The following is a 144,179-nucleotide window of genomic DNA, read 5'->3' as shown; positions in this document are numbered from 1 at the left end:
TTAATTCTCAGGGCAGAAACACTAGCTTATTAGTTTGATATTTACTCACATCATAATTTAACAAATCGATACAAAAAAAACCCCAGTTCAAATCAATTGGATAAATCTCTGTGTCATGCTGATGAATTCACTATTCACTGTCATTGAAGCATTTCTATCAGCTCATGAGAGAAATATCTTAGCAGCTGAATGGTTTACCAGCAGCTTGCAAAGTTTGTCTTTATGCAGTGTTCTGCAAGACACTTTAGTGTAGAGCTTCTATCTGATTTTGGCGAGAATGTAACTGATGAGTGATGGATGTAAAACCAAAACAGTGAGTCGAAAGACACTAAAATGTCTCATTGAGTCGGTAAGGATAATAATTTGCCTGCAAGCAAACTCTTTTCACCCATCAGTTTACATCATTATAATTTTTTTTATACATTTTTACCCTCGAACTGTACTACAAACCAATCCTCCCGATGGTGTCAAACTGTTGAACTGATGAACAGATGGTGAAAACACAACATGAAATGGGGTGTTGTGTCTGGAAAATCATGATTAATAAGATGTGCATGTAAGCACGCTTGTAAACAATGAAAACTGAAATTGGCTTTGCAAATTTGCAGATACAGCTTTCCAACAGTGCACATTTTAGTGCCATGATTATTTATTCTAGCAGCAGCATTAAAGAGAGAGAACAGATACTCAGTTATCCATTGACTTCATTGATTATGGCCTGAAATGAAAACTAAGTAAGATTCTTTCCTGCTCCTTTTTTTTTCTCTTTTTCTTGCACCCAGATGCACTGAATTTTTTGTACAAAAACCACACCCTAGAACAGTAAAAGCACATATATGATAACTGTGCAATGAGCTTGTTTACTTAAGTGTGAAACATAAAATACCGTAGGTAGATCAAACGGTACCAATTTGATATTAAAAACTGTAAGCAACCTGTTTACATTTACAATAAATAGTGGCAGCACAATACTCACAAAGAAGACCAACCTATTCTGACCAGAATCAATGACAGGAACTATACTTAGCACTTAGTGAACTGTTTATTCCTCCTACAACTGTAACTAATGTGACCCAGAATCCATTTTTAAGACGCGCATTCTAATCTAATTAGTAACTCGTTCATTGTGTTTCCATCCTGGCAGAGGAAGAAGCAGGTCACCAGCCGCTGAACAGCCCAAACAAACACACACCGGTAAAAGAAAAGAGACTCATGCTGGTCTTGGATGCAAACCGTGTATCCAGAACAAAAGCCTTAATTCCTGATTGACAAGCGTGCATGTTTTTAAATGTTGTTTGGAGGAGCATTCAGGATCCTCGTGGGTTTATCAGAGTCTTTGTAGCTGTAAAAAAAAACATGTAAACCTTCAGTCCGTGTGAAATCACAACGCGGAGGATGATAATTATGTTTTAGGTGGGAAACAGATGCCTTCACAGATGATCATTTATCCCTTTTTGCTGTTATTTTTTTTAAACAGTTGCAGCATTTCTGGCTTTAATCTTCACTCGAGCTCACTTGAATTTTATTGTCTTACTGTGTTTTTCTGTGCATGTATGTTTAATAATTTCACAAATGAGCAATGCACCGAACTGTTCAGTCATATGCCAGATTATGCATGTTGTTTTAAAACAAATTCAGCATAGATACACACTGTATTTTGCAAGGTTATTTGAATTTAATGCTATGATTTTAACAGTTAAACAGTGTTCACATGTCTAATGTTACATTTAGTTATGCAATATTTGTTAATGTTGTGATTGAAAAACAGAATATCATAAATTTTGTGTTTTTCCTTCTTCTTTTTTTAACTGTTGCAACATTTCTGCTTTTAGTCTTCACTTGAATTCATTCAAATTTTCCATTTTGAACTGCTTTAATGGCATGTATATCAGCACTTTTAATTGTCTTATTGTGCTTTTATATGCATGTATGTTTAATAATTTTTACAAATGAGCAATGCACTGAACTGTGCAGTCATATGTTGGATTATGCATGTTGTTTTATTGCACATTCCGCATAGTTAGACACTGTATTTAGCATGGTTATCTGATTTTTGAATCTAGGATTTTAGCAATTAATCAATATAAATTTAGTGTTGCAATATTTGTTAATGTTGTGATTGGAAAAAGAATATTATAAATTTTGCGGATTTTCTAAATGTAGTCAGAGATCAGACAGAGGTGAGAGGCAGGACTTCTTGGGGTTTTTTTGCATAGCTTTTAGTGGAATCTATAACAATGCAATAAGCTGTTTTTTCCCATTTGAAGCAGGTGAACTGTCTGTACAGGAGCTTCTCAATAACCTGCACCACATTTATTAAAACAATCTGCTCCCTTATTATTCATATCCTGAGTCGGCTCATTTGAAATACAAATTCATAGCAAGTGAATCACACAGAGCCTTTAGGTTGGAGACTGGTTGTGAGTTGAAAGAGGTCAAAGAGAGAATTGCAAATGGCCATCCATTATTCATGTGTTCTGAGACCTGGTTGTGCTCCTCAGCTTTTAAGGTCAAGACATTTGCATGAATATGGGACCTACAGGCGACTAAATGCATTAACATGTGTGTTTATTTAGCATTTAGCAGGTTTACACTCAGCTAACACACTGACCCAGAACTTAAAGCAGCGGCTCCTCTCAAACTTTCCTCCACTTTCTGTTTCTGCTTTAATTATTTCTATCACATATGAAAACCGTGGCTGCCGGAGCTCACAAAGGAACTAAAACACAGAGCAGGAAACAGCTGGCGCCCTCCGATGGTTCAGTGGCTGCGTAAAAACAAAGCCAAGACCTCGTCAACAGATATGGGGAAGATTTAAGATGCTTGGAAAAGCAAACATAGTTGTTCGACTGCCGGATTCATTATTATCCACATTAAATGACATTATTTCCCCGAGTTGAGACAAAAGAACGCTGTCAAACATCATTTGTGTGATGATTTAGTAACCCAGAAATACAGTGTGTTACCAGCAGCTGTGGGATGCGTTAGTTTTGTGTTTGATGCAGTCCAGCGCCCACACAACAGCAACAACAAAATGCATCTGCAGAAAAAGGCAGATCTGTATTTAAATAGAAGCAGCAGCAACACAAAGCCCGGCTGTAACCCTGCTAACCGCTATGTACAGAACCATATCCATATAAAGGTGAAATTACTTCAGTGATTTACAGTTTTCTCTCCCAGTATTGAGCGGTGAGTCATAATGATTCACAGGAGCCGCTGTGAGTCCTCTGTGTGAGTTTCTTCTTCTAGCTTTCAGATGTTTTGAAGATGATATGAGTCAGACTTCAGGTTTAGGGTGAAATTTAGAGCTTGAACTGAGCTGGAAGAGACAATATCACTGATAACATGTTTTTAGCAAATTTAAGGACCTTGGATGAAAAAGTATTTGTTCATTCATGTGTCTGGAAACCAACCCATGCTCATGCCTACATGTCTGCGTGGGTTATTGTGTGCTGGTTTTTGATAAGAAGAGAAGCAATGGGAAATGAAACAATGGCTGTTTATGTTTTCGATTCACGAAATCCGAATGTTCTGAAGTCTGACTCACGTCTGGTATTGAACCTCAGTCATCAACTCGTCTAACGCCTCACTGCCATTTCAACAACAAACTTGAGAAAAGAAACAGGGATGTGAACAGTCTTACCCAGAAATAGAAAAGTATAAATCGGTTATTTTTATTCTAAATAAGAAAGATATATTGTTCTCATTCTAGTCTGTCACTTTTAATGAAACCAAACTGAGAGATTTGAAAAAGAAGAACAAACTTGATTTGGAGGTTTTTTTTTTTTTTTTTTTAGAATTTATTAATTTGCAGTTTAATGAAGCTACTCTTGACAGTTATTGATCCCAGTCAATCTTTTTTTTGTATTTTAAATGACCAACATGACACTGTTAAATGATCATCTATACTGGTTTATCTTGTCCAAGTATGTTATATATTGTTTTTCAGCATCAAAATGTATGTTTTAAACCTCGATTGTACCTTTTAACATTTTATTAAATGCTAAGTGTCATGGTCCCACTCCTGCTCCTGTCTTTTTTCCTCCTCTGCCCCTCTCTCTCCCGGTCACTCGCCCCTGGCACTGCTAGCTGATTATGGCATGACCTTCAGCTGCTGTTAATCAGTCAATTCCACTCACCTGCTCCCCTCCTCAACTATATAAGCCCTCTGCTTCCCTCAGTCAGTGCTAGAACATTGTTTGATAAACCTTTCTGGACTGCGTCACCTCTGGACTTTTCTGCTCCCCCCTTTTGTGGATTTCTCCCTCTTTGGACTCTTCAGCTTCCCTCCTTTGTGGATTTCCCCCCTCCTGGACTCTATTGTGCTTCCGTCAGCTTTGGACTCTTCCCAGCCTGTCTGCCCTCTTGGGAGACAATCCCTCTCTTAGTGTGAGTTCTCAGTTGTTCTGTAGCATCTAGTGGTTTTGATTTCAGAGCGTTGTTTTGTTTGGCCTTGCTCCTAATCCTGTTCTGAGTTATCTTGTAAATTTGATTTTGGTTGAATAAATCTCTTATCTACGTGTTTGCCAGTTTTGTTGGTCTGCGCTTGGGTTCTCCAGCCCCACTATCGTAACACTAAGTTTACCAAAGAGTAACGAGGTAAGTATTTTTGCTGTGGTTAGCTGCTGTTTATTGGAGATTTTTGTGTTCTTTCTGCATATAATTCACGGATTTTGTGCACATCCTCAAAAAGATAACTATCTTTTTAAGTTTCTGCAATGAACACTTTCTTGTTCTTTTTTACCTTTGTACTTGGTTCATACTAGAGTCCCTATATTACCAGAGTAGCGACATGACGGGTCCAAAAAATTTTGGTCACGTGATCTTTGGGCGCCATTTTGTTTCCAATTCATGAACGCCGGGTTTTCCTGTTAACGTTGTTTACACCGCAGAGAGTAATTCTAGGTCTTTTTCACTTCCTAAATACCTGAAAAATGACAGGCTGTTGTGCCTTTGGATGCATAAATTGATCAGAGAAGGGATTCCACATGTTTAGATTTCCCAGTAATCGTGAAAGAAGGAAACTGTGGGAAAATAAAGTCCGGAGAGTGGGATGGAAACCGACTCCATCGTTTTTGTGCCAGGTTAGTCCCATGTATGTACTTTCATGTTATGATGTATGGGTGAATGACAAATAGGAAAAATTTGATGTGATTATAGGCACTTGCGGTTATTTTGACTTTGACCATTTTCATGCATGGAGATGTGTTACTGGTGACTGTTGGGTACCGTAGCGGCCCGTATTCGGGCCGTCTTCAGATGTGCAAACATATTTTGCTAAATTGACCGAAGCTGGAAACTCGATGATAGAAGCATTATACACCCATGGAAAGCTTAGATTTTTTTATGAATCTGCTGGTATAAACCACTTTCAGATGTGAGTACCACAGTGGGTATAAACGCATTTGTACAACAAATAACGTAAACAGCACAACTCACCTTTGAAGTCTCATAACTAGTCACAGATGAAAATATTTCACAAAAAATGGCCATAATCCAACCATGGACATCTAGACAAAACAAGCCAGTAAAATATTTTGTCCAAAATATATCTTGAAATCGGTAAACGATCCACAAATGGCTAGTTTTCGTGAATGTGCACCTCACGCTGCGCGTCCCATATTTGGGATGGGCTCCAGTAGAGTTCCTGTGTCCTCTAAATTGTAAAAAATCATTATTATTGATAAGCGATCATCCCTTTTTACTTTTGAACAATGACTAGAAAGCTTAGAATGTAAAAATCCAAATAAACCACATGGAGCGCACTAAGCGAGTGTACACAGTCACAAGTACACTAGTGCGTGGCACAGTGAATGGAAACAAAATGGCGTCAAATCCCCAGTTGTCACTACTCTGGTAATATAGGGACTCTAGTTTATACTATATCACTCTTTCCACTGAAAGATAATCTATCGTGGGATTTCCTACAGACATTGCAGCCAGTCTGAATTTTTCTGTCTGTTTTGAGATTATCGTTGTAGCTCTGTAACTCAAAAAAAGCCCAAATATCTTGGACATGCTGTAAAACTATTGGTGAAATCGCCCTTAAAAATTTCAGTTTCAGAGTAATTTTTGTTATTGTTAGCTTCCATAAGAGTAATGAGACACTGCAACCCTTTAAATAGTGTTTAATAGTGTTTTCATCAAGTTTGAAAGACTTTAACAAAACCTTTCTCTGCAAATGCTTCACATTTCTGGTGAAACCGAAGAGGCGTAAAATCATCTCTGCTGTATATAAGTGAGAATGAATTCATTGCCTCTTATTGTTTGTGCTTCTCGTGACACTACTGTGTTATCTCATGGCCCTGTGACCTAAAACGTATTTAAAGATCACATGATTCTCCAAGATACCAACACTGTTTCTCTGTTCAGTGTGAGAATGAGAGTAAGTAACTCATAAAGAAGGTGTTTGTTGAGAATCTGATCTTGTTACTGTGTTAAAGCTGGCCTTTTAATACAGATATAGTATTTGAACTATTAATCCCACAGCATTACAGCAGCAAAGAGTTTATTGCAAACAAATAAGAACATAGGAACAAGAAAAAAACTATGCAGGAATATCAGCATAACAAAAAAATTATTAAAATAAAACAAAGAATACACTTTAAGAAATACTCCTAAACACTGTTTATAATCAAATATTGCACAGATTCCTTTGAATATGTAAAATTACCATTAATGTAGAAGATTATTTATGTACAATACTTCTGATACTACAGAGTCTTCAAGAGGAGAAAATACAACATGATGCATTTTCAGAGAATAGGTTGTTTATGTTGTTTGTTTTTTTATAATGATTAGATTTTCCAACTGATTGAAAACACTTTTTTTTAAAAAATTATTTTAGAAAATTCATGGAAAGGTTACACATAACTTACTGTTTGTTTTTAAATTTAATCCATCCATGGTAGGAATTTAGAAAATGCATAACTTTAATTAATGACACATTTAAGCCCCGCCCACTTCTCCATATCAGCGTAGGTGTTATCAAAGCCCAGATCTCGCGTGATCTCGCATGTTTATATGGCAGGTAGCGTCCTTCAGCCTTCCACAGGCCCCAAAACATCTTCATTTCCAGCCACGTCTTCCTCTAAACTCCCAGCAGATCTTCATTCAGCGTTTTAGCAAGGTAACACTCAATCAAAGCTGCTTTATTAATGAGAACAGTCTCACTCTGCTTATTATCTAGGTGCTGCACTGAACCGGATAGTTTGTTTTTGTACTGATTGAGCAGGAGAGTCATTATTTAGGAAGATTTCCAGTTGGTCTATGTAGATTTTCAGTCATTCAGGAGCTTCAGTAGGAAACAACTGGACTCTTTTTAAGTTCTTGAAGAGGTTTCACCTCCATCCAAGAGGTTTCTTCACTTCTGACTGACTGATGGGAATGTTAGATGGTGATACTTTTTTTCTTTCCACCTGAGATGAGTAGCATGTTTAGTAAACTTTGCAATATTTATTTTTGGGTTAGACCTTCTGTGTTATGGATTTGAAAAATAATTTATGTATACAGTGTGTTTCTAAAACAAGGTTTAAAGGTGCAGATATGTAAATACGGGAGACATAATTGCTAAATATGTTGTATAATAATAATAAAAAAAAAAAAGAGATGCCACAATGCAAAGAGTAAAATCTAAGGCAGGACAGCATAGTAAATGTATAAAGAACAAAGTAAAACATAAAATAACTGAACAATTAAGAGAAGAATGTGTGATGAACGTTTTCAGTTATGTTTTAGAAGAAGCCAATCTGAGATCCCAACCATCGTATCTTAACAGTCAAAAAGTTCCTGCCAGAGGATCTCAAACTGCATTCTGGCTTATAATTGGTTAAAAGCTCACAAATGTATTTTTATTAGCTGGTCCTATAAAGCTTCAAAAAACAAAGCTAATAAATAACAGAATAAAATCTTAAAAATAAACTCTAACTGCCTGATTACCACTAAGGACCAGCAGGAATGGGGGTACCGTGGTCACTTCTACTAGAATTGAAGGTTGGCCATCCTCTTTTACTCTTTATTCATTTACTTTTTTCTTCTATTTTATTTATTTAATGTTATTTGTTCATTTTATTCTCAATAACCCTTTTGTTTATATATTTATTTACTTGTTTCTTAGATTTTTTATGGTTTGTTTTGTGCTTACACTTTATGTTCTTCTGTTTTATTTATTTACTTTGATCATTTTATTCCATTTGCCCTTTATTTGTTTATTTGCTTGTTTCTTCTATTTTATTTGTTTGTTTTATTCTCTTTTGCCCTTTGTTTACCTATTTCTGTATTTGTTTTATTTATTTACTATTATTATTATTATTAATACCACTTTTAGCCTTATGGTTTTACTCTATTTCCTTTCATTCCTTCTGTTCTTTTCTTTAATTCTGTACACCATTTTTCTGGTGCTATTATTATTTTTTTGTCTAGTGTTGTAATTATTTTGAAAATCTTTTGCCGTGTTTAACTCTATTTCTCCACTTTTGAATTTTTGACCTTTGGACTAGCAACAGAAATTCAGATGAAAACTGGGTGTAGTTTGGATCCAGTTAAAAATTTGATATTTTAGATGAGTAGTGGGTGGACAAGAATGACCTAATGCATAAATTCAAAAGATAATGCGTAAATGAGCATGACCTCACTACACGGCAAGGTAGGGACGTGCCACTTTTTAGAGGTAGTTCATGTAATAACACGTAAAATAATTTGAAAATTGAGCGATTTATTGTGGAATATCACATTTTTATGGTCATTAATTTGAAGGATCACATCTTGTGTGAGATTACAGACAGGTCCTCCTATAGAATGTGGATGAAGCTAAGCCTGAAGATTTAGACATGTCAGAAGTGATATTTGAACTTTAGCAGACTGAACTGCTTGGTGACTAGTTCAGTCGTGGCAGCCACTTATCAAAGTCTTGCTGCTCAGCTTTCCTGTTTAGAATGCTGCTGTTTATCTTCCCTTAATGATGCAGTTAAGTAAGAATCAGTCCTGGTAAATGTGCAGTTTTCACACTGTCAGGGTTTAGCTTCCCTCAGAAAGCGTCTGAACAACGTTGACAACTTCCCAAAAGCTGTTCTGGAAGTATCTAGTACTATGGGTTTTACCTCCACTATGCTGTGATTTAAAAAAAAAAAAATTTTTTAAGTGAAAATACAATTCTCTTGTATCCAAAACATGGAGTTTTCTGTGTTCGATATTAGGATTTGACTTACATTTTGAATTAATTACATGTCTATTATCAGCAGTGGCAGATGGAATCAGATTACAGGATATACTTTTTTCTTTCAGTGTGATATGAGAAAAGAATTGCTATAAATCCCACGTAGTCACATTAATTAAGGAGCTGGACTCAGGATGTGATTCACCCAGCTGAAAACAGAAGACTAGGAGGGAAGGGAAATTTATATCCAGGTTTTGTCCAGGTCTCAGTATTATATTTAGAGCAAATCCTGTCTGAGTAATGTCTATTTTATAGTGATTCATTTATACTCGTAAACATAAGTTTCAGTAGGTTTTACAAGGATTTGTTTCAGTTCCAATTTGAAATTTGAGACTTCTGAAGACCTCTGGCATTGGAATTCAAGTAATTCAGATATTTTCTTGACGATATAGAATGAAATAAAAACTCAGATATTGGACACGTAAAGAAGAAAATATGTAGAAATATAGGTGTGATGAGTAAAGTTAAGCATTTTTTAAATTATAATGCATTGAGAATATTATACTGTTCTTTAATTTTACTGTATTTGGTATACTGTATGGGGTAATTCATATCCTACTCATCTATTACCCTTAGTTATTTTACAAAAGAGGGCTCTTAGAATAATTAATAAAGCCGCTTCAAAAGAGCATACAATAAAACTGTTTCTGATGTCAGGACTATTAAAATTGAAGGATTTAATTGTTTTACAAACATTAATAGTCATGCATAAAGCAAAAAGAGGCTTGCTACCTTGTGGTTTGCAAACACTTTTTACTCTGAATAGTGAAACAAGTAGAAGAAATCTTGACTTTAAATATAGTTCTGCAAGAACGACTCTTAAAGGAATGTGTGTATCTGTCGCGGGTGTGGAAAAATGGAATTCTTTGGAAAAAGATGTGAAACAATGTTCAAACATTTTGCAGTTTAAATGTAAGTTTAAAGAAAAAATATTTAACATTTATGCAAAGGAGCAATAACAATGATGTGATTGATCTGTAGATTGATTGTGGCCATCTGATGTTTTTTGTTGTGGTTGTTTTTCTGTTTGAGTTGGGAAAAAAGACTGGGGTAGGAGTTAAAGACTTATTCTTCATCCTACTCCTGTTCTTGTACATGGGATGTGCATATTCTGTGCTTTATAAATTGTATCCATTTGTTGATTTTTTTATTTTTTTTTAACGCATTGCCATGGAAAAGAATAAATGAAATGAGAACATGAAAATGCATGCAGTGCTTATCACATTACTTTTAATTAAACACTGCTTAAATTTTCGTAATTTTTTTCTAAGTAATACCTATTTCCAACGTCCTTCTAGTTTAATAAAGTCTTAAATAGCTCAATGGTTTTTAGGTTTTTTGCTTCTTTTTGTTTACATGAGTGAGACAAGAAAATTTGTATCAAATATATAATGCACAGAAAATGTCTTCTTATTCTGCCAAGGAACGGTGGAGTTATGTCATGATTGGTGTACGTTTGTCTGTCTGTCTGTCTGTCTGTTAGCAACATTACTCTAAAACTGACAAACGGATTTGCATGAAATTTTCAGGGAAGATCAGAAATGATACATGGACCAACTGATTAGATTTTAGTAGTGATGTGGCTTATAGTCTGGATCCATGGATTTGTTATAGATTACTGTATCATTGTGAGTTGGCGGCCTGGTGTCACTGTAACCATGACAACAAGTGAACGTGGCGTGAGCTTTCTGCTGACGATCATATGACTGTGATCCTACTACAAATCCACTGCTGAGAACTTATCAGTACTTATCCATTGGAAATGATACAAGGAACAATTGATTACATTGTGGGGGTGTTTGAGTCCCATCAATTCCCGCTGCCCGCTACATATTTAGGTCACATGATTCAGTATCTGTACATAACGTACATATGCATAACGCACACCTGTGCTCAGCGCAAGGTCATTTTGTTTGTGGGTACATCTATATTAAATGGTCACATTCTATAGTGCCGTGATTTCTGTCACAAATTTTTTGAGTATTTTAGCCGTTGGAAATGGCACGACTGAGCAGCCTTATGGCAGAGTAGTCCGCTCTCTGATTGCTTTTCTTGTTTGTTTAAGCTGACACTTCTAAACTTCGCATTCAGTGTTTTTGCTGAGAAACAAAAACCTGGCGAAAACCTATAGTGATCAGATCTGGTTTGATTAAACCTATGATTTGAATCTCAGGTACCTTTGAGCAGCACTTTCTCTTTTCAGGATTTGAACTTTTGATATTTCCACAAGGCAGAGATTCTCCCATGTTTCACCTCCTGCAGCACTGTAGTCTTTGTTTAGGAGCTGCAGAATCACAGTGGAGAAGTTCAAACCAGTAGGCACAGTGGAAAACATCCACATAAACAGCATCGGCCTGGGAAAACAAACAACCTCCATCATGTGTAAGTGAGAAAGACAGAAACTTCATCCAACTGGCTGTTTACTAACAGAAATATTCTGCTTTCTGTGGTTATTTCTGTTCAGACGGGGCTCTGGCTATTTACTGACCGCTGGTTTATTTTCAATTCAAAATGATCTAATCACTAAACCAATAACAAAGAATATTTTCAGCAGATGATATAATCGTATTGTTTGTCCAGTGGTGCTGTACAGTCTCATGGGATGTGATAGCAGTGGATTATTGGAATATTGGGAACAACACATTTCTCCTACTCTTATTCTGAGAAGTTCATTTATACACTTCCTGTCAGTATTCTTGGTTTAATTCTCATAGTTCAGGCTGAAGTGATTCTTTAAATATTATTAAGTTACTGTAATTTGTGAGGCAAAAATAGTGACGCATGATCTTGCAGGCTGGGGAAAAAAAACAACAAAATGCTGATTAAATATATAGAAAACAGGCATTTTTGCAAAATCCCAAAATGCCCTTTCTTTCTTATTGTTATTGTTCTTGCTAATAATGAAAACAAAATGAGGAGAAAAAAGAGATATAGTCTGATAAATAATGCAAACAAGCATGGTGAAAGCAATAGACCATCTTGCTTTTGTCAACTAATGTACCTTAATTACAGAATACTTTTAATTATTTGAATGTGGAGCTTCACTTTTGACTTTGGCTGATATTGTAAATGTAATTTACTTGATATTGTTAGAAATACATATTAGAATGCAACGTATTCATGAAATCATCATCAGATCTTTATCGCACTGTGGCCTGTGAGCAGGCAGGAGGTTTTCAGCTCCATATAGAACAAATATGAGTTTAGTGTTTGTTTCAGTACTCGAATAATAAGAAGGAACTTTCTCACGGTACCCAGAGTGGACAGATGCTGAACAAACAAACTGGTGCAGTAAAAGAATATCATCTACGAGACTGTCGTGTTTACCTTCCCTCCCAAGATGGCCGACGAGCTTTATCATCACACTGCACAGAAACGTTATATAAGAGCGTCACAGGGGTAAGATTTCAACAGACTGAGGATTATAGTTTCATTTCTGACAGATTACACATTTAATTGAACAAAATCTCCCTCTGATTTACAAATATATAGTGAAAAAGAAGTGAAATTATCTGATTATATATCAAAAAGCAATGTGATCACCTCAAATAGATGATTAATCAGGCTGTAAAAGTTGATGCTAAAAGTTCAATTATAGTTGCAAGACACTTGGGTTAATGGAATTGTTGTTCAAAGTTAAATTGAAAAAAGACTAACCTCTTAAATAATGCAAATTTGACATTTGTGAAAGTGTTTTCCCAAATAAAATGTTGCCAAATATGATTAAATAGTGAATGAATTACAAATGCAGAAAGTCGCTGTTTGGCTGTAAAGCAGTGAATTTTACAGCTGTAGCATTATTAGGTCAACAAAAATGAGGCTGTGAATTTGTGTGTACTTATACAGTGTAATTAATTTTACACCATCAGACATGTATAACCAATCAGGACATGACAATTGATTTCTTTTATGACAGATAAAGATATATGGTCTGTTGAAAATCAATACCAAAAGTTTAATGGAAACTTGAAGTGCTTCTAATTCTCATAAATCAACAAGAACTTTCATTTAAACTTCACTAATTGAAGGAAATTGTGCACTGAAACTTGGACAACAGCACCACCCAGTGTAAGCCGAGCACAATGACCTCAGAAAATTAACACTGAATGCTGTTTTTACGTTTGCTTGTATTCACATCTATTTGAAATGTCAACATTCAAAGAGGATAAGCAGTTAAATCAGTAGCAGAAGTACTTGAGGAAGCAGCTGTTTTGCAGTGATACTAGTGTCAATAGTAAACGGTAACAATAATACATGTATCTGTTCATGTTTGTAGCAGCTTGCATAGCAAAAACAGTAATTCAAATGAAATATTTTTTTGTTTTGCAGTCTTCATAAAGGTTTTCTCCTGCTTCCAAATGCTCCAATTCCACCAGGTGGAGACAAACTAAATACAAACCAGGTCAAATATTGCTCTAACATAGGAAGACATACAGATATAATTCTGTATGTGTAAAGGAGAAAAAACTAAATGAGCAAAGCTAATGCAGTTTGCACATAAGATCCAGTCACAGTAGTCTGAGCAGGCCCAGTTTATTTTAAATTTTGTATCAAGATGGAAACTAAATCGTGACTTTTACTTAATTGCTGGGGAACGGATGGCAGGAGCTTCAGTCATAAAAACTGCTCAGCTGCTTTCAACAGGACCCTAATAGCATATGCAGTCAGATCTACTGTAAAGAGGTTGTTATTAAGGCATAGATGTAACTTGTATGATATGTAGGAGAAACAGAAGAGCAACTGTTTGAGAAAATGAAGGACATCGTCAGACTGTCAGCAAGGACAGTCTGTCTGTGGTTACATAAAAAAGTGACTTTAAAATAGGTCTGCAGTGCATAAAATACTCAGTACTGTGATGAATGTGAGGGTTGAGTGGTGCAGAAACCTTTGACACAGGTCTGTAGAGATGTGGGGGGAGGGACATGGTTAGATGAGTCCTCCTTCATCCTTCATGCTTTGGGGGCATTTTATTGGCAGGGTTTGGTTCCATTGTCTCCTCAGAGGGGCAGGTCACTGAAAACCAATGCAGGGTTGTTCTGAGTGATCAGCTTTGTGCTATGATGAACTGTTTCCATCCTGATTAGAGCGGTCTCTTCCAGGATGACGGGTCTTCCATCCACAGGGCACCAGGGGTAACTGGAGGGTTTGATGAAAAGGATGTGACTCAGATAATGTAGCCTTCAGATCTTAAATTAGCTGAGATTTTACACAGGCCACCACCACCAATCACCATTTGATGGGAAATCTTTTGAAAGAATGATGTTTCATCCCTGTTATAGAGTTCCACAGACTTGATGTTGTAATGCCAGGTTTTTCCTTTAATTTGTCACCAGTGTGTGTGTTTACATATAAATTTATCCATGTAACTACTTAAGGATCAGAAAAATATCACTAATTGACTTCTGATTTATTTTGTTCTAAATGTGAGCTTAAAGATGGGACTTTTTGTGGCGGCTTCAGTTTTTTTGCACATTTCTTATTCACCCACAATCAGAAACTATTTGAGCTACTTGTTCAATATTGCATCAGTGGTTTTATGGGAAATCTCAGGCTTTTATCTTTAATAGTTCTTGAGGTATTGCTGTTCAAACAGCCTCAAGTTAAAAAAAATAGGAAAAAAATGTGCTGAATGTGGGTCGACGGGCAGAAAGTATGTGATATATCACTCTAAAATCTCACAGATGCCATTTTAAATATCCACAGTGAAATGGAGTAACCCAAGCATACCATGTTTTCAACGGCCACTAACTTATTTCAATAACTCTGGCTTTAAAGCTGCTTATGTAAATCAGATTTGTTAATAATATCTATTAGGATCTAAAGAAAAAATAGTGACTTAAACAATACTGCAGCTAATAAACAGGACTATTTCACAAGACATTTAAATAAAATTCAAAGTTCTGCAACTACAGACTGCAACAGTCCTGAACACTTACAAAACATGGGCTTTCCATTCACAGTCTTCCATTCAAAATCTGCTCAGAACTGACAGGTAGTTTGTGAATATTATTAACATTAGCAGTAGAAAGCACATGCAGAAGAAGTTGCTGTATTAAATTAGTGTGTAAATTGATACTATACCTTCATGTTAAGCGCCTGTTTTCATCTGCATGCTGGTAATTGCTTGCTATATGAAGGCATTTCTGTTTTTGCCTGATGCTGCACAGCTGTAACTGTGAAGCTTCTATCTAAATGAGATCATGAGAGCGGCTCTGATATCAGCAGCTAATAGAACAGTCCTCATTTCAGCTCCTCTGAACAAAGGGAATAATATCAGAGGCACTCTTGACCAGATGTGTCGGCCCATGTGCTCATCAGTCCGCTGCAGCAGAACAATGGCTGAGGTGGCAGCTGGCCAGACGCACCAGTTTCCCCTCCCTTTTTATTTCTTCCATCGACTGCGCTCAGGAGGAGATGTGGAAAAGTCATTTTTAAGATGGAAATGTGTCCGATTCTTTCCAGTCTTGCAGTGAAATAATGTCTGTTGTACCTGCATCTTGGCCTCCTGACATAATTAGTCAAGAGAAACGACCTGAATCCTTTCCTACCACAGTTCACTGCCTCGTGAATGTTTATTCACATCGGTGGTGACAAGGAGAAAGAACTTAATATTTTGGGAGTTGAGAGCTCAAATGACTTAGACGCAGGGCTTCATTTATTTATTCCTGCTTCCATCAACTCTCTCTCTAGTTTCCACTTTCACATAAAGTTAAACACTACAATTAGGATTTAGACAACAAGCTTGGCCGGTTTCCAAAGTGGATAAAAATGAGAGCAGTAGCAGCAAGAAGCTTCAATTAACTGATGATGAAAACACAATTTAAACAGCTCAAGAGGTCAAAGATCAGCATGCAGATCTGTTGGAATCTCGACTACGATCACGTATGGTCACATAAAAATGGAAAAATCCACTTTCAGATATGTGAATGTGCAAACTGGCAGCGGCGTTTAAGACTCAGTGTGCTCAGAACAGCGCAGATTTATGTGAAAGCTCATAAACCTCCTCCAGACGTGGTGGAATGATGGGTGTTCACCCAGCCGACCCCCCACCATCTGTCCAAAATTGCCATAATGCACGCACCTCCAAATGTCGTCCTTCCAGTGTTCGGAGTCTTGGGCGTTATCCAGAGTTATGGAGACACTGTTTGGGGAAAGAGTTGAATGATTAAAATGTCGATTTTTTTTTTTTTTTTTGAGTGAATTTCATGACAAAAATCTTAAGGAAGAAGCTCTATAATCCTGAACACAGAAAACCGACTTTATTTGTAAAGCTGTATACTTGCAAGATTTTTGTAATTATTTGACCTTTTAATTAACTCATTACATTTTATTAGAATATGAGTGAACTCTGCCTTAAAAGTATAGGGTGCAATGTCTGTCAACACTGAATAATTTCTGCTTTTGATGCACTAAATGATGAGAAATATAATCTAGTCATCAACCGATACCGGTTATCCGAGATGTTGGTTATTGGTGATCAAGAAAGGCTGATAATTAGTAATGTTCTAACACCCTGTGAAAGCAGTAATAGGGCAGCTGTAAGTGCATGTGTAAAATAGAAATAGTGGAGATTAAATTATCTCCTCTGTTAATCTAGCTGAGATCGATCAGTTTGTCACCTGCAGCTGTTTTCTTAGTATTTCATAGTTTTTTCTTATTTTTATTTCCCACTAAAGTCCAGATCTTAAAGCTTTATTAGTTATTGTTTGCCAGACTGTATTTCAGGTTAATCTGTGGCTGCCTTCTAACGTAGCCACTAGCCATTAGCTTCTGTGAGAGAAGCTAATTTCCTGGTTTGTGTTTCTTCTTCAGTTTTTGCTGCTTGAAAGTCATTTCTGAGACCACAGAGTGACGACAGACAGAGACAGGAGGCTGCATCAGACGTGAAGTAGTGCATTTAATTTATCAGTAATCGGTCAATAGAAATACCAATATCGATAATCGTAAAAATGCCAAATATCGGCCACGATAATCAGTCTTTCCCTAATATAATCGTAACTACTCCTTGGGCAGTTTCTAGAGTAAAAAACAAAGTTTTCTCCTACAGATAGCTGGCACGCTGCTCTGCTACAGCAGTTTCTAAAAATACATTTGTGCTGATTCAGAATAGTAATTAAGACTTTATAAATAACATTGGCCTGTAATCCAGTTTTCTCTGCAGCAGTCAGGTTGTTGGTTTGGGTCATAAATCCTCGGTATGAGGTCAGCAACCAGAAAAATAAAGAGGAACACATCACATCTGTCTCCTTTCAATCTCACTGAGTGGTTCGGCCTCCTGCGCTGGCATCGACTCCGCTATTGATTTTTGCAGTAAAATTGAATGAGCCGCGGGTGGCGGGGGGCAATTATGCAAAAGTGGAAGTGGGAGAGGGCCGACTGGGCTTTATGGAGAAGACATTCACTTACACTGTTAGTTTGCAAAACACTGAAAACAAACTCTTCATTGAGAAGTTTCTTTTTAGAGACAGACAACATTTTAGAAGTGAATGGAACCAATAGGTTGATGGCTATATTGTGGGCTGGTGCCAGATCATGATGTTTTACAGTAAAGAACTCATATTATGATGTTTATTATGAACAAATTAAGTAGAAAAATTTGGGGGTTGCTGGGCATTTTTTATGATTCCAAGCATTGTGAACCTAAACTCCAAAAAGCATGAAGAATACATATGAATATAGTTAACAAGAAGTAAACACAGATACATTAAAATGCATTTAAAGTATGGTAAATTTTTAATGCATTAAAATCTTAAGCTCCATCTTACAAGACATTGTTGTACAATTATCTGTGGACATTTGCAATAACTGTGTGCTAAAGCGAACCAATCATGAGGAAATTCCGAAGAAGTCGTTCAGATACACTGTTAGTTAGAAAACACTGGATGAGGACAAACTGTAATTCACTGACAGGCATCTTTTTACAGATACCATTTCAGAAGCGAATGGAACCAATTAGATGATGGTTATATTGTGTTCTGTTGCTGAATCATGATGCTTTACAGTAAATCATGTAGAAAAGCTCTTTTTTTTTTTTTTTTTACATTTATTAGAATATATTTGTTGTTGATGGAAACAGTAAATGCAGGAAAACATATCAAGATAGTGGTCCTGCAGTGATTTCTTTTTGATGATTCCGAGCAATTTTTTTCTTTTTGAAGAAGCAGAATGCATATAAATATACTGAACAAGAAGTAAACACAGATACAGTAAAATGTTTTTACGAAACGCAATACGGCAAGTTCTTAATGTCTTAAAAGTTTAAAATCCGTCTTACAGGACATTATTGCAGAATTATTTGTGGACATTTGCTAAAACTGTGTGCTAAAGTGAACCAATAATGAGAAAATTATGAAGAAGTCATTCACTTACACTGTTTGTTGCAAGATCTTCACTGAGAAGTGACGAATAACATTTTAGAAATGAATGCAACCAATTAGATGATGCTTATATTGTGTGCTGATGATGGTGTTTAACAGTAAAGAAAAAAAGATCAGATTTTGACATTTATTCTTACAAATCATGTAGCAAAGCTAGCTTTTTTCAATATTTATTAGAGGATATTTGTTGTTTATGGTAGTCCTGCAGTGTGAACCTAAACCCCCAAAAATTTGATTTGAAGAATTCATGCAAACATATAATGGATTTGGAATCACTGACACTATGAGAAATAACAGTGAGTATTTGAAGCTTTCATCGTTAATAGTTCCTCAGATATTGTCTTCATGCAAATGAATTTAACAAAAATTCAGTAGAAGATGTATTTTAAAAGACAAAATATGGCACATTTTTAATATATGAAAAAACAAAACAGAAAATCCACCTTGCAAGACATTATTGTGCAGCAATAATTTATGGGCATTTGCAAAAACTTTGTGCTAAAACAAGCAAATAATAAGGAAATTATCTCTTTAATAGACATTTATGAATGACAAGGACCAAATAATACATAGACTGCCCAGCTAAAAAAAAGTCACACTCTAATATTTTGTTGGACTGCTCTTAGCTTTATTTACGACTCGCATTATGACATCGTTTGGATAAGCTTCTGCAATGTCACAGCATTTATTTCTGTCCAGAGTTGCATTAATTTTTCACCAAGAATTTATATTAATGATGGGAGAGTCGGACCGCTGTGCAAAGTCTTCTGCAGAACATTCCAAAGATTCTCAGTGGGGCTGAGGTCTGGTCTCTGTGGAGGACAATCCATCTCATGCTCCCTGATCCACTCATTCTTAGTGTGAGCCCCATGAATCCTGGCATTGTAATCTCAGAACATCTCCATGCCATCAGGGAAGAAAAACTCTACTGATGTAAAGACCTGCTCATTCAGTATATTCAGGTATCAGCTGACCTCATTCTTTGGGAACATAATGTTGGTGAACCTGACCAACCCCAGATCATAACCCTAACCCCCACAGGCTGGTAGGAACTAGCCATGATGAGTTAATCTGCCTCTCTTCTTACCCTGATGCCCCCATCACTTTGGAACAGGGTAAATCTGGACTCATCAGACCACATGACCTTCTTGCATTGTACCAGAGTCCAATCTTTATGCTTCCCAGTAAGCTGAAGCTTTTGTTCTGATTAGCCTCACTCATCAGTGGTTTTCTTGGAGCTACAGCAGTTTGGTTCCAATCCTTTGAGCTGTGCATGTGGAAAATGCTCTTACTTTTACTATTGAACATTGTTCTGAGTTGTACTGTTGCTGTTTTTTTTTTTTTACGATTTGATTTCACCAAACGTTCATCATTCATGATTTCTTCCGACCACATTTCTTACCTTCAGGTTTTAATCATGCATTGGATGGTTCTAAACCCAATTTTAGTAGTCTCAGAAATCTCCTTAGATGTTTTGTTTACTTGATGCAAGGCAATAATTTGACCCTTCAGAAACTGATAAACATCCTTTCCACGACCACAGGATATGTCTTCCATCATGGTTGTTTAAGAAATGAGAAGCTCCTCACTGCATCAGCTAGAGTTAAATAAGTTGTTGCAGTTGAAACATATTCATCACTGCAGGAATTATCCAATGGAAGGCTCTTACCGATTTGCTTAGTTAAATCTAAGTGGTGACTTTATTTTGTGGTGAGGCAGTGTTTTTTAGTAAAAATAAATCGGGTGAAATCTATTCTGGGACTTAATCTGAGTGCTGCTCTTCCTCCTGTCTACCAGCAGGTGGCACCAACTGTCTGCAGTCTTTGAGCATGGCAGCTGATTTTCCATCCTGAATATCCATTTAGCTGCAGTCAGCCTTGACCCAGAGTTACAGCAACAGCCAGAACGCTGTCTGTGCATCAGCAAACTGTGCAGAGAAAACAGGTGTTAGCAGGTCACACCTGCTCAGAATGATTTGTTTGGGGAGAAAAATTTAATAAAAAATGTGCAATCTTTATAGTTGAAATGTCAATTAATGCCACAAGAAGCTTTTTTTTTCTAATTACAAGATTGATTCTGGCTCTATGGAACAAAAATATTCAAGTTAAGCCAAGCAGAACTTTATTGGTCCCCTGTGTGCAGTTGGTCATGTCTAAATGTTTTATCAGTGCTCGTGTTGTACTGCGGGTCACATCTTGGAGGTTTCTCTTTTACTATCTCAGGGGTTTGGAGATTTGACACTCCAGCTGGCGCATGTCTCGGCTTTTCTTCCCTTTTTGCTTTTGAGTCACCACCAAACATTTTAGATGTAGAATTCCAGCGTTCGCTTCCAAAACGAAGAATCCATCACTGGAAAATTTTCTGTTTCCATGCGAAGAAAATTAAGGTGGAACTCTGAGTAACATTTGCTGTTAGCTGAACCGGAGCTCTCAGATTATGACACAGTGGGAAAAACTGACTTATTACAGTAATCGTGCTTCCTCCAGATTTGCATGAGGTGTTTGTGGCGACTCGGTGAGCTGCTTTTTCGAGGGGTCAGCGTCCCGAGTCGAACAGGCGTGTATGCCGAAGCAGTCCTCTGAAAAACCATCTCGCTAACATCTGCTCATAGCCTCAACCTAATAAAAACTCAAGAATGCTGCTAGTCTGTGTGCTTTACAGCTTATGGGGTTACTTCACTTTTTCCATACGCTGCAGCAGCGGCAACGGGCAATCCGGCCGTGTGGGACGCGTCCAACAGATTCTGTCTCCGCTCCAAATTGTATAAATGCATGTGTCCAGCTGAAAGTGTGCTACACTCGCAAGACTGTACAGAGCAGATTGCACAATTAGATGCCGGCATCCAGGGCCTCTCTGTACCTCTGAGCAGCGCCGGCTATTTGTGGTGCAGAATCTGTTTCAGACTGCAGCTTGGGATCCATCTGCCTTGGATTTGCCACGTATTTCCAGAGCAGGAGACTGGCTCACCGGTGTGTTTCTCATGACGATGTGAAATAGTGTGAGATAGCTGCTCTCTCTGTGACTGTAAGTGTGTATGTGTGTGTGTGCACAGACAGGACAATGTCACCTTGACTACAATCTACAGAAGGCATTGAGGGCGTACGGCATCTGTACAGCACTGGACAGAGAAGCAGAGAGGGAGTAAGAAGGTATTTTTGCGTGTGTTTCCTGGGTGTGTGCATGCCAAATGTGTGAGTGAGTGTGTGTGTGTGTGTGTGTGAGTGTGTGTGTGTGTGCGCGTGAGGGAGAGAGAGAGCGAAATACTGAGGCGGGTATAGCTCTCTCAGACAGCTCACAGTGCTGGAGGATCCCTCTTCAGACCCAGGCAGAGCGACGCAGAGATGTCAGGCGCAGCACACACAGGTGGGTCATACAGCAGCTGAGGTGACAGGTGAGGCAGGACATTCCTATGTTGCAGGGCTTTTTCTTTTTTTCTTCAAAAAAAAAGAAAAAAATCATTGTCACTGCGTTACTGTCGTGCAATGCTGCCAAACATGTTTTTTTTTTTTTGGTGCAAATGGATGCTGTGCAGGCCTGCGGTCTGGCCTGAGGGTCAGCAGGGCTGCTCAGGTGCTTCGGGCACAAAAAAAATCTGTCAAATCTTGACATTTTGAGACAAACAATCACAAATATTAACAAAAATAGATTTAAAAAATAACATCCTCCTGGTTCATGTCTTGTGTAAAGAAAAAAAAACATCCTCCAAACTCTCACCAGTTTAATTCCACTTGCTGGTTTTCTGATATTTAAATTTCATCCATGCAGCTGTGGGTGCACATTTCCACGTGTGTGTGTGTGTGAGTGTGTGTGCTGCCTTGGCCTTCTGACAGGTGAAGCTACAGACCTTCAAACAGCCGCAGCGGGACCTTCAGGCTCCCTCACAGACTAATTGCATTTGCCGCTGTTCTAACGGAGTAAAGAACCCGCCGCCGCATCCTTTCCTCTGCGTCATGTGACTCCGCCGGGCGAATATATCTGTGTCCTTTTCGTTTTTGCTGGAGAAATGAAGCCTCGGCCAATCGCGTCTCGGTGGAGGCGTCTCTCTCTCCCTCTCAGCTTTTCGCTTTCTGCCGTGGTGCGTTCATGTGTCATCGGAAATATGACTTCTGAGAGCTGGGGCGCACGTGGGCTCATGGTTTAGTTTGACTTTACGCACCAGTTACTCACCATTTATCAGGTGTTTGGTGCCTTTTACGCCTTTAACTCATGGCATGTGCTTCTGCAACAAAACCTGCAGTCTCTTATGCCATGTATAGTGTAGTTAATCTCATGTATTAATGCGCTTTTTGCAGCAGCCTTCACTAGGAAAAATCGGCTAAACATGACAAACGCATCTCTAAGGTTCACAATTTCTGCTTTATTTATAACCAACAAAATAACCGGTAAAAACACGTGAAAAATCGTGTGTTTTTTTACATTCAATGTTGGGAAATCCGAGTGTCAGAGGAACCGTAAAGGCACCACGGGGCCCTGTGACGTCGGCCGCTCCCCTGCGCTTCCTCCAGCAGCCAGTCAGAGAAGGGATGCTCTGAACGCAAGACTGCAGCATCTTCACCGAGAACGAGCAGGACAAAACGTCTCTTTCTCCGAGTCTTCCTCCAGCTCCGCGTCTCCGGACCCTCCTCACCCACGCGTCACCCCTGGGTGTCTTCACGACTGGAGCCAGGACAGGATAAAGAAGAAAGAAATTTGTAATAGCCAGACCAATAACGCATCGGATTTTTTTGTATTATTATTCCTATTATTATTCTAATTATTGCTTCAGCGACATTTCCCTTCTTTTTCTGTTTTCCTCTGCTGACTTCGCCTCTTTGTCTTTCGGTGCTGTTTTGGTTTTTGTTTTATTTATTGTTCCGTTCCGCTGTGTTCGCAGAGGAGCGCCACCATCCTGTGCTGCCTGACATGGTTGCAGCGGAATGATACACATATCCTAGCATGCATATCTGAAGGTTGATGGAAGCTTGACGATCCGTTTGTACGTTTTTTTAGTTGCCTAGAAGACGCTCCATCTGCAGAGGTTTCGGATTTTCTCCCTCTTCTGAGCCGCTCCAGCGTTTCTTTCTTTCTTTCTGTCCCCCTGCGCAGCATCTCTCTGTACGCACGGCGCACCACGGAGAAAACGCGCAGCCTAACCTACTCCGTCCGTAAGAAACAGGCGTATTTTCCGATTCCTAACGCTTTCGCCTTCTCCGAGGACTCATCTGCTACGGCTACGCTGCGTAAAAATACACGGAAAAGGGGGATTTAAACGCAAACGCAGCCCAAGCATCCAAGAGCAAGCTCGAAAATGATGGCCGGCGGAGCAGTACAGCAAAACGGCATTTTCTCAAATCCTCACCATCACAATCAACAACCACACATGGAGTCCGATCCTCCGGACTCGCGTAAAAGACCCCTGGAGACCCCGACGGAGGCCAGCAGCACCAAACGCACAAACACGGGAGGTAAGCGAAGCGATGGGGATGCGGGAAGCTGTGCGGGGTTTCGGGTGAACGCTGCTTCGTCCTGAAGGCAGGCAGAGAGAAACGAGAGCAGGTTGATTCTTGATGCACAGAGTGGCTCGGCAGCTCCGGCCACGAAATATTCAGTTTTGAATAATGATTAAAATTTTTAGAGAGAGCGGATTTTTGTAACCGCTTCGTCATGAGTCGTTTTCCATCAGCATTAAAATAATCACGGGTCGCCGCTTTTGATGGAAAGGAAACAATGAGGGGGACTGAGGTGGGATTTGGAGGGAAGCCGCCGGTTTCCCCTCATGCATATCCTGAATGATTTTGCCTCTTTAGATCAGCCGAATTGGGTGTATTTTTTTTTCTTTTTTATTGCGCGCTCAGATTTACGCGCAGCCACAGCGGCCATGCTGGAGCCAAAATAAGGATGTAAACAAGTGAAAGCCAGATCAGGCTGGTGCGTGATCGCGAGGGGGTCTCATCCCGTCGACGGATGACCTTGTGATAATCTCACACATCAGCCACCATCGCCGCTTTGTGTACAATTACACAAGCGGATAAACAAGCGGACTCGTATTAACAGCAGGCCTGTGGCGAGCCGTAGAGAACAAGGGGGGGAATCCAGAGCAGTTCAGAATGCGACAGTGTCTCTGTGTTATTGCAGCATGTCACTGCCAGTATATTTTTATCGGTGCATTTACTGTCCTGATTTTAATATCCTGCAGCTAAGAGGGAGAGGGATTTTTTCTTTTTCTTCTTGTTCTTCATTATTCTCTGGTTGGATGAAATATGGATATGTCACCATGGTAATCACCATATTTGGTTTTTGTTTACATGCTGTCATGCGCCAAGCATTCCCATCACCCGGCATTACAACCATCAGTAGCCTATCCTGGCCATGCACCCCCATCATGGACATTTGGACATACAATACACCTTTAAATGTGCTATTTCAAACAACTCAGCAAGGAGATGCTGAAGATTTAGGAGATATTTGAATGTGCTGTGTAGCCCACAACATGCCCTCGTTATTATAGGGGACCCAAACTGTTAAATCTGACTGTCAATGCAATTTTCATGCAAAAATGAGTAATATTCTAAGAGTGAGCTAGCATGTAGCTGTTGTTAATGTTTAATTTGAATGAAATATTCTACATTTTGTGCCAAATATTAGTCCCACCAGAGCCAAGAAGACTTTAAAATGGTGTTTAATGTTACATCTAAACTCTAAAATGTGTTTTCTGTTAGTATATCTTTAAAGTAAAAATAACATGTCTAAATTGTTATGATTCGTTAGGATGAAGCTATTGATAGCTTAAAAAATGAAGAGGAAATCTCATTTCACTGTAGGTTTAATAAGAAATGAACCCGGATCACATTAGAGGTGCTCAGTATGACTGATGTGTCACTATTTATGAGCTCCACCTCACAAAATGTATTTAATGCAAATATGATGGCTTTGTATTGAGATATGAATATAAAACATGACACATTTTTAAAACTGATGCCTTTTAGAGCTGAATGACAGGAGGCGCAGCATGAAAACTGTCTTTAGTATCCTTGGAGTCGGTGTCTTTTCGTAGAGTTTTGAATGACCTGCTCTGCCAAGGACAGTACAGCAGTGGACAGTCATTTTTAACGGTTCCTTCAGGTCCCGGCAGGAACCTCAGTGTTCTTCCTCAGGAGTAATAATTAGACGGAGTGTCCGGCTGAGAAGGGGTGAGCCACAGGTTAGCCAGCAGTGTTTAACTGCGGATCGATGCAGCACTCTGAGCACTAAAGGCTCCTCCTCGCTGTATGTAAAGAAAAAAAAAAAAAAAAACGAGGCTGCCTCTCGGGACCTTCCTCTTGCCTGCGTAACCGTCAGGCTGCTCGTCCATTTAGACAAATGAAAAGGTTGGAATGATGATGATGATGATGATGAACACAGCCGACCAGACTTTTACTCAGGCGGAGAGGGCCACCGCTCTGCTGCCAGGTCAACACTCCCTCAGCCGGCAGCATCAGGATGATGAAACCAGCAACATTTGGTTGAAAATGAACCAGTCGCTCCCACACTATCTCACACACTCACACACACACACACACACACACACACACACACACACATATATTTACATATATTTACTACACAACTGCCCCCTAAGATAAGAATCAGAGTTTGGTTCCGGGTCTTTTGTGAAAATTTTTTGCACTGACAGTTAATTCTATTCTGTTTTTTAAAAAATGTATTTTTGTTCCAACTATATGATCTGAGAATTTGGTCTTGATGATCTCTTCTATGACTTGAGTTATTTGGATAACAATGTTGCCTAAATAGATCCTTTATTTTACAGCTAATAAGATACAGGAAGTGTTTATAATTCTGGCCCTTGACGGAGAAGAAAACTTTCATCACGTAGAAGCTGATATTTACCCACACAGAGATTATGTTTTTGTATTTCTCTATATTTATTTAGCTGCCCTCGGGCTGCAGTTTTGAAAGTTAGAAGTCAAAGTGCTGCTAAGAGATCATAACATTTGGTTGTTTCTCTTAATGATTAGTTTACGCCACACACTCCCCACCCCTGTGCTTCCTCTCTCTGTAGTGGCCTTCCTGCAGCCCCTATTTGAAACTGAAGGCATTGTATTCCCTCACCAAGAAACTGAGACTCATGGTAAGACAGACTTTGATTTTGATCTTCTACCTGTTTTATAATCTTTACTGTAACATTCTTCAATGCAGGACCGACTCAGCAGTGACAACACGTACTTGTTGTGTTCTTGCAGGCCAAAAATTCTGCACAAATCCAAATTTTAGGGGCATTTTTCCAAAAAAAAAAGAGGTGGTCTGACTGCTGCAGGGCCTGACATTTAAATAGGATTTAACATTTAACACCACTCATATTCTACTCATGATTCCGGATAATGCATGCTGATATTGTTTATATTGTATGTTATCAGTCCCATAAACATCCATTGTCATGCTTTTTATACAAATTTCAGTGTTTCTTTTGTCATGATACCCAACATTACTGCACACAGGATGACCTTTGACCTCATACTAGCCATACCATCAAAGCATTTGGGTTTATGACTGCTGATGTATTGTTGAAATGTGCATTGACTGTTTATGAAATGTGATATATGTGACGGCTACGGTATGCATCATGCAGCGGCTGTTGAGTGAACGACTGAACAGGTAGATGAGCAGAGCTGGAAAAAAGAGAAATAAATTGGAGCTATTTGTCTTTATAAGGTAGCAAAAAAAATCTGTCATTTTTTACCCAACAGCTGCAGCAGAGAAACACATCCAGATGTAAGCTTTAATGCCCAGGCTAAGTGTTTTCCATTCGTGTCAATCAACCCTGAATGAGAAGCGAGGCTAGGCATTTAATTCAGAGATGACAAGAGGAGATGGGATTTTTTCCGCCGGGTTTCCAGATGGTTCGGGTCCGTCCGAATGTGTGCAGAAAACGTGGAGAAAATGGCAAAAGGCGTGAGACGGAAGGAGCCGGTCAGCTGTCAGACGGTAGATACGGGACGACATGGGACCGCTGCGGCTTCCAGAGGTCATAAATCACAGCTATGGCCCATAAAAAGCTGAAGGTCTTAAAGACGGAAAGATCAATGAGTAGCTGCAGTGGCTGCTGTTTGCGGGGCCCAACCCCCACCGGCCGTCTAATCCACCACCACCACAAACCCATTCTTATCTCTGCGCCTCCCCCCCCCCCCCCCCCCCCCCAATCACCCGACCCAGCGGGGGTCCCCCCCCAGCATTAAAGGAATCCATGTTTCCTTTCTCATATATGATCAGAGACGTGTGTTAATATTTGATTCGGTTTCAGATGTTTAAACTTAGATTATTTACAAAGCCGACTGTGCTCACGATGGACGGGATGAGGGAAAAATCCATCCAGTAATTTCATAATTTATGCATCTGTAGCCACTCAGGGTTCAACTGAAAATGTGTTTATTTGTGAAAAATACTAAATAATCAAATCTGAATCTCATTGAACTCATAGCGAGTTTGGCCAGAAAGCTTCAGAACATTAGAATATATAAATGAGACATTAAATCACCGTAAACATCTCAATAAATTACTTGATTTGCCAAGAACAAGAGCTGAGTTGCAGTGTTTAGTATAAACACGGGTTATAAGGTTAATGCATATATTTACATTTCATTTTTAGCTATCGGTGTTTTAAAAATATGCACATATGAGTGGAAAAAGTGTACATCACGACTTCAAATCTGATCCATAAGGCATGAAAAAGACCCACACAAGTCACTATTTATCATACATTTTCATAATTCTTTAGTTCCTATTGCAGTGCATGTTGCAGATGCATTTCTGTTATAAAAGTGAATCGTCTCGAGGTGAAAAAGCAGCATCCAGACAGGTACCGTATACATACCCAGTACACCTGAAGCAGCCTTTCAGCCTAATAGAAATGACTCCGATTCAGTCCACACAAAACAAATGCAGCTTTCAGGGGAAAAAAATTGCTTGTATAAGCCATTAAGAAGTCTTATGTAAGCACAAACAAAATAAATTAGATCTTTCTTTTTTCGATTTTCATGTAGGTGGTCAGGAAACGAACATGTGAGTCGGGCGCCTACAGGTTTAAGAGTCTTTGCTGACCTGAGACATTTTTCAGTCCTTTCATCATTTTATATTCTAGTTTCTTTTCCTCTCTTCTCCTGCTGCCTGAAAGATATAATGCATTCATTTAGTAAATGGATGGATTGGCAAGCCGGTGTTGGGGAGGAGGGGGGCCTTGAAATGCCCTTGCCAAGTGACATTAGGGGACTAGACTAACAGTGCACTGGAAGATTTCTCCCTGAGTGTGTGTTGCGTGGCTGTCTTTGTGTTTTATGTCCGACTTGGGCTGCACAAAAAGCTGAGATGAAGTTTAATGAGGGAGCCGAAGAGGTGTGCTGCACTGCAAATGCATGCACGCGCTTTACATAAAGGCTCACACGCTGAGACGAGGCCTTTGATGATATCGATCGGAGTGTTTTCTGTTGCTCCCAGAGCTGAGCGGTGCAGCTTTTTTTGGGCCGTCCATACAAAAGGAGGGCAGCCTTGCTTCGCATTGATCGGCTGTCCGGCTGAGGAGGAAGCAGCCCCACGTTTGGCTTTGAAACAATCAAAGACAGACTCCAGCCGCAGGAGGCTCAGCGGCAAATACTGCGCCAGTGTGAGCAGATTGCACGAGAAATACGCTCAAATGATCAGCTATCAGAACGGTTGGGATATTTTCTCGCTAAATGCACAGTGAGAGTTAGACACAAGGAGGTTATTTAGGCTTTGGTGTGTTCCCAAACACGGCGTTCTCCTCTGCGACACGCCTGTTTTGTTCACTTGCGAGTCCTCTCTCCGCGTTTCATTCTCTCCATCCTCCTCTCCTCCTCGTCCATACTAATCATGCTCTACTTCAGACCATCACGACTGCGCCCTCCTCCCCGTCCTCCTTCACCCTCGTCCTCCCATCATCTCCACCCTCCCTTTCATCAATCGCGGGCTGCCATTGACGACGCGCACTCGGCAACTATTTCCGAGGCTGTCAATCGATTCGCGATCCGCCATCGGCAGGAATCTGCCACCAGTAGCTGCGTCTCTCCTCCTTCTCCTCCTCCTCCACTCGCTCCTCTTCTTCTTCTTTTTTTTAAGCCACTGCGTCAAACTAAAAAAAAAAAAGAAGCCATTGTACAGGGTGGGGTGAAGAGCGCTGAGAGGTGGTAATATTCCCACAAAGGGAGGCGTGTGATTGGAGGAGCGAGACTTCGGTCACAGCTAGCCGGTCGCTGATAGGTGAGTGGAGCAGGGCGGCGATAAATATGGATGAGGAGGCGATGAAAGGGCCGATGCAGGGAGGAAGACTGGAAGGGCCCCCTCCTCTGAAACAGCCCCGAACAATACGCACCAGTCTTCACACACAGGAGGCAGAGAAAAGGAGGCGGCCGCTTCGGTTATCTTTGTTAGCCGCCGTGTCTGCTTCGATTTCTACGCAGACGCGCTGACGACGACGCAGCGTCTCAGTACGGAGGCATCTGATTGGTTCGCCTTCAGACCTCTGTTGAAACCGAATTTCTGCAGCAGGATGTTGTTCCTCCGACAGATTACGCTGTTGGGTTTGTGATAAACTGGTGAAGGAATTCAACCGTTTTTCGTCCTGTAAGCTTTATTTTGCGAGCTGGTATGTTTTAGAATTCCACATTTCAGAGTTGGGCATCATAAAAACAAATCAGTGTTGGTATACTGCTGGTGTTTGAGTCCCCTCGATATCTTTAAGGATGCCTTTTGGTGGTACTGACATCAAAATTTAAATGAAAAGACCATTTTTGGAGCAATTCTGAGTCACTTTGATGAGGTTATTGGGCTGCATCCGTATCGTCTTCAAATGTTTGATTATTCAGAGAGTCATGTATATTCTAAATTCTAAATTACTGGAAGACAGGAGGAAAAATGAACGATTCAGACGCCGGAGAGGCCGAGAAAACGATAAAGATAGAGAGATTTCCTCTGCTCCCCTTCCTCTGCGGGTCCCTGGTGTTTATGAGTGACGATGGCCATCTTTCAGAATCAAGACAGCTGGTCAGAGCCTCGCTGCTGGAGAGCTTTACGTGTGTGTGTGTGTGTGTGTGTGTGTGTGTGTGTGTGTCTGTGTGAATGCTACCTTCCAACAAAAGACAAAGACAAAGCCTGCCCCCCTCCTTTAACTCTCCCTGCTTAGGGGAGATGAATATTTTCCAAGTCCCCAGAGCTCAGATTCCCCCTTTTCACCCGCCGAGGCTGCGATCACACTGCTGCACTTTCAACTTCTCCCCCCCTTGTGTCATGTTTACAACTGACCCATATTAGTTTTTTTAAAAAAAGGCAGATTGTGATATTTGCTGCCAGTTTCCGACATCTGTCATTTTTTTCCTTGAGTTTTTTAGAAATTCCCCCTAAATATTTAATCATGTCAGAGCTGAAAAATATCCGAAACGGCTTTAAATCAAGTTTAATCCTTATTTTAATGACTGTGTTAGTTCTGTTTTCTATTAATGTGCAGATGTGTTAAAAAGTTGTGGGTGCTAAGTTATAAATTAGATTTAAAGAATTGTACTGACACAGTTTATCAAAGATTTAAGTCAAGATCCTAGATGATTAAAACAAACTGGTTAAAATAAGCTTTTTGGAAATTGGCCTCTTCGCTTGTTTTAATTCCGTTTTCCCCCCCCCTTTGTCTTTGTTTTTTCCTGTTAGCTGGTAAGTCGACACTTCATCCACAGCTTTTATTTTGAAAATCATTGTTTGAATAAATTACTGTAATTGAATTACAGCAAAGCAACAAAACATAAGTAAACACTGTGATGAGTATTTTACACTTTAAAGAGACAAGTTACATTAAATCCTGCAATTTATTCGCATGATGTGTTGATACACATCAGAGAAATTTAGTTTGATGACACAAGTGCAAATTTCTACCTACAAGCAAAGTACAATATTAGCTTCAGTTTGCATTTCACTGTGGTGTAAGTTCAAAATAAGAGTCCATACAAGTCACTTATGCCACTACAGTTCTATACATTCTGTTGGACTTGTTTAATACCTAGATTTCCACCGTTTGTAAGCATTTAGAATCGCGTTCTAGAGGACAAAATTGCTCATTTTTGTCAACAAAGACAACTGCCAGCTGCTGTTCTCTAAAACTAGAACCCATTAATAGAAAAAATGCAGCAAACTTCAACTGACAACTGACTTCAGATTCGTGTGTGAGGAAACAAGAAAGGATTTGCGATCCTCAACCTTCCCTCTCCGCCTCGGCAGGCCCGTGGACACCAGATCCGGGGATTTGAGCCCCCTCAATCCCCCCTCAGCGTGGGGAGCCTATTCTGGGCCTGGCGGGTCTGCAGGGGCCTTAGCAACAGATTGGACTGTTTACCCGGCCAGTTCTGTTGTGGTGCAGCGGGATTAATTATTTATTTTAAACAACCGCTGCGTCTCCAGATCCCCCCTTTCTTGACCCCACGGAGGCTTAGAGACGAACACGCAGCTCTTGCCGGTGTTTCCTTTTGTGTCTGAACATAAACATACTCACATATTGGTATCGCGCAACAGGGCGGGGGACTGTGTAACATTACATCGGTGGTGCAGGTTCCAGTTGTTTCTCGGACTTCTGCGTTGACCACATTTTCACTGCATCACGCAGAAAAAGATGCACGATTTTTTCAGTCGAATCCTTCTGACATGCAAAAGGAAACGTGCGCTTCCTGTGTTGTAGCTGCAGGGATTTGCCTGCATGTGCATCGCTTAGAGGAGTGGAAACAAAGACCCTCATCACAGCGACCAGTAGGGAACCCTGTAGTTACTCAGCTGCAGACACACTGTATCTACACAAACAAATGCGTACGCACCGTCGCCTGCAGTAATCAGTGGTTTGAAGTTGTAATTTCTAGATTTTTCAGTTTAATCTCTTACTTTTTTAACTCTGCGGCTCAGTTTTTGTGTGTTTGTGGGATTGTTGCGGTTTGATGTGAGCGCTGGAGCTTTGCCAGACAGTGAAACTATGCAATATTTGTGCACAAGTACATGAAAAATACATGAGAACACAGTCAATTTAAGTGAAGTTATTTTATATATCCAAACAGTTGAGCAGAATATACAGAGACTTTAGAGTGAATCAGTGTAGAGGTGAGGCAGTGGACATGAAGGCCGACATGTTCTTATAAATTAGGTTAAGGTCTTCTGAGGCGAAAGCAGCCTTGAGCGGCTTGTTGTGGTTGTGAAAGTTGAACATTTTCTCTCTTGTTGGTCTAACTTTTTGTATTTTTCACCATAAAAACCATCAACTGAGCCAATATTATTGATATTTTCTCACCATACACATAATGTATCAGGTTAAAGGGGTTTATAAGGAGGCAGACTGACTGTAAATAAGACTGTAGCTGCTTATCTGCTGCAAGTTAATGGGTCAGGAAGATTTTTCTGTTTAATTTGTTTTACAATATCACCTATTGTACCATGAATGAAGATACGGCAATGCAACTATTCACTGAAACCATCCCTCATTCTGAAAATAGACAGAAAAGTTGTGTTTAGATCAGACTTAGCAGCCTTAGGGAACACCCACCACATGGGAAAAGAATCTTTTGTGCTTTTTTTAATTGTATTTGCTTTAAGTCCATTGAGCGATATGTGTTAAAAAAATAGCTGTAATGTATTATGTTTCATTCATTGCAGTTTTATGGTAAGAAGAGAAACCTACCGAGAGAATGCAACAAGCAAATTAGCTTCCAATATAACTGACATAGCAAGTAATTTATGCTGTAATAATGATGCCCATCCACTGTTTTTGTGTCTTTGTAGTTCTGACAGATTCTGACCTTATTTTGAAATTAGTTTTGATATTAGAAAACCTCAAAATAACTTAGTTTGATGCCACTAACACATGGATCTGCCAACAAACAATGCACAGTCTTATTTTAAATATTAAGTAGTTTTGTTTTAGCGTGCATTACACTAAATTTTTGATTGTACAGCTGGAAGTAATGGCACAAAAATTAGAGAATTTGAGTGAAAATATCAAACCGTCCATCTGAAGTTTGCACCTTCCGCTGCTATTTGAGTCTTAAATCTGTTGCAAAATTGGACTTTATGAATGACTCACGCAATAACCTGAACCTCCTTATATCATCATCGCATCCCGAAATGTGCATCTTTTTTAGAAAACCCCACAAAAATCCCCCCTGCACTCTTTCTGACAGATAAAACAGTTGGAACTAATCAGTAACAATCACCGCGGCTGTAATTATGGTGTTTTTCTTGTTCTTATTTGGACTGAAAGTTTACATGCTCATTATGTTGTCAGCATGAAAGCGTCGCTGCACACGGAGAAGAGGGGGGTGAGGCTGAGACGCTGGATCTGTGATGATTCTTCATATCAGAAAGTGCAGAAAATAGTCGCCGAGAACAATGAGTCTGACATCACGCCGAGAGAATCCGCTTTTCTCAACATTCGCTGCTGTTATTTTATCAGATTTAGTCAGCGTGAACCTCAGGAGGTGACGGCGAGCATTTCTACCCCAAATATCTGGAAAACTTTCCTCCTTACAAGAACTTTACTTTTTCAGGTCATTTTGCTCAAACACCCACCTGCAGTTTTTTAATTTGACGAGCTGAGAGAGGGAATATCATGTGGGTGAGCGTAGCGTGACTTCTATTGGATTTTGAGGGGAGTGTTGACACCGACGGGTCAGACTCGACCAGCCGAGCCTCCAGCTGATTATGATGTTCGGGCGGATCGACACGCAGCAGCATTACCTGTATCCTGGGATGTAGGACGAGTCGCCTGGAGGGTGTAACTACACATGACAAGAAAAGCAATCAGAGAGCGCAGGACTCCGCCAAGGCTGCTCAGTCGTATCATTTCTGGTGGATGAAATCTTGAAAAAACAGTGTGGCAGAAATCATGGCACTATAGAATATGGCCATTTAATACAGATGTACCAACAAACAAAATGACCTTGCACTGAGCACAGGCGTGTGTTTTGCATGTGTACGTTATGTACGGATACTGAATCGCATGACCTAAATATGCAGCAGGTGGTGGGAATTGATGGGACTCAGAAACACCACCACAATTTAATCAGTTGTTCCTTGAATCCCTGCAACAGACTGGCGACCTGTCCAAGGTGTCCCCTGCCTTCGCCCGAGTCAGCTGGGATAGGCTCCAGCACCTCCCACGACCCTAGTGAGGATAAAGCGGTGTATAGAGAATGGATGGATGGATGTTCCTTGAATGATTTCTGACGGATAAGTCCTGATAAGTCCACAGTGGTGGATTTGTAGTAGGATAGCGATCATGTGATCTTCAGCAGGCAGCTGATGTAGTGTTCACTTGCTGTCATAGTTACAGTGATGCAATGATACAGGAATTTTTAACAAATCCGTGGATCCAGACTATAAGCCGCATCATTGCCAAAATCTAATCAGTTGATTGCTGTGTCATTTTTGAAGTTCCCTGAAAATTTCATCCAAATGCATTCGTCCGTTTTTGAGTAATGTTGCTAACAGACAAACAGACGGACAGATGTGCACCGATTGTCACAAAGCTCCACCGTTCCTTGGCAGAGTAATTAGGATTTGTTAATGCAGCAAGTACATAAATGACATTTTTCTGAATCTCAGGGGTTTGATGTTGGACTGGGAGGACACCAGTAACATGGATGTCATGCATTTATGGTTTGCTTATGGAATAGCTAACGGTACGTGAACACTGGATCTGTCAATTTCCTGCATCCCATTCATTGTCTATGTGAAACGCACTGCATTGTATGTTTATTTCCATTGCGGTGCGTTTCAAGCTACGATCCAGTGCATCTCCCCAGAACTAATTTGTATAAAGTAGACTTGACTTCTACTTTATGCAAATTCAATGCAGAGCATGGAGGTCTGACGCGTCACAAAACTTTCCTATTAACACTTAAACTAGCTGTCGTTGAACTAATGAGGACATATTTAGGAACTGCACAGGTTATTTCTCACCTTAAATGCTTTCAGAAAGACTTTTCGCTAAAGTGTTTTCAAAATAAACGACAAAGTTTGCAGCTGAGCCACCATGTTGGTCAAATGCATCTGCCACACTCAAGCTGAAGCGCTGTCATGCGACCGCTAGTGACCCGCTAGTGACCCACCCACCAAGCGGGCCATTTTCAGATGTGGTGCGTTTACATGCGGGAAAAAACGGATCTAGTGGACAAGTACCTTAAGTTTAAACTGCCCAAATTATTTCATGAGGTCTTATTAACCAAACAAGTTGTGAGGCAAAATGTTAGCAGAGTTTACAGTTTCAAAGACCCCTTAATGCCACATTAATGTCATTCTAAGAGCTTCAAAAGAGAATTTTAAACTTTCGCAGACTCTCATATGTCAGAGGATGTTTTCTAAAAAAGCAGATTCACCTGATAAAACTTGAGGAATGTTGATAAAACTTTGCAGCGCGGTGCAGCGTGGGAGGAAGAGGCAGGAGCAGCTTTCTTTAAAAAAAAAAGAAGAAAAAGTTCATATTTATGAAAATGTGAGTCAAACCTGCTAAAGGCTGATTTCCAAAGCGCAATCCGACCCACTGTTACATAACACAGATAACAAGCTGAGCAGTGGAGCTCTGCAGTTCTGTTTAACGATATAAGGATGACTTCAGTAACATGTGGATAATACGGATAAACATCTGTATGAGTTTATAGTATTAACACCTTTTTAGTGTGGAGAGCTGCTGTTTGAGGAATAAACAGCACGTAAGTGGAGGCAAAATACTTTCTGCTTGAAAAATGGTTGTTTTTTCCCCCGAAAAATGTGATTATTTAAAATTATATATTTTGTTCTCACACAGGATTCACATATAAATCCATTTTTTAATGCTCGCCATGGTAACATGTACAAGCGTTACCATGCAACAGATACAAGAGATGAACATGAGTCACTCATTACATCCTCTTCTATACAAGATGAGTCACGTTGCCAAGGTGTGTAGGCTTGTTTATGAGACGTCGGAAACGATCTGTTTGCGGAGGAGGTGTTTCTGAGTGCGTGTCACAGACTGGCTTTTGTACGTGTGTGTGCGTGTGTGCGTGAGAGTGTGTGTTTCGTATTTACCAATTCCCCTGCCTTATTAATACGGGCTGGTTATAATTAGCCAGCCTCCATCTAAAGCAGGTCAGTCCGAGGCTTCGTACCCTCAAAGTGGGTCACTGCGGATGGAGAGAGGAGAGGAAGAGATTAGGAGGGAGACGAGAAAAGAGGATGAGAGGAAGGACGGGAAGGTAAAAGAGGAGACAACAAAAGACAGACAGTTTCAGGACACAACCATGTGACATTTTCTCAGGCTACAAAAAACAAAAAAAAAAACCAAAGCGCTGCTGCTGCTGTTGCCAGCGAAATCAAAGAGACTCAATCAGCACAGTCAACGTTACATCATTGTTGTTGCCATTTGCAGCTAATTACCGATAGTCATCTTAGCCCGAGGTTCCCTGAGATAACGCCGTTGTTACCGAGATGAAAGTATAAAGACAGACAAGAGAGAGTTACTAATTTTTTAATTTGCTTTTAAAGAAAAACATACAGGGTTACAGACGTATAAAAACAATACAGTAAAACAAAAACAGTGACAGAAAATGAATTCTAGTTGGGTTGAACCTACCCTACAGTGCAATTATTTTAGTAACATGCTTATAGTAAAAGTGCCTGATTTTCTCAATGTTCACAGGTTCGATTGCTAATCAGCCATGCATTATGCCAGGTGTGTCAAAATCATCTCAGTTCAGGGGCCTCATTCAGCCCAATTTGATCACAGGTGGGCTGGACCGGCAAAATCAGAGCATAATATCCGATAGATATGGACGACTTTAAATTTTTTGTTTAAGTGCAAAGAAGTTCACATTTAAGGAATTAAAGGCACTATAAATACAGTTGATTATTATTATTATTATTATTATTATATGCAAGGAATTATCTTTTTACAAAACATTATGACGACAAAAAAATGGGCAAATGACTGAAAAGAGACACAAATGACAAAAACAGTGAATAAAGCAAAAACACAAAATGCCAAAAATAAGGCAAGAAACACAAGCAAGACAAAAAGGAAACACAAAATGAGAAAAGCATGAGACAAATGACAAAAGTCAGACAAAAAAGACAAAAAAACAACAAAAATAAGACAAAATATTACAAAAGCCAAACACAAAGCGACAAAATATGAGACAAATGACACGAAACAAAACAAAAATAAGACAAAAAATTTACAAAGCAACAAAAAACGGACATGAACCAGACAAAAAAATACCAAAAAGAAATAAAACGACATATAAATGAGACAAACGACAAAGTCAGTCAAAAAACAACAAAAGAAAAAAAAATTACAAAAATATGACACAAAATGGCAAAAGAACAACGAGCAACGTAGTGTTTTACTTTATGATCAAAGCAACTTGTCATGGTCTAGAAATGTTTTTAAATATATAGTTTTACAAATTTACAATTTGCAGTTGTCTTTTCGGTAATTTCTACACTTTAGGAGGTCAGGCCAGATTAGACCCTCTGTCAGGCCAGTTTTGGCCAGCAGGCCGCATGTTTGACACCCCCGCCTTATACTGTCTCTTAAGACTGACGAAAGTGGAGCTTTCTCTGATGGCTATCGGTAAAGTATTCCAACCTTTAATAGATGAGGCATTCTGTGCAAAGGAGGACTTTCTAGATGTTGCTTCAGCCCTGGTGGCTGAGGATGAGGAGCGAGTTGTGAAAAATTGATCTCATGAGGAAAAGATTGACGACGTGCTGCAGAGCAACAGAAGTTTAAATCAAAACCTCCTCAACCTCCAAAGTACATGACATCCATCTAAAATACAAGTTCAGTTAAAGTTCAGCGTAGAAACCAAAAGGGTGCACAGGAAATTAATCTGAAGTTCTATAGACTGTGTTGGATTTGCTTGTTAATGTACAGTAGCTGACCTTTATAACTGAGCAGCTGTCTGAGATAACCGTCCAGCATCCTCAGGAGTTATGAATGAATCCAGATTTTTCTTTCAAGCCTCGTCTTCTTAGATTTATTATCTGAACAGATCATGTATGGTCCTGCTTTTGAGAAATGCTCCTACATCTAAGATTTAAAGTGAAGAAGAGACCAGGAAAGAGAGAACGTGGATGATAGAAGGATTCCAACTCAAATCATCACATTTTTTTACAACAATTTCCGCTCCACCATCTCCGATTTGGCTGAAATTTTAATAGCATTAGGTATGGATAATTCTAAAGATATTTGTGAAATTCTAGGCTGATATATTAAGTACTTTCCAAGATATAAAAAAGCACAATTCCTTGACCCTTTCAGTAAATTTTTTTGTACATTGGAATTTGAGGCTGTTTGAACGACAATATCTCAGGAACTATTAAAGGTAAAAGCCTGAAATTTTCACTGTTATTTCTCATCATATTGTTGATTCAGAACCATCTTTGAGCTCATACTGACAGGAACAATGGTAATGCAGAAGTCAACTAGTGGCATTTTTTAACCACGAGGCTGCATGATATCATAATACAAAACAAAACATTTAATTCTAAAAATGCTTCCTTATTGTAAAACATATTTTTTTCAGCTATATTTGGAGAACCATTTTGAAACTCCAGAACTGTGTATTACTTGGATTAGATTACCTAGTATTATGTTTGTTTTTGTGGTATAATCTGCTCAATCAGTTATGAAAAAATTCAACAAAACTAACTTTTCATTTTTTAAATTTTGTTTGTGACCAAGTTTTCATATTTATGTTTCAAATATTCTATTTGTATTTTTTTGTATTGTTGTGACATGCAGCTACAAAATCCTCAGAAAATATCACTGGTCGACTTCTGCATTATTAGTTTATTTGGTAAATTGTGCTCAGATTTTTTTTATTTATTTTATTTTTTATCCCTTATTAATCCCACGAGGGGAAATTCTGATTTTCGCATATCCCCCTTCATCTGGGGGGGTCAGAGCGCAGGGTCAGCCGCGGTACAGTGCCCCTGGAGCAATTAGGGGTTAGGTGTCTTGCTCAGGGACACATCGACATGAGCACGCCGGGCCGGGGATCAAACCGCAACCCTCCGGTTGCGAGATGGCCACTCTACCCACTGAGCTGTGCCGTCCCAGATGGGACTTTTTCTTATTTTTTCATATTTCTACTTGCCTATAATTAGACATAATTTGATCGACTTGAATGAATGACACGATGAGAAAAAACAGTGAAAAATTCAGGCTTTTAGCTCTAATAGTTCCTGAGATATTGTTATTATAATAACCTCAAATTGAATGTGTTAATCTAGCTAAACCTTCACGTATATCTTTTAAGTATCTACTGATTATTTAAGTTAATTTGATTTCAAACATTCCACAGTATCATAAAGACAAAAGAGAAAATATATACACAACCAAAAAACCAAGCCAAACCACATCAAGTCAAAAACCTGTTAAATATCTGTACATCTCTTATCTTACTGTTTCCTCTTTACATCAATACTTCTACTTTTAAACTTCTTTGGAATCTCCAAGAACACAGATCCACTTTTCCACATTATTGTAGTTTACAAGCAGCCTTTTTCAAATTGTTGTACTCCTTTTGAGATCATCATCCAGACTGTTTCAGAAACATCTACTCTTCTTAGTGGTACAAACAAATGGCTTTTAAATGGAAAAACTATAACGTAAGAAAGTTCAAGCCAATCAGAGATGATCGAGCAGAAAGTCCCTGATGATTTGAGATGATTCCTCATAGTAGGAGGAAGAAGTGAAGGTTCATTATCATGTTTTCATTTTGGAGTTTCAGCTCCAGCTGGTGGGCTAAAAAGTCTGAAGGGAAGATCGTTTAATTTAACACAAAATCAGACTTGAACACCTCGCTTGCTAAAGCACAGCAGGGAATTCAGATTAGCGGAAGCGTTCAACCAAAAAAAGAGGCTAAACTTTATTGGATGAATTAAAGCTGAGGTTGGTTTCTCGCTCCTCTACATCCATGTTGGAGCTCCCTGCAGTTTGTATTTCATCACTGCGGAGCGGAGGAAGGCTGAAGGGCGTGTCGGGTTTCCTGTCTGTGTGCTCATGCTTTGACTTGGCTGAACACCCAGAGATGAGAATAGAGCCCACCCAGAAACAACGAGCCCAACTCCAGCTCAGATAGTCTGGAAGCAAACGTTTTCTCACGTTATGTTTGAAAGAAGCGACGTCGGACTCTTTAAAAAAATGATGAGTTGCACATTAGGACGAGGTTTGTCCGTCAGAAGATGCTTTTTCTGGCAGTCGGTTTACAAGAAATCATTTCAAACAGCAAATGATGAACTATGTGGGCTGCTCCGCATCAATAAAGCTGCGACTCTGGGAAGCCACTGCAAATTAAACTTTCCAGAGTGATTATAAATGCTATTTGTCATGAACTTCTTCAACTTGTTCACCACTTAAAATCTACTCTCTTTCTTTACAGTAGTGTGGAATTCCAGCGGTCACAGCTCCGGTTATTTTGTGTAATGTTGAGTTTCGTATTAACAGTATCTAAAGTTGTAAATGATGCTGACGTCAACACATGAATTATAATTATGACTCGGAAAGTTCTGAAATGTTTCTGACTTGCCACTTAATAAGTCAAACGTTCTCAGTATAATGAAACGTCTTTAAAGCACCGTCTTTCCGTCTCAGTTTTCTCAGCAGTTTGTTCGAGGAGGTTTAATCCAATCATGCAGTTTAAGTGAAAACACCTGCGTGGGTGTAACATGGGTGTTAAAAGTATTAGGTGGAGATTACGCAACATCGCCGGCGATCCTGGAGGAAAGTTTGGGTTACAAAGAGCCATTCAAACAGAGATTCATGTGTCTTGTTCAACATTTTCTTCCTTTCTGTGGTGGTTTTTATTCCACCTGTTCAGCCTGGATTCTTGTAGATGTTTGCAGACTTTGGAGACCTAAACTGACCGAGTAACTGAAAACACCTGTGTGGATGTTTTCTAATTAGATGCATTGTCACACCTGCGTTCTGCTGTTGTTTTGTGTCACCTGGATTTAATGGGATTTAATAAGGCTCGATATGGGATCGTAAATCTTCCGTCTGCTTGTTCTCAGTCTGTCGTCCTACCCAGGTATTGTACTATTATATATTTAACGTGCACTTTTGTCCTCGGTTGTCTCCAGTCGTTCACCTGGGTAGCAGACAAAGACGAGCAGAGTTAGAAGGTGTCGCGCCCTTGTGAGGAAGTGAGCCCCGAACAATAATCCTATTTTAATCTGCCTCCTGGGGTTACGTGACCTGGATTATCAAATATGAAGAACGCTGCTCGGGAGGGAACCGGAATCAGTCGCAGTTTAAAGACACACTCAGATATGAGTTAGAAAAACGATGCGTACGGCAGTTTTTGTTGGATTCACCACTGCAGAAAGTAGATAATTAAGATTTAATCTGTAGAATTGTGGAATACAATATTGAAGGCTGAAGAAATTATGGATTTCTGTTCACCCCGTGTGCTCTCGTTATCTGTTTCCCTAATAAATAGTCAATTTTCATTGAATTTCACAGCATTTTTTGATAATTTCGTCAATCATTTAAAGACATTAAAATAAGTGTTTTTCTACACTCAGATTTGATTTTTCCTTTAATATTTGTTTTTTATTGGAAAATATTGGTGACGTGTGACAAAGAGATAATATCACATAAAATATGCAAAACAAAAGCTTACAATCAGAAGAAATTTTGCCAAAATGAACCCCAGAAAGACAGGATTTTATTAAAAAGACATCACGTCTACTTCACTGTATTTATTTATAGCTCTTTTTGGATCGAAATCTGCAATTTGGCAACTTCAGCGTCCGTTTTAGGAAAGAAGAACAGACCTCATGTCTCGACAAGAAGGAACGAGGAACCGAGTGTGAGCTGCTGCTTTGTTGACCTACAACATGTTGATATTATCGCCATGGAAACAAAGGCTTGTCTATTTCAGAGGAGGAATATGCGTTTTCTCTCTCGTCGGGGGAAGCAGCAGGCTGCGGAGGGTCAACGTGTCGGTGTTGCTCGCTGACATGTCGACCTGAAGCAGCGCTGCGTGTCCTCGCTCTGAATAAACCCGATTCAATTAAACCACGCTCTGACCTTTCGCTTCGTCCTCCTCCTGCTTCGGTTTGGTGTTTTTTTCCACAAAATGCCGGAGCCGTTTGCTCTCCATTTTTAGGGGATTCGGGCAAATCACAAAAAGCAAAAGCATCAGCTTGAAAATGTCAGACCTCATTAAGTCACTCGACACACCTGTAACTCCGGTTGTTTTCAATTCACATGCAAATATAACATTTCTCCAGAAACACACGGACTCTGGAGGTTTTTATTGGTTCTGAGTTCATTTATTACTTCAGAGGAGATCATGTGGATGCTTTATAACGCTCCAGAACTCATGTTTAAAGATGCTTATAGTTAATTGTAACCAAAAAAAAAGGCGAGAAAAAAACTCATAGGTTTTTGGATTGGATTTTTTTCCATGTATTGCTGTTGATGCAGCTGTCAGTCCATGACAAATGTAAAAAAAAAAAGTTTCATCGAACATTGGAGTTGCTTTTCATTTTCGGCACATTTAGTTTTCAGTTTTGGATCACCAGAGGCAGCCGTTGAGAGCAGGACTCGATGTTAAAATTGCTGTGATATATTCTTTTACTACTTACCCTACCATTCTAAAGTTTGGGGTCACTTACAATTGTCCTTATTTTGAACGAAAAGCAGTTTTTCTCAATGAAAATAACATTAAAATAATCAAAAATGCAGTCTAGACATGTGGTAAATGACTATTCTAGCTGGAAACGGCAGATTTTTAATGGAATATCTCCATAGGGGTACAGAGGAACATTTCCAGCAACCATCACTCCTGTGTTCTAATGCTACATTGTGTTAGCTAATGCTGTTGAAAGGCTCATTGATGATTAGAAAACCCTTGCGCAATTATGTTAGCACCTGGATAAAAGTGTAAGTTTTCATTGAAAGTATGGAATTGTCTGGGGGACCCCAAGCGTCTTTGGTGAACCAGTTAACATTCAAGACCAGAGGAAACCAAAGCATGTTTCAGTCTGCAGAGGAAGTAAGAAAGAAACATGAACATGAGGAGAAACTAGTGAACATTTCTGACTTTGAAGCTTGATTTGCCTCAAAGGGGCTTGATATATTAGCTCCTTTTTCTGTTGCGAGGCCACCTCCTTCCTGAAAATCCAAAATGCATTTCTTCATGCCTGCGGTCAGCCAAGGTTGGAGCTGAAGACAGTCAGCAAGAAGGCCGCATGAAAGAAAGCCACATCTCCTCCGTTCTTGGATTCAGGTGCAGCTCCATGTTGAAATGTCTAAATAATAATAATACAAAATGTCTGGATCCGAGCTCGGCTGCTTTGTTTGTTTACGCGGGTTTATCTGCACATGTTAATCAGCGTATGTGTGCGTTCACGTCCACAAAGCATCGTTTGAATCTGGTTAGCTTTAATAACAAAATCGACGTCTTCCTCGGTTCTCTCGTGCCAAGAACTAGACGGTGACGAGGACCAGATTCCTCGGGCCCCGACGCTGAAATTAGATCAGGCCAATCTGCGGAGAGTGTTTAGAGGCTCGCGCAAATGGACGCGGCGAGAAAAAAAAAAGAGGGGAGAGATAACGCTGGCGGGGAATCATCAGATTATGGAAATAATTAGTTGTCATGGATAACAGTCATCATTTGATGTGATTGGGTGGATTTGTGCAGCTTTGGGAATCTGTGGAGAGGAAGGAAGGAAGGAAGGAAGGAAGAGGTGGGGGGTTCGAGGAGGAAGAAGACAGAGAGGGGGGGAGAAAGACAAATTATTCTGCTTTGGCGTAGCGATGCGGCACCGGCTCGCATCTGTTCTGTCAGACTGTGATTACTGACAAACACTTTCCCTCCACTTCACAGTTTACACTCAGTCAAACAACATCATCCCCGTACTGGATGGAGCGCCAACAAAACTGGTGCAGTTTCTGCAAACAAAAGGCAAACATGAGGGCAAAGGTTCAAAAGAAAAATCTAATAATGATGCATACTGTAGCCTTTATCCTAATATTTCTCTGCAGCAGCTGTGTTTGTACTGAAAAGCAACATGAGGTGCAGTAGCTCTCTCTCACTGACTGTTTCCTGTTTCCTGCTGCAGAGGAAGGCGAGTACTTCCTGAAGGTTTTGATTCCCAGCTATGCGGCCGGTTCAATCATCGGGAAGGGAGGTCAGACCATCGTCCAGCTGCAGAAAGAGACTGGAGCCACCATCAAGCTGTCCAAATCCAAAGACTTCTATCCTGGTAAGAAACCGCAACAACCCCAGCTGCTCATGGATGGATGGATAGAGGGATGGATGGATGGTGAGAAAGGGAAGAAACATTTCATCCTGAGATGCTTTTGCCCTGTAAATTTACTGTTATTTATCAAGTTTAGCCACACTTAAAGATAAATTATTGAAATACTGTCAGCAGCTGTTAAAATTATTGTTAAAAGATGCATAGAAGCAAAAAATATTGCTATATATAAAATGCACAAAACAAAACAACAGCAAAAATGAAGAAAAGCAGCAATTTTTTTCTGAAAATGCTGCCTGTGTTGTACTTTTTGTGCAACATTTGACCAACTATGCAGACACATATCACAAACACACATCATCTGTTAAGTTTTTTGTCAGTGTTTATATGTTAAAAACACACAAAAAGTGATGTTTTGCTTCATTAGCAGTGCAGTAAAAAAAAAAGAAGGAACAGATGGTGAGTGGATGAATGAGAAGCAGTGGAAACAATCAATTAGCAGGAAAATGAAAGGATTTGTGGATGGATGGATGTTGGAGTTGGGAAAGTGAAGCAAAATTCTATCCTGAGATACTTTCACACTGACAGAAGATGTTAAAATGACATTTACAAGATGCATAGGAGCACAAAGTACTGCTAAATACACAAGGCACAAAACAGTATAACAGCAAAAAGAGAGGAAAAGTAGTGATTTTTTTTTCCAAAAATGCTGCCTTTTTTGTACTTTTTGTGCAACATTTAACCAACTATGCACAGACACACAGCAAAATACCATCCCAAAAACCCAAAATGCATCATCTCTTGGGTTTTAATCAGTTTTTATGTGTAAAAACATTGGAAAAAAAAAAAAGATATTTTGCTTCATCAGACTGCAATAAAAAAAAAAAGTAGGAACAGGTGATGGATGGATGCAGAAATAGGGTCATGGATGGATGAGTGAGAAATGGTGAAAACAATCAATGAACAGGAAAATGAAACCAGGATGGATGGATGGATGGATGGATGGATGGAAGTGTGAAAGCCATCTACTTATCCATTTATCCATCCCCATAAAGGAAGGTAGAGGATGGAGGAGGTGCGTCAGGATGAATAGATGGATCAGTGTAAAGCGTTGTGAGCCATTAGGGGGCATTTCATTGTCTCGATCTTCATGCATCAATTTTTCATCACATTAAAACACACATACTGCAGATGCACACACTCAGTGTTTACATACACTCGGTAAAAGGCTGTCGGACCGAACTGACCGCAGATGAGAGCAGCTGATGCTCTGCTGGTTGTTTCGCACCAACAATTACAGTCCTGTATCAATGCTGGGAAATAGATTTATGGATTTTTATCAGGCTGTGTAAGTTTGTGCGTTTCAGTGATTGGGTTTACTTTGCCCCCCCCCCAACCAACCAACACACGTATATATGCCACATATAGTTCACTAGAGATCAGGATTATCGGATCAGGGGTGAAATTGTATTTGTCCAAACTCTTAATGCTGCGGCAGTGAGGAGGGGGGAGGCTGAGCGTGTCTGTTGCGTGTCTGTTTGTCTGCTTTGCATCATCCCGCTGCGAGTTTTGGGTTGCATGTTCGTGCGGTGTCAGAAAGGGATTGACGCGTTCATGGACAGCACGCTGCAACTCTATCTTTACTCTTCTATCCTTGGTGTAGTTGTTGTAAATCTTGTTACCCACAGAAGTTGTAGAAGGGAGGCTGGGATGAAGAGTTGAGCTACTTTGATTTAGGGAAAGATGTTGGTTAAACACTAAAAAATCCACCGTGTGCTTTCTTACTTAACCAAGACCACAATCTTTCCTTAAGCCCAACCAAGCTCTTAGAGATGCAATAAAAAAAAAAGATTATTTACATATGTTGTTAAAAACATTTTAAATACAGTGAAGGTTGTGCATGTTGCAAGTTTGCATGATTTTAATGTATATGAGCTTGTAGATTGCTGAATATTCGCACAAATTGAACATGCATGTGGTTTCTCCACTTTGTATAAAATCTGAAACCACGTGGAAAAACAGTGTTGGGTTAAGTGCCTTCATGTGTCTCTCGTTTAGCTCTGAGGATTCGGCGACAGGCTGGCAGGATGATTTAGCGTTCGGAAACATATTTATATGACCCGAATCCGCAAACTTTTCACCCTGGAATAACATTCATGACCTCCAGGGTTTTCTGCGAGAGGTAAAGCAACTTCCAGAGGTGAAAATTACAGTCACATGCTCGCACTAAACGCTCCCACCTCCAGTTAAACTCCCAGCAAGCCGTGTTGTCGTAGCACCTGCTGAGCCTCTGATGTAATCGCTGCCCCTGAGCCAATCACAGCATGATGTTTCTCCTGTGACTAGTCGGACACACAGTGTGGCGCGCTTAAATATTTCTCAGGGCTTCAACCTGGAGTTCCCGTCGGTTTGTGTGTGCAGAGGGATCTACAGTGTGGCTGCTGCTCACACATTTATGAGGAAGAATGCAAAGAAGATGTTTGTGCAGTGAGGTCACCGTTAATGCGAAGCTTTCCGTGTTTGTGTTGGTTCGTGCAGTCTTGGCGAGGATTCTTTCACATTTCAGGAGACCATGCAGGTTAAGTAAAGTACAACTTAAAAAAAAAAGGAAAAACACTAAAATCTGATTAAGCAAACTGCGAAAGATTTACTTCCTCGCGCCTTGTTTTTCACTCTGTTTTAAATGAGACATGCTGGATTTTGAGCTGTCAAAACACATGAATTTCACCATGATGCATTCTGGAAATAACAGTCATCAACGCAATTTTCCCGTAAAGCTGCATTTCACATCTCCCTGCCCAGCTGCATTTACGCTCCTTTTCCCCTCTACTTTTTCTCCTTGGCTGTGGTCTCCTCGAGTATTTATTTGCTTTTTTGAAATTCAGCTCTCATTCTTGTTGTCCTGGTGTGTGTGTGTGTGTGTGTGTGTGTGTGTGTGTGTGTGTGTGTGTGTGTGTGTGTGTGTGTGTGTGTGTGTGTGTGTGTGTGTGTGTGTGTGTGTGTGTGTGTGTGTGTGAATGAGCTTATCAGTTCGGCATCGGGGTCCGCAAACAAGCCGCCGTTGTTTGACATCGGCACACGAGACTCCCGAAAGAAAGCTCTGCCAGCCAGAACAGATGCAAGGTGCAGGAGACACAGGCGTGCACAAAGACGCATGCATGGTTGCAGCACCCACACACGATAAATGCACTACGACCACAGTAAAAAATTTACATGCGCATGTAAATGGACATGCATGTGATTCTGCAGAAATATTCATACACACACCTACAGGTAGACGCGCAGAAATGGCTTCTAATCTCCTGGGGCGAAGCCAAGAAGAACTGAGGAGAAAGAGGGAAGGAAGAGAGACAAGTGAAAGAAAAAAAAAAAAGAAAGAGAGGGTTGTTTTGGGCCTCAGTGTGGAGGAGCTGTGTGGGTTTGTGTGCACGCAAACGCACCCTTCCTCTGCTCTGAAGGGGGCATCTGTATGCTAATGAGACACGGTTCTTCCTGGGTGACAAATCAAAAGGCCCACCTGCTGCAAGAGCCCGTCTGTGTGTGTGTGTTGGTCTGTGTGTGTGTGTGTGTGTGTGTGTCGGTCTGTGTGTGTGTGTGTGTGTCTGTGTTGGGAATAACAGAGCCCGTCTAATGAACAGAGTTGAGAGTTACCGCTGTGTCTTGGCCAAAGTGTCTCATTCCTCTCCTCACCCTCCTCAGAAGACATTAGTCGCCCTGCTTTGCTTCCCTTCCCCCCCGTTTCCTCCCCTTTTTGTCCCTCACACACACACACACACACACACACACACACACACACACACACACACACACACACACACACACACACACACACACACAGAGTACATCCCACATGGAAAACCAAGCAGAGGTCACAGGAGTTTTGGGAGTTTCATATCATCATCCCAAAAACTATAAAATTCCTTCAGAAAAGTGTAACCCCGTGACCTCAGGCTTACAAGACATGTTATTTCTTTTAAAGAAACCCCAGAATTACAGAATTCATCAGAGCTCGAAAATTCAAAAACTGAAGTACTTGTTGGATATTCAACTTTCAGACAGTTGTGAAGCTAATCTTCTGTGATGTGTGGCTCCATTTGGAAAATACGTACAAGCGTAAAATCCTGGTATTTCATCAAAATTCCTTCATTCAACGTGTCTCATTTGAAAATTCACAAAAAAATAAATCCTTTGCTCTAACCAGATTCTGTAAAAAACATAAAATTCTGCACTTTCTGTTGCAACTGTAAAGCTCTGGCTGATTCAGCGGTTACCAACAGTCATGGCACAAAAATTCAGGGACTTTTTGGCAGAATTGGGCTAACTCGAGGCTTTGTTTACACAGAGCAGATGGAGGAAGTATGGAAACAAATAAAAAGTGCAAAAAGTATAAATCTAGATTAAGTAAAGTCACCATTTCTTACAGTATTGATATTAAACATAATGCAAAAATGCTGCAAATATCCAGATTTTTCACAAAAAAGACCATTTTGTGTTTGCTTTTTAATTGTGTTATACTCTGCAAAAGACACTTTTGAGTTCTGTCCACTTCTAGTCATGGTTAGGCTGTTTCCAAAGAGGTGCTGGACTTTATATCAGAATCAGAAATAATCCCACAGTTAATAAATATGTGAGAGGAGCAAAAAACAAGGTTTAAACTTCATTGTTTTACAAAACTTTAAATGTTCACAACCTAATATTTTCAAACTGAAAGCTGTTCGTAGGTCTGTTTTGCTGTAAGTTCTGCTTGTTACAAGACTGTAAGGGAAATATAATAACCCAGTTAAAGTGCTGAGAATGTTGCCAAAGTCCCACAGAGTGTAAAAGCTCCACGGAGCCAAAACAAGACGAGATCCAGCAACAAGAAAATGGAATATTTCAGCACAGACGCAAACAAATGTGAATGTCTTTCCAAAATGAGATCATCAGTTTAAAACTGAAATAAAAGCACCTCTGGCTCTCACAGAGATTCTTTATCACAGAACTAACAGCGTTTGGCAGCGTTTGCGGTACAGAGAGTTCTGGGAGACATCTCAAGCTGGATCTGGCTGATTAGAGCCGCTGAAAGATGAAGTCGAGATAAAAACTAAATGAGATCTTTACAGTCAGATCGTGAATGTGTATTTTTTTGAATATTGGAGCCATAATTGCACCCCTGGGGGGGAATTATAATGTGCCGGAGCAAAGGTAATGCGACGAGAGAGGACACAACATGAGGATAAAAATAGAGAAAGGGAGACGAGAGGAATCAACATAACAGGATGCAAACAACTGTGGGGTTAAAAATGAGAATTTCAAAGGCTTGGATTAAACAAACACAGCCACAGGAAGGTATGTGGGTTCTTATGTGAGCGGATTGCTTTTTTAAGTTGATCTTAATAGACAAACAGATCAGGAAGAGGAAAACTGCGGACAAAGTGTGTTTTCAACCAGACGACCTTGTCTTACCTTGTTCTCTTTTCCTACATTCCCCACTAATACATCACGCCCCTCCTTCTCCCAGACCTTCCTCTCTCCGTTTTATTCGTGCATCCTTCGATCCGGCCTCGTCTCACCCATCCATCATCCCTCCCTCCCTCCCTCCCTGTGCTTCCTCTCCCTCCTTCCTCCTCCGACTCTCCCTTCTTCATCCCATCTGGAGGAAAATAGTGCAGCAGCAGCACTTCAGCCGACGACCAATTAGCGGCGAGCAGCAGTAACTGTGGGGACGTGACAGGCCACCATTCATCCTCACACGCACACACGCACACACACACACACACACACACACACACACACACACACACACACACACACACACACACACACACACACACACACACACAGCACTATGCGACCCACCATTCACTATTATGGCACAACAGATTTATTACATACCCGTACAGTACAAGGCAGCGCCGCTTCCAAATATAGCTCCTCTCCCTCTGTCCCTCCTGAGCTAATTCAAAACCAGAAGGATGTATTTTACATCTAACGCCGCATCTGCAAAAGCTGCAATCAGTGAGAGACAATTAAACCGAACAAACCAAAAAAAACACCCTTTTCATTTACATACAAGGATTTTTTTTTTAAATGAGTGTGTTTGTGTGAGAGACGATATTATCTCCTGAATTATTCAACATTTTGGAAAATTGCAATTATTTGCATCCTTCATTAGGACGAGAAGAGAAGTCTGCCTTCGTGTTTTTGCAATAATTACACTTTCAGGATGCAGAACTTCTCCTTTAACAGTTTTCAGGTGACTCATCAGCTAATTAAGTACAACAATATTAATTACTTGTAAAAACACCCATTTAATGTGCTGTTAAATCATTTGCAATGATGTAAAAATAGCCCTCTTACGTTATTGTCAGCACTTACAGGGTGTTTGCAGCCACTTGTAACATCTTTTATGTTCAAATATGTGAAGCCGAGGTCTCCGATAATCCTAAATATGAACCAGTTTCGCCCTTAAAGGTTCAATTTTGTTTCTTAGGCTTTAAAAATGTAGTTTTTTCGGATTCTTCTTGAAAGCTGGTGCACTTTAATAGTGAAACTACCTCAGAATCTTCCTAGAATTTGCATTAAATACATCTTGGAGAGCATTAAGTAGAAGTTTGTAACTTGCTAGTTTTGCAAGTAGTAAGTCCTTAGAAGATAAAGAGCAGAATCAGCTGAAAAAACAAAATGAGTCGGTTTAGATGAGTGCAGCAGCTCTTCCAAAGGCAGCCAGCAAAGATAAAACTTGTTCAACCTTTAGTTGATCGGTTTGTCCACAGAGAACAAATACAGCCGCCGCAGCGTCGCATAAAATATTCATTCGCGACACCTGTTTTATAATTAGAATCGACCTGCTTGCCTCCTGGTCTTCTCCTCTCCGCTGAGATATTGACCTCGACTCGGACACGGAGACAAAACCATAAAGGCGAAACTTAGAGCTGGAAATGAGTTTGTATCGATGCTGTCGGAGTATCCTTTGGTCCTGGCTACAGTTCAGTTTAGGAGCGTACTGTCGCTACCAACTATCACAGCAGACGGAAGCTGGTTTGCCAGATTTTACACTTTAACTGGATATTTTTTTAGAGTCGGTGTTCAAAACTAAACATTTCTCGAGGATCCTTTCATAATATTCCTGCTCGGAGCCATTTATCTGACTTCTAAGCTGCTCACTTTGCTTAGTTTGTATGAGAACTTTCATTAGGATGTATGAAAAAGCAGGTTTGAATAACCAAAAAAATCACAGATCCTTGGTTTAGAATGAGAACATAATCTGGAACTATTACAGAAACCGTAAACCATCAAATATCCTGATTCAAGGGAACCTTAAATTAGTCTGTGTTAAAAAGACAGTTGGATAATTTGCACTTAAGACATGCGACTTCAGACAAATTTCAGTTTGTTTTTCCTTAATCCTTAAAAGTGGCATTCTGGCAGCGCTGAAAGAAACTGGAACCAAATTTGTTTTGCGACTTTTCTGCCAACACGTCTGACCTCATTGGATGAAAAAGCTACCAAAACATCCACTGAAGTGTCCGAGTGTGAGATCATTTGTCTTCTTGCCCTGTAACACGAACCTCAGTCAAACCCAACGCAGAGCTGCGACCAAACCAAAACAGATTTGAACCAAAAGGGGGCAGAACATCAAGATTTCAACCACTTGCGACACATTTCGTCTTTTTTTTTCCTCTGCTGTGTTTGTTGCCTGTGTGCGCGGACGGTAAAATATCAGGGTCTATTTGTGCCGCCGTCGCCCCCCCACCCCTCCCAGAGCGGGACGCATTCCTGCAGCGGTGACTTCATTACCGCATATAACCCACTTCAATGAGCGTGATCTAAAGCGAATCCGATTGTTAATGAGACGCCCCGAAGGACGGCGACCACATGCTCAGATTTGACTCAACGTTCGCACAACTGCAGAGGAGACGGAGCCGATTAGTTTCTCATTAGCGGCTGAGAAAACACTGCAGCTCCACTGAGTCACATGTGAAAATAATAGAACCTGATACTCAGCTGGTTATCAGACACTTTGAATGCTTGCACATGTACTTTTGCACAAATTATGAATGAAAAACTGTTTCTGGTTTCCTCTTTGCTCCTATTTTTTGTGTATTTACTCCTCTGTTCTGTCTCCTCTGTCTGTCCTCTGCCACCATTTTGGAGCTCTGTCTCTAATACCGCCCCATGATTGCAGTTTTCAGTATTTAATATCCCCTGCGCACGCACGCAAACACGCACACATCTGTCGCAAAAGGCCTCGTGAACTACCATAACACCTGCTCACACACACACACACACACACACACACACACACACACACACACACACACGCCCACATGCTGCATCCAGCCTTTATCAACGCTCCTGATTTCAGCACTCAAAGCCTCTTACGCAGCTCTAAGCTCTCAGACCCAGAGATGGAAAGCTGCAAATATTACACATCACAGTCGGACGCAACTGTAATGAATTTCCTGTTTGTTGGCCGTTTCGCCCTTTTCATTAAGAGACGCGTTCATTTAAAAAATGTCTGCTGTTTATCGGCCGTAACGAGATGATTTCCGCTAAATTAGATTCCGACTTTTGCTTCCGTCTGAATTTGTCAAATTGTTTTGGAAAATTGAATCCAGTTAAAGTGTCTGCAGTCTGTCTTAGCTCAGGCACCATTTAAAGCCCCTGGGTTTGTGGAGTTATTTATGGACAATATTTGCTGGTGTTTGCTTCTTAAAAGAACAAAAAGGGACTTGCATTGTGACCTTGTGCAGTGAAAGCAGACTGCAGGGACTGACTGTAGTGCATTATTGTAAAAATACAGCAAAATTATAACAGTAGTGCACCGTTTTTCCCGAATATGGTTTAAAAATCATCAGATTTGATGCTTTTCTCATAGCCATGAACATCACTGTAATAGTAATAATAATAATACTCAATAAGACACAATAATAGTCAGCTCAGCAACAGCTGCCAGTATTTTACAGGAGGATTTGACCTCATTAGTCAAAATTTAAATTATAAGCAAAGCAGTTTATGCACTAACTTTATTTTAACAGTTGTTAATCTACTAAAATCCTCCAAAAAACTGAAAAATGGACATATTAGTCTCCAGAATTAGATGCCACATCTTCAAATATTTCTTTTATGTACAACTAATGTTCCATAACCAAATATTTTCTATTTCGGATAATATAGAATAGAGAAAAACTGAAAATGTTCACACTTCAGAAGCTGACATTGTTACTTAATAGTTGTTCTGTAAACATAATTGTCAATTAATCATATTATATTCTATTTTATATTAAAAGATTCTTAGTATTTGCAGTAAAACAGTATGTAACAGACCATATTTTTTCATGAATAAACCATTTAAAGATCCCAAGAGGATTTATTGCCGTACAACTGAGCGTATGTATGTAAAAGGCATTAGCTGAATTTGAAGAAATTGTAGAAGAAAATGCCCAAAAATCCAAAGAAATACCTATCTCATGTTGCGAGAGTTGGTCACATCCTCAAATAATTTTGTTATTGTAAAACCGATAGTCTATAGTCCGAATGTTTTCATTTTGTTATGACATCACACAGATAAAAGCAGCGATTTATCACATTTGAGAAGCAAACATGTTTGTAATCACTAGTTGTCAGTTCATCTGTGAACAGAATTGTCAATTAATCAACTTATCCTTTCAGAACTCTTATAAATGAATAAATAGATTGATATTTGCAGAGTTTGTGGGTGCAGAAGCTGGGGAAAAAATGATTTATTGAAAAGTGTTTTATGCCCTAAAATCCAAAGAATATTCTTAAAGTTGGAAGTCAAGTCTTCAATACATTTTTCTTTGTGCAACTACTAGTCCATAACCCAAGAATTGGCATTTTGTGATGATATAAAACAGAAAAAGCAGCATTTTTTTACATTTGAGAAGCTGACATTGCTTGACATAATGACTTATTAGTTAATCTGTAAATAAAATGGGAAATTCATCAACTTATCCTTTCAGAACGAACAGATTCTCGATATTTGCAGTGAGTTTGTTGGTGCAGAAAGTGGCAAAACCAGATTTTCTGAATGAACTTTGAATATGAAACTCCCAGGAGGTTCTGCTGCCTCCCGGCTGATTGCTTCATGTATGTGGAAGTAATGAGCTGAAGTTGTTTTTTTTTAAAATTTGTTTGTGCGTGACGTAAGGCATCAGGGCGACGGGCTGAGTAATGCTTGTGTACCAGTCAGTGCCACGAGGCTGACAGACAGACCATCATAGCCCAGAGAGTCAGACTGAATCTGCAGCGCTTCCATCACAGCCTTCAATAGGAGGCTGGATTAATGGAGTTTATCGTGTTTCCTGTTAGATTTAAACAGCAGCAGCTCCTTTAAAAGATACTGGACTGTTGATTTAAAAAGAGATAAGTTTAAAAAGTAAAAAGCATGAAGAAATACTCAATAAGCTGTGTTTTAAAGGACTGTAAGAAGTCATTTGATGCTGTTATCTGGTGCAGTGAACACGCAGAACCAGCTGTTTTCTCTGACAGGATCTTTTTATTTGATGTAACAGTTAAACATGAGAAGATACAGCCTGCTCGTTTCATGACACCACTTAATTAAAGTTTTTGAATGGAAAAAAGTTTCTCTGCAACCAAATGCAACACGTTTCTGTGTGCTGCGGGTCGCCAAGACCTCAAAGTCTGTAATTTTCATTCATATTTCACTTTGTGTCGGCTACATTTTGGAAATACTGAATGACAGTCCTCAGATGTTGAATCCCTTTTCCCCTCAAACAGACTCCCAGTTACTGAGCGGAGGAGCTTCTGTCGCTGAAAAGGTCAAGATAAAAGTGGTGGAAGCTTGTTGCGTCGCTCTAAAGTGCCTTTCTGAGTGTGTTTCTGTGTTCGGAGGCTCCGCTGGGAGACGAACCCTGAACTCTGGCAGAGCGAACAGGAACTCATGCAGAATAAGACCTCGCAACCTGAGCGGCGTTAATGACATACAGCTCCGTCGAGCGGCTCAAAGTCGGGCTCAAAGTGCCAACCTCGGATGCGCAGGGAGCAGCAGGAAAAACACCACTGATAGTTCACTGTGTAAACACTATAAACACACACAGAGCTAATTAATTAGTTTGGTTTTTTGTTTCATTTTCTTTGAAGCAGGAGTGTTCATATGGGTGTGATAATATGTGATCCCGGCTGTTACTTTGAGTAGAATTTGATCATAAACACTAGAATTGGTAGCCAGCACTAATATAAACAAAGAAAAGGAAGCCCAAGTTGTTATTAACTTTGCAGGCAACACACTAAAAATGTAGCGGTTGCTTTTCTGATGATTCTGAAAGGCAAATCTTGAGGGAAATCTGAAGCATTTGAACACTTTCCTGCTCCTGTCACACTTTTTTTTGCTGTAATATAAATTCCTGCACCTCTATGGAAACAGAACATCTATAGCTTGATGTAGAGAAAACTTAAAAATGTCTATTTTGCTGTTTGGTTGTTTGGTTGTTAGTGTTAATCATAAAAAAAATAAAAACTGAAATTTCAGTTTCTCGGATTATTCATTTTAGAAAAATTAAAAATAAACTGGAATCAACGTGTAGATAATTTTTCCAAGTGCTCACATCTGTTACCAATACTGGTGACTCAGTATACTAGTAGTAGTACAAGTATTTTACTACTTACTTCTTTCTATACTTTTCTCCTCTCTATTCTGTGTAAACACTGCCTGCAGTTCAGCTAAAAATGTCTCTGAATTTTTGTGCTGTGATTCTCGCTTGCAGCTTACGTACTAATTGATGCTCATTTTTGTGGAGGAGCGCAGAATTTTTTGTTTTTTATAGAATCTAGTTTGCACTGCATGGTTAATTTTGGCAAATTTTTAAATGAGATGTGTAGAGTGGCGTTATTTGATGAAATACCACAATTTTAAGCATAATTTTGATTAATTTTCCCTAAGCTACTCATGATTAGGTCAAGGACTGCCAGATGGTGGAAAATCCAACGTTTTTTTCAGTTTTTGCAGTTCATGGCTTTGATAAATTGTGTAATTTTGGTGACTTTTTAAAGAAGATAATATGATTTTCAATCCTCCCAGTGGGTTTTGGGGTTCAGACTGTTAAAGAGTGGTCATAAACTTTTCACAGTAGTCATAATCTTTATGTTTAATTTACCCCACAAGAAGGATTACAGTTAATTTTAATTCCTGCTAAATGTTTCCTGCCATCCCGCCTCGGAGGAGGTTTCTCAAGTGGGTCTGACGTTGTGATTTCATGGACAGGATACCTGAAACCTTTACATGCGACCCACTAACATACAGATGATTGGCGCAGGTTGTAGTGCAGCATGTAGTGACAGATTGCCGCTCCCCTCACATCCCTCCTCCTCCTCCTCCTCCACCTCTGCAGCTCTCTGACCACATCAGTCAGCTCCCCGTTGCCTGCAGACAGGCATGGCTAATCAATCTGCGCACCACATCTGCCACATGGAGGGCTGACACAGGGATACACCCACCTGCAACGAACCTGCATTTCCCCGTTTTAGTCTTGTTTTTATTCTCAAATGTGCATTCTCAGGTTTCCTTTCCTTTCTACCTCGTGTGTAGTTCAATCTCTCGCCTGCGCCGCTCAAAAGCGCCACAAAAATCGGGATCGATATCGGCTTTTTCCGTCACCTCAGTGCTTTCTCTGCATCTCCATTTGCTGCCGTTGTGTTTAGACTTTTAATAAGGGAGTGTTGAGGGTCCCAGTGAGGCCAAGCGTAAATAAAACAGCAGGAATATGGCCGGCTTACCCACAGATCAATGCTGCACTCAGTGTGTGTGTGTGCAAGATTCGCAACTTTTGTTTACCTGCTCGTCTGTAAGTGCGTGACCGATTTTCTGTGTGTGTGTGTGTGTGTGTGTGTGTGTGTCCTTGGGAAGTGGTGGGGTAATGCAGTCCGTCAGTGAAATATGGCTGTCATAAACACACTCAAACACTCTCACTGCACACACACTTGCCCTTGGGATAATCGGCATTGATCACTGCAGATCTTTGTGTGTGTTTACTTGCAGAGATGAGAGCAGCCGTTAGAAAACCTGAATCTCATTTCTGATGTTGCTTCACACAGTCGACAACAGACTCTTGTTTTTTTTTATCGTAAATACCGACAATTTTTGCACTTTATTTTATCGACCAGCAGAATATTCACTTAATTGCACGTTCTGTTGTGCGTTATTTTTCTTTTTTCTTAATCAAATGTAACATGTGTGAGCTGTTAGATACCTTGATTTCCCCCCAAAGGGAGGAATAAATGTCTATCTGTTTATCTATGACAAAAGTACTAGGACAAGAACAAGTACAAGAACATTTTTGTAGGTTTTTCTCTGGAGGCGAAAATCCTCCGTGAAGTAGGTCCAGTTTATTTGGAATAAACAAGATAAATTGCATGGTTACCGTGAGCAACGATGATTGGACAAAGATGCTCTTACTGACTCGATGCCACAGACAGAAACTCAAATTTTACTCCTGCTGGCACATCAGGCAAACAGAAAAGGGATCAGTTTCCTCCTTTAATGATTAAATCCTGGAAGATTTTCGTTGGATTTTTTTCTTATTCTGTTAACTGTATTAAACCCTGCAAATTTTAATACACGGATCTCTGCTTCTCGCTCCATAAGTAAAAGTCCGCCCTCCCCTTGCCTGAGAGCTGTGGTGATAAATGGGATTCACTTGGATTCACACCTATAAGCTTCATCCTTTAATATCAGAAACACACGGAGCAGCTATCTGCAGGCAGAGCTCACCACCAAACAGGAGGAGTCATTTATTTTCTTCATGGCAAACCTGAACACAATGTGGACAAAGGAGCAACTTCACCGCACTGAAGCATTTATTTTTCTTTTATTTACTGTCGGACATTTTTTACACATTTAGCAGCTGCTCGTGTGATAAATAAAGAACTCCCTGATGGCCATTATGCATAATCAGGGGTTGTTTTTGTTCAACATTGTTCTGGTTTGCTGCACCTCTATCAGCTCTGAAACAGACACTGATGCTGCTCTGAAGGTGACCCGTGCAGAATGTGGAACATGAAATACCGTTTTGCTGCCTGCAGAGTGAGAAAAGGCTGCTTTTTTGCTTATGCAAGGGAGAGGAGGAGTAGTAAAGGGATGCGCTCGAAGTGAGAATTCAGCCTCACTCGTGCGCATGAGCGAGGCTTAAAGAGATTCCACCTGCCACTCACCGTATCATGGCGCCGTGCAGCCGCTCAAACTGCAGCGTCATCGCCAGACTCTTCCCGTCTGCCATCGTGCCCCGGCCGAGGTGCGTCTCGCTGGGCGAGGGAGCCGCCGCGACTCCCAGGCTTCCACCGAGGCCTCCAGGCTGACGGGATTCACAGCTCGCACACAGCTGGACTCCCGGCTGAAGCTGTGAAATGCATTCTGCAGCAATGCACTTGATCCACCTCCAGAGCTGTTTAAGACGTGGAAAAGTCATTTCCAAGGAGAGGGCCGGCTAATCTGCAGGGTTAGTTTCCATTCATGCTGTTTCAGGATTTCAATCTTAATCGGACTTAACAGCTACTGTTAGTGTAGAAATTAGAGTTTGAGAGCAATCGAAGGAGGATAATCTGAATCTTTTCTTTCTTTGGGTCATAAAGATGCTTCATTTTGTTCAAGCTGTGCAGGTCAACAGATGCTGCTAGCCTTGATGACAACAGAACAAACTGCACATGTACTGCTTTATGGATTTCCTGGAAAACTTCTTAACCTTCCTTCAAGGTTTTAGTTGAATGCGAGCCTTGTTTTTTTGTGTAATTTGCAGTTCAAACTTAATTTACTAAATAAATCCTGACTATCCTTATATATTTTTTTTTCATCAGCTTGTTTTCCTACCTTTTCTTTAATGGCTATTACTTTGTCGATCGTTTTCTGTAACAACCTGGTTTTCCCACAAGATTCATTAAAGATTCATACGGTCTAATCTAATCATCTGACTGGATGGCTGCAGCCTCAGTAAGAGCTGTGGGTTCAATTCAAGCAGCATCTTTATATCTGCATATACTTTAAAAACAGCAAAACAAAGTAAAGCAAATGCTGGTTTATTTGTTCCTGTGTGCACCGGTCCAGCTGTGTCACTGAGTGTGACAGACTGAAGGGGCCAGTCAGCACATAAAGACGAGGGGGGAGGAAAAGGGGTGAGCAAAAGAGAGAGTGGAATAAAGAGGAGAAAGGAGAGAGGAGGAGGAGGAACAGTTCAATGTGCAGAGGTTTGTATGAGCTCTGAGGGTTTCCAACTGTCACAGACAATAGGTGGAGGCAAGGCGCTCCGTATGACAATAGGCTCTTTGACCCCGGTCAAGCTAGCAGGAGCATGTGGGGAGGAACGGGGGAGTAACGAGGAAGGGAGGGTGTCCCCATCTGTCTCAGAAGAGCGAGAGTGTATGCATCTGTACTCTGCAGTGTGTGTGCAAAACTGTGTCACTGGTAAATCGGTGCAACGTTTGTATTTGACTGTATTTCTGTGCTTTTTTCTGTCTGAATAAAGTAGCTGCACCTTGCTATCAGCTAATGTTCTCATTGCATCTATGATTATTGCAGTCTCTTTGCATTTTACTGCTCAACTTTACGAACATGTGACAAATACAAACTCTTTCACTGACTGTTTGTGTTTGTGCAGCGTCATAGCTTCTTAATTTGTTGCATTTCTTCCTGCTATTTTCCATAACTTTTGTTTCTCTCCCTCCTTTCACCTCCACATTTCTAAAGTCAGGAGTCTTTGCTTCAAACTTTTTTCACTTGTCTGGCCATGTGTCTGTCATAAATTTCATCAGCTTGACTGAATCTGCTGCTACTTAATTTACTGCCTATTGATTTTGCAGCGGGCTGCTCAGTGGCGTAATGATTAGCACTTTCGCCTTGCAGCAAGAAGATCCCTGGTTCGAATCCCGGTCTGGGCCTGGGATCTTTCTGCATGGAGTTTGCGTGTTCTCCCTGAGCATGCGTGGGTTTTCTCCGGGCACTCCGGCTTCCTCCCACAGTCCAAAAACATGCTGAGGTTCATTGAGTACTCTAAATTGTCCGTAGGTGTGAATGCGAGTGTGATTGTTCGTCTGTGTATGTAGCCCTGTGACAGACTGGCGACCTGTCCTGGGTGTCCCCTGCCTTCGCCCGAGTCAGCTGGGATAGGCTCCAGCACCCCCCGCGACCCTAATGAGGATAAAGCGGTGTATAGAGGATGGATGGATGGATGATTTGCAGCTCCAAAAGACACCTTTAGCTGTGTTTTCTCAGTTTTAAAATATGAAATTTTCATGCAAGTGGTTCCATGATTTGGTGCAGTTTTTTTCAAAAATAAATCCACATTGCATTGTTGTTTTCCACCTCTATATGTATGAAGTAGAGTCAGTGTAACTTTTTCAACTTGTATGGTCATGTCTTTGTCCTAAATTATATCAGCTAGACTGAATCTGCATCTGCTTAATTTACTGTCCACTGATTCTGCAGCTCCATAATTTCTAAAATCCGCTTTGCCTTGAGTCTAAATACACTTTTAACACCGTATTTGTTCTTTTTTAAAGAATATTTGTACACTACCTACTGTTCAAAAGTTTGGGGTCACTAATAAATGTCTCTTGTTTTGAAGGAAAAGCATTTATTCAATGAAGATAACATTAAATGAATCAGAAATCCAGTGTAGACATTGTTAATGTGGTAAATGACGATTCTAGCTGGAAACGGCTGATTTTTAATGGACTATCTCCATAGGGGTACAGAGGAACATTTCCAGCAACCATCACTCCTGTGTTCTAATGCTACATTGTGTTAGCTAATGGTGTTGAAAGACTCATTGATGATTAGAAAACCCTTGTGTAGTTATGTTAGCACATGAATAAAAATGTGAGTGAGTCAGCGCAACGACACTTTTAGCGCCATATTTTCTTTCTTTCTTTATTGAAAAAATTTTCTGTGCAAGTAATTTAAAGTTGTTTCATGGTTTGGTGCCATTTCTTTATATATATATATATATATATATATATATATATATGTGTGTGTGTGTGTAAAGCCCACTTTGCATTGTTTTTTCCACCTCTACATGTATAAAGTAGTCAGTCTAGTCTTGTCTGGTTTTGTCTTTGTCCTAAATTTCATCAGCTGGACTGAATCTACATCTGCTTAATCGACCGTTCATTGATTCCACATTTCCATTTACCTTCATTTCCTTTAATAAATTCTCCATGCAAGTGAGCTAAAGTCAGTGTCTCTGATATATTCGCCATGCATTAGCTGCGACATACATGCAGCAAACCCCCTGCAGTTCTAATTAGAACTACTCACACTGCTGCTATTTTATTCGGCTGTGTTGTTTGGGATTTTGGGAAGCTGCAGGGGAGAAACACTGACAGCGTTTGGGGCTGATAGTGGTTTTATTGTGACCCCATAACAACCCTTCCAAAAATCCTCCACGACCCTCCGGTGGGTTTGCGACCCAGACTGAGAAAAACAAACCCCCGAGGCCGAGTCTCAGTCAGCAGACTTTAACTGATGGATGCCTCCCTCTCTCTCCCTCTTTCCTGTCACCCGGCTTCTCGTATCTGTCAGTTCTCATGACAAAGCTGCTCTCTGTGAGGAGCTTGGCTAAGCAACATGGCCCGGCCCTCTTCATAAAACATCTTTATCATGCACACACACACACACACACACACACACACACACACACACACACACACACACACACACACACACACACACACACACACACACACACACTCACTTGTAGTGCTATTTCAGCTAGTTTGGCTGCAGAATATTACCTCCCCTCTTTCTTTCCCATAAATAGCAGACATAGCTGGATTTGTCTCTGTGTCACCATGGCGATCTGCTGCTTTCACAACCTGCTATGACGATAGTACCAGTGTGTGTGTGTGTGTGTGTGTTTGATGCAGGTTTGCAGAGGTACAACACACACACTCACACATACACACTCCGACCCCCACCCCCATCGGACAAAGCAGAGGATTGTGGGACTGCACACCCGTTGCCTTGGTGATGAGAATCAAAGTGACAGCTCTCCTAGAGGAGGAGTCTCCTCCTCCTCCTCCTCCTCCTCCTCCTCCTCCTCCTCCCTAGCAGGTGTAAGAGAGCGAGAGACAGAGAGATGTCTTTCTCCCCGTCTTGGTCGGCGTCCAGATCCTCTCGCCTTCTGTCCTTGAGAGTCGCTGAAATAAGCAGCAGCCGTCGTGAGGAAGTCGAGGCTGTGATTTGTGTGTCAGCTTTTAATAACGTCATAAATTGTGTGTTTGCAGTGGAACATTGAGTAAAGCTTTTTTTTCTGGAAGGACTCATACGGCCTTATTCTTATTTAAGCAAGCTGCACCACTATACCACAGGATCGATGGTAAAACTCTGTCTGTGCTGCTGCAGGGTTAATGATACGAACTTTATCATCCCTTTTATTTATCTGCAAAGTATCTCAAAAGGAGTCAAACGCATGTTCGCACATGCACACGGCGACAAATGCGCTCCGTCCTGATTGGCCCCCTCAACAACAATGACACTTGGCGTTGGTGGTAGCCATGGCAACCTCCCTCCAGTTGAACAAAAGGGTCAGATCTGAAAGGTCTAAATCTGCTAATGTCCCTGAGCGGCTCTGGCGCGCACGCTTCAGCCGCCACAGATGTGTGTGTGTGCTCTTAAAGGAGCAGCTTCCTTCACTGCGAGGAGTGGGAGGAGGAAGGTGAGCGGTGCCAACAAAGAGCCTCATTGACGAGAAGGAGGCACAACTAGTTGTGAAATTGCATTTTTTTTTTTTTATTTTGTCCCTTTTCCCCCACTTTTTTTTCCATCTTTACAGACCCCCAATCTCTGGCAGAGGGACAAAGGTAGCCCCTCGGGGACCCCTTAACCCCACATGGACACACAAACCCCCTCCCTCACAAAGGAGCTGGTTCCACAGCTGCCTCGACTCCCCCGTCCCTCCCCGCTTCCATTATTTTTAATCCCCCAGTGAAAGCTTCTACCCCCCTCTCCCAACACCCAAGCCCCCATATAAGCCCATCTCCCCTCCCCACACTTACATACAGCACATATGTACCCCCTTTGCCTCCCCCTCCCCATCATTAATCCCCTCCTCTCCTGGTTTGAGGTCCCACAAAGCCGTCAGCTGTCCCACCGTCTCTCCGACACACCGGCTGGACTCTCACTTTAATTACGAAGCTCCGAGGCTGATTACAGTCGGGTGTACATGCAGCAGTGTGTGCTTGTGTGTGTCGTACAGATGTGATGCCGTGTTGATGTTTGTGTGCCCGTAGTCGGGGGACCTGGTTTGGTCACGTGACCGGCGGATTCCCACAGAGGAAAGTGACGACTGGTTGATGGGGATCGTGAACTTTGACCCTGACGATGGTGATGATGTTCGCTCCTTCTGCCATCTGATGGATGAACTATTTACTGTAAATTAAGCATATTCCAAAATGTTAAAAGCTACAGATGGTTAAAGTTTAACACCTGAATGCTTCTTTGCATCTTAAATCTTCTTAATTTGATGCAGTTTCTGGGCATTTTTTGTACTTTTTCGTCTCATTGTTGCTCATTTGGGCTCATTATTCATAGCTTTCACAATATAACGCCACAATATAAAGTCATGCATCTACTATAAAAACAATAAAACAATGGATAGAAATAAAGAGAACTCAAAAATGTATCTTTTGTTTGTTTTTTTACAATGTAGCAAAGAAAAAATGCCCTAAATAATAAAAATTACATTTTTTCGATCATTTATTTACAAAAATTGAGGAAAACTGGAATTTGGAAGTGTTCACATGCGTTACAATTACTTGACGATTCTACACACTGTTGAATATTATTATTTATACACTGTAAATACTTTACTACTTTTATTTTTAATCTGTTTCTACACTTGTCTCCTACCTGTTTTGCGTAAACACTGCCTCCAGGTCATCTGAAAAGTTACAGAATTTTGTTGCACAACTGTTTGCCATTTTTCACTTTATGGCTCATTTTTACTCATTTTGGGCTCATTTTTCACAGCTTTCACAATATAAAGTCATGCATCTACTATATAAACAGTATAACAATGTATAGAAGTAAACGAAACTCAAAATGTATCTTTTTTTTTACAATATAGCAAAGTAATAATGTCCTAAATAATAAAAATCAAGCATTTTTTTGATTATTATTTTACAAAAATGAGGAAAACTGGAATTTGGAAGTGCTCACAAGTGTTAGAATTACTTGATGATTCTACACACTGTTGAATATTATTATTATTTTGTACACTGTAAACATTTTACGACTTTATTTAAATAAAAATCTATTTCTACACTTGTCTTTTACCTGTTTCGCGTAAACACTGCCCGCAGTTCAGCCGAAAAGTTACAGAATTTTTCTCACACAGCTGTTGGTCGCAACTAAGTCATTGATATCTTCATGGTTGCAACAAGAGGCACAAAATTAGTTGTTTTTTGCAGAATGTAGTTTCTACAAACAGTGACTTCTGATGGCCACTTTCTTTATTCTTTTCTGAGCTTTTGACTTCGGTTTTTCAAATGCAACCTCTTTATTGGCATTAAAATCGACTAATTAACAGCGCTGTCAGTGCAGTGCAGTTTTTTCTAGACATTTAACGATCAAAATGAAAAGAAAACGGAGAAATAATTGGGCTGCAAACTGTATTTTGGCACATAATTGCTTATTATTTTAACATAACCACAACCGATGATAATAGTCACACAAAAATCCTCACTTTCTCACAGGACACCACTGTGCTGCAGTTTCTCTCGCTCCTGTTTGCTGTTTCAGAGTTTCCCAGCACTTATCAATTCTTTTCATGTGTGTCATTTCATCAATAAACTTGAGCCACACTCTGTAAAAAAAAACAAAAAAACAAGTGGGCTTTCATGTTCCTCCAGCCTGCAGCCGTCTGTTGTTTTCTACGTCATGCTGTAAATCATACAAACATGTGGTTATCATTAATAAAGATGAGGTCACACTTCCAGTCAGACCCACCCTCCACGCTCACATGCACACACACACACACACACACACACATGCAAACACACAGTCGCACTAATACTTGGTAGAGAGCGGGGCATATAGATAGCCAGAGAGAGGGAGCTAATTAGTGTTTTAGCTGATTGCTAATTGCCACTTTCTTCCGCCTACTTACACACAACACTGAGGAAGAGAAGGATAGAGAGGGGATAAAGCAGCACTTTTCAACTGCTACTTCTATCAACAGCTCATTTTATTTACCTCTAATTACACATGTCCATCATGACTTCATCAAGTCGAGCCTGGCACCCTGTTTCATACTCTTTTTCTGTCACTTTTAAGATGCAACTTTTAAAATTAAAACAAAAATCAACTGGCGGCAAAGAAAAGTTCGAATCTATTCTCGCTGAAGTTTTCTAGAACACACAGCAGGCTGTGAAATTTTTTATGCTTTTCTCTGGCAGCGTGTCTCTCCTGAGGTTTTGTGTTATAGTTCCTCCGTCCAACTTCAGCTTTCCAGTATCTCTGACGCAGGAAAACAAGTAATTGCGGGATCGCAGAGAAAGCGGCGTTTGACAGGTGATTCGTTCTGAAACGGAAAAAATCGTAAAAGCATCTGAACACGAGTCGACTGATGAATTCCGACTGTTCGTGAAGCCGAACTTTGTTTATATGATTAAATGTAGGTTTTGCCGTCTCGGAGCAACAAATCAAAATGATTTTTATTGACCTTCAGTGGAATCAGTTCAGCCTCGGATCGTCTTAGTTTGCAGAGAGAGGGCTGTTTGATTTAACCCGCTGAACCCCAAAGTGTAGCTGGACGTCACAAAAAACTCACTGTGGACTCATTTTCACTGCAGTTTAAAATCCTGCACCTTTATGGAAACAGCAAAACCATGGCTACAAGTGGAGAGGATTCAAAATTCTATCTTGTGCAGTTATAATGCAAAAAATCATTAAAAAATAGAATGAAAAATTGCTGATTTATTTTCCAGAAATTTTTACAAAGCTGGAAACACTATGTACAGCATTTTGTTATCAATACTGTAAGAAATGGTGAATATACATAATGTAGATATTGTAGTGCTCCTTTCTCCTGTCTGCTCTGACAAAACAAAGCCTGCAGTTCAGTCAAGTTCATCCAAAAAGTCCCTGAATATTTGTCATGTTACAGTTGGTAACAGCCGAATCACTATTGACTTTATTGTTGCAATGTGAAGTGCAAAATTTTATGTTTTTTACAGAATCTGGTTAGAGCAAAGGATTTATTTTTGCAGATTTTTTAAAAATGAAATATCAGGATTTTACGCTAAGAGTAGGGTAACATTCCCATAGAACCACACACCACAGATGATTAGTTTCCAAACTGTCTGAAAGTTGAAAATCCACAAAATTTGTCACCTTTACTAATTAAATTAATCAATTACAATTTAATTTCTTTGATTATTTATTTTGGCAAAAGTTAAAAACACGTAGAATCTTCATGTACAGTGTCTTTAAGGTATCCTCAAGTGTTGTTTTCACGCTGCTCTGTGTACACAGCCTGCAGTTCAACCAAAAAGTCTCTACATTTTTTGATAAATGACTGTTAAAGTGGAGTCAATTATGGTTTCACATTTGCACCGAAACAGAACAATTTTATTAGTGTTTTTACAAAATCAGGTTAAATTATACGGTTCATTTTTGGTGATTTTTTTAAAAAAGGAAACAGGTACGATAAAGAGATTTCATGAAATATTACACTTACGAGGTTGGATTTGTTCAACTTTAATGCATTAATAGTTGAAGAACTATCAAATAAGTTAAAAATCAGATGATACTTTCTGTTTGTACAGTTTCTGGGTCTAATATAAGTTGTAATGTTGCAGATTTTTTTTAAAGGTAGCATGTTTTAAATCCAGGTTTTGGTGTTTATCTGGTTAATAAGCCTGCAAAAAAACAGCCACTAAAATAAGTTATTGAGACTTTTATTTTGCTAGTAACAAAACGCTTCTAAAGCTTTTATTAAACGTTCTCTCACTAATTATTTCGGACAACAGAAGGTAACACTGATAGTTATTCTCTGCTTTTGCCAATTTAACCAAAGGAAACGAAACAAGCTTAAATTAACAAGAGTTCCATTGAGTGTGAGTCACTTCCATTTCGTTCTTGTGAGTCGAAGCTTTTGTTGGTGACAGGAGACGACGTTGGACCGAGGTCAAGAAACAACTTCTCTCCGCCAACACTCGCTGAGGATCGCCGCTTTGGCTCCGATTCTTCTAAACTAAGAAGGATTCAAAATCGACTCGTGATCTCTGAGAGTGTAAGAGCAGAGTTAGAGTCGCAGCTCGAGTCGTCTCACTTCAGCCAGAGACTTTTATTTGTTTTTACAGCGTGGATTTATGTCATTTTGGAAGCGAGGCGTGCGCATATAGGAGTGTAAATTCTCCGGCGGTTTTTACAAGCAGGCGGATGCGGGAGTTCAAGTGCAGTTGAGAATGTTTTGGTGTGTGAGACTCTGCATGGTTTTCACTTTCTCAGGCTACGTGTCCTCAGCGCAGAGCCAAGTCACACACACACACACACACACACACACACACACACACACACACACACACACATGGGCATACATGATCTCAGACATGCTCAGAAACATGCACACACACACACACACACACTTCCAGTCCCAGCTGTAACAAATGGGGACCAGATTGTGTATGATGATGATGATGTAAAAGACCAGGCATGCTGGTCTCCATGGTCGACGAGCTTTGTTGAGTAAATGTTCAGTGTGTGTCGGTGCGTGTGTCAGTGTGTGTGTCTGATCCACGTGCCATGAGCTATTAACCAGGTCCCTCTGGTTCCCTGTAGAATTCATCGTATGGCGCAGCAGCCAATCGCAAACATGCGTGTGTGGGTGAGAGAACACGTTTTCTTTCATTGTTTCTCTACTGTGTTTGCAATTACGCTTGTCCACACGGTCCAAGAACGGGGTTACGTAATGCAACTCATTTGATTTGTGTGTTTTCGCATGTTTGATTTCATTGCACTTGTACGCTTCATTCCATTGGTTCAAACACTCGGTGAAAGTTTGTCCTTAACATATGAGGAAATCTGTAGGTTGATCAGTATCAGGATGCTGTAACAGTTCCTGGACATTTCCAGATTTGTGCTGATTTGAAACTGTTAAGACCAAAAAATTTGCTCTGGTTTGAATTTGATTCCTTTTTTTTTCTTTTTTCTTTTTTTTTTACAATGTGAAGGGTTTTTGTTTACGTCTTAAAACCGTCTGAACTCCAAGGCAGTTTCTGGGCGTTCTCTCCTCCTGTGACATTTTTATTCACTGTGGGCTCATTTTTCACGAATAACCCTCTGCAGGTCTATGGAAACAGCACAAGCATGTCTAGAAGCAGAAATAACTCACAAATGTCTTCTTTAAACAGCATAACCAAATCTGTTTCAGCAATATAATAAAGTCATACTGCTGTAAAATAATAAAAATGAAAGCAAAAATGTAATTTAGTTGATTATTAATGGTACAAAAATGGGAAAAAAAGCAATGGAAACATCATGTATAACATTTTTAAGGGTCTACAGCTGTCACAAATACTGCAGACAAGTGTAAGTCTACACACAATAGATACATTACCATTACTACGTACATTTTAAATTTGTTTCCATACTGTTTGTTTTGTGTAATACACTGCCTGCAGTCCAGCTGAGAACTTCTTGAATTTTTGCTAAGTGACTGTTGGTCGCTGATGAGTAATTTATAGCTTTTTGGTTGCAGCAAAATGCACAAAATTACTTGTTTTTAACGGAGTGCAGTTACTGCAAACTGTTAATTTTTGGAGAAATTTTAAAAGCTGAAAGTGAAATATTACGATTTAAGCTTGCATTTAGTTATCTGAGACACATATGAATAGTTCAAGGACCATTAGAAAGTAGAAAATCTAAGGTTCTTTTTGTTTTTACAGTTTCTGGCTCAAATAAATGGTGTCATTTTGGTCATTTTTTTAAAAGAAAACATTCCTGTCAAATCAGCTTTGAGGTTCTGAGGGTAACATTAACGGCAGTGCACTGTTTATGAATGTTGGAAATTAGAGTCACTTATCTGCCAGACTGTGAAGTTTTCGGCTCATTATTGGGTGGTCCCGTAAAACTCACTGAGCAGAGCGGGGCACTAACATGGCACATGTGACGTCAGGAGTGTTCGGTGTTAAGGAGAGAGAGGATTGAACGGAGGCTCGAGTTCAAACACCTGACGCTCTGCAAAGTTGTGAGAACGCCGATAAAGTGAGACGAGTATTCTCATAACTGCCCCGACTCCGGAGATACACTGAAGGATATCTACTGTAGCCGTGTGTGTGTGTGTGTGTGTTTCTGAGCAGCATGACTCAGAAGACAAAGGGTGTGTTCAGCTGAAAGGAAAGGAAAGGAAATGAGAGGAAGTATCAGGAATGTGGACTGATAGAGCGAGGTTCAGAACAACAGGGAGATGCAGAGAGAGAGATGTACTGTATTTAATTAGGGCTTTTTTAAAAAACAAGAATCCAAAAATAATAGAAAATCCACTTATTAAAATGCATCCAGAGATGCTGATGAATCCCTTTCAGTCATGAATTATGAGGTGAGATCTTTAATTTGCATTTTCTGTGCAATTAAACATCATTTTTCATGTTGGAATATTCCTTATTATTGCATTATGTGATTGTAACAGGCCATGAGATGCAGCTTTTCCTTTCCGCTGTGGGTTTTTTAAAATTTCAAAGCACTTTATTTGATATATTTACACATGCATGCCCAATGAAATGATGCACAGTAAATATATTGCACTACATAGTAAGCAGGAGATGGGTTTTTTGGCACATTCAAGGACTTTAAAGGTCCAGCGCTGTTTTTAATCTGTCGGTTTCAAGTTTTTTCTTCAGTTTTTTGCTCAAAAACACCATTTAAATAAGACTGTGTGCACATTTCAGTTTGACTCTGTCTCCGAGGAACGTTTGTAGTCGAATCTGTAAATGATCCTGAGAGAGAAAACGGTCTCAGAGGAAGGGAGAAATGACGAAGGAAAGAAAGGTGTGTGTGTCTGTGTGAGTGTGCGTGTTTGTGTGAAGCTGACAGCAGAGTTGTGGCAGCTGACGGAGCACCAGGACAGTTGTAGTCACATGGGGAGCAGAGATGGATTTGGGGGGATTTGAGGCTGTAAGAGGGTGGGGACGAGTAGGCTTAGGCCAGCTGACACTGTCCACATCACACACACACACACACACACACACACAAAGCCAAAGATAGGCACACTCTCCAACAACAGACAAAAATGAACACGCTGCTTTGGTTTGAATGCTAAAACAACAAATGCACGCTCCAAAAGAAACCCTGAGAACGTACACAGCGTCCAGATACAAACACACACACTAACGTAGAAGTGTTTAGACAACTTAGAAGCATAGAAACGTGTGTGTTTGTGTTGCTCGGGAAGACAGGTGTGGCTCCATCAGGGCAGTTGTGCGACACCAGATACCAGCAGTGGAGACAGCACTCAACGAGTGGAAGACGGATAGCGTCGGAGGTGAGGTGTGTGTCGGTGTGAGATCATGGACGTGGTGCCGCAAAAAACAGCAAACAAACACACACACAAGGTCAGAGTGTCGTCATGGTGAGGCTCATCTTCGCGCTCCAAACATACATGTGGACGTGGAGACACTCTGCAGAGATTTTACTCTTGGTTGGGATGAAAAATTTTGTTCAGGGAGGCAAGAAATGATTGATAATCGTCATCAAAAATCACGCAAATTCACTTTTATTTCTAATGTTCCGGTCTTGATTTATTTTGAATTTAGTTACACGAGTGAATTGAATTGAAAATTTTATGTGATGAGGCCAGATCGCACAAATTCCACCCTAAATTCTGCTGTTTTAGTCTTGATTTCTGTCAGTTTAGCTACAGCAGTATATAGGCAAAGGGAATTACAAACTCTAACACACCAAAAACCCACTGAAAGGTTCTTTAGGGTCTTGATTTGGTTTCTGCAGACACAGAAAAAGAATAATGCACCATCAAAAACCATACAAATTTCACCTTTATTTGAAAAAAATGTCAAAACGGCGCTCTAAAAGTGAGTTTTAGCTCCTGGTTTGGTCTCTGCAGTAGAAGAAGAAGAATGATGCAAGCACACATAGTTTCAGAAAGAGAGAATAAAGCGTCTCCCCCTCTTTCTCTTTATGCCACTTCATTATATTGTGACCATGGTGTGTGTGTGTGTGTGTTTTAGTGAGATATCTGCATTTGTGCTTATGTGCGCGCATCTGTGTGTGAGTGTGTGTGAGGGTGTGAGTAAAGTCAGAACGGCGTTGAAGTCGTTCGGGTCGAGCAGGAATTCACACGAGGTCCAGTTACCACGCGGGCCCTCCGAGGACACAAACGAGCTGTGTGTGTGTGGAAGACAGATGAGCGTACGAGTGATTAGGTGTGTATATTTAGTTGTCTGTGGCTACATAGTGAGATGTGTTACTTTCTAGAGAGGCGGATAGCCGAGCCGTGAGTGTGTGTATGTGTCTGCGTTCTTTCCATAAGTGTGCAGGAGGGCTGCTGCAGTGTCACTATTTAACGACAAGAGACAGGAATATGGGAGGGTGTGTAGTCGTGTGTGTGTGTGTGTGTGTGTGTTTCGTGCATGAGGGAGACCCAGTGGAACACATTATTACAGCTGTCGCCTCCATCAGCAGCGTCTTCTGGTGTAAACCGTGTCCCGTTTGTGACGTTTTGTCGCTCGTGTGAACATAACGTCTCCATTCATCTGGTGGGGTGAGATCAGGGTGTCATTTATTTACATCCACGGGTCTCATTTTCTCACATCCGTACTGCAGCAAAGGAATGTCTTTGGCTGATCTGAGCACGTATAAGGTGCCGGTCCATGTAAAGTTGACTAACTGCAGCAGTAAATGGTTAAAAAAATATGGAAATAGTGATTGGGTTGTTGGTTTCTTTGCTTTGTTTCTTCAGTTGTGAAGAAAATGCAAACTTTAATGTAAGAAGAAGGAGTTTTAGCTCTGGCTTTGGTCCATGCAGAAGGAAAAGAGTCAAAAACCACACGAATTTCACCTTTATTATGCGATGGTTGGCGTTGGTTTGTCTGTCTGTCTCTCTGTTGTCAACATTACTCAAAAACGGATTAACAGATTTAGATGAAGTTTTCAGGGAGGGTCAGAAATGACACAAGGACAAAGTGATTAGATTTTGGCAGTGATGTGGCTTATAGTCTGGATCCACAATTTTAAAAGGATTTCAGCCGTCAGAAATGATACGACTGAGCAGCCTTCGCCAAGTACTGCGCTCTCTGAGTGCTTTTCTAGTTTCTGTTGTTTTAGTCTTGATTTCTTACAGTGTAGTTCCTCTTGTAAGTGGGTCGAAATATCAAAAAAGTGACTGTGTGGCTCTTTCCTTTGTTTTGTTTCTTCAATTGCAGAGAAATTTTTTCTTTTGCACACTAAAAAAGAGTTTTAGTTCCAGCTGAAACTCTTTCTTAGTACTTTAGAGTTTATTTCCTTGCATAGAAAGATATGAAGAAAAGAAAACAACCATATAGTGACTGTGTTGATATTTTCAATGGCCCTTTTGCTGCTAAATTGTAAAAATCAAGGCTGGAGCAGTAGCAATAAATGTTAAATTTGTTTGATTTTGGATAACAATTATCAACCAGGACAATAGATGATCAAAATGTCCTTATTTTTGAAAGAATAGCAATTTTTTCAATGAAGATAATGTTAAATTAATCAGAAATACAATCTAGCCATTGCTAAATGACTATTCCAGCTGGAAACGGTTGATTTTTAATGGAATATCTCCATAGGGGTACAGAGGAACATTTCCAGCAACCATCACTCCTGTGTTCTAATGCTACATTGTGTTAGCTAATGGTGTTGAAAGGCTAATTGATGGTTAGAAAACCTTTGTGCAGTTATGTTAGCACATGGATAAAAATGTAAGTTTCCGTAGAAAACATGAAACTGTCTGGGTGACCCCAAATGTTTGAACAGTCGTGCACGTTCCAGTACAAATAATCTGCATTTTTCAACTATGTTTTAAAAGAAACACAATTTAAATGTGTTTTTTCTCCTATAATATAGTAGTAAAGGTTTACTGCTTGAAGGACGGAGGCATAAATCAGCAACAGAACTCTAATCCAGGAAAGTGGAGATAACTTCCCATATGGGGCCATTCTTCAATCTTGTTTACTTTTGGTTTTTACTCGCTGTTTGGTTTGGTTTAAGCACCAAATTTATGTGGTTAGCTTTAGGAAAATGTGGTTTGGGTTAAAAAATACAACCCTTTTCTCAGCACGTTTGAAGCTCTCCCTCCATTTTCTGGATTAGCGGCGTGAAGTCATCTAATATCTTCAAGGTTCCACAGTTTTATTTGTCACATGCTCAGGCTACACGTGCAATAAACTGCGAAACGACTGAACCTCAAGGCTGTGCAACAACATCAGAACATTCTTTAAAAAAGCAACAGAAAAGTAGAAACATTTACCCAAGAAAACCAGCGCATAATAATTTATGATTGATTGGCTGAATAAGAGCGACAATAAAGCAGTAAAATAAATTGTAGAGGCGTGTTGATTTTAAATGTGGCGTGTCCCAAACAGCTGTGATTTGAACAGAACAATACATTTTCACTGTTGAGAGAAAAAAAAACTGTAATTGGAAATGTTGTTTGTTGTGTTGGAACCTGATTTTCGGGAGACTCCTGGCTGCTCATTCAGCTTCACAACCTCCGTTTTCTGGTTTTTACCTGCCATTTCCAATCACACACCTCGATAAATTAGCTTTCTGCTTCGTGTCATTCACAGAAACATGATTTTAAAACAGAATTGATGGATGTGACCGAATGGTTAGTGGTTGGGGCCTCATGTTGTACCAAAATACTTGATTCTAAAGCGTAAAAGAAAAATTACCTTTTCAAACAAAGAAAAGAAGAAAAAAGATTATTAAACTAGAAACGAGCCAAAATCTCATTGGGGGCTTTTTTATTTTTCCTTGTAATATTTGATGAAGGCTGAATAAAGACTCCTTTCTGTCGCTTCCTCTCTAGAGGTAGAGATGATAGAATAAGCTTACCTCGGTACTTTAATAAAACGCTGTATTTGCAGCCTGTCACACTTATTTGGCTGTTTTTATTTCTATGTTTGTGATGCCCAGTAAAAGAGAGAACCTCCCCCTCCAGTGTTACTCCAACAGTGCTTTCTTCTGTTTTCTACTTTCTGTTGTTGCTGAGAGCAGCCGGGCAGCGTTCAGATGAATGTGACGGCAGGTACAACACAGTGATGGAGAGAAAAGACGAGGAGGAGGAGGAGGAGGAAATAAAAATAAAGAGTAGAAACGAAAAGGAGGAGAGGGAATGGGAAGGAGAGAAGGAGGAGGAGAAAGAAACGAGAGGAAAGCTGGGAGAAGCGAGGCAGCCGTGGCACCTTTTCAGCCGTGTTTTTTCTCGGCATGGGTCGGGTCACTTGGGTAACACCAGCGATGCTGCCAAAGAAAGGAAGACAAGAGGAGAGGGGGAGGAAGGGGAGGAAAGAGAGTGAGGAGGGGGAGGATGATGGGAACCAGAGGAGGAGGTGGGTGTTGGAAAGGGATTGTGGGAAAAAAACTGTTTTTGTCAAAGGAAAGTGATCGTCTCCTCTTTGATTCAACCACCCCCCGCAGCGAAAATCACATTTTTTAACTCGTTAGCATCTTCACACTGTGTTTTTTAGACATATAATGAGCAAAATAAGCAGTGAACACCCCAACTGAGTAGTTTAGTGAACTGACACAGACTTTTAAGACAACACGATATTTGTGACTTTAAGGGTTAAACACTGCTGCAAATCTGCACATTTTTCAGTATCAGGATGCTACAATGCAAGAACTCCTTCTAAACCTTTATATAAATGCAAGAATAGATCATTTTCTATTTTAAAAAAGCATGTAATTATTTAGTGGTTTAATTCATGAGAGGCTTTAATGAAATGCAAAAGGGTTGCTGCACTGCATCTTCATGTATCTTCAAAGGTCAAAGGCTTTCATCTTCAAAATAAAAGCCTTTGACCAGTGCGGTGAAGGTTCGCTTAAGTTGTTCTGAGTTGTTTTTTTTCCAGCTCTGAAGAAGACTAAAGAGAATACAGAAGAAGAAAGGATGTTGCTTTTTTTAAGAGATGTGCTGCCTTTCAACACATGCACAGTATGCAATGCAATATGAAGCATTTAGGGCTAAAAAACAGCAATATTTATACATGTACTTTTCTGCTCCTATTGCATTTTTTAGGACTCATTTTTCACTGCAACACAAAGTTCTGCACCTTTATGGAAATGGCACAACCGTGACAAGAACCCAGAAATGTCTTCTGTGCAGAATATTAAAGTTACAATGAGTCATGAAGTTACAGTAAGTCATGGAAAAAGAAAAAAGTAGAATTTCTTTGAAGATTTACTTTCCAAAAATTAAAAAAAAAGTTGGAATAGACATGCACGGTATTTTTCCAAGTGCCTACAGGTGTTACAAATACTGGAAGAAATGGTGACCTACATTAGCTATTTGCATTTTTAATTTGTCTCCTCTTTGTTTTGTATAAACAGTCTGTAGTTGTTCTGAAAAGTCCCTAAATGTTTGCCACATGGCTGCTGGTTGCAGCTGAGTCACCAACGGCTTCATGGTTGCGTGTAGGAGTGCATAATTTAATCTTTGCAGAGACTCTGGTTATTGTAAATGATTTATTTTTGCCAATTTCTCAACCACTTTGCTGCAGTTTACCGACGACAGTCCAAAAGAACTAACTCTGAATTTTAAGATTTGACATGTTGTTTAACCAGAAGTTTGAATTCTTCCAACATTTGTAAGATAATGTGAGTTTAAGGCTCCAAAACTGCTAGAAATCTGCACATGCTACAATAAAAAAAGTACATAGAAACAGAAGTAAATCAGTTTAAAGGACAAAGGATTCAAATATTTTTTTGCAAATTATTTATGTTTTATTAAATTTTTGCAAACAAAACATGTAGAATTAATTGATTTTAGGCTTTAATTTTGTTCAAATTAGAGCAGCACATGATGGATGAGCAGTTCAAGGACTGTTGGAAAGTTGAAAACACATTTCTCTCCGTTTTTGTTTTTTTTTGCAGTTTGTTGCTTGGTGATTTTCCTGATTTTTTTTTTTTTGCAAAAAACTTCTAAACTGTTGAGTTGCCTTTGGAGTTTAATCGTTCCAGTAAAGTTATATTTTAAAAAATGCCTGTATTTAAATAGAAAGTTAGAACAAAATGGTGTTTGCTGCTAAGAAAAAGGTCACAAAGTTCAAATCTGTGCTTACTCATACTTTTAGTAACTAGATTCCATCAGTTTATTGATCGTTTGCAGTGTTCTACTTTACCGGATAGTTTAACAGATCCTTGCTTTGCTCCTAAATGTGCCTCCTGAATGTGGATTTATCTCCATGTTGCTTAAAAATCTGGATGAGAGACGTGGATTTTTGGACACCCAGCGAGGCCCAGCGTGGACGCAGAGCAGCAGGTCTGTCCAAGCTGAAAAGCGTTACATCAGAGCAGAGGAATTCCTGCCTTTTCTTCCAGCTTCTTTTGTTATTCTTTAGAGAGAGAGAGAGAGAGAGTTCCTTATTCTTCTCGCCGAGTGCTCTGTCACTGCCGGACCTCGAGACAGATAAAGGAGGGTAGGCAGGGGGGAGGTGAGGAAGGAGATGGGGGAGAGTGAGTGAGCAGAAACACTGAGGGAGGGAAGGAGGGAGGGAGGCTGACAGGAAACCATGTTTTTACTGTTCCTCCTGGTGCTGCTTTAAAACATCCAAACGGGAAGAAGAAAGAAGAAGAAGAAGAAGAGGACATAACTTTAATGTAAAACTCCACGAGAACATGTTCCACTGAGGAAATGAGAGTTTCCCTGCAGCTCACACAACCATCTGGTTTATTACAATAAAAAATGGAGCTAAAAAAAATTAACCAAGTAAAAAAACAGGAGGTTTTACACATATCTGTGGAAGTTTTTGAGCCTTTTCTTTGCAGGAAACACTGTTACGCCACAACTTCCTGCTGCACTGTTTAAATGCAGTCATTATTTTTAACTTAATGCTATATTTAGTGTCATTAACCTTCTGAAACCCAAAACACACAGGCTAGTTTAGAAGTCTTTACAAAGAAATTACCAAATAGAAATTGCAAAAACAAAGAGAATTGTTGTATTTTCAACTTTCTGTCCTTGAACCGCTCATTTGCTGTTCTGTTGGGAAACTTAAGCCAAAGATCAGAATGTTTATTTCATATTTCTTTATTCTCAATAAAAATAAATCTGATTCTGTAAAAAAAAAAAAAAAAAAAAAATCTGTGCTCTTTGCCACATCCCAAAAAGTCATTACTGACTCTGCTGGGGCCAACAGTCACCTGACAAAAATTCAAAAACATCTTGGCTGGACTGCAGGCAGTGTCTGTACAAAACAAATAGCTGACAGAACAGGTTTTATAAATAAGTAATAAAATACCTATAGTGTGTAGATTTACTGTTTGTTTCTAGTATTTGAAACAGCTGTAAACCTTGGAACAAATTTTGTACATGATGATTCAATTTTTTTGGTAAAATAAATAATCAGAGAAATTCGTTTTTTTTGTGTTGTTTTTTGTGATTTATGGCCCTGCAACTTTTTTCTAATTCTAAAAATCTTATTTCTAATCTTGTTTAGAAAAAATGGCAAAAAAAGAGTTAATAGTTTGAAATCAGAGATTTAAATTCTTATTTCTTTAAATTAAAAATAATCTGTTTCTGTTTGAAAATGATGTAACGTTTATCTTGTAGCATCCTGGTACTGGTTTCTTGGGTTGTGTTGTATTTGTATTTCTTTCTTTTGTTGTTTTTTGTGATTCTTTACTCTTTTGTGTTGTCCAGTACTTCTTGGCTCTCTGTCTTTTTTTTCTTTGTGCTGCACTCTTAATGTATTTTTTACATTCAGGGCTTCAGAGGCACCTTTCAGATCTTTGTGGTTGCTTGTTAGCACTGATTAGTATTAATAGTCTGATCCCACGTGGAGCAGCGCTAACATGTCTGACAACTATTTCTTTTAGCAGCATTTTTATTATTACTAAACAGCATTCAGGGACACTACATGCCTTCTTCTGGAACCTTTTATGTTGAGACTCTTCACACCTCAGTCTGCTGAGACGCCAACATACAAGAACTTTTGTTTTTCCTGTTTTTCTTGTTTATGAAGTCAGCGAAAGCCAGTAAAGTCGTGCCCCAGGCCAGTTGTCCGCAGTAACTCCGGGATTTAATACGTTTTTCCTAATTGAGCATGATTTTTTTTCTGGTGTAAATGATGTGGGAGCCAGTGGGAGAGTGTGTGTTACAGCCCTGCAGGCGCTCGGGGGAGACGAGAAGAGCTCTCTGCCAGAACGTTACAAAGCAACCATCACATTTTTATCCACATAAGCTGCAGCAGCTCCAGTTTTTGTCCTTTCTTCTATTACCCCCCCCCCCCCCCCCCCCCCGCTTGCTACTTTTCTGTCATTTGCATTTTGTGTTTTTTCTGTAGATTTCTGTCTTGGGTTCCACCTCGATTGCTCCTGTCCTTTCCCGCTCTTTCCTCGCTCTGCTCCTCTGATGCGTCTTTCCTTCCTCCCATAATTTCTTCCTTCCATTTTTTCTTTCCTCTCCTCTGTCCTGTTCTCTCTCTCTCTAATGAAAACTTGGTCGGCTGCAGCAGAGAACAGCTCCAAGTTTCCTTACTGCTCCTGATTACATCAGCACATGCAGTCATGCTCTCTCGCTCTCACTTTCTCTCTCTCTCTCTTTCTCTCTCTGTCACACACACACATACACACACACACACACACACACACACACACACATCTCACACACTTTTGGAATAACAGCTCATGACATCACCAACAGCTGCCCAGCTGCATGAAAGAGTGTGTGTTTGGTGTAAACGCACAATTGTGTGTGTGTGTGTGTGTGTGTGTGTGTGTGTGTGTGTGTGTGTGTGTGTGTGTGTGTGTGTGTGTGTGTGTGTGTGACTGATTGTGTGTGTGTGTGTGCATGGTCGGAGGGGTGAGACTGTTAGTTGCCAAGGTAACGGAGCTGGATCAGTCAAGGGGTGAGGACCTCCTCCTCTGCTGGTTTACTGTTGCAGACCAGAAGTTTGCAGCAGTTACACAACATCTGTCTGTCTGTCTGTCTGTCTGTCTGTCTGTCTGTCTGTCTGTCCTTCCTTCTTTTTCTTTCTTTTGTCCCCACAGCTGGTTCACCTCATTAGGCCATAAAACCTTTTCTAACTGGCTACTGAGCTCTGTTCTGTCATTTCCATTGGCTCATTAAGGTGTCAGTTGATGGGTTCATCCGTCTCTCGGTGTCAGAAGCCTATTGGTCAGCACTTTTTTTCACATTACGGGGGGACCATTGTGCTCAGAAACGGAGGGAATTTCAATGCAGATTAAGAGCAGTTTGAAAAGGCTCTTTATCAGCGTGGCAGCAGGAGACTTTGGGTCCAGACTTTGGGAATTTAGAGGCCCTATATTAACACATAATTAACTATTATCTAAAACTATTGTTCTCAGAGTTACATCTTGAAGGGTCCCATATTGTGGCCAATTTAGCAGAAAGGGATTTTCCGCTTAAAATACCACAAAATTGGTTAATTTCACCATAAATTCTGGTTCTAAATGGACTGTTTGAGTGTCCATCGTTTTGAATGAGGTCGATTCTGCCTCCTTCAGGAAGAAAACTCTCTGCATCTGTGATCAACAGCAGGGAGCAAAACAGTTGATAATATGGCACTTGGTTTAGACAATAAGTGCATAAAACCATGACTTCTTCATGGTCTTCTTCATTAGTAAGGATAACTGTAACCAAATACATAAAATAGAAATAAGAGTGATTAAATTAAGATGGCCGATATTCTGCTGGCCACGCCCCCTTCAGGAAGAAAAAACTCTCTACATCTCTGATAGAGTAAAGCAGTTGATAACATGACACTTGGTATAGACATGAATAAGTGCATGAAACATTACTTTTTATCACTTCTGACTTTCTCCCTGAGTGATCATTTTGCCTTAAATATCACTGAATTCACCACACAGCTGCTGTTTTTACCTCATGTGTTTGGTGAGTTTGTCAAACGACGTTGCTTTTTTAAAATCCATAGTTTAGCCGTGCAAAACAACAGCTTGTAAAATGTGCATGCTAGCTAACATGTAGTCTTAATTGGCTGCATTTCAGTCACTATTTCATGCTTCATCTGCTGTCTGACCATGGAAACAGGAAAATATATAAATAAGAACAGCTTTACTGAAAGCTTAGCTCTATTAAAATGCAGTTTGTGAGCAGAGAGAGAAGGAGAGAAGCTCATGGATATAAACAGCAGCCCAGTTCAGGTTTCACTGAACCTACACAGTCCCTGTTTATTGGTTTGAAATCACTCTTAATGGTCCAAAATCCCTGATTTTCTTTGACTTTTACAGTTTTCATGATCAACACTAATGATAGTGTACGCCACAACATGCTAACACTAAGGATTTTCCGATTGTTGTGGCATCAAAAACAATGAAAAATAATCCAGTGGGTGTTCAGTTCCTCAGATGCTGGGAGTGCATGGATACTCTGGTGTTCACTCTTGCAGTCAACAGCATCTAGTGAATTTTATTCATGGCTAAAACATTTTATAGTTAGCAGAAGCAGCTCCAGAAGTTAAATAAACCTGTTGAACTCTGAGGCAGCTGCTTATTCTGAAAATAGGAGTGCAGAATTATACGCAATTTTAGTTACAATACTATTGATTACCCTATTTCAACTTAGAAAATGAAATAAATTCTAATTGACATGTAAAGCTGGGAAATTTTTGGTTGAGTCGAGGCTAGAAAAGTAAATGTATTGATATTTTCACTGCTTTTTATTTACACCTCCGAGCTTTTAAGATGCTAAAACACAGTAACAATGGATTCTCCTCATATGGAACTTTTAAGAAAAGCTTCTTATGTGAATTCAGCTTTGCTGCTATATAGCTCCGAACAGGAAATCACATATTTTACTACCAGTGTTCTCTCAAAGTAATTTCCAGAGACAAAAAATGCTGCATGGCGCTGATAATGTTCATTTGTCTGAAAAGTGCATCATCAAGTTTCTGCTGCTTTGTTCTTGAAACAAATTAGTCCTGCTTTGGATTTTAATAATGGACAGATATTGGTTTGGCTCAGTGATAATATCTTTTAGGGCACGTAATATTGGTTGCTAAAGAATTTTTAATAATCTTGTGTTCGAAACGCCTTCATTTTATTGAGACTGTTCACTCTCAGATGACTTATTAAGAGAGACTGAATTCAGGAGGCCAGTCAGAGGTCAGATCCCGCACCAGGCTTATTACATTTGCAAACTTTCTCTCATTTCTTTCAACTCGAGTGAACTTTTTCATGAGGGATGCAGGTGAAAGTGTCGAGATTCACATGTTGCTGTGGATGTGGAAACCTTATAGGACACATTATCTCCAGTTCACCTTCACCTCCTATCTGATCGTCCTCCCTCCCGTCTCTTTCCATACAGTCCTATAAGCCTTTTTATATGATCTGCAACAACAAGGTGTTGAGCTGCACCTCTAACAGGCGGCTAATCCAGCAGATCTGATCAAAGGTAGCCAGTTAACCTGAGCTTATCCACCGCCTAAGGAGATCTGTTTAATGAGCTTACATTAAACCAGCACCTCGTCTCGCTGTGCTTCCAGTCAGCTGCGATGGAGGTTATTTTATACCCAGAGTCAGTCTTCTCTCTCCTACTGTTTGTTAGCATCCGTCTGCTTGGATTTAGTTTTAATGAATTCTGTATTTCCATCTATGCATTCAGTCTGTACCTGTTTCTGTCTGACTCTTGCTTGTAGCTGGTTGCATGAATCTGCATTTGGGAGGTGGAAAATAAGATATTAAGGAAAGACAGCAAAGAAAAATCAAGGCATAAATAACAAATGCAGGAGAATTAATAATTAAATGTAATAAATGGCAACTAGGGATCAACAAATATGTTTTTTCAGACCTGATACCAATTATTGAAAGGTTGATGACCACTATTTGGAACCGATAGAGAGCCACCATATTAACAAATAATTAGCTTTATTATCTAAAACTATTGTTCTCAGACTTATATCTTTCAGGGTCTCATGTTGTGCCCATTTTAATAGTTTTTCTGGGGTTTTTTGTATCTTCCAATGCCACAAAATTGGTTAATTTCACCATAATTGCTGGTTCTAAATGGACTGTTTGTGTGTCTGTTGCTTAAAATGCAGCTGATTCTGCCTCCTTCAGGAAGAAAACTCTCTATGATCAACAACATGCTAAACACATTAGTATGGACATGAAAGGCATGAAACCATAACTTCTTCATGGTCTTCTTCATTAATAAGGGTGACTATAACTGAATATGTAAAATAGAAATGACTAAATTAGGACGCTTTCTTCTGTTGATGCTGGATGGACTGTTATTGATCAATTTGTTGTGCTTCTCTCATCTTAATATTTCACTCTTCTATCACTTGTATTGCTCACTAAGAGTCACATCTTGATAGTATTATTAATTATTGTTCACCAGGCTCTGTCTCAGGTTAATCTATGGCTGACTTCTAACTTAGCCGCTAGCTGTTAGCATAGCCTTAGCCACTGTTTATTTGAAGATAATTTCCTGGGTTGTGGAAACAGTTTGTTTCTTGTTCAGTTATGCTGCTTGAGAGACATTTTGAAAACCACAGAAACCCGAAGAAGCACATTTAATTTATCAATAATCAGTGAAAAATGCTAAATATTGGCCACAATAATCGGCCTATCCCTAACGACAGCCACTTATATATTCTGTCCACATGTCTGATTATAGGTTTGCTGTTCCCGTTCAAACTTTAGATGCATTTTCGCTGGATTTCCTTACATGCAGTGAAGTCAAAACTTCTTTTTTCACATTATAAACAAAGTCGATTCAGAGATGCAGCCCAGCGTCTTCTGCCGAGACTCGCCGATTGATCTCCATCCAGAGCGACGTGTCCTTGTCTGTCCCGCATCACATGTATATGTTTGTTTTTCAGGTTTCTCTCTGTCTACATTTCTGTATACATCTTGCAGGATCTCCTTGTCTTTTTGTGTCTCTCTTCCTCTCCGTCTTTCTGACGTTGCTATGTTGTGACAGGTTTCACAAAGGTTTCTTCTCTCTGCGTCCTGGTCCGTCCGTCTCCCTCCTCGTCTCTGTTTGTCGCCCTCTTTCTCCGTTGTCACTCCATTTTGACACAGCTATCGTGACTCTGTGCCGATCTGCCTCTCCCTCTCCGAGTTTCTGTCCATTTCTCTGCCTTCCCCTCTTCCTTTCTCAATGCTTGATGCTTTTCAGATGTGACAGAAGTCGTGTGAACCCCTGTATCTCTTTCTATCGGTTGTCTTTCTCCCTCCTGCTGATGTTTTTTCCATCAGTGGAGCGCTGGAAGTGAAAAAGCTGTACATCTCGGCATAGCAGGGGATGAACATCATGTACCTGTGAACACAAGACCGCTGGCAATTTCCGTCACATCTCATCTCCTCTCTCCTGTTATAGTCTTTGCTGATATTTTTCAAATATTCATGTTTGAAAAAGTTTGAGAAACTCGCGTCAGACAGGAAACTTGAAGGAGGGCTCTCAGGGGAAAATCTGTGATTCCTTACAAATGGGTCACTTTGCAGGAATTTACCAGAATGTATCTGACAAGTTGTTTCACACATTCGTGGCGCTGGCTGGCAGTTTTCGACCCGACTGTAGCCTAAACCAGACTGTTTATGCCTTTAGTGGTTCCCTGCGCTGAAAAACAACATTAATAAACCAGGAAGGAATAACGGTTTTTGAGGTCATGGAATCTCTGACTTTGTTGAGGACATTTTTGAACATCACGGCCTAAAAATGTATTAACATAAAATATTCCTCAGAGGCTCAGTTTGCAGCTGCAGCTCGTCAAATCTAAAACAAATCTCTACTTTAATTACATTTTTTTGATCCACTGGATGCAGACATTTCATCCACTTTGAGAAATGAGTTCATGCTAATGAACAAAGTCTAGAACCGTCTTTTATTTAGTAGCTGTTTATTCATTACAAATAGAAAGAAAACACTATTAAAGCTTCTGTACATGGCCACACAAACGCATATATATGCATGATAATGTAATGCGACACTTAATTTGACAAATTTATTGAACTTTTTGAAGTTGCACATCCACAATGTTGGGAGATTTGCAAGAGACAGACAAAATTACAGTGTAGCTGATAAAGTTAGTGGAACGGCAGATAAAAAGTACATTCACATTAACTTTTATTAAGTTTAATCTATGTATCCACAGCAATCTGGTGTTTTTGGGCCCATAAAATAGAGATTTCTACAGATTGAATTTTAATCTGTAGAGACAGAAATGGAGACTTTTAGAAGCGATTATACAGACACTCATGTTCGCTAAGTTGTATTTTATTTGGCAATTGTTGAAATAGAAAAAAACACAATTAAACCTTCTGTGCAATCCTTTACAAAGACATATATATGCATATGCTGCAATATTTACATCTGACAATGTAATGCAGCACTTAGTTTGACACATTTATTGAAGTTTTTCATAGAAGTTGTGCATCAACAAGGTTGGCAGATTTGTAAGAGACAAAGTTATGGTGTAGCTGATGACAGCAGAAAAAGAGTATATTCACATGAACTTTTATAAAGTTTAAGCTATGCATCCATAACAATCTGGTGTTTTAGGGCCCATAAAACAGATTTCTGCTGATTGTGTTTTAGTCTCTACAGGCAGAAATGGAGACATTTTCACTAAATTATCCTTAATTTAGCAGTTTATTCATTACATATAGAAAAAAAAATGCTTTACATTGCTTTTTACTGTTATTAAAGCTTCTGTGCATTGCTGTACAAATATATCCATAAGTTACAATATATAAGTCTGAAAATGTGTCATAGTACTTATTTTGACTACTTTGTACAACATTTTAGTGTTAGATGCACCTACAAATGACAGAGGATCACATTCTTGATAAAAATAGGAAGTCTCAAGTCTGGAGACTCAGTTAACGGCTTTAAAATGCTCATCCAGAGCAGCAGAGCATATTTTTGAGTATAAAATCTACCTTTAAAGCAGCAGAACCAAGTCAGGCCATTAAATGCAGCGTAATGCGCCTTTATTGTCGGTTACAGAAGCCTCAGGAGGCCGAGACTCTCCACCCCCGGCTGGACGGAGCTGGAAAGAATGAATCGTGGCTGCTGGCTGCAGGTTGACTGCAATTAACAGACCAAGAGACACCGAGTAATCTTGACTGCATCGCTTAATCCTGCTGTTGCTAGATGCAGATTTGACTTTCTGTTCCTTTTTCTCCCTGTAAACAAAACATTATGTATTTTCTGTTGGTTCTCCTGTGACGTTTTCATGCTTGCAGTAGCAGGACTGAGCAACTTACATCTCTCTCTGTTCGAGGACAATCTAGTGTCAGGGTTTGATCAGCATGCGTCGCCATACTGAGCTTGCATATGTTGCAGTGAGTCAGAAATCAGAGGAGAAGCAGCTCCCTGTGCTTTCAGTCTCTGGTCATCAGGGAGGAGGAGGAGGAGGAGGAGGAGGAGGAGGAGGAAGGAGTGAGTCATGTTCGTTAGACTTTAATAAAAACAACTGCCAAGGTCCACAGCCTGGATCATGATGATGAGGAGTGTTCTGGTGTTGAACGAAGGGGTGTTGGGTCACTTGGTCACTGTGGAAATACAGAGCCGGAGTTCACGTCTGCTCTGAATTTCACAGACTCTTGCTTTTCATTTTTCGATCCCCCGTCATCCTCTGATTGAAGTTAGAGCCCCGGTAATTGAGGTTTAGCTGTGTGTTTCTTTCTGCTGCAGGTTTGTCCGCTGTGACACCAGACCAACCTACACAGAGTACGTCGGTTAACGAAGCCGCCTCACAGCACTGAATAGATTTTATTGATGTTTCTGACTCCTGCTATTATTCCACGCTGGCACCGTTGCAGGTGTTTCATCTCAGGAGCCGAACAATCTTCTGACCTGAAACTTTGGCGCTTAGCACTTTTTGCTCCTCTCATGATCTCGTTTTTTTTTTCTATTATTTAGCCCTTTTTTATTGCATCTCAACTTCTTCCAGATGCCGCAGTAAAACTCTTTGCCTATCAGGACTCTAACTTGGCCGAATGAGACGCACATTTCAGTGCTGTTGGCTGCACATGTGGGCTGTGATTTATGTTTGTTGTAGTAATCCTCATTGCAGTGAAACAACACATTTGCTCGGCTAATCAGGACTGACAGCGCTGCTAGAAATCCTGATACTTGAAGATACAAGTCAGCGTTGCTCTGGCTCCGTTATTCTGCGTCTATAATCATTTTTTCCCGTCTTAAATATGATGTAAACACTGCAGTTTGAATAACACTGAACAGATATTTCCTCAGCAGCTGCAGCAAGTCAAGTTTGGAAGCGGCTTTCAACCGTTAAAATGTCAAATGATGAGGTTCGTTTTACAAGGGGAAATGCAAAAAGTCACATACAAAGACACACACACACACACACACACACACACACACACACACACACACACACACACACACACACACACACACACACACACACACAATGACGTTTTTGCACCGTTACAGAACCGACTGCCAACGGAGCGCGCTCCCGGTCGCTGAGGGATGTATAAATTCTGTTGTGTTGGCACTGAGTTTGGCGTTTGTGTGTCTGTTACTGTCAGTCTGTGTGTGTTTGTGTGTGTCTTTGTGTGCTTCCTGCAGGGGAAACGTGACACTGAGGCACGAGCATGCTAATGTTAATGAAAAGCGTATTAATTGAGGATAATTCATGAAACTGTTCCTCCAAACATTAACACAAGCAGCGTCCTGTTTGTGTTAGAAGAAGATTGTCGCGTTGTGTTTGTGTGAACTGCAGAGTGTTCATGCAGCAACAGATAACAACAGATAAAATCAGGACATGCAGGGAGTTTAAAGCTGCACTACTTTAGATGTAGATTGAGCTGATGTAGCTCATAGTTTCAGTTTTATACCACATTTACTGTGTGTTTCTTCCACTGTGTTCATAAAAGTTCTGACAAACTACCTACACACAGACAAAAATTCCAGTTTAGCTGATAAATTAGTGGAGCAGCACATTTAAAAACTACGTCCACATTAACTTTTCCTCTGTTTAAACTTGGCATCCACAACCTTCTGGTGTTTTAGGACTCATAAAACAGATTTCTGCTGATTGCATTTTGAGTCCGTGGAGGCAGAAATGGAGACTTTTGGAAGCGATGATACAGACACTCATGTTCGCGCCTATCAAATTACACTTTTTCCAGAAAAAAAAAAACAAGCAAAGATGTCAGCATGTGCTACTTACTCTTGGTAACAGTTCCACCTCATCGTCGATCCAGCAAAAGTAATCTCTGATCCTACATTTTGCCATTGCTCGAAGATCTTCCGCTTTCTGTTTACAACAGTGTATGTGGATGGTTATTTTGATGTGTTTTCAGGCATGTGAACACATTTCAGATGCAGACAGAGATTGTTTTTGGTTTAGAACTCTTTAAAAAAGCGAGAATGCATTTGTGTGGATGTCTGACGACACCAAAACCTGAACACGAAAACAACTCTAACATTTATCCTGCTCAGTATTTGCAGGATATATACACTTACAAACTGTTGCACATCATTTTTGACTGTCCTGTTTTAGTAATTACTTTCCAAGCTAAAAAATAGAATAATTCAACTAAATAAATAATGTTTACGTTGATGGATAACACAAGTAAAACAAGTCTCTAAAGCCTTCTAATTGATTTTTACTTTGTAGGAAAATGCCTGCCTGGAAGAATTGAGAACATGCTATAAAACATGGTGTAGTTAGCAATCATTACTCAAAATTTGCAGGATATATATACTTACAAATTGGTAGCCTTGTACAATGCCAATGTGGTGGAGTTCTTATGACTTCAAGTGGGAAAAAGTCTGCTCTAAAAAGAGCATTTGTAGTCAAAAACAACAATGGGAAGACACAAAAGCAAATAGCTTTACTGATGATTAACCTTAATACCATCTTGATAATCAGCCTAGCATCCTAAAAAAGTAGGATTTGAACAAGCAGTCATTTTGTGTGTTGGCAGAATGCACCTTTTTTGCATTTGGCGTTTAGTTGCATGTCTTATAATTGTGATAAATGAGACCCCACCCATCGTTTATCATGAAGACGCTGTAAAATGACACAAGGGAAGCGAAAAATGCACAGAAATGATGCTTCAAATGTGCAAGAAACGCTGTGGTATTGATACACAATCCCATGATATCAAGTTGCGATGCTGCAAGATTTAGGGGTTTGTTCTCCCGCATGAATAAAAATGAACGTGTTTATTATCATATTCGCTGATCTCTGGGTGAATATTTAGTAATTACGTGAAGCAGGTCTTCGTCGCAGTGGCACAGCTGTACTGCGGCTCCAACGTGATCTCCTGTGACAGAGTGGCATTTTCTGCTGCAATCACACAATCAAAATCACACAAGCACGCACAGAGGGGCGTGCACGTGCAATCACAAACTGCAAAAAAAATAACACACACACTCACACAGCCATGCCAAGACAATGGCCTGCTAATCCTCGCTTCTGATTGGATGAGTCCAGATTACCCAGAGGGCACCAGCTGTCGGGGAGAGGCGAGGCCCAGTTTCCTCACTATCAGCACACACATGAGACACACAAAAACACACACACACACGCACACTCTTCACTGGTCATGTCACTCCGATTCTGAGAAAAAAACGCACAAAATGTTAGCATCCGAGAGCTAATATTTGGGTTATTTGTAGCCGCCGTCGCTGCTCGCCGGACCACACTGAAGCTCTCAGCTGCTGTCAACACACGCAGTTTGTCAGTGCTGTCGACACACTGTAAAAATAGGAATGGGAATTAATACCACTGTAACACAAACAGGCCTCACAAAGATCCAGGTAGCCAAATTCTGCGAATGCCTGATGAGCTGTGTGCTTTATTTTTAGCCCATGTTGTCACAACCGCTGCACATTCAACTTTCCTTTGTCATGCTTACGTTTGTGCAGAATTTTGATTCCTGCAGAAAGTTTTTGCTAAATATGTGAGCTTTCTTCTTTAACTGATCTTTTATTGTGTTATAATTGCAACATGCCTCCGTCCAAGTTCTGCTCTGAACAGCGTTAGAAGGCAGCACAGAAAAGTTCTCTTTTTGGGGCTAAAAATGCTCCTATTTTTGGCTTCTTGAACTCTCTGCCCTCGCGCTATAACACGCCATCAAACCGCCCCCCCTTCCCTCGTACATACATGAAGCAGCCCTCAATCTCTGAGCTCCCAGTGCAGTCACAGAGGGCCGAGCCGGGCCAAGCCGAGCCAACCCAACAATGCTAGCGAGAAGGAGGGGGGACAGGAAGCGCCAGCTGACACGCTGCTGGGCCGAGATAAGAGCAGATCCCGCTAAATACTGGAATCAGGGGAGAGCGAGGGAGAGATGGGAGGAAGAGGAGGGAATATAGGGGAAAGGAAGGGAAGGAAGAGAGACAGAAAGCAGAGAAAAAAGAGAGGAGAGAGAGACAATAAATGCTAAAAGGGTGAGACAGAGTGAGAGAGATTTACTTTCAGTGTGTTGTTAAGATACAGCTGGACTGAGAGGCTTTGCTCTGGCCTAGATTCTCCTCTTTGTCTGCTGGTTAGCGCTGGATCTCGTCTCTGCAGCCAACATTTATGAATCTATCTGGATGTATTTCCATGCAGCGTGAAAGCAGAAGCTGTCGTTAATTGTTTAGTTTCTCCGGCTACGAGGTCAAAGTGCTGATTTCCAGCTTTAGCAGAAAACACCAGCAGGCACTCGCATATTTCACATTAGTGGCTTCCAACTTCTTGGCTTGTGACCCTTGAAGTGAAGAGTTGTCTTGTTTTCAACCATTGATATGTCAAGAACTTGTGACTACTGCGACAAACAACGTATTTTTTCCTTAGATATGAAGTGACATTATGCAGTAATTTAGAACAAAATGTCCTGTGAAATCACTATAATCTCATATTACGTGTCATTTTTGACTGTCATGTTTTATTATTCCCCTTCCAAGATAAAAAAATAAAATAAAATAAAGCTCTATATATAATGTTTACACAAGCAAAACACGTCTCAAAAGCCTTCTAATTGATTTTTACATTGCAGATTTAAAAATCCTGCCTGGAAGTAGCGAGAAATGCCAAAAAAAACACAGTGTAATTAACAATTACAACAAGCAGTAGAACTTATACACGTTCAGACTTCCTTAAAGGTGTTAATGGTGTTTAAATGCACAGTGGGTGAGTGGCGAAGTGTTCATAGCCCTGTTAATTTTATTATTACATTTTACTGGTCACCTTCTACGGATACAAACAAACTTTAAAGTCAGTCTGTTTTATTTCTAATGTACTTTAACATAGAAACACAATAACTAAACTGTGATATTGTGCTGCTACAAAGTGGTTATTTGTTGGTGTCTGATTTTCAGCTGCATTTAATGTTTAGTTTTCCTGGAAAAAATGTAAAAAAACACAACAAGAAAAGGGCATGCAATATGTAGACGTGTACGGTATTTTCCAAGGCTGCTGAAATAATAGATTTTATTTGAAACTATTAAATTTGCAAATCACAAAAGCTGCAATTTAGGACACACTGCACATTATACATGTCTGATTGAGGGAATAAACTGTAAATTTGATGGTGTCTCAGGTTGTAACGCTTCATTGCAGTGAATATTCTACTAAAACTTATTTGTCACAACTCTTAATTGCAGGATCTGTCAGAAAAATCACAGTATTCTCAAATATTTCGACTTTTTAATGAATAGAAATCCCAGTTCCTCCCGTTGTCGTAGCACCTTTGCAACTTTCTGATTTCCGTTTTGGACTTTGTTCGGTTTGTTTGAAGGTGACAAGTCTAAAGTTCAAGTTTGTAATGGTTTCATAATTATAAAAAATGCAGAAATGTGTCACTGTACTACAGTTAATTGTTTGTCTGTTAATATTTAATTTTCTGCAGCTATTAATGTTTAGTTTTCCTGGAAAAAAAATAAGACGCATAACCAAAAAAACTGCATCAAGTATGTAGATACATGTGTTATATTCCAGGGCTGCTGAAATAATGCTTCATGGCCTGTTTTAAATCTATTATGCAGTGAATATTGGACTAAATTTGTCTTTAAGAAATGATATCACAGCTCTAATCACAGTATCTGTCAGAGAAATCACAGTATTCTCAAATATTTAGAATTTTTAATGGATAGAAATCCCAGTTCCTCCTGTTGTAGTTGCTACCTTTGCAACTTTTTGATTTGCATTTTGGACTTTATCCCGTAAAGAAACTATTTTTAAGGGGAAAAACCCCTGCAGAAATGTGTCATTGTGCTGCTACAAACTAAAACAGAAGTTTGGAAATGACTGCAACATGTAATATCCTTCGCCTGACCAGGGAATTCATTTCCCGATTGGACAAAATCCTGGAAATCCACATAAAGCGAATGTTTCTGACATGATCAGGAGAAGCAGATGCAGTGGAAACATGAGCCGTGGTGTTTTCTAAATGCTGCTCTCTGCTTGTGTCATCTTTCACTTCGTTCTGACTTTGGGTTTTTCTTTGTTTCATCATTTTATCCTGCACATATTAAATCGTTTCTCAGAGAAAAAAAATCCATCAACAAGCTTCAAGCGGTTAAATCTGTAATATGTGATTAAGTCTGTAATTAGTTTTCTGCTGTAAACATCACACAGTTTCATATACGTTAATTTCCCTCCACTTTCGATTGAGTTTCTCGATAATTCTGTTTCCTCTCCTCTCTCTGCTGCTACTATTTGCTGCTGCTGCTGCTGCTGCTGCAGTGTAATTTCCCAGCGGGGATCATTACAGTTTCCTGGTGTCTTTTCTTATCTCGCAGTTGTTGTTTTTTTTTTCTCAACTAGTATCAGCCGCGGTTGATTCTATTTTCATTCAACAGCACATAAAAATGATGAAAAGAGGAAAATTCTGAATGTTCAGGTCAGAACTGGGACGAACTGCAAACTTTTACCTGCATCTGTGAAAAATGTTTTTAAGAAAACCTGAATGAATTCTAGTTTGAGAGAAACTTGTGAACAGTGTTGTTTCGGGAAAAGTTGAGACGTTGATGGAAATAACTGTTGACTAAATGAGGATGTTTGGCGTCTTGGTGTTTTATTTCTGGCAGCTTGGATGGGGCACTCTGCTGCCTCCCTGGTTTACATCCTCGCACAACATGATGAGTCGTGAAAGTTACGGGAATAAAATGCAGCGACACAAACGCTCCTGTGTGTGATCTTTTCCAGTTTGTTTCCACCACGTGTCGGTTCAACCTCGCACTGACCTGTTTGTGTTTGCTTTGCAGGGACGACAGAGCGGGTTTGTCTGATCCAGGGCACCGTGGAGGCGCTGAACGGCGTCCATGACTTCATCGCCGAGAAGGTGAGGGAGATGCCTCAGAGCACCCAGAAGACAGAGCCGGTCAGCATCCTGCAGCCGCAGACCACCGTCAACCCGGACCGCGTCAAACAGGTCAGTACCAACACCAGTTCTTCACTTTATTCCACTCCAGGAGAAGCCGGAGCAGCTGCAGATGTCCCAGGTTAGCTTAAAGCAGGGGTGTCAAACCTATTTTAGTTCAGGGACCACATTCAGCCCAATTTGATCTCAAGTATGCCAGACCACTTAAACCAGAGTATAAAACATTTAAGGAATGATTTTTTTACAAAATATTATGAACAACCTGAAATTTCCTAAGAAAAATAAATTCAGTTTTAACAACATTATGCCTCAATTTATCATTTACACGTTACAACTTAAAGATCACAGAGTTTCTACAAAGGAACACAACATTTAGTCAGTTATCTGGAAGAGGCTGATATAGTATTTTACTTTATGATCAAAAGATCAAAAGTCAGACAAAGAAAAAGACAAAAAAAACAACAAAAACAAGACAAAATATTCCAAAAATGAGACACAAAACTACAGATGAGACAATAAACAACACAAATTAGACAAAATATTTTTAAAAATGAGACAAACGACAAAAGTCAGACAAAAAACAAAAACAAGATGAAATGTTACAAAGATGAGGCATAAAATGACAACATGAAGCAAAACAAAAAAGACAAAAAACTTGACACCAAACAAGAAAAACAAGACAAAAAAATTACACAAATGGCAGAAATGAGACAAAAAATTACAAAAGTGAGACAAAAACAAGACAAAATGTTACAATAATGAGACATAAAATGGCAAAAATGAGACACAAAATGACACCAACGAGACAAAGAACAATGAAAATGAGACACAAAATGACAAAAAATTAGCCAAACGACATGAAACAAAACAAAAAAAGACCAAAAACTTGACAAAAAGTGACAAAGAGGCAAAGAAGACGAGAAAATTACTCAAATGACAGAAACAAGAGAAAAAAACGATAAAAAAAACGAGAAACAAAGCAAAAACCTGAGACAAATGACAAAAGTCAGACATAAAAAGACAAAAAAAAACAAGACAAAATGTTACAAAAGTGAGACACAAAATTGCAGAACAGTTGACAATATAATATTGTGCTTTATGATTTGCTTGTCAAGATCTAGAAACTATTTTAAATTTACAGTTTTACAAATGTCATATTTGCACTTCATGTGTTCTTTGTAATTTTTACACTTTTCAAAGTCCACCCTCTGAAGGGCCGGATTGGACCCTCTGGCGTGCCCGTTTTGTGACGCGGGCTGCATGTTTGACACCCTTGGCTTACAGCATAAATACAACCCTGTGTGTGTGTTTTTATTAGTTGTGTTTGTGCCAGCTGGGTGTGTGAGGAAGAGAGGGAGGAAAGTGGTCGACGCTGGAACGACAAACTGTGGTCGAGTTGTGATTTTCTGTCTCAGTAAAGCTGAAAGAGGCACTAAAAAAAGAAAAAAAACGATGGCGATGCAGACATGTAAGCAGAGGAGGGAGGGAGAGAAAGGGAGAGTAGAATGAAAAATACAAACAAAGAGAGGATGATGGAGGAGAAGCAGTGAAGGAAAAGAAGAAGAGAGGAAAGAGGAACTAAAAGGGAACGACTGGGAAGAGAGATGAGATGTGTAAGGACAGGATGCAATGATAGAGGTGTGAACATTTAAACTGCACATGTGACATGAACTGACACACACACACACCTACACACACACACACACACACACACACACACACACACACACACACACACACACACACACACACACATAAACTTTCACGCCAACAGGAAACAGCTTTCTGCTATGGGAGGATGTGTTAGCGAGCATCCTGATCACTTTCACACACAGAGACACACACAAACAGACAGACAGACAGACAGACACACACACACACACACACACACACACACACACACACACACACACACACACACACACACACACACACACACACACACAGTCTCACTCTACTTCCAGCAGCTCCCATGCAGCAGAGGTTTGTCATGTCTTGTTATTACTGATCTTAATCACTAAGTTCAAACCATCGCCTGAAAATGTTCAGAAAACACATAAAATGACTTTTCTGATGTTTTATGTTTATCATAATTACATGTATGTAGCTGCTGTCATTGATCATACAGCTCTTCAACCTCTTAATAACTCTACTTTCATCTAATCTCACCTATTTGCAGCAGCATCTTTTGGCCATAAGGTGTCCAATGCTGTAATTTCACCCTTTAAACTAACAGCAAACTGTCTAATCGCCTAAAATCCAGAAGATTGCAATTGACAAAGCTCTGAGTTTATCTTTATTTATCACTGTGCACTCAGACGTTAGGCCTTGAAACCAGTAAAATGTGAAATTGCAGTTCACTCAGGGCTGAAAACCCCAATTTTTCTGCACTTTCAGGTGAAATAACCAGTTAATTTTCATGTTAATCTTCTACAAAGATGCAAAAACGTATCATCACTGTACGATAATGCAATAAATTACAGTGCATTTTGTAGTTAAAAAAAGGTTCAAGATATTCTTTGCTTTCCCTTCTGGCCATAAGGTGTCCAGTACTTTGATTTAATCCTTTAAAATAATATCAAACTTTCTAGTCACCAAAATCCAGAAGATTGCAATTGGCAGAGCTCTGAATTTATCTTTATTTATCACTTTGCACTCAGAGTTTGGGATTTAAAACCAGTGAAATGTGAAACTGCGTCCTTGTTTCTCTTCTACAGAGATGCAAAAGAATGTCATCAATGTAAGATAATGCAGTAAAAGACTGTGTTTGGTAGTAAACAGTAAAAATAGGTTTAAAGTATTCTTTATTATCCCTGAGGGGCAGTTTGTTCTACAGTCAGCAGTAAACCACAGTGGTACTCAGTTACAACAGCCTCTAAAAGAGAAATAATAATCATAAGAAGGCATTATTTATTAGGTTAAAGGGTAGTTTTTGAAATAGACAGGTTGAATTTTTGTCAGTTTCTTATATATCAGTTCTCTGTCAGTGGGTTAGGGTTAGTGTGTTATAACTTATACAACTATACAACTATATTGCTATTTAAGTGAAAATAAAAGATGTGCTGTGTTAGAATTTAGCTCACATGAAGTTTTACCTCAGGCTCACATTGTACCATCTAAAAAGACCATGAATTCCACATTTTCACTGAGCTGGTGTTTGCTGAGAAACTTTCTTTTCAGCCGTTAACACAAACTCTGTGCTGATTGTGCGACTAAATGAGGGCCAGTACCAGCTGTGTAATGGAGGACGATTAGTGCGGCCATTGATTGTGATCCCAATCTGGTTAAGTGATTATCATCATTCTCTCTTCATGATTGCTGCCTATCGATTAGTCGGGTCTGGCATTGTTTCCGTCTATCGACTGCTCGGCGCTGCCAAACTGCTGCACTCAAACAGACACACACATGTGCACAACGCAGCCGCTTTAAAAAATGACACTTGAACAAGTCTTGAAAGGCTCTTAAAGGCATCATAAATAAAAAGTTTGGTGACACGAGCTGCAGAGTGAAGAACATTTTTTCTGTTAACGTCCCAGAAGTTTCTGTTTTTCCTCCTTGGCTCGGGCGTTGCGTTCGAGTTGCGTACATTTTCCCCCCGCTGCCTGCGATTTCTCATCCTCTGTCGTGAGCAGATTTTGGAGGAGGGGAAGCGACGCTACGCCTTTCTAGTTTTGAATAATTATCAGACTTGCGCGCACACACACAAAGTCCTCAGAGTGTTACACAATTGTAAGGTGCAGTTATGAGGAGAGCTTTATGCATATTTAATCCACACCGGGTGCTGAGCCTCACACTTAACTCTGGAGCCCACACACAACTCAGACAAGCAGCTGCAGATAACATTGCAAAACATCTGCACACGTGGCGTCGGCAGAGTTCGCATAAATGACAGGTACGACTTGACAATTAGCTCCCTGACTGACGGCGATGACACTCGGCTCGTAGCTGCTTCGCTTCGCCAGCAGACAGACGGAGCTGAGGTCAGGCCTCCGCTAAGTTTTTTTTCCACACCAAACTCAGGTTGCTGTTGCCAGGCAACCACTCGAGATTCCAGGAAGTTCAGGCGAAGTGCTAATTACTGAGCTTTAGTGGTGGTAGGCGGAATTTGTTACTACTGGACTGACACAGGTTAACTGTTGTGCAAGAGGAATTATGTATGTGTGCATGTGTGTGTGTTTGTATGTATGGAGTCTGCATCTTGTGCATCACAAGCGGCTGAGCCCGAGGCTGACTGACAGCTGAGTAATGCTGTTTTGGACGATGTGAACAGCCGTGGGGAGACAGGCAGGCTAATAGCTGCTGATATTTAGACACTTATAATAGAGGGCGAATCCCCCTGTTGCTCTTTAGGCTATTTATACCATGTCAGGGAGGCAACTAAATGGATTTGTGCAGCAGCATCTGACGACACACACAGACACACACACATGCTCTAAAGAAAACCCCCACACCAAAATAACCTCTTCAACTCTGCCGGACACCAGAACTAGAACTTTAATTCAAATGCTAGCAAGAAAAAAATGAATGTTTCTCTTAGAAATTAGTTAAAAATTCTGATAACATATTAAAATTCACTGTGATATGGTAAACACACCATCTTCCATGTCTACTACAGTCAAAATCAAGTTATTTTTACCATGTTCGCATGTCACGTGGTGTTTTTTATATGCTAGAAGTCATATAACGAGTGTAATAAGCAGATACACACATGCTCCAAAGGAAAACCCCCCAATCTAAAATACCCTCTTCAACTCTGCCAGACACTGAAACTGTACAATAAGTTGAATCGAAAGAGCCGTAAGCCAAATTTTAGCAGAAAAAACAGAATGTTTCTCTTATAAATGAGATAAAATTTAATAAGAATACTGCTATGCACTAAATACACCGTCTTAAAGACCCGTTCCAGTCAAAATCAAGTTATCTTTTACCTTGTTAGCATGTCATATAGTGTTTCTTTTATATGCTAGAAGTCGTATAATGAGTGTAATAAGCAGATACACACATGCTCCGAAGGAAAACCCCCAATCTAAAATACTCTCTTCAGCTCCACCGGACACCAAATTTTTACGATAAGTCAAACCAAAAGAACTTTCATTCAAATGCTAGCCTGAAAAAGCAAAATGTTTCCCTTCAAAATTGGAAAAAACAATATTACTGTTGCATTGTGATGCATTACAATATGGCAAATACACCATCTTAAAGACCTTCTCCAGTCAAAATCTAAATTTTTGAAAGTATTAATATGTCCATATAATGTTTTTTTAATGTTTATGCTAGATGACTTATATGTAAAATAAGAAATCAACATCATGACTGAATCTTTCCACCTTGAAACTGCAGTTTAGTGATGACACAGATTCTCTTTTTGGGGGATTTAAATGTTAAAAAAAAAAATTAAATCACAGAAACATAAACTGTCAGGGTGTAGCTTGTTTTTAATCATTATTCTTCTTTAGAATCCATTTCTAGTTTGAGGATCTGTGGCTAAAATACTCCAGTATTGCAATTTGCCACTGTGCAGCATAAAATAGTAGTTTTACAGTGTTGGAGCAGAGCTATAGGTGAGCTGGTGTGCTCGAGATGCAGCAAGTTGGGAGGGATTGATCATGAAAGAGGCAGGGACTTTGCAGATTCATGCATTTCCAAAGAAAGCAGTGGTGTATTTGTTATGTTTAAGCTATTTTAAGGCAAAAAGGAAGTTATTTTCAGGCCAAAAACTTCTAAAAATGTAACTTCAATTCACAGAGATGAGTTTTTTTTTTGTTTTTTTTTTAGGAGAACTCAAAAAGTAAATACCTGCACCTGAATTAAAAATGTCTTCTTCAATATTTTTCCATCGTGCTGTAGCACCGACACTGCAAATAGAGTGAAAAATATGTTTTATTGAGCCCATGAAAGTATTTTTCTCAAGTTTTTGTGTCACTTGAAAAGGTCGGTAAAAATATTCTCTGCTCATATCAGTTCATATATGTTTAGAAGTTCTGTGTAAAACTGTGCAAAGTTGGTATTATAGTGGTAGTAAATGTTATAGTAGAGGCACATGCTTCAGGCCGGTGGTTTATTAGTTACCTGAGGAGTTTTACTGAGGTTTAAACGCACTGAGGTCCATGTTTGGGGCCAAAACAAAACAATTTCCCTTTGCTCCCATGAATGCATGTGATATAAAAACACTCATTCACACCCTCACACACATGTGAGCCTCTGAAAGACGAATCGGAGTCCGGTGCAGTGCTCCCACTGTGGATGAAACGTTTTCTTCTCGTTGAGAACGCGGCTGTTGGAGCATGTGCTGCTGGCATTTACTGGTCGACCTATGGAGGGGAAAGAAAAAAAACAGGAACAGAGCAAAGAGAGAGAGAGAAGAGATGTCTGAGGGGTGTTTGTGAAGTCGAGGAGGAGAATGTTGGAACAGAAGGCTGAAAACAGAGAGGATGTGTGGATGAAAATGACATGAAGATAGATGGAGAGCGAAGGGAGAGGAGGACGAGCAGAGCCAAAACAAGAGCCTGGCCGGCTGAGTGGGTGACTGAAAGCTGGAAGCAGATCTGAACTCTTGTTAGCCGACAGCTGCAGAGTGACGGAGAGCTTTGCTGGAAGAAGCAGCTGCTGATAGGAAGAAAAACAGAGCAGCAGCGACGACACGACTTCAAGGCCAGATGATGGGACGCCGGGCCGGAGAGGACGGCGATTTATGAGCTCCATGAATTGTTTTACGGAGTCTAATGAGCTCTGACATGACATGTGGACGAGGGGAATTTACTGAGGGGGCTTTATTACTTTTATTATTCACTGTTTGCTTTTGTTCCCACCTCCTGAGTACACTCTTGTTAAACACCTCGTTCACGCTGATCCAAATTTAAATATTCATGGCTTGTAAAGGGCAGTAAGTGCTCTCAGAAATGACTCACTCAAATTTGGTAAACAAATCATTTAAGTACTTCACCAGCTTCAGAAACCAAATTTTTCTCTGTTAAAATCGCAAACTTTCACTTGTGGAACTTGTTGCATTATGCAGGCTTAAAGTGAGACCATTTCAGCTCCTGTAGTTTTAGCTCTTAGCGGCTAATGTCGGTTAAATTTACATCGATTTTCCTACCTGCATCAGTCTGTGGTCAGTTTTCTGCTGCTTTTTGACTTCTTATCTCTTGTGCAGCTGTTGCTACGGAAAACCACTTCATTTGCTTTATCGCAGAGGCGAAACTGGACTCTGGAGAATCTTGAAAATGGCGATCGCTATCAGGTTGCTGCAACTTAAATATGGCGGTCACTTAGCAGAAGTTTCATCATCTCTTTGTGTTTGCACTCAGTTGTGGAAAAGACTTTTGCTGCTCTCGGGCTCTTTAGTTTCACCAAAATACCGAAAACAGATCAGATGTATGCAACCTTCTGATGAAATAATATGAACCGATAGTCAACAAATGACTCAGCAAAAGAAAATCTTAATGAGTTGCAGCCCCAGGAATGGATATATTCTGCTGCTGGACGCATTTGCTGTTTTATTTTGGATAATTTTCTATGATGGATGGCTCTGTTAATAAAATAAAGGCAGGAAAAAAAATTATTTTTGTTCGCATAGTTGCTCCGCATAATAGGTCACTTTGCTAAACTGGACCAACGAGCAAGGCTTTTCTTTCAAAAATGAAGACATTTCTAAGTGACCCCAAACTTTTGAACGGTGGTGTAACCTGAAGGTGAAATATTATGATGGAATAATCTGACCTGATTGTACGCACGCTGCATTTTGTGAAGGCAGCTGCAGTTATGTGCTCAGAATAAACGCAGATTTGGGATGCAGCTGTGGTTTTAGGTCACTGTGCAGCCAGTTTGTGGTTCTCATTTCTGTTCTCCTGTTGGGTTTTCTGTCAAAGAAACCTTCCAGCAGCAGCCTAAAGCTCAGCGATTGTTCCATTAAAGCCCCCTAGAGACATCCCATACTGTGTTTATGTGATGCAGCACCTACTCACCGCATCAATATTCATCTTTACTCTAAAACGTGCCCTCTCCTCCGGCGCTGCTCCCCGGTGAGATCAGCTGCGGTTTGTTGTGGTTTTCTTGTCGTTTTATTCTATTTTCGGCCCTCATTGCCCTTTTATTCACACCGAAATCTGCAGACGTTTGTTTCTCTGTGGTGACAACATGCTCCCCCCAGCTCCACCGTGGGTGTTTCTCTTCCTGCTGACCACTTCCTGCGACCTTTCACCTCTGCGGGAACACCTGTTTCCTACTTCCTGTTATTTCTGCAGGAAGTCGGGCCTTAAATGTGAGGAAAAACTGTGTCAGATGATGGAGAGCAAAAGACTCCGAGCTCTGCTGGCAAGACAGAAATAAATCTGCTGCAGCCAAACAATGAGTCAAACAGTCAGCAGAACTTCTGTGTTGTTGCTGCTGATGAATGAATGAATGAATGAATGAATGAATGAATGAATGAATGAATGAATGAATGAATGAATGGCGTCTAACTGAGAGCTGATCACTTTATCACAAGATACTCATGCTTGTGTTGAAATATAAAAACACAGCTGATTTGTGATTGTACAAAGTGTTGAAATTTAATCATATAATAAACCAAAGCTGCAAATATCAATCAATTGGTTGTCAATTATGAAATTAATCAGCAATTTAGGTAACCTTTTAAGGAAAAAAATATATAAATTATCTCATTTTAGCCACTTAAAAGTGAATATTTTCTGGTTTCTTTCCTCTTCTGTGACAGTTGCTTGAATATTTTTGGGATGTGGACAAAATAAGACATTTAATAATCATGAAAATATTAATAATAAGAGTAAATATTTATTCATAGAGCACTTTTAAAGTCTAAGTTACAAACTGCTTCCCAATAAGAAAGATGAAACATACTTCAGAGTTTATGAGGCCGATAAAAACACAATATGTAATTTAAAACACAGTGTTAAAAAATATAATTTGAAGAAATAAAAGACAGTTCAAGGGAAACTGAAATGAAATTCAATCAGAAAAGGTTCTCTTGATAAAAGTATGTTTTAAGAAGAGACTGAAAAGACATCTGTGACTCAGTTGACCGTAGTTTCTCTTGCAGATAATTTCAGATTTTTATCATTTATTCCTCATCTTGGGCTTTGAGAAACACTGATTGACATTTTTCATCAGTTTGTGGCAGTTTACAGATCACACAACTAACGGAATAATCCAGAAAATAGTCAACAAATGAGTCTATAATGGAAATATTAATGAGTTGTTGCCTCAGGAACAGACATATTCTTCTGCTGGACACATTTGCTATTTTATTTTGTTACATTTTCTATGATATATTGCTCTGCTAATACAGTTAATGTGGAAAAAATGTTTTAAAGACTTTTTGTTAGCACAATAGGTCACTTTGCTAAAACTCAACCAGCTAGCAAGACCTTGAGTGAATTTATGGATGAATGATTGTATTTTGTGCCTTTATTTTTGAAAATTTTGCTTTGTCACATGGCTGCCACGTGGCCATTCGCAAACATATGTCTCAAAAATTACCATCTTAATCAACTAAACTGCATTCTCATTCATGTTTTGAAAATAATGTGATTTAATTTAGCCAGAAACAGATCTTCTGCCCGGAGGTTAAGACTGTGACTCAGTCGGAAAGGCCTCCAGTTTGAAGGAATCACAAAATGAGAAGCAGTTAAGGGATTTCTAAGAGGCAGAGCTGCAACATATTGTTAATATATTGTTAAAAATACAAGTTACTGCCTCTTTAATGAGTCTAAATTCAATTAAAACCAGCAGCAGACACGTGCACTGACAGGCCGTCTGTTCTATTCTGGTGGCATGTGATCACGATTTTACTCTCTGAGCTGCGTTTTATTACAGCATTTTGGATTCATACCATCTTGCATAACATTTCATCCATTTTTTTCTCCCCCCTGTCAGTTCTGTGATCTGCACTTTCTGCCTCATTCTGCTGAGTCATCAGAATCACACGCTGCCTCTCTGTGTCTCTTATCGGCTCCGAGCAGAGATGATTGAGCGTCTGCGTCGTATTATCTTCGCTGTAATTCATATTTTACTGCACCGTGTACACATGTGAACAGCACGCACGCACATAATCAAGCTTAAAGCCTTTCGTCCTTTGTTTAGGTTATCGTTTCCTTGCAGATGCAGGAATATCCAAAAAAAATGTGCAAACTAAATTTCTGCCACAGAGGGAGTGAATCCAGCCGCAGAGATTGGGCCGGTGCGGTGGTTTTAACCTCCCTCCTCTGTGGCGAAGAGGAGGAAACCACAAAGGAGGAAGAGGAGGGATGAAAGGAAGGAGATGTTTCATTCCCCGACAGTTCATTACTCACACATTTTGTGTTTTTTTCCACACGTTAAAAGAGTGATTTGTTTTTGCATCATCCGTAAGTAGCCGCAGCACTTTGTCCACCGTAGGAAGACTCCATCCTTTTATTTAGACGCCCAGTGTGAGAAGCTAATGGCCTTCCTGAGTGTTGCTCTGTGTGCTTTCTGAGCTAATATTCCTGCAGCTCGTATATCAGCAGACTGGAGCTGGTTCTATAGTGTGGAGGAGGATAAAGAATGATCACAGGTTATGATCTTCTAACGCTGCTGAGGGGGATTTAATGAGCATTATCGCACACATCACGTCTCGCTCTCATGTCTCCTGTATACGCAACACAGTCTCCGACAAATTACGCTGCTGTATATCCTCATTAGCAATTTATGATCAGTGTCAGATGGCTGGAAGGTCGATGTGTCTAGATTAGTTTCTCAACTTTTAATGTTAATGGAGATTTAAATCATTTTTAACCATCTGAACCCCGAAACCCAGCTTTAAAAGTTACATTGGCTTTAAAAAAAACACCAAAATTACACCATTTATCAGAGTCAGAAACTGTAAAAACTGGAATAATTTGCATATTTTTAATCTTTCCAATGGTCCTTGAAGTCCTCGTGTAGGATAACGAGTTCCATCTTCACATAGTCGCATACTATTTTCTACATATTTTATTAAAAATTTCATCAAAAATCTAGTTTTTGCACTAAACGGATACTGCAAAAAAATAAAAATTCTGTGACTCACAGCACAACTAAAAGCTATTAGTGACTCAGCTGTGACCAACGGTCAGATAACAAAAATTCTGAGAATTTTCACTTGAACTTGATTGAACTGCAGGCTGTGCTTGAAAAATATGGGGAAAAAATGTAAATGTAAGCAGTAAAAATGTAAATGTAAGCAGTAAAATATTCATAGTATGTAGAGTCACCATTTTTAATAGTGTAGTTTACATCTGTGGGAACTTGTACATGTGAGTACAGTATTTTTTTTTTTTAGAATTTTAGAAAATAAATAAAAGAAATTCAACTTTAGTTTCTTTTTCATGATTTCTGGAAATATAATGTAGTTAAACTAGCAAAAAGACATTCTAAAGTTTACTCTACTTCTAGTCATGGTTGTTCTGGTTCCTTAGAGGTGCAGGCTTTATATTGTAATGAAAAATGAGGGGAAAATGTGACAGGAGCCAGAAAATATACAGAAACTGCTTGGAGTGTTAGATATAAACAAACCTTTCACAGTGTAAGAAAGAATTCACAAGGGATAAACTTTATCCAGACAAAATTTTAAGGACCTAACACTTCCCAAACTGGCCAAATGTGGAAGTTTTCAAGAAATACAGGTGCAGGACTTTATATTGTTGTAACAAAATAACTCTACATTGAGGCTACGTTTATACGAGGACCATCTTAACAGAAAACGCAAAAGTGGCGTCTTGTCTTCACTTTTTATTTCACGTTTATAAGATTTTTTGTAGAGTTGGAGTTTCTACCAGTAGCGATTGCGATTGGAGTCTCTACCAGTAGAGTTTGCGATTGTAATCTCTACCAGTAGAAACTCCAATCCTACCAGTAGAGATGGAACTTTAAATCTGACCCCTGACCCTAACCTTAACTAACCCTGACCTTTAAATCTGACCCCTGACCCGAATCTTAAAAGTCTAACCTTAGCCCTGACAAATCTCTACTGGTAGGATTGGAGTTTCTACTGGTAGAGATTGCGATCGCAGTCTCTACTGGTAGAGATTCTGATCGCAATCTCTACTGGTAGAAACTCCAACTCTACCAAATCGCAGTCTCTACCCTGACATATATACGGTGACTCTATAGTGTGTGGAATTCGATTGGATATGCATGCCAGGCAGCTAGGTGGCGCTGTGATAAAACTCCGCCATGTCTACGCGCATGCGTACTATCTCCCTTTTCGGATCTCTGCCGCGGTAAATGTAATCTGTACAGATTCTGTACGTTTGTTGGTACGACTCCTGTAGTGTACATAGAGCTGCCAGAGTTGCTTGAAGGTACGAAGGATGGAAATAATCACACATCTTTGTTTACTTCCTTGTACCGGCCGGCAAACCAAAGCACCGGCGCATGTATGTGACGTAATCGCGTACCCGACGTGGTCAGATCTCTGCAAAGTTTTTTTTCCGGCAAAGTTTTGCATTTTTCTGTTTAGACGGAAACGTAACGGCGGAGAGTTTTCAACTTTTCCACTCTGGAGGCCGGTTTCATATTTTTGAGTTTTTAAGCCCCCAAAACGCCGTCCTCGTATAAACGATAGGGTGTTTTGTTGAAATATTTTGACGTTTTTACCTGCAAGCATCCTCGTGTAAACAGGGCCTGAGTTAAAATGTGACACACCAAAACTTCCTGGTGTCTGAAGCGTTAACTGTGACAAGATCCACTTAAAACTTATTCAAGAGCTCTTATTTAAACCAGATCCAAACCTGATCTTAACCAGAACTACATTTTTTAAAATCCCAACAGCATAACCAGTTTAAAAAGAGCATTTTATTTCATTTAAATAGTACAAAACGATAACAGCCTATGAATATCACAAGCAGGATGCACCGTGAGGTCAGAAAATCAAACAGCTATTTTATCCACAAAAATGCACATCAGGAGCCATCGGCCTCGTCACAAAGTAATAAATCTGCTTCACACCTGTTGGAAAGCCATGAAGGATTATTTGACAGACGGGATGACAACCAGGAATAATTCCCCCGCTGTTCAAATAGTCCCCTTAAATCCCTCTAAATAAGAAGAAGCTCTCCTGTCATGATGTCCCAATACAACCAAGCACGCAGAGTACATTTTGTTTCTGCTCGTCAGAGAACAAATGGAAAAATTTCGCTGGAGGAGCCAGTTAAAGGAAACACAGAGTTGAACCTTCATTTTTTTTAAGTGCAATAAATTCACATAATAACAAAAGTATGTAATTCCATGTTGCGTGTGCTTACACGTACTACTTTAATGTCCTCCAGAGAGGAAAATGTGTTCAGTAAATCACTTAAACTGCAGCATAAAGCCGCTTCTAACTCTTCCCATGTGTGCCTCTGTGTATACATTAAATTTTATACACTGTACAGGTGTTTATACTTGTATTGTTTGTACAGGAGGAATGAAATGCCACATGGAGTCAGAAAAAGGCCTTAAACCTTGTGATAAAAGCCCTATATCTACATATAAAAGTGTGTAGGGACACACTCCTGGGAATGTATATATACATGTGTCCGAGTTAGCGCTATGCTCCCTCGGTGTCGGTCATTGTGACCAGCTCTTCTGTCATCCTGTTATTTTTAACCTGCAAAGGGGGTTTCTGGTCTCCTGGACGAGCCAGAGAATGGAAGGAGAACGAGGGATGACACAGGGGAGGGCGAGCGAGGTAGCGGCAGAGTGGGGGAGAGAGAGGGAGAGGCGACTAAGCCCGTGGATCAGTAGGAGGCAGATTAAGCTAAAGTCCCTGCTTAAGACTTCAAAGTTCAAACTCCAGTAGCCTCAACAGTTGTTCGCCGGCCTCCAGTCGCTCTGCATGTTTGTGCGGATGTCAGACAGGTTGTTTTGTTTATCTGTCATTGTGTGCAGCTCTTTCAAACTAATGAAAGTGTGAATTCCCGCGCGCCTTTGCCTCCGAGCACAAGGCGCATGTGTTGTGTTTTGGTGTTAGCATCCAGCGGCTAACTGATGGACGAACTCGTGACCGGGATGGAACGCGACACAAAGTTTAGACGAGAAGATGATCCGTCATCCCCACTGTGACAGCTCTAAAACCGACGATTCCAAACCGCTGCCCGGAACAAATATCAAATACAAGTTGTGTTGTGTTGACCTACTTGAAAAAGGTTATTACAAGGCTGTCAACTTGTGACCAGATCTTGGAGTGAGATTTGGTTTGTGCGGGATGCCAACAGGGGGTCTAATTTTGAAAATTATTGATCCTATTTCCTGCATTCTGGTGTAATTTAAGAGCATTTTGCCCTTTTAAAATCGTATTATAGAGATAACATTAAGGGATAATAAAAAAAAAACATTTAGCTTAAAAAAATCTCCAAAAATAAACAGAGCAAGGGCAGGCAGTTTTGAAAAATGTGTTTTTGTAGGTTCTTCATGTAAAATATGGATGAAAGTTCTGTGGCTGGATGTGCACAACACATTTCAGTATTTTCCATAAATATCTGCATAATTGAAATAACTCCAGCAACCACTTTGTAACATTTGTCTTGGAGGATTTTAATGCACACACTCAACAGTTTCAAGCTGACCACATCAGCCAACTAAACAATAAAAAGTGCTGAAGCAAAAACAAAACATCTCTTCATAACTTAAATGATCCATTCACTGAACAGAATTACAATCAGACACTAAACTCTCTATTAAATGTCAAAACAATCCATGTGACTAAAAACTCAACAGCTTTACAAACTCAAAGATTAAACTCTCCACAAGGATCCAAAAGAAGGATAATAAAATAAGGATCCTTTAATTATTCTTCATCTACTTCCTGAAAAGTTTGGTCAATAAAAAAGACAGAAACTAATATTTTCAGCTGAACTAAAGACAGACTTTATGATTTTTCTGCTCACATGTTGTGTTGTTGTAAACTTACTCTTTCAACCCCCTGGAAACCAGTGTTTGTTTTGTTTTTGTGTCGCTCCTCGGTGACCCAAGAGTCGTAATGTTTTTTGAGCAACACACCATACTATGACGTTTTTACAGTGAAGGCTCTACTATGGAACCAGTTTGACATGTTCAGGCGTTCTTTGTGTGAAAACTCAGAGATTTCAGATATCAGAAGGTGGTTTTCAACTTTCTCTGTTAAACTTTCTGCTTCAACTTTAAACTAAATTTCCTTCACTAAGCCAGCCCTCTGGACTTCCAGTAAGCTGTGTTCCTATTGGCTGTCCAGGTGGCTGCTTGGTGTTATCAGGAACACCTGAGCAGCTCAGAGTCTTCCTGCTTTATGTCTGCAGTCAAACATTTCCTCTGCTTCTCTTCACCACTAACAGGGTTTGGCTCTGTTGCTTTAGTTTGTTCTTTAAGTGTTGGCTTGCAGCTTCCAGCAGTAAAGTCATCTTTAATGTGTTTCTTGGTGTGTTTTAGGACTTTGTAGTGGATAGTTGTCTTGGTCTTGGTCTGATATACAGTTAAATGATGTCCTTTAGGTCTGGGATATCACAACCATCCCTCAGCGCAATAATGCCAGCTGTTTTGGATGACATTATAAACATGACCAGTCAATACATCAGGTTTCCTTACACTGTGGGTGAACAGGCCAACATTAAACGGCAATTTGCAGCAATGTCCGGTTTCCCAAATGTAATCGGCGTAACTGACTGCACTCATGTTGCTGTAAGAGCTCCGAGTGAAAATGAATTTGTCTATGTGAACCGAAAAAACGTATATTCAATCAGGGTACAAATTATTTGTACATCGGACATGATCATAACAAATTTAGTGGCAGGGTGGCCTGGGTCAACACATGATTCATTCATCCTGACGCACAGCAGTGAAAAGACTGCTGGCCGGTGCTGCGTAAAATGCCGTGGATCAGCAGCTTATTTATATCCAGATACACACGTGGACAAAATTGTTGGTACCCCTCAGTTAAAGAAGGAAAAACCCACAATTCTCACTGAAATCACTTGAAACTCACAAAAGTAACAATAAATAAAAATTTATTGAAAATTAAATAATCAAAATCAGCCATCACTTTTGAATTGTTGATTAACATAATTATTTAAAAAAAACAAACTAATGAAATAGGGCTGGACAAAAATGATGGTACCCATAACTTAATATTTTGTTGCACAACCTTTTGAGGCAATCACTGCAATTAAACGATTTCTGTATTTGTCAATGAGCGTTCTGCAGCTGTCAACAGGTATTTTGGCCCACTCCTCATGAGCAAACAGCTCCAGTTGTCTCAGGTTTGATGGGTGTCTTCTCCAAATGGCATGTTTCAGCTCCTTCCACATATGTTCAATGGGATTCAGATCTGGGCTCATAGAAGGCCACTTTAGAATAGTCCAACGCTTTTCTCTCAGCCATTCTTGGGTGTTTTTGGCTGTGTGTTTTGGATGGTTGTCCTGTTGGAAGACCCATGACCTGCGACTGAGACCAAGCTTTCTGACACTAGGCAGCACATTTCTCTCCAGAATGCCTTGATAGTCTTCAGATTTCATTGTACCTTGCACACTTTCAAGACACCCTGTGCCAGATGCAGCAAAGCAGCCCCAAAACATTACTGAGCCTCCTCCATGTTTCACCGTAGGGACAGTGTTCTTTTCTTCGTATGCTTGCTTTTTGAGTCTATGAACATAGAGTTGATGTGCCTTACCAAAAAGCTCCAGTTTGGTCTCATCTGTCCAAAGGACATTCTCCCAGAAGCTTTGTGGCTTGTCAACATGCATTTTTGCAAATTCCAGTCTCGCTTTTTTATGAGTTTTTTTCAGCAGTGGTGTCCTCCTTGGTCGTCTCCCATGAAGTCCACTTTGGCTCAAACAACGACGAATGGTGCGATCTGACACTGATGTACCTTGGCCTTGGAGTTCACCTTTAATTTCTTTGGAGGTTGCTCTGGGCTCTTTGGATACAATTTGAACGATCCGTCTCTTCAATTTGTCATCAATTTTCCTCTTGCGGCCACGTCCAGGGAGGTTGGCTACTGTCCCGTGGGTCTTGAACTTCTGAATAATATGAGCCACTGTTGTCACAGGAACTTCAAGCTGTTTAGAGATGGTCTTATAGCCTTTACCTTTAAGATGTTTGTCTATAATTTTTTTTCGGATGTCCTGGGACAATTCTCTCCTTCGCTTTCTGTTGTCCATGTTCAGTGTGGTACACGTGACTACTTGTCTCCCTTTAAATAGGCAGACTGACTGATTATGAGTTTGGAAACACCTGTGATGTCAATTAAATGACACACCTGAGTTAATCATGTCACTCTGGTCAAATAGTTTTCAATTTTTTATAGAGGTACCATCATTTTTGTCCAGGCCTGTTTCATTAGTTTGTTTTTTTAAATAATTATGTTAATCAACAATTCAAAAGTAATGGCTGTTTTTGATTATTTAATTTTCAATAAATTTTTATTTATTGTTACTTTTGTGAGTTTCAAGTGATTTCAGTGAGAATTGTGGGTTTTTCCTTCTTTAACTGAGGGTACCAACAATTTTGTCCACGTGTGTACATTCATGAGTTACTTTGCATTGACCATTCATGGTAAAATGTGGGTGTGTTGTGGGCGGAATGTGAGGTGGATCCACCTGTGCAATCTTCCAGCTGGTGTGTGATTTATAAAGGGGAAATTGCGTGCAGCTGTGCTTACGCACAGTTTTATAAATCAGAATATTTTTTGGCGTACGCCCATTTCAGATTTTCGGCATACGCAAACTTTTAGTATGGATCCTACGCAATGTTTTATAAATGAGGCCCCAGGTTTTTACCCACCATCCATAAAATCCATGGAGTCACTCCAGAGAAATGAAGGGAGGTCAACTTTTATCAACCTCCATCCAGATGTTCAACTTCATATCTTTACTTTGACATTTTTAGCACCACAAACCTTTAGTATCACACTTTATTTTCATTTATTAGGACTTTAATGGAATCCACCAGCAGATTTAGTTTTTGTTGACAAACTTTATTCTTGTTGTCGTGGGACTGCAGGATTTAAAACAGTTCCTTCTATTTGACCTCATGTTCATTAGTTTTAGTGAAGAAAGTTATTTTAATTGTTGATTAGTCTCTTAAAAATCAAATAATAAATTGGATTAGTCAAGAGGTTTAAATTTCTTACTTTGTTATATTTTAAATATGACAAAAATAATAATAAAAATAAAGAGTCTTGAGACAATTTGACCTGTAATTGGTGTTACATAAATAAAATTGAATTTAAATTGTATGTATCTTGTAATGTTGGAGTAATTCAGCCATATATTTTGGAAAACACATTTTCTTTGTAGAAGGATGCTGAGTTTCCCACTGCCATGCAGGAGGCCTAGAGGAAGACCAAATAGATTTATGGATGTGGTTAAAGAGGACATGAAGGTAGTTGGTGTGAGAGAAGAGGATGCAGAAGACAGGGTTAGATGGAGGCTATTGATTCGCTGTGGTGACCCCTGAAGGGAAAAGCTGAAAGGAAAAGAAGAAGATTAATCTGTTGATTGTTTTCTCCAGTAATTCATTTCTTGTTTTGGTTTATAAAATGTCAAACCCAAATATACTATATTGCCAAAAGTATTTGCTCACCTGCCTTGACTCACATATGAACGTGACATCTCATTCCTAATCCATACGGTTCAATGGTCACTCCAGAGAAGGCGTCTCCACTGCTCTAGAGTCCAGTGGCGGCATGCTTTACACCACTGCATCCCACGCTTTGCATTGCACTTGGTGATGTATGGCTTGGATGCAGCTGCTCGGCCATGGAAAACCATTCCATGAAGCTCTCTGCTGACACTGTTCTTGAGCTAATCTGAAGGCCACATGAAGTTTGAAGGTCTGTAGCCATTGGCTCTGCAGAAAGTTGGCCACCTCTTGGCACTATGCGGCTCAACATCCGCTGACCCCGCTCCATCAGTTTACGTGGCCGACCACTTGGTGGCTGAGTTGCTGTCGTTCCCACACACTTCCACTTTCTTATAATACAACTGACAGTTGACTGTGGAATATTTAGGAGTGAGGAAATGTCACAACTGGATTTGTTGCACAGGTGGCATCCTATCACAGTTCCACACTGGAATCCACCGAGCTCCTGAGAGCGACCCATTCTTTCACAAATGTTTGTAAAAGCAGTCTGCATGCCCATGTGGTTGATTTTTATACACCTGTGGCCATGGAAGTGATTGGAACACCTGATTCTGATTATTTGGATGGGTGAGCCAATACTTTTGGCAACATAGTGTAAATTAAGTTTACTGTCATAAAAACCAAAAAGATTTACATTCATGATGCAGGGATCAGACAGTTTTTCCCCTTTTTATCTTAGTTTAGTCAGAAAGATAGTTGATAATGTGTGAATTGTTGCAGCTTGTGAGCTGTAAAAGGTTTTAATCTTTGGGGCCGAGTGTCAGAAAACGTTTAGAAACCAACATCAACAAAACACTCAAGGTTTTGAACATCATTAAAGGGAAATCTAACTTTTGCATGACAGTGTCTAATTAAAGGACATTTATTTCCAATGTAAATGTGTGATGTTCATCCTGTGGAGCTTCTCTTCACATCGTCTTCCACCTGGACTGATTTGTTTGGGAGCATGAGCAACAAACATGTGAAAAACTGCACTTTAACATCAATAAATGACACTGAAGTTTAATCTCTACATAAATGAGACTGAGTCTGGATGTGCTGCTCTGTCATTAACTCCTAAGTTTAGGGAAAGTTCAAACAAAAGAGGACAGTTCAGATAAGACTTGAGAATCAGCTTATTTTGAACAAACATCTCAGACTTTCTGAGCTTCAGGATTATCTCTAGCAAGATATTTGAACAACAAGCAACTCAAGAGATCCAGAAGTTGGAGAGAGTTAGCTTTAGCTGAGCCAAAGAACATGTGGGACGCCAACCTAGCAAACATTTCAGACTTTTCTCTATGAATTCTGAGATAATTTCCTATTTAATGACAGAGCTACACATCTGAACTCAGTCTCATTAAAACAGACTCTAATTCAGTGTCATCCATCCATATTAAAGTGCACTTACCCAAAATGTTTGTTGCATGAGCTCCAACAAAACCTGTCCAGGTAGAAGGCCACTTTGACAAACAGAAAGTGGAAGATTCCAAGCAGATTTATAGAAGGGGGAACCGGACTGTACTAAGTGTGGTCCAGTATAGAGGGGTGTTTTGTGGGTTTTTAAGGCTGATAATGATTATTAGTGAGACATTTGGAGGAGATATTCATTTGCAGTAAATGAAAGTATTTAAAATCTTGGCGTTGATGACATTTTTTTCATATCAAAGGCTATACTATGATGAAAAAAAACCTTTTAAAATATTTAAAAGTAACAGTAATTTATTGCATTATTTTCGTCTCCAATTGAGCATAACACCCTCAGGTTACTCTGCAAAGCTTCATGTGAATGTTTATGACACATTTTACAGTCTAAGCTGCAAAAAAAATTCAACAAATATTTTAAATTAGGTGTAATTTCTCATATGAATTTAATCTCCAATTTAATATAAAATTCTCAGGTCATTCTGTACAGCTTTGTGTGATCTTTTTGTGACATTTTACTTTCTGAGAAAAAAATTGAAAAACATTTAAAATCGGCTGTAATTTCTCACTTCTCACATTAATTTATTCTCCAACTGAATACAACAAGCTCCAGTCACTCTGTAAAGCTTTATGTGAAGCTTTACATACTGGTATTTTATACATACAAGTTTTATTTTTGTTTATTTCACCTAACGTAGCAAACAGGGTGTTTTTTTCATCACGTTTACTATTTTACTATAAATTCCTGCACTTTAATCAGCCTTTGTCCGATTTACATCATTATTTTTGCAGCATTTGTAGCCATTAAATTAATAAATGTTGGCCTATAACCTGGAGAAACATATTTAATTAGTTTTAACACACTTTATTTGCAAGCTAGGATGTTTTTAAAATAAAGTATGAATACATTTAAATGCTTGCAAGGATGTGCAATGGCTAAATTATGCTAAATGCTATGTAACAGATCTCAGATTTTCTGTGCAAACTTGTTGCTGATGATGCACAAGCGAAAAGTCTCAAGTGGAAACCCTGATTCAGTCCCATGAAGCGACTATTTTTGTAAACGAGCTAACGGCGGCCATGTTTTCCATTAATCTGAATATGAACAAGAAGCTTCGACGTCTCAGGAGATTTGGTGTTTTGTAAAATTAGAAGTCAGAAAGGAGAGAACGGCGACAGAGAGGCAGCCGACTGGAGACTGCGTGTTAATACATCTGCACGTCAAGGTCAGAGCCTGGCATGCTGTTGCAACATGCCATGTGTACATGTGTGTGATTGCGTGTGTGTGTGTGTGTGTGTGTGTTGTGTGCATCCCCGATTGCAAAATGAAACATTGCTCTCTGAAATCTTTCTCAGCACCCCCGTTAACACATTCACAGATACACAAAATGCTTTGATTGATGAGGCAAGGCGAGCCATTCGTCTTCCTCTAGCTGTCTGTTTCGACTCTGTGAGGACAGCAGGACATTTTCAGGGCAACCAGGACGCTGCAGAGCATCTTTGTTGTGCAGCGCTGCTCGATCTGCGGGACAATTTTTAATTACAGCGTGTCAACATTTAATTCATCCGTACCATTTTAGCAGTTTTTTTGTTTTTAAAAACCTCGTTGCAGCGGTTGTTTCCAGACACGATGACAGTAATGAAGTTTTTCCCCCAATGTTTTGTGTAATTATTTGCCCTCATAATCAGTGTCAGTTAGTGTGAGTCACCCCTGACGTCCGCCGTTGCCCTGACGACAGATACAAGTCTGAAATGTTCACTTTGCTCCTTGGTTTTATTTTTAATTGGCTGATTCGGTGGTGCTGTTTCCCTGCACGTTAATTATTCGTTTATAATTTTCTACCGCAAAGTTGGAGAAGGTCAGGGGAAGTATGAGGTGGGTGTCAAGTGAGGAAAGGATGAGTTTGTTAGATGGGAGAGAAGGCAGGAGGGTTTGTCGTATCCCTCAGATGTAGTTTAGAGTGTGAAGAGCAGCAGGGTTTTAGAAGTTAAAGACCAAAGTACAGCCGCATACAAGAAAGTGTCACTGCTGCATTCTGAATTTTGAAAAAAGTCAGAAATTGGGCGTAGCCTTGATAGCTGAAAGTACAATGCAAAAATGCCTTAAACCTGCATTCTTTTTAACACCCAGCAGGGGGTGACTCCTCTGGTTGCAAAATAAGGCTGATTGTTCAGAAGTCAATGAGAAAATGACCTTAATTCTCACTTATTTGTTACCAAAGTAAACAATTTTCCTAATGACTTTATGGTCTCAATTAACAGTTTCAAGTCTTCTTCATTACAAAATGGTGTTTATTTTGCAAAATATGGTCCCATTTAGAGGAAAGTGGATGATAATGGAGGGTATACTTAGACTGTAGCTGCCTTATGCTAAACTCAAGGCTTCAAAGCAGTAGTCATTTCATCTTTTATTTACAGTGTACTTGTAAAACTCCGAGTCGTTAAAGTTTTCTGTACAGATCAAGAAAATGCTGGTTAATTAGTGACACAATGAGGCTGTTATAGAGCTGCAAACCTGAGAAGAATTAGTCTTGATTCTAGTGATGAAGAATTGTCAGGTTTGTTATAAATTGGGATATTTATAAGTAAAAATGTGCCTTAAACCTACATTCTTTCTGAAGTCTATGAAAAAATTACCTTAATTCTCACGTATTTGTTACCTCAATGAACAAATCCTAATGAGTTTGTTGTCTCAGTTGCTAGTTTAAAGTTGCCTTCATTACAAAATGGTGTTTTCTTTTTGTTTTGGTAAATTATGGTCCCATTTAATGAAGAGTATGGCAAGATTCATTCCTTGCTTCTTGTTTGGTGACGTCCAAATGCCAAACTAGAGGTTCCAGATTGTTAGTCAACAAACCAGTGGGTGACATTACAGTGGCTACGTCCATCTTTAATGTAATAAGTTAAAGGTTGATGCTAGAAACTAATAATATCAATCTGTATTTCCTGATCAAGAATATTTTTAGACACAAAGAGACTGTCAAAGAGCCACAAACCAGAGCAGAATTAGTCCAGATTTTTATGCCCCATAAAGGTCGGATCTGCTATAAATTGTGATATTTAAAGACTCCTGCCTCGGTGTGTATGCTGTTAGCGACTTGACAGTTTTTGGCCTCCATGAACTTTTAACTGCCAAAACCTTGAACTTGTTCCAAGTTGTTCCCGAATCCAATCACCCTGCTCTGCAGTTGACATTGATTTAGACTCATGTGCTAAGCCGGCATCCCTGCTGAAGTCGACACTTCCCATCGCTGCTCCTTCACACTATCTACCCGAGTGTATTCATGAACAGGAGATTGGCTTTGACCTCTGACCTTGGCCCAGCAGCTGCAGCAACAGGACGTTCTAGTCAGCAGCTGGATGAACGCCAAAACCCTCCTCTGCTGCTCGGTGGAAGAAGAGAAAAGCTTCTCCCAGCAGATGCAAAGCTCTTCGAGGAGAAGCAGAAAAAAAGGGAGACACCAGAGATGAGAGAATGTAGAAAAACTTCAACCAGAGCAGCTGAGGGGGCAAAAAAAAGCAAAAACATGAAAGAGTTGTCACTGCAGGAGAGGCTGCCTGCATGCTGCCAACTGTCACATAATCTTCTTTGTGGCAGCTCTGCGGAAAAAAGGTGCTGGGAGCAAAGGATTGTGGGTAGGTGGGAGGCTGCCTGGCTGAGTCGGCCATTAGAGTGAGTCGAAGCAACAGCGTCAGCTAAATAAAACCAGGATGAAGTTGATGATTTCATGTTAAATGCCCTTCAGATTGGGAACGCATTGTGTGTGTGTGTGTGTGTGTGTGTGTGTGTGTGTGTGTGTGTGTGTGTGTGTGTGTGTGTGTAGGAGTGTGTGTTCGACCTTGTGCAAAGAGCTTTATTGAACAGAGAAAATAGAAAGAAATGAACGCTTTAAACGAATGGAGAAGAAGATTGCGGCACTAAAAACCTTTTCATGATGAAAAGACACAAAGAGTACGCAGTTTTAAAAGGACTGTATGTGGACTGAAAACGTTTGTAAATCAGTGAGAATTAGACGGAGGGGAGGAAAAAGAGGACAATATGGAAAAGAAAAAATGTGGTTGGAGGTGGAGGAGGAGGAGGAGTGGAGGCGAATGGAGAAGCTCATTAGCCGAGAATCGGTTGGATATGAAGATGGTAGATGTGATCATTAGCACCAGGAGGGATTCAGACATCGCTGTACGCCACTGTTTATCCTCCCACTTCTACACCAACACTGTGTGTGTGTGTGAGGATGTTTCAGTGCAGAGGATGAAAGGGTTCATGGGTAAAAAAAATCAAATCTTTTCAGCTCCTTCGCCGCCTCACCCGCTGCTTGTCATTTATTTCATCCTTCGTTTTCACCCCGACTGCAAAACAACGCTCGAGCGGAAAACGTGCCGCAGCATTTTCTGATGCAAAATTAGACGTCTGAATGAAACCGAATGCGGAGGAGCGACACGTTTAATGGAAAAATGGTTTCTGACCTGCTGTAGCGACGCGCGTATCTGCATTTCCATCAAAAATGGGATGGTTACTGTTTAGTAACGGGCGTGAATGTCATAATCATCCACTTACATTAGAAAAAAGGTGAAGAGGCCAAAACGGTGCGCTTTATGCAAATCATAATATCCATAAAAAGGTTGAAACTGCGGGAAAATAACCACAGGGGTTACGCTTGTTATCTGTTTGCTAGTTAGAAAGCAGGAAATCTAAAAAATGTGCAGATTTTTAATGAAGCCCGGTGGGTCACAAGCGATTAATTTTTAGTGCAGATACAAGAGCAACATGGATAAAACTGTGTGTGTAGCCATTGTTTGTTGCAATTTTACAGTCTGAGTTGCATAAAATCAAAAAAGTATTTAAAATGAGGCATAATTTTTCACATTATTTTCATCTCCAATTTAACACAACACCCTCAGGTCACTCTGTGTAGCCAAGTGTGAATTTTTTGACACATTTTACAGTCTGAACTGCAAAACAAAATCCAAAGTATTTCAAATTAGCTGTATTTTCTCACATTTTTTCATATCCAATTTAGTATAACACCCTCAGATCGCGCTATAAAGCTTTGTGTGTATTTTTTGGCACATTTTCACGAATCATGAATCGCAGAACTACAAAGAAAAATCCAAAAATGTTTAAAATTAACTGTTATTTTTCATATTGTTTATATCTCCAGTGTAATACGACACCCTCAGAAAGAGAGATGATGATACAGACAGAAAAATCTCAAACAGAAACCCTGATTTAATCCCGTGAAGTGAATTTCTTGCATTATTTTTCATCTCAAGTTTAATATAACTCCCTCAAGTATGCAGGAGATTCACACATTTCCACTGCACATTAGCTTATAAATACCATTATGTATTTATTTAATTTTACTTTACCACAGCAAACAGGATATTTTTGAACTATTTTACTGTATATTCCAGCACTTTAATCAGCTTTTGTTGCAGATTTTGTCCAATTTACATCATCGTCTTGAAATATTTCAGTCATTGAACAGTAAATGTTAAGCTTCACCTGTAGTATGTTGATATATTTGACTCAAAATAGTTTTAACAGTTTATCTCCAAGCTAGAATGTGCAAAAATCAAGGATGAATACATTTAAATGCTTGCTAGGATGTGTAAGAGCTAAATTATGCTAAATGCTACTCAACAGATCTCAGCAAGCAAGGTATTTTAAAACAATTTTACATCAGCTTTTGTTGCAGACTTTAATCAACATGTTATTTTTAAACATTTTTTGAATAAAAAGGGTTCAGAAATTAGGTCTGAGACAGTATTTTCATGATGTAACCATCGTGTATTAATATTTGACTTAAAGGGGTCAACTTTCACAGTTTGTTCTCATGTGATGCACAACAGTTTTATTATTTTCAGTGTAATTTTGTGCTAATTTACTATGTGATTGTACATCTATATGAGAAAAACGTTCACATTAACATTGTGTCGACGACTCCAGCCATGTTGTTTCCATTCTTACAGTCAGGTTGAGGCGATCCTCGACAGAAAATAGAATCACTCAGCCTCAGCGGCGTTCACACTTTGTTAGCACTTTGCTCTTGTCATTAATCTACACAGGACAGCAGATTGTAGATAGCAGCAGGACGTAAACAGGCGTGTTGAAGGAGCCTCGCCGCGTACGTGCCGCACAGTAACAGCTCACTAATCAATAGGTACGCACCGCTAACTTCCATTTATTCTGAGAGGAGAGACGGACGGACAAAAGCAAGGAAAAAAAAAGAACAATCACAGCTGTTAATCCCACAGAGAGACGCCTCACAAACAAACAAAATAATTCTCTAATATTCCAGTTGAAGCGGTGAGAAGTGGCTGTGCCGCGCCGTCTGCGGGTTTGAATTTGCTCTTGTTATCGGCTCGCTCCTGCATGCCTTCTCACTAATTTTCCATTTCTATGTAAATTCATCTCCCGCCTCACTGAGAGCTGCAGTGCAGAGCAGGAGCCCGGCAGAAAAACCTCTGCATCCAGGCCGCCACTGCCACCACCCAGATGTTTTGCGCTTTAAAACGGCAGCAAACAGGGAGGAAGAGAGGGCGAGGCAGGGGAAAGTAATTGGAATGGCCTTTCCATTTTTCCTTTACAAGATTAATTGATCCTTCCCTCTTCTTCACCTTCTTTCTTCCTCTTTGCTCTTCATCTGAAGGCAAAAAACAAACAGAAAATAGTGGCTCTCGTCCTCTTTTATCTCACTTTGTTGTACCAATCACACTCCTCCCTTCCTCCCTCCTTCTCTGCCTCCTTTCTCTATCAAGGCCAAGTCTTTTTTATCTCCTCTGCCCTCCCGTTTCTCTCTCTTTCTCCTCTTAATATAAATATTCGTCGCTCACACAGGCAGCGGTGGGTTTGTCAAGCGCTGCATTTATTAGCCAGGTGACTAACGCGCAGCAGAAGTCCACAACACGTGCCGCAGGTGTCCTTGTTTGCGAGAAATGCCGTCGCAAGAGACAATTTATGTCACTTTGGTTGCACCGGAGAGGAAAAAGTAACACGTTTTGTTGCAACAAGTTGCAGCAGAGGGCTTATTTTGGTTGTTGTTGCTGAATGCGAGTCTCACACCTTCCTCTGGTCTGATTCCAGTCGGCACAGAGAGGATTTCATTGTTGAGGCAGGTCAGAGCTGCAGCAGAGGAGATGAAACCTTCACAAACCGGCTTCGTTCAGACACCACATCTGACAGAGTGTGGAAACACAGATGCTCTAGTTTACACAGTGACTGGACCTTACACTTTTCCATAAGTGGGTCAAAGATGACTTATATGAGAATGTGTTTTTTTGCCATTTTTTGTCATTTTGGTGTAGAAAAATCATTTGTATTCTATTTTGGTCCACATAAGAATGATTTCATGTTTGAAATATGTTTATTTTTCACTTTAAAACAGATTTTGAACATTTTGATGATTGAAAAAGAAGAAAATTACAGAGAACAGCAACAGAAGGATGCAATTTTGTTAACATTTTTCCACTTTTTCTCTCCTATCTTCTCTTATATGATACTATCAGTGATAAAGAACTCGGGGTAGTAATACAAACATTGCAATTTCTTAAAAAGTATAAAAGGTAACTTAGAAATAGTTCAAATGGAATTATATCAAAAACAGGTTTCTTTGAGGAATAGCTGGAATATGAAAAGATGAAAACTTTTTATTACCCAGATATTGTAAGAAAATGACCTCACCGGGTCCCACTCATGCATCTAAGGATTAAAAAGGTGAAATTACAATGTTCAAGATAATTTGACAACACGCCCCCTCTGTTATAAAACCAAATGTTCCCATTAATTATTGATCACTTAATTGAAAGAAACAGCCGTCACATATAAAGGATAATTCTAGCCTTTTTCAGTTTGGTGCATTTTCCAACCACCTTTACAAAGATTCAAGGAACTCATGCAGGAAAACATTTACTGGGGCAAACAAAGCTCCAACAACCTTCCAACGTTTGTCTCTGACCGACAGTAAACACAAAAAGCAGCAGCAGCCGGCAGCGGCCATCGTAGCTAATCGCATTGCGACCTTGAAATAATCCCAAATGATCCTTTAACCGAACCCAAACAGATCGCTGTCTGATGTCACCGACGGCAGAATTAGGTCAAAGCAGAAACGCAAAATGTTGCGGAAATTTGAGTAACTCCAATAAAAACAAAGCAAAGATTACATTTCATTTTTTATTCATCCACTCAGAAAGCCCTCAGTGGATGAATGAATGACAGCAGAATAACCATGAATAAACATGTTAGAAAATATTATGCTATTTCTTTTAATATTTCATTATTTAGAATAATCAGGGTCTGAGTTTAAATGCCAGTGTTAAAGTAATATATTTTCTGTTTTAGACAGAAAACGACTTTTGGTCCTGCATGAAAAATCCTATTGAAGTAAAAGTACATAAGTGTTTTCAGCAAAATGCAGGTAAAATAATAAAGTAAAGTCCTGGTTTGGTGCCTCTTACTGACATATTATTATAGAGGACATGATTAGATTCATAATAGTGAAGCATATACAGTACTTACTTTATTGTCATTATTCAATGAAATAGTTTGATACTGTGATATTAAAACAACACAACCAACAAAACCAAAACATTTAAGAAAGATATCCAGTATTCAGTTCTAGCAGCGACAGCAGTGAAGTGCAATCAGTCTGTCTGCAGCTTCTTCCTGCTGTAGCTTCTGCAGGTTTAATCTTCTTTATATCCAGTTTTATATTTAGGGACAACAGATAAATCTGAGGCTCCAAACATGATTAATAGGAGACAAAGGAAGGAAAATTTGATTCCTGGTGCATAAATCTATTTTCAGTTTGTGACTTCTTCTCTAATCTTTGGTTTTTGCTGAGATACTGGATCATTTGAACATTTATCGAAATGAAACCACGTCAATTTAGATGGAAAAATCTAAATTCATACATGTCTGACTACAAACTGATTGTGGGAAATGTCAGAACACCAAAATGTTGGAACCACTGCGTTCTAACCGCAAGAGTTTGTATCAGTCTCTCTGAGTTAGGAGAACTTCTAGTGAAATTATGTTCAGCCAACAAATTAGAGTCCGTCCACTTAGCTCTTTTCAATCACAGGTACTTTTAATTACTTCTCTTAACATTCTCAAACTGTCCAGACACATTAAAATTGAAATCCTGAAAAATAAATTAAGTTATTCAACAAATTTCAATGTAGTTTTGAAGCAGCTAATGCAGAAATTTAAATTTAAATTACACACAATATTAAGCTGAGGCAATTTCCAAGATTATGTCAAAAAAGAACTTCAAAATAATGTTTGCAATGTGGTAAATGACTATTCTAGCTGGAAACAGCTGATTTTTAATAGAATATCTCCATAGGGGTACAGAGGAACATTTCCAGCAACCGTCACTCCTGTGTTCTAATGCTACATTGTGTTAGCTAATGGTGTTGAAAGGCTCATTGATGATTAGAAAACCCTTGTGCAGTTATGTTAGCACATGGATAAAAGTGTGAGTTTTCATGGAAAACATACTTTTGATTGGTAGTGTAGGTAGGTAGATAATCGTGTTTTATACAATACTGTGTAAAATCTTCCTCTTTAAAGTAACTAAAGCTGTCAGATGAATGTAGTAGAGTAGAAAGTGCAATATTACCTTTGAAATGCAGTGGATCTGATGAAGTAGCAGTATGAATACTTCAAAATGGTACTTAAAGACAGTACTTGAGGATATTGGCTGCATTTTACGACTAAACACTCGATAAATTCAGTGCAAGAAATAGCTGATGGATTAATCAATAGACGTCATTTTTACTCCGTCAAGAAACAGTGGAGTTACGTGACAGTCAGTGTACGTTTGTTTGTCTGTCTGTTAGCAACATTACTCAAAAACAGACAAATGGATTTAGATGAAATTTTCAGGGAAGGTCAGAAATGGCACAAGGACCAAGTGATTAGATTTTGGCAGTGAAGCTGGTTATAGTCTGGATACACAGATTTGTTAAAGATTTCTGTATCATTGTGAGATAGCAGCACCAGCACTGTAACTATGACAACAAGTGAACACTACTGCCTACTGACGATCACGATTGTGATCCTAATAAAAATCAGCCGCTGCTGACTTATCAGGATTTATCTGTCAGAACTGATACAAGGAACAACTGATTAAATTGTGGGGGTGTTTCTGAGTCCCATCAATTCCCACCACCAGCTACATATTTAGGTCACACAATTCAGTATCCGTACATAATGTACACATGCATAACACACGCCTGTGCTCAGCGCAAGGTCATTTTGTTTGTGGGTACATCTATATTACATGGACACATTCTATAGTGCTGTGATTTCTGCCACACATTTTTTTCAAGATGTCAAATCATACTACGACTGAGCAGCCTTGGCGGAGTGCTGCACATTCAGTGATTTTCTCGTTTGAAAAGCAATCATCAATTGCACCTCAGCTGCTCGCTTGGGTCAGCATGTTGCATCAGAGTCAAGTCTCCGACAACTGCGAGACGTTAAATACCGTGTTCCAGTGTTACACGATGTTCCGTGTGATGAACGGCGCTGGGACCATACGTCATCTCACCGTGCAGATAAATGTGAGAACAAATTACCCAGTGCTGCGTTTGGACGCGAGGAGGAGTGTGTGTCTGAGCGTCTGTATGTGTGTCATCGCCTCACTCCCTTTCACTACCCTTTGAATGCTGGAGCTGTGTTTCCATGGCAACGCTGACCCCTGGGAGTCAATGTTATTTTTTTCACACAAGTAGCCTCTTTAGAATTCCTCCCTCTCTCTCTCGTCCGTCCTTCCCTCCCACTCTGTTTACCTCTCTACCTCTTCTAGCGTCTCCTGTTCGCTCGCCACTTTGTCTCCTTCGCTTCTTCTCCATCTCTCTCTGTTATGTACCAGTGAAAAAAAAAACACCTGCTCTTTATTCGTAACTGTGCAGTCCGTAGTGTTTGGTCATCTACCTCGGCTCTCCTTCAGCTGGCATCAGAAACTCTGTATTCAGATGTGGTTCGGTGTCTTTTTGTCTCCCGTCCTTCTCGAGGACGCCTCTAAAAGACACTTCCTGTCAGACTCCCTCTGCTCTGCATCACAAAAGAAAGATTGCGGTGCATAGCTCTCCTTCATTTCCTTATTGCGCCTCGTGCTCTGAATTCAAGCGGGGTTGTTATCGTGTGTGTTTAATCGTAACATCACAGGTGTGACATTGTCTTCTTTTAAAATCTCCATCTATTGAATGTACACAGAGATGTACACATTGAGAACAGCTTTCTGTGGACTCACTTGACTCTGCCTCTGCTCCTTTTTAATTTTCCCCATCATGACTGCAGCGCAGGGACACTAATGATTATCGATTATTCTATTAAATGCAGTTAATACTGGAACCAATTAAACAAACTAAGCAAAAGATGAAGGATATGCAAGTCAGAAAATGTACTGTAGATTAGCTGTACTACCTGATTGTGCCACCAGGTGGAGCCTCTTACTATTCAACACTGTAGTAATCACAAGAGGTAGTTGTTTGGATTATAGGCAGTTCCAGGTTGGCAGGCAGAGAGTGTTGTGGGTGTTTAACTAGGAAAGGGGCACCATGACTAAGACTCCTGTGATGGTTAATGCCTACTGACAACAGTTTTGACATCTTCAGTGAAGTCCAATAGCTCACTTGACATGAGCATATTCAAAGCAGGTACATTATGGCACCAAATAATGCCCACTGATTTCATTTTGTGTTATTGATCCATCAATTATTAAGGCTGTTAAATATCGGTTTAAAAAACTGTGCATCCCTATGGCAGAAAATGGGATTGTTCATTGAGTACGGGGACATCTCCAACTTGTATTTCTCAGTTTAGATCATTTGTTGTGCTTGTATTTTGTGCACTTACTGGAATACCGGCCAGTTTGTGTCACAGAGTAATAACCTGTGATTTCTTTGTCTTTCCTCCAACCCCCCGTCTCTCCCACCAGGCCAAGCTGATCGTCCCCAACAGCACGGCGGGGCTGATCATCGGAAAGGCGGAGCTACAGTCAAGGCAGTGATGGAGCAGTCCGGGGCATGGGTCCAGCTATCCCAGAAACCCGAGGGCATCAACCTGCAGGAGCGTGTGGTCACCATCAGTGGTGAGCCCGAGCAGAACCGAAAAGCAGTGGAGATTATCGTTCAGAAGATCCAGGAGGACCCGCAGAGTTCCTCTTGCCTCAACATCTCCTACTCCAACATCACAGGGCCTGTCGCCAACTCTAATCCCACCGGGTCCCCGTACGCCAACTCTACCGAGGTCATGCCGGCCGCGGCAGCCGCTGCAGCAGCTACAGCTTCTTCTCTGCTCGGCCAGGCAGGCCTGGCTGGGGTCGGAGCCTTCCCAACCACTATGTCCAGTCTCTCAGGCAACGACCTCCTTGCCATCACCTCTGCCCTCAACACACTGGCCAGCTATGGGTACAACACCAACTCTCTGGGCCTGGGGCTGAACCCTGCTGCAGCTTCAGGGGTGCTAGCCGCCGTAGCAGCTAACGCCAACCCAGCAGCAGCCGCCGCAGCTAATTTGTTAGCGTCCTATGCCAGCGATGCATCCACCAGCGCAGCTCATCCGCAGCCAGCCTTGGAGGCTTCTCCCTGGGATCCCTAGCTGCTGCCACAGGGGCAACCAACGGCTACCTAAGCGCTTGCATCGCCACTGGTGGCGTCGTCTCTACTGGCTACGGAGAAGCTAGCAGAAGGAGCAAAGGAAGTGGTCGAGATCGCTGTGCCAGAGAACCTCGTGGGCGCCATCTTGGGGAAAGGAGGGAAGACGTTAGTGGAGTACCAGGAGCTGACCGGTGCTAGGATCCAGATCTCCAAGAAAGGCGAGTTCATCCCCGGAACTCGGAACAGGAAGGTGACCATCACAGGTTCCCAGGCCGCCACGCAGGCTGCACAGTACCTGATCAGCCAGCGAATCACCTATGAGCAGGGGGTACGCGCCACCAACCCACAGAAGGTGGGCTAAACCTGACAGCCAATGAGAAACGAGGAGGAAAAGAGGAAAAAAAAGAGTGGGGGCTTGGGGGAGGAGTATAAAAAAAGTGAGAGTGAGAATGGAAAAAGGAGAGGAGAGCAAGAATGTTGGAAGGAATCGTTCGCGCCGTTTTCTTCTGCGTGTTTTCAGTATTCTCTATTAAAAAAAATTTGACGCAAAAGCAAAAATGTGCTGAGAAGACGAGGAGGGAGAGGAGCGAGTTATTACGCTGAAAAACCAAGAAAAAATGTGTAAAATGTAAATAAGGTTTTATTACTTAACGTCTTGACCTTTCGGGATTTTTTATTGTTTGTTGTTTTTTTGTTTTGTTTTGTTTTTTGTTGTTTTTTTTTGTTTGGTTTAGTAAATTAAGCTGTCTGTTTGTTTGTGTATTATGTGGACAGAGCTGAATGCCATGTAGACAGGCCGACTGCCTGAGAGGCTACAGGAGGTGAGGCGGAGGGGGGAGGGAGGGGAGGGTGTCGTGGAGGAGGAGGAGGAGGGGGGTGGGAGGGTTTACCGGGTACAACCCTCCCCCCCCCCCCCGACCCGACCCGACCCGACATCTCCCCTCATTTTTAAGCGGCCCTTACCCCTCCCTTCCCCCCTGCAGCCCATCACCCTCCAGTAGGGTTTTTTCTTCTAGGAGAAATGCCCCAAGCCCCTCGCCTCACCCCTCTACCCCCACCCTGCCCCCCCAAATACCCCTCTCACTACTTGCCCCTCTGCCCCGCCACTCGCCCCTTTCTACAAGGGATTGTTTTTTTATACTGAGCAAGACTGCAAACTTCAGCCCGGTGTGAGACGAGAAACGACCCTATTCTCTCTCTCCCGTATGATCTCGCCTCCCTCTTCTTCCTCACCGCTTTTGCGAGGAAGGGTGAGGCGAGATCGGGGGGAAGGAGGGAGGGAGATGGGGAGAAAAAAATCAGCTCTCTTTATTCTCACACACCCTCCCTCCCCCCTATATACCCTGTGATGTATCCCACAAGCAGTGCAGTGCCGCGGGGGACAGGGGCGTCACGGCACGTAACGCCTCCCCCCACCCCCCCCCCCCACCCACGTGGCGGCTCTAGCGTTTGAGACGTAGAATGCCGAGGCGCACGCTGATGACCTCACGTAGTGCGAAAACTAGAAACGACGAGAGTGATACTGTGCAAGCTGCGGCAAACACACAGGATCTTATGGCATTTTTATTTCTTGCAGTCTGCTGTGATAATTCTATTAATGACACTGTCATGATTAGTAGGGATCATCACCATCGTCATTATTTATTAATGAGTTCACCCATATAAAGCTCAGTTGTTTTTTTTTCTTCTTTTTTTTAATCTGTGAATTCAGGTTGACATGAATGTAAATGAGACTATTTTTTTGATTTGTTTTAATTTAAGTGGATTGAAGATGAATAGTAAATGTCACATAGTGTAATTATGTCTTATTTAAGTCCAGTAAAGAAAGCCGCCCCAGGCATTAAGATCATTACAGTGAAGGATCACCTTATTATACAGTATATCCAGTCAAAGAGCAGAACAGGGAACGCACACACTTGTACACACTGAAACAATACTTTTATGATGCCATATTTGGTGCTAGAAAAGGGAATTCACCATATCTACGATGCAGACTGCAGTAAGACGTCTAGATTAGCGAGAAATATCTAAACCACTCACACCACAGGCTGCAGTGCGGCTGTATTATCCGAAACCCGGTTATCGTGCTTAGCTCATGCTGCCAAAATATCACTGCTGTCTATATCCGTAGTTGAAGTTTGATGTAATTTAGCCGAACTGAGACGAGTTCTCAGCCGATCCGCTGCTGCTGCTCAGCCTGTGGTCTTCCAAAACCCTTTAGATTAACCCGAGCCACAGACTAGATCAAGCGAAGAGCACTTAAGACTAACAACGTACTACTGACAAAAAAAAATGCAAACTGCGAGGAAAACACTGACGGAGGGAAACGTCGTTTGTCTGGGGTCCACTGCTGAATCTGCAAAGCCTCGCTCGTTAGATTCGCTATTTTAAGGCAGCGTGCATATCAGTTAAGGAGATAAATAGCCTCACTGATCTTTGCCCTTATCAAGCAACCGTCCAACTGCCAATGAGGTAAAGGGCAGACGAGACATTTTCACATACGTCCAGGGAGCTGAGCTCATATCTGCCTCTTGGCAAACTGCAGGTCTCCCTTGGCAACAGGTTTACTGCCCACTGTAGACCCACGAGGCTGCTGAAGATGCTGTTGTTTCTTTTGTTGTTGATTTCTTTTTGTTTGTTGGTGTTGTGTTTGTTTTTGTTTGTTTTTTAACAATCGGAGTACACTGAATTTATTTTTTTTGTCTTAATGCACTGTGAAGCGAGGGAGCGGTTCTCTCGACCTGTGAGGTCAGGGATGTGTGCTGTAGATGGCATCATGATTGGATGGGTTTTTTGTATGGCAGGGAAAAAAAATTACACATATATGAAATATATGTAGAATGCATATGAAGAACTTCAGCAGAAATGCACGTCATATCTGAATATGGAAGGAGGAGAAAGAGACTAGGTCGATGAAGAGGATCAATCAATTGAGGTCACAAGTTGAGATCTATTAGATTCCACTTACCTGTTGTCTTGGAAAAAGTGTTTTGTGATTCGAGGGCGGGATGTTGGGGAGTGTTAGGTGTCCAGTAGCAGATTAAAGAGACTGGAACAAATTCTAAATTCAATTTTCTATCCATCGCAGCTGTGTCTTTTTCACAAATTGGTAATGTACTGCACATTTAATGGGCAAATCCCTGGACAGATATTCAACTCTGACAGGTGGAATGTAAAATGCCACAAAAAACAAAAACGAGGAGGGGGTGCATTTGATTTATTGACCCAAACAGCCTGGTGAGGGGAGGGAAACCAATCTGACCCAAAAAAATCCTCCACTGTGTTACTGAATGTGTCACTCTCTGTTGGAGCGCCAGTGAGGGTTTATCTCCGCAGCTTGGTAAGGAGGCTTCTTTACTCCCATCTAACACCATCCACACTCTCCTCACCCTCCCACCCGTCCTCAGTTCTCCAGTGCACTCCCATCCTGACACACCCCCTCTTCCTCCTACCACATCGCTCCATGGGTGACTATGTCTGGTGTTACGATCAAATGCATGTCTGCTGCTTGCCCCGACAGAACACCACACAGATACCAAGTCTCTCTCCTCTCGTTGTTTTTTGCCTCCGAGGCCCGAGACGACCTGATGCAGAAAACAAACACACCTGCAGAGGAACGTCATAGCTGGCAGGGCGCAGTACACAAACACTCCTATAGCTGTAGTTTGAATCAGTGCAGAGAAGCATTGTTATTTTTGGAATATCTCGTAGCACAAACACATTGCGAGGGAATATGTTGTCTTTGGTAGGGTTGGACTGGATTTTATGCATAAACCTCAAACAGGAAGGAGGGAGAGTGTGCTTTTGTTCACTGTGGAGCTGCACTGTGCTGTATGCATTCAGGAACGGGTTTTAGTTTCATTTTGTGCAGGTTATGTGACATTCGGGCAGGTAGATTTAGGTTTCTGAATGTGATCATTTGCTGCTTTCATCCATTTTTGGACAGTTTGACTGACAAAATAAGCTTTTTTTTGGACACACATTTGTAAATTTTCATAATCAAACTTGAAATCTTGATTACTTTTGCCAGTTTTTCCTCCAAACCTGCGTTGTGTTTCATGCATGCATGCAGTACAGTAATGCTGCAGCGGCAAAACTGCACCGGAACTCCAATTATTTTCATTAATACGGGAAGGATTTTCTTTTTCATCTCAATAATTAAACCATAGAAAGTTTTCTCTTTTACACAGCGGCCAACCTCTTTTCTTATCTTAACGTTAGGGGATCGACATAAAATGTGACAAGTACCGGAAGCAATACATGTTAGTGGCATGTTGTGTTGTCCTGTCCCTTATCCTCCGTCTGCTGTAGGAAGCTTTGGATTGACCCGTAGATGTTGAATAGGTTTACACAACATAAGACGAGTTTTCTTTTTTAATTTGTGGAAAATGCTGCTATTTAATAATAACTGAAAAATACAAGGTTAAAAAACATATCGAAGATCTGTCCTTTTAGCTGGAGAGGCTAGTTTCAAGTGGCAGTGTAATACAACGCTCTAAGCTAAGTTAACAATAGTGTAATTCTAACCAGAACAAGTGTGCCAAAAAAGAGTTAAAGTGTAAATGTGTTGATTTAAAACCACATTAGGTTAAGAGAAGACATACTTTTATATTAGGAAAATGTGAAAAGTGCCAAATAAACCATGTTTATAATAAAATACATAGGAAGGGAGCCGCTCCCGCGACAGTTTTTAAGATCTACGTAGACTTAACAGACAAAGCGCTCAGTATAGCAGTTTGTTTAAGCCCTCTCTGTTCCTGCCACAAGAGGAGCGACCGCCATGTAGCCAGTGTTAGCCAGTCCTCTGGGAACAGCGTTTCCCAGGATGCAACAGCACTAACGACTCTGGGCTAGATGAATCAATAGAGCGATAGGTTTAGCATTAATAATGCTGACAGAGGAAAAAAAATGTGACTAGATAGCATTCTTAAACACAGCCTTTATAGTTAACGATGAAAAATGTATTTTGTGGAAATAGATGTTATCTTTTTTGCACGTCTATATTGCATGATATCCAAGTGAAGCGTGGACACGAAGAAAAAATAACAAAAAATATGGAAAAAAAAAAAAAATCAAAGAAACAAACAAAAAAATTAGCGGTGTGTGTTGTTCATTTTTCGGAGACAAATCTTTGCATGCGATAAGGGTAGAGCATTTTGATATTGTTTTACACGCGTTCAGACGTTCATTGTTGAGTCCTTGGATCGAACAAAGTGTTTGATTTTACACCAGAATGAGTATTTTGTCGCTGAGTTGTCCAAAGCTTCCTCAGAGGGACACGAACAAAACTCTCAAACAAACCTAAGACTTTTTGCTACTTGTTGAGCGAGCTTGGACAAAAAAGAAAAATTTTCAGCTATCTTTCAAAAAAAGTAAAGATAAGAGATTGTCCATGAATGTACTCACCTTTTCCATGAGTTTGCATATCACTCTGACGTGCAGTAGAGGCTTCCATGTGTTTCCGTGTGTTTTTCTAACATGACTAACCCTCGACGCGCTGAGTCGAGCTCTCAGTATAACTCTGTGTCTTGTCCTTTTTTTTTGATAACCCCCCCTACCACCACTCCTCTATACACTCGGAGCTTGTCCTGTCATTGATATGCACCTTATTGACCTCAAATAAGATGTCGGAGCGTCTATGACGGAGAGAGAGAGCCTCGCCTCATGAATCCAAAATAATGCCACAAAAAACCCGAAAAAACAAAACAAATCGGCCTCCCCCGGGTGCCTCGCTGCAGAATTTGGGACAGATTGTGTTCTCTGCTCCCTTAATATGCCATCCAAGGCTCTGATCTCGGGGTAGAAGAAACAACAGGAAAGATTGCCAGTGTGTTCTCAAAGTGGTAATATTTTGAAAATCCCCCACTCTTTCCTCTCTCTCTCTTTTTGTTTAATGAGACGCTTCATTGGCTTATTTTTTCTTGTTGTTGGCCAAAATCTCTCCGAGGACTTTCCAGCGCGGTCGTATTCCGTCCCGCTGCAGAATTACATTCGTTTGCACTAAACTTCCTGCTGTTTCTGTGCATGGCAGGCCGAGCCGAGGTGGAATGAGGAGGGGGGGGTCACTGTGCCAGACTACTGTAGATGTGTAGCCTTACTGTAGGTCAGCTTTTTCTATTTAGCCGTGCATGCTCCTCTCTCCCTCTTTCTCTCTCTCTCTCTCTGTCTTGCTTTTAGGCCAGCTCCGTGCTCGTGGTGTCTCTAGCCAGCTGTTGACTCCATGTATTTTTTTTTATTCTTTTGTTTTTAACTGTGACGTGTAGAGGAACTCTAAAACCTGCCTGCCAGGTGACCTCATTGCTTCTCAGTGGGTGTGTGGCTCTTTCGACATCAGACCTCCCCCTCACTTCCTCCTCCTCCTTCCACCTACCTCCACAAACCCACTCTCACCCACACCCACCCACTTCTTACTCGACACGCCCTCCCACCCTCCTCGATGACACATTACGGGACCCCCCCTTTATCTTCTTCCTCAACGAATCAAAGCACCAGCAACTGTAGACTGCATTTGTCATATCACTGTTTTTCTGTTCCTTCTTTTTGTTTTTTTTTATGTGTGATTTCCTGGTTTTTGATTTGTACTGTATGCTCTAACCCCAAAACCAGTTTTAACAAAATGCCATTTCTGTGTGTGTGTAGCCTGTTTACCCCTCTTCCCCTTCAACCCACACAAACAACAACAACAACAACACACTCCTCCATGCTCCTCTTTTTTGCACTTTTCACTGCCCACTCCTCCTCCTCGCTCCACAAACAACAACAAAACAACAACCACCATGCACACACTTTGTCCCTCCTCCGCCTCCCACGAGTCTCTTCTCTCGAGTGCCAAAATAGAACAGGGAGGAAACAAACAGACAAAAAAAAAGACAACAACAACAACAACGACAACTACTACTACTACCATTCCAAGCGTTACTTTGAGTTGTTCTTGTGTGTCGGACATCCATCTCCTCCTGGAAAGCACCCATGAAGCCAGCATGCTCTCTCTCTCTCTCCGCCCCTCATAACATGATGTCGCTCATGACGCCTTCAAACTGAACAGCACCTTTTTTGCCTCCCCACCACCACCACCACCTCCTCCTCCTCACCACCCCCACAGAGCTTAAAAACACCCTCCACCCCACCCGACAAGGATTAACCCCTTTTCTGCAGGTTGGGTTTAAAAAAAAAAACAACAAAAAAAAGCCCTACCTATCTACCTACCTGCCTACCGCTCATGCCAGCTGCTTTCCTAATTCTGTCATTTCTTCAGCCTGTGGGACTTCATTGATCGTGTGCCATAGTGTTGGGGGCACCTTTCACTCTCCTCACCTCCCCCTTCTACCTTTCTTTCCTTCTTTCTTTTGTTTTATATCCCCCCCCACCTCTTTCTCTTTCTGTAAACCCTCTCGCTCTCGCTCCATTTGATTTTTCTCGATGGGAAAGATTCAAAAAAACTCCATTTTCTCTAATGATGACTTTTTTTGTTGTTGTTGTCGTTTAACATCCACGCCGACACATGCACCGCCTCCCCTCCGTGCAGCGGCGTGGGGGAGTGTTTTTACCGCACCGTCAGCTGCGCAGCCATCCTCTGTCTTCTTGAAACTTTTTTGAACTTTCACCTCCCCCTCCTCCTCCCTCATGAACTTTATTGACCTCCTTCCTCCTCCTCTTTTACCCCCCTTCTGTGTTCATCCAACTGTTTTTTGGACGATAACTCCTCCATTCCATCTTCCCCCTTTCTTCCTCCCCCCCCAAAAAAAACCTCTCTGAGACTGTGCAATGCTAGCTGATATGATTGGATTATTATTTTTTTTGGTTTTTTTTGTTTGTTTGTTTGTTGCTCATCATTGGGGACAGTTCTCTGAGATATAAGTCGAAAAAAAATAAAAAAGAACAAAAAATACGAAAGGAAGAAAAAAATATCCAAAAAAAGAAATGCAGACAAACAAAAAAAAAGGATAAAACACTAAACAAACTGTTTCTCCACAATTTCATTTTTTTTCTCTCTCATTGTAAATATTTTTGTCAGATTTTTTGCCGAGCTGTAAAGAGAGAAGTGTTGAGCAGAACGGGGCCGGCAGCATAAAGAGAAACTAGTGGAGACGGTAGACGATCATTTCCATCCTCTGTATCCGATAGTTAGGTCTTGCCTGTATAATCGGCTATTCTAGTTCTACTGTGTTAACCTGTGCTGTTGTTATTAGTGTTGATTTACCTACTGTATTCGCTGTTTAGCTTTCATGTTGCCTAGCAAAAACTCTTTAGATAACTGTGCTCATCGAATACTAATACTAACCTTTTGAGAAGTAGTCCAAGCCATTCTCAACGTAGGCTTGTTTTTGTACATTCGTTGATGTTTTCCTGACAGTGAGTTGTAGTGGCACTTAGTATCTTTTATCATCAAGCCATAGTTATTGAAAAATGTTCGTGTTAGAGACATATCATTGTGGAAAACGGCTCGACTCGGTTTCCAGAAGAAACCCGGGGAGGTGGACAGAAAAGAGAAAATGTATTAACAAACAAATTAAAAAAAGAAGAAACTTAAGCTCCTCCCGGGTTGCAAAAAAACGAGGAAGCTGAGCTGCTAACTTTTGTGCAATACAGTCCTAGTTTACATAACATAGAGAGATAGTTTTAGAAGATTAACGTCTGCGGCTGCTGCTCAACCATCCTGCTGCCCGCAGAACCAAACTTGTATCATATCTCCACATTTCGCCGCCACATCAGAGACCTTTTTGAAAGTATTAAAAGTGTGAGATTAGACTCCCACCATTTCACTGCATTGCTCTGAGCTCCACTCTTGATTTATGCTGCCTGCCCCATCGCCCTGAGAACACCACATGAGCTATTTATTTCTCAAACTATTATTATACTATTAATAAATAACAACGCAAGAAAAAGGGAAGGACTGGAAAAAGGTGAATTAATATTATTATTGTTTTGTTTTTATTTTTTAGTATTTTAGTGGTTGCTTTTAACAACATTCATTAACTGACTTAAAGATTATTGAATATTTAATGTAATTGTAGCATTGTGTTTGTAAAGAGAAAAAAACCTAGTGAGTTGTGTTTCTTGACTTGTGGATTACCAGTGAAGTGGGCAATCTAGTGCTAATATATATGAGGTCTTTTTTTAAGGATTCTTATTTTGCGACAGCAACAGCAGTCATTATAAATGTTCATTTTAGCATCACCTGTCTTCCGTTGTCTTATTCTTCACCTTCCACCACACTCTGCATCATCACAGTAACACATCGCAAGTCTGGGGTGGGACTGAATGTGTGTGTGTGTGTGTGTGTGTTTGTCATGAATGTGTGCAAGAGTTAACAAACCTGTGTGTTTATTTGTGTGTCTATGCAAAATAATGGTACCTGTGGGTAAATGTGTGTGAGTGTGTGTCTGTTTCGGTATATGTGTGTGTATGTGTGTGTGTGTGTGTGTGTGTGTGTGTGTGTGTGTGTGGTGCGTGTTTGTGGGTCTGCGGGGTACGGGGTGGGTGTTCTGTCCAGTGTCCACCAAAAGCTAAAACCTGTCAGGCTTCCATACTTTCCTGATGGAACCTCCTGACGTTATAGCTGCAAACCCTCATCATGTGATCTGACTCAGCTCGACTGTCCATAACCCCTTCAGTCACCTGACCAACCAAATCAACCAATCACTGTCCACCACTACCGCCTTCCCCTGCGCCATCCTTTGCTGCACACCACGTCAGCCCCATGTGATGTTCTCCATCGATAACATACTACTGTCACAATCTACTGTTACATGCCGACAGATCTGGGGATAAATACGTTCGCTTTGCTAATCGCTGGTGTTTTCACCTTCAACTAATTCAACAAAGCGCTCCTTAAATTAATACAAGTTTACCTCAAGCTGGTTGATCTCTAAAAGGTCGGTTCACCCAAAGCAAATGTTCAGGTTTTGAGCTATCTGTCTAATTTCTGCTCCAAAACCGTGGAGGTGAATAGAATTAAGTTTGTGGTGCTGCTCACAATCAAATTTCCGCTTAAAAATTTAACACCAACCTTCCCTTAAGGGAGACCCTGTCCCTGTTGCTCGCTGAGAACTGTTCTATTGGGACTATTTTTTTCTGTCGAAAGTAGTTGTAGTTGTTGTGCAACAAATTAAAATTGCATTTCTGGGGGGATGGTGACAGAAATCTCTGAGACAGATATGTCAAAACATAACAAAAGCTAGAGTTAGGTGTGAAGGTACTTTGCTATTTGGAACCGACCCTTTAATCTGCATGAGGTTCACTTGTATTCTTCATTTTCTTCAGCGTCATTCGAAATCCATTTCAAATTCAGGTTTTTTTCCCCAGAGCTGCATATTACATTCTACTGTTCATACTACTGTACGTGCTGCATACTACCTTACCAGGTCAGAATCCACCTTAACCTGTCTCCATGCCAACCACAGAGGAGCCAGTTGCATGGCAACCGGCTTCCGCCACAACAAAACCAACCTACCAACCAGCCATCTTCCTCAACTGACGAGGCCACGCCCACCTGACTATGATCGCTCCATAGAAGAAGAGATAGAGGAAGAGAGAGGATAGGAAGAAGGGATGACAGATGAAAGAGACGTAGTTGTGATTCTCAGGGTGTCTTATATAGATCTACTGTTTAGTCTGTTCTCCAGTCGCTCACTGGTGTCCTGTTGCCCCTAACTGAGCCCAAAGACGATCATGTCCTGCTATGACAAATTCCTTGTATTCCTTGATTGATTGACTACTGACCAATTCCTCTCGATCAGTTGATTGATAAGCATTGATTGACCAATTCTCTTGAGAGATGCTACGCGGCCAGCTGAACGAAGCTCGGCGCTGTAACTAATGTTTACAACCCAAATGAGACCAACAACGCTGTTGAAAGAATGTCTAGGACTTTAAAAAAAAAAAGGAGAAAAAAAAAGAGACAAATCTCTGAAGAGTACTTATTTCTAAATGATGGAACTTTTCGCTTACTTTCTATGTGACATGAGGTAATGTAATTTTTTTCAATCATTGCATGTGACTATTTTTATTTGCAATGAAAACTGTTAGAATGGATGGTACATTTGTGACGTCAGTGCAACGTTGAAGACGCCGATGCTAGAAATTGGCCGGCGTCTCATAACAGTGTTTTCATGTCGCCGTGAGGAGTGCTTATGGACCAATGAATGCTAAATGTGTGACCATACAAAGCTGTAAAGGTTTTGTTTATTTGTACATGGTTATGGGTAAAATAAACCATTGAAGCAAAGTAACATCTTTAGTCTTAAGGAGTAAAGCCCTCACACATTTGTCTGTAAAGTCAGAACCAGTAGCGGTTCAGAGGTAAGTTCCAGGAGTTGAAGTCGACCCGACGTGGTGCCTGGTGTTCAGAGGGCTTCACTTAGTTGGCTTAGAGAGGCTCCAGAATAAAGACGAGCAGGTTTTTGATCCACTTTCACACATCACCGTTGAGAAGGGGCGGGGTTCAACTCTCTGACATACTCATCTACCCACAATCCTCCTGTGCACCAGAGTCATCTGATCAACAAACACCTGCATCCACCATGATTCCACAAACCAACCAACCAACCAACCAACCAGCCAGCCAGTCAGCTCCCGTGACCTCTGGCCTCTCCATGCCATCGACTAAGCGAGCTAGTGGCTTATTTTTTTCCCCCCCTTTCTTTTGTTGCTGTTGTTGCAAAGCCCCCTGGGAAATGGAGTCACAAATTCACAGCATGGTCCGACCAACCTCTTGTCACTCTCCTCCCACACACCTTTCTCCATACGCCACTAAAGAAGTTCCTCCGGCTTCCAGCAAGAAGGTCACGGCTTGTTGTGGTGTGATTAGATTCCCAATGGGGTTAGCGGGTCAATGCAAACAAGAAAACACAGTATGTGGGTAAAACCTTTTCACAGTGTATTAGCCAGTCCACACACAGTATTTACAAGAGTCATGAAAACATAAATACTGGGATGTTCATTTTTATACTTGGTGGTAAAACTATGATATGAAAAAGGAGAATTTTACACAGTTTTGTGCAGATTGGTCGGGTTTCGTTTGTTGGAGGTTGGAATGCTGCAGAGCCGACGATAATCTGATTGGTGCGGAGCCAAAGAACAACAGCTTCTTTGTCAGTGATGTTAGATTGAAGTAGAAGAGAGTAGGAGCTGGCAAAAACCAAGGAGCTGTAAAACGAAGAAATTGAAATTTAAAATCCTTAAAAATGAAAGTGAGAAGTCATAATCCAAACCGAGGTGCCGGGCGGTGCTTAGGAGATCATAACGTACTTTGTGACTATTAGATTCTGAGAGATAAATAATTTGAATGCAAAATAAAAGCGCTTCATTTGAGCGATCGCTGCAATTCGAACACATTCACGGCTGTTACATAATGATATTCCCAGCAGTTGTTGTGGTGCAGGATGTACCTTCAGCAACAGAAAACAAAGCACCAAATGCTGAAACGGAGAGAGATTTGAAATGATCAGATAGATGAGGGTGAATCAGACAAAGCGTGAGACCTTCTTCGTCACATGAACCCCGTGTTCCACAAATCTGTACAAACTGTCAATGAACCATTGCTAGCTTTCACCAGCCATCTATATTAAGTGTATAATAAGCTACGAAAAGATGCTAGCTGTTTTACTGAACTGAACATAACAGCTTGAACCAGCAATGCACGAAACAGGCCAGAAATCACAGTCCACACCAAATGTCGCAGCCAGATGAACAACAATGTGTTGATTTACAGTTCTACAAGCTGAGGTGCATCAGAACAGGGATGGGAAATAAGAAGCAAACCTCAAAAGTGACTAAAAAAACTTATTTGAAGATCAAAAAAATGCATTACAATGAGTTTCTTCAGCATCACACCAGGACTTTTCTTTAGAAACTTGATCAAAACGGGCAGATTAACCAACAAACACAGTACAAAAAAAAAAGGTAATTTTACAAAATTTTATAAAACATTTTACACACTTGCTTTACAAACTTGTGAAATATGCAAAATTATTAATAAAATCGCAAAAAAAGACTGAATTTACATGTCTAGCATAAAATACGAAACAATTTTTTTAAAATAAATTGTTTAAGAAAACTTAAAAAGTTTTACAATGCTATTTATTTGAACGTTTTATTTAACAGATGTAAGTATTAAATTTACATTTAATACTGAAAATATATATATATATATATATATATATATATATATATATATATATATAATGGTTATTTTTCTTTTAGTTTTTACCAAATGTTTTTTAAAGTGTAATTGCCAGGTCCGATAACAACAACAAGGCGATGAAAGCTATGGTCACTAAGATATACAATATATTTATGATTTATTCAATTAATTTAGTCAGAGTTCATCTTGAGTTCTCAAAATGGAGGCTCCTGTTTGGAATCAATAAGATTATCTGTTGCTCCGGAGCACTTCGTCTTCCAATAAACAACTTCACTTGGTCGCTTTTAGCATCTCTGTACAACATATTTGTTAAAAGATTACTGTGAGTGTGTTTACTGCTTCTCTCCTCAACCGAAGAGTGGTTTTTAAAATTCGGCTGCTGGGATGTTGTGATGAACGATATTGTGCCTTAGATCAGCTCCCCGAAGTGCAGTAGGTTGTGTGAGAACCACAGAGGCCTTTGAGGATGCAGGAGGTAAGTTGCTCAGCGGGTTTGAGGTTAAACGGTGTTAAAAGTGACCACAAAATCTTGATCTGTGTGCAGCCAGAAACAAATGGTGTCTGCACAGAACCTGCTGCTGTTTGCATTTTATCTTTTGGTCAGAGCTCAGCTGTTCCTCTGCAAAAGTTCAGATTTAAAAGTTGCTTTCTCGAGACTACGGGAAATAAAATCCTCACTCATCTTGTCCATGTGGAAAATACGCATCTTCTGTATTAAATAAACAGTCGCAGTTGAGTACTAAAACAATAAGAATGAGAAATGTGTCTTCGAAGGGAGTAAGAAAGTAAGTCAGACCACATCTACCGAACCCAGTGTTTCTATATTTCACTGTTCTATGCCACAGATCTGTTTGTTCAAGAGTGTATTTCCGTCACAGCTGCCCTACTTTTGTGCACAAGTTTGTAGAGAGGCAGTGAACCTGTGAGGCAGCTTCCACGACAAACTAGCCTCACTTCTATAGGCGTGGTAGCTCCATATAGACCGCCAACTTCCCTGAAACTGGGCCGCTCAGGTGTGCTGCTTCTGCAGACGTTATTATAAACTGTCCAAAACCATGAGATTAACTGCAGCTCCAATCAGTACAAGTCGCTTAATTAATCATAAAACTAACCATCCTGACCAGGAAATGCCCCGACTTGTTCACTGTTTTCCTCATCCTCGCCGGTTATCCATCTCTGTCAGCGCTGACAAAGCTAATAGCTCACCTGGCCTCCTCTCAGAAGCTGCATATTGATCGCCCCCTTTGCTTCATCTGTTCTTTTTTTCCTACATGTTCCCTCATTCATCCGAGAATAGATCCGGTTAAAACCCTGAAGGAGACGTTCGCAGGAATTCCCACGTCGTCCCCCTGTGCAGTAGGAACGAAGATAAATTGCAGGGAAGTGGTGCATCCATGTAGCCTCCATTCTCAGTTAGCGTGGACGTTTGCGGTTTTCTAAGTAGGTCAGCACGAAATGTTTGCATCTGCAGGTGAAGAAGGAAACAAACCTGCAAGAAGATAAAGAATCTTACCGAGCTGTAACAGCTGCTGGTGCATCAAACGGTAGTGCAAAAAAAAAAAAACATGAAAAAGATGCAACGCAGGCAGCCATGAAGGAACATACGAACCTAGAGAGCATCATCAGAGCAAATTATTTATGTGGAGGGACTGGATGCGTCTCCCCGGGGAAAGTGTTTACAGCCGGCACACGAGGTTTCAGAGGGCAGCGCAACATTAACAAGTGACCCGTCAGCTTCCCCTCTGAACTGTTAACTATTAGAGATTGTTAGAAATGATTAAGGTAATGAATCCCACAGAGGGTTCCACATGGAGGAGCAGGAACACAACATTTGTGTTTTAATAGCTCGGCTGAGGAGGTTTCTGGAACCTTAAAGATGAATCTCAAACATTAATGCTCACAGAAACCAGCCAAATATCATCCATCCGCCACCTCTGCTCTCTAGCAACCTGCCGTATGTCCCTGTACGAGGGCGGCAGAGCTTTCCCAGCACAAACAAGCAGATGTTTTGAATCTAGAAAGACACACAGTCGCTTAATCCTCGGCAATTTACTCGCCGAGCAACATCGTCTGCTGGAAGTTTGCTTCAAAGGTTTCATTCCACGGGGTTTTATTTAATGTGGGGGTAAAGACAAATCAAACAACACATCTGAAACACGTCACCCAGTGGGCAAAAATGCAGATAATGTGGTCTGATCTCTTTTAATATCACCTTAATGGGTTGCTGTCAGGCTGTTCTTAATATGGAGCTGATAAAATAACAGCAGGATTCAACTGTTGCTGCTCTCCAAATGCATCGTGGGTACTCTTCTTTTGTTGTGTGGTTAATCACAGAATCATTTGACTCCACCTTAAATCAAATTTGTTGTTTTCTCTGTTGATTTTAACATGTTGAGCACCAGCAAAGATTCGACAGACACATTTTAAAAGTATAATAAACAATTTTATTTGTGATATAAAGAAGATTTGCAATCTTATTCTAATCTATTTTATATGGAATTTAGAGCCTCATAAGATAATGGCTTTTAATAGTATCTATATGTGTGTATATATATACATATCATTTGTAACTGGAGGAAATTTTAAATTAAAATGAATATTTTGGCGACTAAAATTATTTGTAGTTATGTACAAAGCTTGAATTTAAAAAGAGTTTTATTATGTGTGTGTCTACAGATTTTAACAAAAAGAAAAAGGTCACACAAAGTCACGAAACCAAAACCCATTCTAAGGATGGTTAAAAATTCAATTAAACTAATCTCACAGCGGCTGAACTTCACTTTTCAAAACTGTTATTCCTGCTACGGTCAAAATATGTTGCCTCAAATATGAAACACAGATTTAATAAATATGTAACATAATTTATTGAACTGGTTGCACTAATGAGGAACTACAGGATTAACGTATAGAATTAAAATCTTTATCCTGATATTAACTTCTTTTAAATTGCTCATCGTTGTCTTTAATCCATAATTTTTTCATTCACAGATCATCAGTCAGCTGATCTAAACAACTTTCTGTTTATGGTTTGTTCTGCTGGTAACATTTCTAACTCACAGATCTACATTCATTTGGCATTAATCTTATCCCTTAATGTTCTCAACAGAAGAGATTTAATGAATGTTTTTTATGTGTAAAAAATATATATGTATACATATATATATATATATACACACACAGACCATAACTGCACTGCAAAAGCTGTGATTTTAAAAAGCACTGTAGTGTGTACAGTGAGTTTCTTTATCAATTTTATGGTACATAATATGTTCTGCAATCTTGCAGCTGTTGTTGGTTTTTCTTTTGTTTCTGTTCTGGAAGCCTATGCTTTAATAAATACATTTTCTATGGTACAAAGGGAAGCCTACGCAGTGCTTCATGTGTCTAACCGCTGTTGCTGTGGGTGGCAGCGAAACCAGAATAAGTCCTGCTCCCTTTTTCTCTGGTGTGTTTCTCTTTTTTAAAGAAAAAAAATCTGCAAACGACATAAAAATGCAATTTATCTACATGCTGTCTGCCTCTTATTTCACAACATAAATCACCGTTTGTTTTTTGTTTTTTTGTTTGTTTTTTTACTGCTCTTCTCTGATTTCTCTCCTCTGCTGTTCTTTTTTATTTATTTGTTGGATTGTTTTCAGGAAAGAAACGGGAACTTGTTGCACCGAAGGTAAGACACATCTGGACGACAGTTAAAGCTTAATGCTCCTCTAATCAGTTTGTATCAATTTGTATAATAACAGGGGATTAAACGACTGCATGTAATGTTAAAGGGGTTGCAGAGAATTATCACCTGAGCCCGACAGTTTCCAGCTGCAGCAGGCAGATGTTTTCAACTAAAAGCTCTCCAGCGCCGAACAGAAAACAGACAAAGCTAGCAACAGGCTGCTAAGAAGAGACCTTAGAAGTCATATTATTTTAAAAAATCCACCATTTCACACGTTTGGCTGAAATAACCACAATATAAACCTGTAGTGCTACTGAGGAGATGCCTATACATCCTTTATTTCTGCGGTGAGACAATATTTTCAACCCACCTATTTCCAACATGCATATTTTTGCTTGATTCTTTGGTGTGAATTCAGCGAATCTCCAGAGCAGCCGTGCAGAATGATTTAAACAGGAATAAGAAATGGTGTTTTGCAGCAGCCGAAGCAGAGACAGACGCTTCCAGAGCTGCTGTGTGGGCTGACGAGGACAGATTAGCATAATGAGGATATAGGAAGCGTCTACGGGTAATCTGCTGAACACAAAAATATATGTGCAGGAACTCTGAGCGAGGACGAAGAGAAATCAGTCGTGAATTCTAGATCTGCAGGTTCGTGCGACGGCAGAGTTCTGAAAATGACACGGGTGTGGCAGACAGAGACTACCTGAGCATAGCAACAGTTTTTAGAATCTAATCACCCCCCCCCCCCCCAAGCTCTGTAAACACTATAATCAGTGAAATCAACCCACCTTCCATTTGTCATCAAACTGTTATATTCAGATTTATTCATTCCAAATGAAGGAATCTCTAACAGCAGCACAATCTTATTGAAGATTGTTTGATTTTAGGGGAACTATTACATCCTCATAAGGTGTCTTAAATAACAGCATGTAGCGGTCAGTTTATTAGTAGTAAAAAATGAATTTAATTACTTTTCTGCTACAGGAATTCTTCAATGAAATGCTGCTCAGATCAAACTAATTGGTAAGTTTTCAACCCTAAAAGTTAATGCTAATAATGTAGCTACGTCCTCTGCATTTAGCTGATTTAGGAGACCATAGAGTGTGAAATAAGATCAAATGAGTCAGGATTTATTGATCCCTTTTTGGAATAATTTACAATAGCTGGATACAGATGAGGCAAAGAAGAAGTAGGACAAGGATGATAAAAGTACTTTAACTGTAATAATATGACTTATGTATTAACGGGTATGGACAGACATGATGTGAATTTGCATACGGATATGTACGATAATAAAATTAAAATTAGATTTATGAGGATTTAATTTCAATGATAAATACTGTAGTAACAACGGTATCGTCACACCGAAATTATTAAGTTCTGCTAATGATTTGGACCATACAATAAGGCAGCCATGC

At 40.1% G+C, this 144,179-nt stretch overlaps 1 protein-coding gene across 1 annotated transcript; it reads left to right on the top strand.

The window, feature by feature from the left end:
* Positions 1-23,086: 23,086 nt before the first annotated feature.
* nova2 (NOVA alternative splicing regulator 2) lies at positions 23,087-126,601 on the top strand. Its single transcript, XM_022194157.2, is given in 8 exon segments — positions 23,087-24,035; positions 26,630-26,698; positions 44,713-44,856; positions 93,216-93,382; positions 125,290-125,332; positions 125,335-125,901; positions 125,904-125,989; positions 125,991-126,601. Coding segments are annotated over 8 exon segments (1,554 nt in total). The 5' UTR covers positions 23,087-23,878; the 3' UTR covers positions 126,312-126,601.
* Positions 126,602-144,179: the final 17,578 nt, after the last annotated feature.

This window comes from Acanthochromis polyacanthus, chromosome 13, assembly GCF_021347895.1.
Source record: "Acanthochromis polyacanthus isolate Apoly-LR-REF ecotype Palm Island chromosome 13, KAUST_Apoly_ChrSc, whole genome shotgun sequence".
NCBI lineage: Eukaryota > Metazoa > Chordata > Actinopteri > Pomacentridae > Acanthochromis > Acanthochromis polyacanthus.
The sequence above is the reverse complement of the archived record's forward strand: the minus strand, read 5'-3'. Positions and strand labels throughout refer to the sequence as shown.